The sequence below is a fragment of the Lepidochelys olivacea genome, assembly GCF_965140295.1.
Source record: "Lepidochelys olivacea isolate rLepOli2 genome assembly, chromosome: 9".
Lineage (NCBI taxonomy): Eukaryota > Metazoa > Chordata > Testudines > Cheloniidae > Lepidochelys > Lepidochelys olivacea.
In genome coordinates, this window is record NC_140419.1 from 90,206,555 (window position 1) to 90,341,704 (window position 135,150).

At 42.6% G+C, this 135,150-nt stretch overlaps 2 protein-coding genes across 6 annotated transcripts; one reads left to right on the top strand and one right to left on the bottom strand.

Annotated features, from left to right (window-relative positions):
- Positions 1 to 3,745: 3,745 nt before the first annotated feature.
- PGRMC1 (progesterone receptor membrane component 1) lies at positions 3,746 to 14,750 on the bottom strand. 3 transcript variants are annotated; one of them, XM_084639399.1, is made up of 4 exons: positions 14,374 to 14,750; positions 10,999 to 11,154; positions 6,739 to 6,850; positions 3,746 to 5,244 (listed from the first exon to the last, which is right to left on the bottom strand). In XM_084639399.1, exons 1-3 carry the CDS (start codon positions 14,690 to 14,692, stop codon positions 6,747 to 6,749), a joined length of 579 nt encoding a protein of 192 aa, XP_084495525.1. In that variant the 5' UTR covers positions 14,693 to 14,750; the 3' UTR covers positions 3,746 to 5,244; positions 6,739 to 6,746. The 3 variants fall into 3 exon arrangements, with proteins under 3 accessions (XP_084495525.1, XP_084495526.1, XP_084495524.1); XM_084639400.1 differs by having other exon boundaries at positions 3,746 to 5,241; positions 14,374 to 14,749; XM_084639398.1 differs by lacking the exon at positions 3,746 to 5,244 and having other exon boundaries at positions 5,712 to 6,850; positions 14,374 to 14,748.
- Positions 14,751 to 25,346: 10,596 nt separating this feature from the next.
- KIAA1210 lies at positions 25,347 to 115,592 on the top strand. Of its 3 annotated transcripts, none has more exons than XM_084638937.1 (12): positions 25,347 to 25,501; positions 76,363 to 76,439; positions 84,108 to 84,276; positions 89,577 to 89,706; positions 93,558 to 93,716; positions 97,759 to 97,824; positions 103,335 to 103,544; positions 105,013 to 105,109; positions 106,587 to 108,188; positions 108,919 to 109,070; positions 109,975 to 110,080; positions 113,414 to 115,592. In XM_084638937.1, exons 2-12 carry the CDS (start codon positions 76,373 to 76,375, stop codon positions 113,587 to 113,589), a joined length of 2,934 nt encoding a protein of 977 aa, XP_084495063.1. In that variant the 5' UTR covers positions 25,347 to 25,501; positions 76,363 to 76,372; the 3' UTR covers positions 113,590 to 115,592. The 3 variants fall into 3 exon arrangements, with proteins under 3 accessions (XP_084495063.1, XP_084495061.1, XP_084495062.1); XM_084638935.1 differs by lacking the exon at positions 25,347 to 25,501 and adding an exon at positions 48,268 to 48,461; XM_084638936.1 differs by lacking the exon at positions 25,347 to 25,501 and adding an exon at positions 48,268 to 48,461 and having other exon boundaries at positions 113,417 to 115,592.
- Positions 115,593 to 135,150: the final 19,558 nt, after the last annotated feature.

Here is a 135,150-nt window from a genome sequence, read left to right on the forward strand (position 1 = left end):
TACCTTGTCTGTCTACTATCCTAGGACTGACAAAGCTACAACTCACCACCGTGTATTTTAAAACCAAGAAATATGATCTAAGAATAGTGTTATTTTTACTGCATTTCTGCACGGCTTGAGGAGACATTTCCTTTTAACTTTCATACTAGCTCTGAAAGAATGTCGCGTGGCTCAAAGGTAGGTGAATCCATAGAAAGAGAATTTAACCTTTGCCTTCATTTTTCCAGGTAAGATGATCATGTCGCCCTTATGAGGAGCAGCCTAGGTATTGAAAAAAAAATGCAAAAGAAAGGAGGACTAGAGGTGTGAAAAAGCACCAAGGCTCCACTTGTTTGAAAAAGGGAAAACTTAGTCATATCTAGGAAGTAAGGCTGATTATGGGTGTGGCATTTAGCACTCATTTACTAGACAAAATTTTACATAAATTTCCCCACTTGTATCCATAGAATCATAGAATATCAGGGTTGGAAGGGACCCCAGAAGGTCATCTAGTCCAACCCCCTGCTCAAAGCAGGACCAATTCCCAGTTAAATCATCCCAGCCAGGGCTTTGTCAAGCCTGACCTTAAAAACCTCTAAGGAAGGAGATTCTACCACCTCCCTAGGTAACGCATTCCAGTGTTTCACCACCCTCTTAGTGAAAAAGTTTTTCCTAATATCCAATCTAAACCTCCCCCAAATGACTAATGTAAGAATGACTGGCAAGATTTCTTTATCAATGATTTAACAACCACTCTCTGGGTTGGTTTAGGTAGTAGAAAAGAGGAAAGAAATAATCCAGGTCCTTTCCTCATGACCAAGTACCATTTGACAAACATTTGCCTTGCATTCAGACTCTGCCACTTTATGTTGATTTAACAAACTGGTATCAAATTGTGCGTACAGAGTACAAGGGGCAAAATGCTGAAGGGTAGCAGGTTACAAATTGAAATCATAGCACACAACCTACTGGAAGATCTAGTAAATATAAGGATTCAGCTGTAAATCCCCTTTCATCGTATAGATTTTTAAAAAAAATCCAAACACTCTAAACCAGTGGTTCCCAAACTTGTTCTGCCGCTTGTGCAGGGAAAGCCTCTGGCAGGCCGGGCCGGTTTGTTTACCTGCCGCGTCCGCAGGTTTGGCTGATCACAGCTCCCAGTGGCTGCAGTTCGCTGCTCCAGGCTACTGGGAGCTGCTGGAATCAGTGCGGGCCAAGGGATGTACTGGCCGCTGCTTCCAGCAGCTTCCTTTGGCCTGGAGCAGCGAACCGCGGCCACTGGGCGCCGTGATCGGCCGAACCTGCAGACGTGGCAGATAAACAAACCAGCCCGGCCCACCAGGGGCTTTCCTTGCATAAGTAGTGGAACAAGTTTGGGAACCGCTGCTCTAAACAATGCACAAACATCAAGCCTTTCAGCCCTACCTCAGTCTTGTGTGACTTCTTACATAACTTTTGCTGTGAACATTCATTACTGAAGCATATTTTCTTACATAAAGAACTTAAAGTAATGCCTAGTTACAGATAATTAGATAAGGGGTAGATTCAAAGCCTCTGGAGGTTTATGGACTTTACACAGCAGCTGGTAGTGAACCAAGGCTGCTTGGAGATGAGACTAGGTAGGTTTTTTTCTTTTTCCAGAATTCTACAGCTCTCTCTATATTATACATGCCCACAGCAATTCCGTCCCCATTCCCCGACAGTTCAGACTAGGGTGATTATTGGAAAGACTCAACAACTGCTATTCTGCACATGATGCTCTGCTAATATGAAATCTGTTAAATTACCTGGTGTGTTTCTTAGTGCTTAGTCACAGTAGCTGATAATGGTTGGAAAAGGGGATTAAGCCACAGCAAATGCAGATATAGTTTGTTTGTCCATTGCCCCTAGCCCTGTGTTTAGAAAGAGAAAACATCAGCCACTTTATGAAGCAACTCTCTCTTCCCTCCTCTCCCTTCCCCAGCAAAAATTTGTAACATCCCTTCATTTCTTACAGCAGGCATTGTCTTTACTAGAAGCGGTACCTTACCCATACCACAACATTGTACACTTTCTTCCTTCTGTTAAATTGCCTTCATTTTGCATTAGATGGATCAATTCTTAAATAAGTGCTTAGTTCCTCAAAGCACTTTACAGAGTGAGGGTAAGTATCATCTCCATTTTATAGACATGATAACTAAAGCACAAGTGTTACGTGACTTGTGTAAGGATCTAAAGAGAGTCAATAAGTCAGGTTTCTGCATCCAATCCTAGACCAAACTACTTTTCATGGACAGTACATTACACTCTTAGGATGCTAGTCACAAAGCTTGTTCTCATGTACACCACCATTCAGGTGCTTTTATAATTCTGTTGCAGATACCCCCATGCTGGAATTTTGTCAATTCACATGTGCCAAATGTAGAATGTTTTTCTATAGAACGTATACAATTTAGGAATATTTCTCAAAAGCTTCTTACATGCAGCCACAGGTTGAACTCAAAGGGTCTCCCACCCAAGAAATGATGGAGCAAAGATGGGGAGTTAATTTTGGAGGGACAACATTAAAGCCAAAATAATGTTTTTTGCATTTGAACTCTTAAAAAGGGTGACCTTCAAATCAAGGAAATAATAGGCCCAGTGCAGCTTCTGCACTGGGCAAGCTCTGGTGCCAGAGCAGGGAGTTGCACACGTCAATCCTGTCAGCTCTGCCTAAAGTTTATATTAACCAGACAGGCTACAACTGGAAACTCATCTTTACAGGTGATTCAGTCTGAAATGTTGGCATAGCTGTGATGCCCAGGTGGGGGGAAGATCACTGGCTTTTGGGAGGTGGAGGGTGGATGTATATGTGTACATTGTGTTAGCAATGTTCATTCTGATTTTTGGTGGTTTAGTTAAATTATTTTCCTTGAGTTCCATATAAAATCTGCCCACCCCTCACTTCTGTGGACCATGGAGGTTTTTTAGGGGCTGTCAGACAATTTTTAACATTCCAAAATCCACTTTGGGCAGTGGCAAGTCTTGATTCCCTGCTGGAAGCATGGCAGCCAACCAGACTCCAGGCATGGATCTCCCCGCTGGAAGTGAGGTACCCCAACCAGGAGCAGGAAGGCGAGAAGACCAGGGGGCAGCTGAGGTCCCGGCAGGGATTTGTGTGGAGTTAAGAGCACTAGCTCTCAGCCCCCCCCGACTCCCCGCTTCAGTTGATGAAAGTGCTCGTGGTGAGTGCATGTACCACCGGCAGAAGGAGGGTAGTGTGGACATCAGCCACTGCAGTTAGTACTAACCTAGGTTGATTTAAGATTGTAGCATGGACATGCCCTTGGTTTATTAATAGCTTAGCAATGGCATAAGAAGCACATTAGATCACATAGAAGTGTAGCTTGTTGATCTTATTAAGCTCACGTAAAGGCATCCCAACCTTCAACTTTATGTTTTTCTTGCTATCCACCGTTAATGCTTATTTGAGCCTTTATTGCACAGCTGCAGATATACAACAGCAAAGCAGATTTTATAGCAGTGCTAGAGTATAATCTTGTCAACTGTACAGTCATTAATCAAATGTTCAGTTAAAATTAGTATGTTTCAAATCCCCTCCAGAGGCATTCAATTTAGACTGGCTGAGGGTGAATATGGAGCATCCAAAGGGGAGACTGTATATTATGCATTATTCCTGTTCACATGACAGACTGGAAACAATATATAAACAAAACACCTGAAATTCAGAATGCTAGGGACTAGAAAGTTGCATTTGGTCCCTTTAGATAAAATAAAGAAATACCACCACTATGTAAGAATTTTATTGTCTGCCTGTAAGAAGTAAAAGCACTTTTCTGATTTGAGGTAAAACCATTAGAAATAGTCTAAAAGGAGTATAAATGGCTTTAAAAAGCAACAAAAAGCCTATAACTAGTTTTGCATTAGCCTAGCCCCTCCCTATGTAGTTCATATAATAATATTTTAGCAAGCTACCTGTGCAAACAACTATTCTTTGTTTTAATGCGTAGTGTTACAAAAAGACAAATGCCATCAAAGTGGTTCTCAGGGTATGGATTGAGAATAGTCATTCTGAACACACACGGTCTCAGGTACTTTTATACAGTGCACTAGTTGGTGTTTACAAAAGCTGCTGACCTCATGGAACACTTCCTATTTAAGAACAATTTTGTCTACTTTACGGACTGTTTCCCTTTTTATTTGGTGTAAGCAGCTACGCTCTGTCTAAATTTTCCTAAGTTTTATAAAATATTGGGTTGCTCTGGCAAATAGGGTCATCGGCAACAAAGGATTTTGCAAGAGGCTTGAGCTCCCATGGAGCTTGTTTTCATTGAAAAAAGTACACAGTAGCAGCAACACACATCAGGCTAACACACATCATGGGCACCATGAAGAAAACAGCTAAGAAACTACATAATACTTTGCCTTTCTATAGCACTTTCCACTGGAGGATCTACAAGCACTTTACATGAAAGAACTGAGGCTCAATCCCCTGTGAAGTAGATATCCTCCTCCTTTTACCAATGGAGAAACTGGAGCATAGAGTTAAAGTGATTTGGCTAAGCCTACAGAGCAAGTCTGACTCTAGGCCTGTGCTTAAGCCCTCAGAGCACTATTAACCTTTCAGTGTAGGAATGTACCTATTGTAGATTTGCAATGTTGTCTTGAAAGTTTACTGCCTAAGTATAAAACCCACTTGCCCACCCTTTACCATGGTACTAAAGAGTTAAAACATTACTTTTGCTTAAAATATATTACATACATACTGCAGGCAAGTGGGCAAGAGTTCTGCATAGTCAGCCTATTGCAAAAATCACAAACTTTAGACCAGACAAGGTAAAAAAGAACCACTGAACAACAGTCAACTCAAAAACAAAAAAGCGCTCTGAGGGGGAAAGTGCCTCTCATGAGGCAGAGGCCTAAGTGAATAGATAACTTGAAACATGTCCTGAAGGCCAGTGAACTCAGGGTCTGTTGGACTAAGAAGGGAAACAAGCTAAAAAGCAAGGACCTACACTGACTTGCTTAATTGGATCCAACAGCAGCATCTGACAGAGTGGGAACGATGGAGAACTACAGAGCACGCCCAACATGCAAGCAAAAGTGTTTCGGCAAGGAATGCATTCCATGAGGGATCAGTGGGCCATTAACTCCTCGAAATTTCCACTAACAAGCTGAAATATTTCTTCAGTATCCTAACAGCATGTTGACCCTCCTCACTGGGCAAAGGCATTCTCAATTCCCCCTTCTGGTATGCGACTTGGTTACTCAGTAAGGAAGAACCTGCTAAAAAGAAGCCTGGATGTGAGTTATAAGACAAAGTAACAGGCTAAATACAATTCTAGGGCCTGCTCTATCCTAGAAACTTGCTGGTATAGTAATATCAGTTAGGGGTGCCATGTTTTTTCAAATGATACTTCTATACCAGCAAAAGCACTGGTGTGGATGCAGCTGTATGGCAATAAAGTGCTTTTGCTGGTACTACTTATTTTGTTTTGGGAACTGGTATGAACCGTACCAGCTTTAGCACTCTTTTGCCGGGATAAGCTGTGTCTACATTAGGTGGTTTGACAATAAAAACTATACCAACAAATCTTTTCTAGTGTAGACTAGGCCAAGCAATCAATAGCAGTCTCCCCCAACACTGTGCCACACACACCCCTCTCTGGTTTAATTTCATCTGGATTAAATTTTGGAATCAGTCCCTAGAATAGTTTTGCTAAGAAGAAAAGTGAACAAACAGTAGTCATAGCTGAGTCATGCCCCTCCCAAGGTGGGAGGGGCAATTTATAATCAATACCAAAACTTCTGTAACATTTCAGATATGCTTTAGAGGTAAACACAACAAAAATCATTAGTCCAGTTACGTGGCTGTGAATAAACATGGAGTACGTCTTCACTGTCGCTGGGAGGTGTATTTCTGTACCTGGCAGACACATACATGGTGGCTTTGATCAAGCTGGCATGCTAAAATAATGTGGCTGCCATGGCACAGACAGTGACTGAGGCTAGCTACTCAAATACACAACTAGGATCTTGGATGGGGTTGTACTCGGACAGCTAGCCTGAGCCACTGTGGCCACGCTGCTATTTTTATCATGTCTACCCGAGCTGGGAATTAGCCTAGCCATTCATCAGTCCTTGAATAATGACATGAGTACCTAAAAATGATATAGCCTCTCTGAACAAAAAGAGGATTTTTTTTTTTTTTTAAAGTATTCATGTTCAGTAATTCACCTATAAGCTTGCGGTAAATCTTTAAAATGTCAGTTTTATCTGCTATTAAATTATTTATGTAGCACCATAGATATGTATGATGCTTTATGGACATGGTCCCTGCCCCATAGAGATTATAATCTAAAGCCCACATCCTGCAAGCTCTTCCATTGAGTTCAGTGTAGCATAACTACTCATATGTGTAAAGTTACTCTTAGGCTTAAGTGTTCGCAGAATTGGGGCCTTAGCCATTAAATAAAAGCTTTTTTTATTTCAACCGACTCTGATGGAAGAAAAGCAGAAATAACTTTAGTACAAAGTTGCAGTTCACTTTTGCACTGTCCTGGTGCTTTTTGTCCTACAGAACATTCAGGTCATGCAGTTTTTATGTAAGAAATTTAATCTTGTTTATGTTACTGGTAAATTTAGATTAAGAACGGTTTTAAAAACAATCCAATCACAGCAAGTCTGTACCTTTTCTAATTACTGTTGATATTACAACTTATAAAACAGAACTGGAATGTTACAAATGGTCCCTTAAGATACAAAAATATTGTTCCTCACTGCATTCTCTAGTCTCTCTTTTGATCTTTAGCGTCTTCTTTTTCTTCTTCATCTGAGTATACGGTGGGTTCCTCTCCTTCCTTCAGCAGTTTGCCAACGTAGTGATACTTAACTGTAAATTGAGAAAAAGCACAGAATACAGATCATTCCTTTACCTTGTGCAACCTAATGTTTTCACTAAAACAGACAGTGGTTAACATAGCATTAAAATTAAAATCAAGAACCACCAATTCTACCTTTGTTTTGCACACTGACAAAAGTGACTGACTTGCCAAACTATTCCTATCATCATAACAGGTGATATTTATGTGAGAAATGGGCAAAATAAATGCAAACAATACAATTCTTCTCCTATTGCCAAAACCAGGAGTGACAATGTAAAGCCATTCGCGGATACTTTTGTTACCCACAGCCTCAGGTCTCATGTTCAAAGGGAGCCAGCTATCACAGTGAAGAAATGAAATCACCATTTTGGGGGTGAGTGGGAAAGAATAACACCCCCGTTTCCCCCTCCCCCCCATTATACTTGCCTATGCCAGTTCTGGAAGCTGGCATCCTGAGAATGTTCTTGGGGAATGTCAAGAAAACCTTGAAAGGTTTAGATTTTCAGAGATTCATGCTGTGAACAGGCACTGGGAAACAGGAAAAATGTTCTTCCCACCAGCATTAGAGATGGCACTCTCTAGTGGAATTCTCCCACTGTGCACCCAGACAAGCCTTACTCCTGTTAAAATACTTCACAAGGAAATATCTAAGTAGTAAGACATATGCATAAGGAGGAAGGTTATGAATCAGAGCTCTCCTTATCTGATGCAAAGCCTTTTAGCAAGTGAAGGGAAATCTCTTACTATACTCTCTCCTATATTATAGTTTAAAATTATATGAATTTAAAGGCGAATATTTGCATGATCTGCTAGAAGTTTGGGAACTACATTAACAACTGCAAAGTACTAACGCTTCACTCCTGGAAAGACCGATTTAAATGCTGGTTTTTGGTCACACATGGTAGTAAGAAAAGGAGGACTTGTGGCACCTCAGAGACTAACGAATTTATTTGAACATAAGCTTATGCTCAAATAAATTTGTTAGTCTCTAAGGTGCCACAAGTCCTCCTTTTCTTTTTGCGGATACAGACTAACACGGCTGCTACTCTGAAACCTGACATATAGTAGTGTAATCCTGGTGTCTAGGACACACTTATCATAAAACCACCATTCAACGTGACATGATTAACAGCTTTGTTCAAGACAGGATGAGTGTCAAAACAGCAGTTGTGTCTACATGAGGAGGTTTCCCAAAATAGCAAATTAGGAGCAAAAAAACCCAATAACATTATCTGAGGAAAGCTTGGCTGTTCATGTTGGACACCAAATTAAAAACAAAAACAAAAAACAACCACCTTTTAGTTCTCATTGCACAAAAAATACGTTGTTCCCAAAATATTGATTATTTATGACTAGGGGAAGTGATACTGTGGAAAAATATCCTTGTCTACATTTGCCCCTACATCATTTTTTTTTTACTCCATTGAAAGGTTTTAACCTTAGAGGATTATTTCCTTTTCAACTATGTCTTTTAAAAGAACTTCATTACATTTAGGCACATTGAATAGATTATTTTCACATGTACTCTTTAGAAAGCTCCTTGACAGAAACACAATATACAACAGGAACATATGAAAGTTAACTTCACAAATTGATCATGATGAAAATGTCTTGTCTACATCTGACTCCAGACTGACTGCTTAATGTAAAGTTTGTATAGGTTTCTGGTGTGAAGACCATGCTAGCAATGAGCATGTCAGAAACCGCAGCTGTGAAAGGACAGACAAGTTACACTTAATGTTGTCTGAATGTAGGTATCTTAAGACTTAAGGGTTATATGCCATATGCATTTGTAAGTATCTTACACCAGTCTAATAGTGGAAACGCTGAATCAATTCAGGTTCTAGACTTTAAAATTTAGTCTGATGTTTTTGTTTTAACACTAACCACCATGCAGCCAGACTCCTAGTAAACTTTAATGGTCATTTTCTAGACCAAGTGTATATGGAATTTCCATTACATGTTTCTTACTGAAATGCTTGTTATATAAACAACACTTACAGTCTGTTTTATGTAAATGAAAAAAACCACCCACATAGCGCTTTCCTGGTCTAGTAACCCAGGTTAAGTGTTGTGCAGTTAATATTCTTCACCAGGAAGGTATTACTGTAGTGGATCATTATATAATAATCAAACTCCTGGACAGAAGAAGCTAGCTGAGCAGTTTCCAACCTACAAAGTACTGTTAAAAAAAAAAAAAAAAAAAGACAAAAGACAAAAACCGGGACCACAGAGCAGCTAGATTTACATTGGAAGCCTTTAATACTAAGAGCTGCAAAACATAAGAAAGGCCATACTGGGTCAGGCCAAAGGTCCATCTAGCCCAGTATCCTGTCTTCCGATAGTGGCCAATGCCAGGTACCCCAGAGGGAATGAACAGAACAGGAAATCTCAAGTGACCCATTCCCTGTTGCTCATTCCCAGCTTCGGGCAAACAGAGGCTAGGGACACCAGCCCGGCCCATCCTGGCTAATAGCCATTGATGGACCTATCCTTTATGAATTTATCTAGTTCTTTTATGAACCCTCGTTATAGTCTTGACCGTCACAACATCCTGTGGCAAAGGTGGACTGTGCATTGTATGAAGAAATACTTCCTTTTGTTTTAAACCTGCTGCCAATTAATTTAATTTGGTGACCCCTAGTTCGAAACAGAAGAATACTGCCCAGATTTTTTAGATCATTGTATATTTATATCCAAGCCTCAAAAGACAACAAAAGGGATAACTGCTTTAAACTTATTTTGTTGGCAAAGTCTCTGGATGTGAGCAAAGGGCAGCCTGTCTCCCCTAATCCTGGGGCTGCCATTCCTGAATAATGCTGCATAGATAATTTGACATATACAGAATTTATTAATTTCACTCAGTATTCAAAGGTGCTTAAATGATTTTTCAAAATGCAAATTAGGCTTCTGAAAGTCACTTAGAAGCTTCTGCAAATTTTACTTCTCCAAACCTTGTTTTGTAAATGCTCAAAATAAGAATAGGAGAAACAAGGAGTACCAAGTGGAAAACATCTAGTTTCCCCAGAAATAAGCTTCGTTAATTCTTCAGGATGTTAAAAATACAGAATGCTCCCATACAATGCCAACTAAGCTTAACTGCCTTACAGGAACACTCTCCATGTGCAACCAGGTTAATTAAAAAGTTAAAAGCAGTTTCATTCCCTGCCATTTTTTTTTTTTGGTAGTTTTACAGTCAGATTTTACTATTGGAAATAGTGGTTTAATCTCTTCTTTCTCTGTAAAAAATCAAAACCAAACAAAAATACCACCACCCAAATGGGGGAAAAACTGACATTTTTTTCTCTCTAATCTTTCAGTTTTAGAAAACTTAAGTGTTACAATAAAGCAGTTGTTCCCAAACTTTAAACAGCCTGCGAACCCCTCTCACTAAATTGTAAAATCTCATTAACCCCCTCCTAAAAATGAATATTTCCAGGGATTTAAGTTTAAATTTCCTCCACACTCAGTGAGGCTCTTACCGCTGGACCCCATTGACCGCCCCGGTCAACTGAGCTCCACTGAGCTTAGGCTGCAGGTCCCGATGACCACAGGCCCTGCTCTCCCTGGGGCTCGGGCCGTCAACCCCATGCGGAGTGCTGGGGTTCAGATTCCCGGCTCCCCCGCTAATGGGGGCAGGGCTCGGGCTGCCAGCCCCAACTGCCCGGCCCTGCTCTCCCTGGGGCTCGGGCTGCCAGCCCTGCAACCAGGTCCCACCTACTGCCTCCAATGCCCGGGGTCCTCTGGCCACCATGAGTGACATTTTTCTGGCGAACACCCTGTAATGTTCCGCGAACCCCAGTTTGGGAACCACTGCAATAAAGGGTACCATATTTTCAGACAGAAGTTTGTTTGCAGCGTTGGTTCCAAGATATTAGAGAGACAAGATGGATGAGTTAGTATCTTCTATTGGATCAACTTCTGTTGGTGAGAGACAATCTTTTGAGTTTATACAGTTCTTCTTCAGGGGTGGGTCAGACCTGAAGAAGGCGGCCTTTTTGTAAGCTTAGGTCTTTCCCCATCAGAAGCTGGTGTAAACAACAATATTAACCTCACCCACCTTGTCTCTTAGACACGTGATGTACTGTATTGAATGTCTTCACCATTATACACAGAAGCTAGCTACTTCACAGAGAGTGGATTTGAAATTGCTTACACATGAACTGTGATTCCCAGTCTCTCAGGGTCTCTTGCTGCGTAGCATTGAGATCAGACAGGTCATCATATTCATCCTTCAGAGCCTCCTTATCCAGACAGAATGTGGCAAGACCTCTGGATGCATCCCTTCCAGCAAAAATTCCATATGGGCCCTCTTTAAAATAAAAAAATGTCGGGATAATTACAACATTGCTGTTTCTTTGAGGACCACGTACCAAGAACCAAATGACATGCTGATCCCCTGACTTGAATCTTATGTTGAAATCCCCAAATAAGATTTGTATTGTAAAATTTGCCCTATTTTGTAATATTGAGCCAGATATTTTCCAGTACATACACACCCAACCCCCCCCCCCAAAACAAAAACAAGAAACACTACAAGAAAACAGAATCACTAAAGAAGATACTGAGCATGCTGGGACATCAGGAAGAAGAGACAAGTGCTGGTGTGTGGAGGGCATGCAAAAGGGAGCTATGCACAAGATGACAAGAAGCAAATGGCTTTCTTGGAGCAAGCCCGAGACATATGGGTGGCACCTGTAAAGACAGCAAACAGGAGTCAGTTTTCATGGGAAGAGGAAAGGAGAAAGGATTCAGAAGTCTGATGAGATGGAGTGCAAGGCAAGTGTATAGCTTTCTGACAAATCCTTCTGGCTTAGAGAGTTGACCCATGGAAGAAGGAGGACCTGAAAGGTGATTAGTTGGCTTGAGATATGGAGGAGAATCTTAACAGGACCCTACTCCAAGGATAGCAATCAGGCTGGAAGCAGGTGCTTAGTAAATATAAAATTTACACAAAATGCATGTAATGCATAATGATCCCAAGGGACTGATGTGTACAGGTCACAGTGGGTCAGAAGTATCTTATCAAGAGGGACTGCTGGTACACTTCATCAATCATTAACTTATGTGCAATAGTAAGCAGAATGTTTTATCAGTACAGAAGTAACAGAAAATTTAAGATAGCACATGTTCCAATGATTCAGCTCTCTTAGGAGGCATTAATGTAACACCAAAATCTGGTTACTTTAGTGCCCACCTGCACTGGGGGGGAAGAAGCCTTTTCAGATTTCAATAAATGGAATCACTTTCCTTTTCATACAAGCAGAGACCCAATTTCATGACTACATTAATAAATCAGACATGGTACACAGCCTCTCATGTTCTCAGATATAACTCACGAGTAGGTTTTTTAAATCTCTCTGCTGATAGAGAACCACACATTCAAATCAATCATGTATATTACCTTACTGTTCTAGAACTTAAAACCCTACTCTTCTTTACACCCCCCCCCCGCCCTCAAGTGCCTATGGGGCATGGATCATCTTTGCATGTGTTTGAACAGCACAAGTGGGGCTGTGATTTTGATTGGGAACAAGTATCATAAAAATACCTCTGTGTTACTATATTATAAATATTAAATAATAGAACTGTTTCTATCAAAAGGGAATGTAATGATGAAATCAACAAAAGATTTCACGAGCTGCGACCTATGGCATTACAAAGGAAGGTGCCAGGTGAGTTGCATGAAGTAAACAAAACTGCCTGCCCCATCAGTATAATCATTTAAAGCAGGGGTTCTCAAACTGGGGGTCGAGACCCTCTCAGGGGGTCACAAGGTTATTACATACACACATACAGGGGAGGGGTCGCGAGCTGTCAGCCTCCAACCCCAATCCCGCTTGCCTCCAGCATTTATAATGGTGTTAACTATATTAAAAGTGTTTTTAATTTATAAGAGGTGGGGGTTGCACTCAGAGGCATGCTATGTGAAAGGGGTCACCAGTACAAAAGTTTGAGAACCGCTGATTTAAAGAGTACTATAAATGTGCATGGAGCTTGACAAAAAAAGTGAAAGAAGTAGATATACTTTGAGTGTACACAACTAAAATACTTGGTTCTGTAACCCTAATGATACAAGTAAACCCTTACTCACAGGAGAAGCCCTGGTTATGCCAATTAGTTTAGGTGAGTAGGAGTTGCAGGACTGGCTCCCAACTTCATGACCGCATTATTATTACTTAGTTGTTGTTGTGGTGGTGATTCTTCAACAAAAAAAACTTCAAAAACAGACTCCAAGGAGAGACTGCTGAATTGGAATTAATTTTCAAACTGGATACAATTAACTTAGGCTTGAATAAAGACTGGGAGTGGATGGGTCATTACACAAAGTAAAACTATTTCCCCATGTTTATTCCCCCCACATTGTTCTTGTAAAGTGTTGAAAATGGCCCACCTTGATTATCACTACAAAAGGTCCCGCCCTCCCCCCTCCTGCTGGTAATAGCTCACCTTTCCTGATCACTCTCCTTACAACGTGTATGGTAACACCCACTGTTTCATGTTCTCTGTGTATATAAAATCTCCCCACTCTATTTTCCACTGTATGCATCCGATGAAGTGAGCTGTAGCTCATGAAGGCTTATGCTTTAATAAATGTTAGTCTAAGGTGCCACAAGTCCTCCTTTTCTTTTTAGTTGTAGTGCTATCACCTCCAATTAGGCATAAGTTCACCAACGTTAACGACAACCCAAACCCAGAGCCGCTCAGAAGAAAAAGTGTTTTTCAAATAGGAAACTCCGGCAGACAGCATATATTGCAAAGTCCTGGGGCGGGGTACTTTCCCCCTTAGAGACCACCACTGCCTTTTACTTTGGCCCCTGCCCCCCACCAACTTCCCTCACATTGGTAGTTTTGCCTTGTCACCTAGGTGTCTCCTGTGCTCTGGACAGAGGCACTGAGTGTTGTGTAGCCTACTACACTCACGGAGATTACAGAGTAAGGCAGTGATTTGAGTTGTGTTCAATCAGGCCCTGGGAGTTGCCTGAGGGGCTGGGCTTCTGAACTGCAGACAGAGGCCACAAGGGCCTCTCCCCCCCACAATTAAGTGCCCCCAGTATAATCCTCTCCACAGACTGGATCCCAGTTACATAGGGAAACAAGCAGCAGATGGAGGGAGAAAGGGTTGGGGATTTCTGCTCGGTAGATAGGAACATATTGAGAGAGTCAGAGCCCAAGGCCTCTCCCCCACACTCCTCCCCAGAGCCTCTCCTCCCCCTCACTGCACCTCCACCACTACATCTCAGCACCTCCCCCGGTCCCCACTGCACCCCTCTCCCACACTATACCCCAGTACCTCCCCCTCATCCCTACTACACCCCCTCCTCGCCGCTGCACGCAGCGCCTCCCCCCACAGCTCCCCAGAGCCTCTCCTCACCCCCACCTCCCCTGGTCCCCACTGCCCCCCAAGTCATCCCCCTCATCCCCACACTGCCCCCCAAGTCGTCCCCCTCATCCCCACACTGCCCCCCAAGTCGTCCCCACACTGCACCCCAGCTCCCGGTCCCCAGGGCCAGCCGCCCCCCGCACGCACCGGGCCCGTAGAACTTCCTGGCGCGGCTCACGTCGAAGACCTTGCCGCTGATGGCCATGAGGATGCGCGGGTCCTGCACCCCGTCGTAGGGCCGCAGCTGCGCCAGGGTGAAGTCGCGGCGCCTGAGCTTGGGCGGCGGCTCGGCGTCGTCGGGCTGGCGCGGGGCCCGCTCGCCCCGCAGGATCTGGTAGAGCAGGAAGAGGCAGAGGCCCAGCAGGCTCAGGTTGAGCGGCGAGCTCAGGATCTCCAGCAGCAGCCCCCCGCCGCCGCCGCCGCCCTCCTCCGCCGCCGCCGCCGCCGCCTCGTCTTCCTGGGCCATGGGCTCGGCTGGTTCCGCGGCTCGCCGGGCTGCCTCTGAGCGGCCAGCGGGGACGGGGAGGAGCAGCCAGCAGGGGCCGCCCCTCGCCAGGGAGGAGGGACCTGGGGCTTCCCGCCCAGGCGGCTCCGAGCCCAGCCAGGCCCGGGGCCGCCCCTGCCCCGCCGAGCTTGGGCTCGAGTCATAACAGCCGGGCTTTGGCCAGGCTTTACCGGGACCGTCCTGAGTGGTTGCGGGGGGGGTTTGTCTTGCGTAGGCGCCTATTCCTCCCCCCACATCTGGTCACTCTATGGCCAGCCGCAGGGCCAAAGGCAACCCTGGGCGCCTGAGCAATGCAGGCTCCTGGTTTCTTTCCCTCCCAGTGGGCTGCTCTGTAGTCGGGGGACCAGATTTCCCGATTTTATTTGGGGCTGTTTCTTAAAAGGCCCCTATTTACATCCCCCCACACACATCCACACCCTCTGTCCTGATTTTTCACACTTGCTATCTGGTCATCATACTCTTTAGTCACCTGTTTTCTCTCATCTTGTTCTGGACTGGTAAAGTTTTTGGGACAGGGACTGTCCTTTTAGCTGGTGTACTGCACAATGGGGTCCTCCTGGGCCATGACTGGGGCTCTCGGGGCTACTGCAGTGTAAGTAGTTACATGCACAAAAACTATATTAAAGTTACAAAGCCAAGCACTCCAAGAATGCCAGACTTAAGGTTGTCTTTGGGCTAACTCAGTAGTAACGTTAAGCATACACTTACAAAGTGTTTGTAGGATCAGAGTTTACAATCTTTACTACAAGATGATTTTTATTCACTTTATCTTTTTTCATTTTACTATCCTTAATCAACCAATCCATTATTTTTTCTTGCTAGTTTCTTCCGTTCTCCCCCTTCTCAGTGCTTTTTCTACAATATTCCCGCCTCTTGCAGAGGACGACAATCCCCTGAACACATTCAAAACTTCTCCCCCTATTATTTTAGTATCCACCAATAAAACATAAGAGGCACATCCCAAATTGTATATATAGTTAATTAGGACATTTGCAATCAAAGGAACTTCCATGTGTGAGGATACTTCAAAACATTGTATTGCACTTTGCCATACACTAAAGTGTAATTATCTCCAATAAACTGTACCGTCCTTTTTAAAAGACATGTTATAATTGCCCCACCACAATGCTATTCATGTCATATCATCTCTTAGAGAGGGATCACTTCACATGTTGAGGCTTATTTTGCTCTTAGCAATTATGGGAAAGAGAAACAGGAAGAGGGCTGAATTGGGCCTAGACCAGGGGTGGGCAAATTTTTTGGCCTGAGAGCCACATCAGGGTTCCAAAACTGTGGAGGGCCGCGTAGGGAAGGCTGTGCTTTTCCAAACAGCCTAGCCCCTGCCCCCCATCCGCCCCCTCCCACTTCCTGCCCCCTGATGGCCCCCCTCAGAACCCCTGACCTACCCAACCGCCCCCTACTACCTGTCCCCTGACTGCCCCCCAGGACTCCCTGCCCCTTATCCAACCCCCCTGCTCCCCACCCCCTTACCATGCTGCTCAGAGCAGCATGTCTGGCAGCCCCGCCACCTCGTTGCCCGGCAGGAGCTCGCAGCCCCGCCGCCCAGAGCATTGTCGGCATGGCGAGCTGAGGCTGTGGGGGAAGGGGGACAGCAGGGGAGGGGCTGGGGGCTCAAGGGCTGGGCAGGTCATAGTTTGCCCACCTCTGGTCTAGACTAGAGGCATTTTCTAGCTACATTGCCAAAAATTAACACTAGATGGTGTTGTGAGCACACTAATGTTTGCTGCAGAGCTCATGCTGTATTTTAGAACATCACCTTAGTCTTTAACCATAATGGATCAATTAGATTTCATAGATGCTTACAATGAGGGTTTCATCAGGAAACACTGTAATCTGATTTAGCAGCCAGCAAATTGTAATTGCCTTACAAAACAATACAAAAGCTCTGCTCATTCTTTTCAAATTGATGTGGTGAAGTGGAAAGGCCCGTTGTATCTGTGCTGTTGTGCAAACTGAAATACAGAAATGTGACCTTACATACACAATAACCACAAGTGGAGCATGGATTGTTTTATTACAACCCATCATTAAGCTTCATAGCTAGTCTATTAGTAAGACTCAGACATTCTTTCTATACATTTCCTAGCATTTAATCTGATAAAAGAGCTCTTTTCCACTGGTTTAAACTTGAGCCTGTGCATTTTTGATTATCTGCTTGAAAAATGAGTGATCTGAATAGTATTTACTAAAGAGAGTCCAAATACACCTGCATACCCACTTCTATGTGGGGTTGGTCCCATGTGTTCACCCTTTTGTTATATGAAGGGACAGTGCACAAATGATAGTTCTGAGAGTGCATTTTCCAAGATGTTCAGCAACAGACGACTAGCTTATACTGGGGATGGGAAGTCTAAATCTTGGAATTCCTTATTCAGTTTGATTGCAATAGGAGTTTGGACTAAGTAAGGACTTCAAGATGGGGCCCCATGAGGCTAACACAGAGAGGCTTCTGATTTACCAGTTCTAATTCCTTAAAACTGTGTGCTCTTTCCTGCTGTAGTATTCCATCTATTTCTACTTATGACAGTGTTCTGAAGAAGGAAGTACTGGAGTCTAGACAGTGATTGTGCACTACTAACTGCCTGTGTCACCAGAGAACTGAGGGAAGGGGGGAAAAGTACCTACCAAGGGGCTTGAATTTTCAGCTCCTAGCACCTGGTAGTGTTTTTTAATACTTATACTAAAATGAGTGTAAAATGCTACCAAATCAGAATGGTAACATTACATTCTCTCTTTGCACAGCTGAGAAGCACCACACAAGGTGCAATGAAGTGAAAAATCAGGCTGAAGTACGAAACTTGGTCATATACTCTACAGAGGAACTTGGTTTGAGTTCATAGTGATCAGACAGTTATATGCATCAAATCTTACCATACTTTCCAAAAGCCATTTCCCATTCATGACAATGTATTTGCTTTTCCTTATGCTTATCACTGTGGCATTTCATTAAAAGTTAGGATGGGAAGTAGTTGGTTTGATTTTCTTTATAATTTACAATGGTAGGAAAGAACAAGGGTGCCGCTAGACATTTTTCACAGGGTACGCACAACTTAACTACAAAAGGATCTCTCAAAACTGGGTGACCGGGCAACAAAATGGCAGATGAAATTCAATGTTGATAAACACAAAGGAAAACATTGGAAAACATAATCCCAACTACACATATAAAATGATGGGGTCTAAATTGGCTGATACCACTCAAGAAAGAGATATTGGAGTCGTGGATAGCTCTTTGAAAACATCCTCTCAATGTGCAGCAGCAGTCGAAAAAGCATACAGAATGTTGGGAATCATTAAGAAAGGGATAGATAATAAGACAGAAAATATCATATTGCCTCTATATAAATCCATGGTACGCCCACATCTTGAATACTGCATGCAGATGTGGTTGCCCCATCTCAAAAAGAGATATATTGGAATTGGAAAAGGTTTCAAAAAGGGCAACAAAAGTGATTAGGGGTATGGAATGGCTGCCATATGAGGAGAGATTAATAAGATTGGGACTTTTCATCTTTGAAAAGACACGACTAAGGAGGGGGATATGATAGAGGTCTATGAAATCATGACGGGTGTAGAGAAAGTAAATAAGGAAATGTTATTTACTCCTTCTCATAACACAAGAACTAGGGGTCACCAAATTAAATTAATAGGCAGCAGGTTTAAAACAAACAAAAGGAAGTAATTTTTCACACAATGCACAGTCAACCAGTGGAACTCCTTGTGAGAGGATGTTGTGAAGGTCAAGACTATAACAGAGTTCAAAAAAGAACTAGATAAATTCATAGAGGATAGGTCCATCAATGGCTATTAGCCAGGATGGACAGGGATGGTGTCCCTAGCCTCTGTTTGCCAGAAGTTCGGAATGGGCAACAGGGGATGGATCACATGATGATTACCTGTTCTGTTCATTCCCTCTGGGGCACCTGGCATTGGCCCCTGTCGGAAGACAGGACACTGGGCTAGATGGACCTTTGGCCTGACCCAGTCTGGCCGTTCTTATGTTCTTATGATTATTCTCTTTAGTGTGTAGATGATTAGAACCAAAGTTCTTTTCACAATGGGATCAGAATTATTTTAGCTCCAGCTACATTTAAACACAGTTGTTGCTAGCAGCATTCTAGCCATTTCTCTTATTAATCTAGGGACGAGGGCCCAGATCCTCAAAGGTATTTAGGTGCCTAACTCCCATTGAATGAGGACATTTGTGAGGTTGAGTTAGTATTAGTAAAGCATGGGTGGCGGGTGAACCGGGGGCTTGGAGATGCTAGCCTGCCCCTCTTCCCACACCGGAGCCCAGCCACACCCCACCCCAGCCCCGGGCCACCCAAATGCCCCCAGCCCCCAAGCGCCGGTGGCCCAAGCACTGAGTGGGTGGTCCCAGCGCCCCCTAGCTCTGGGTGCCGTGTCTGCAGCCCCAGCCCCCTCAACCCCTCCCTCTGAGCACAGGCTGAGTAGCCCCAGTGCTGCCAGTCCCGCGAGGGACCATGGCCCCAGCTCCCCCAGCCTTGGAGCACTGGGCGCCATGGCCCCAGCACCTGGAGGCCCCTCAGCACTGGGCAGTCCCAGACACCCCAAGGCCTGGCTGCAGGGTGGCTGCGGCCGTCCTAGCCCCAGCACGCTCCCTGGAAAAGAAGCAGCCTGCCTGGGCTGGGGCCAAGGGGAAAGCGGCAAGCTGGAGGAGACCTCGGGGTGGAGTGTGAGTGGGGCCATGTGGAGCTGTTTGGGGAGGCATAGCCTCCTCCAACCTACAATATGCATCCCCCGTGCAGTAAAGTACCATATAAGCAGAGGTGTTGCAGCAATTTTTATAGTCGTGGTGCCGAGAGCCATTGAACCAAACTGTAAACCCTGTATATAATGGAAACCACTTCAAGACAGGGGGTGTGGCAGCACCCCCAGCATTCCTAGTTTTAGCACCTATGCATATAAGGGATTTATTAGCACCTAAAACCCTTCTGTGTCAGACGTGCAGAGAAGAGCCCAATTTCCCTGTCTGGCAGTAATTTCTCCAAGCATAGACAGGATTTCTGGGACAGACATATAATAATAAAACCTAGTTCATCTCATGTTTACAGCTCAAAGTGCCTTATAAAAGGAGATCAGTATCATTATTACCATTTTACAAATGGGGAAACTGAGGTACCAGGAGAGATGTGACTTGCCCAAAGTCATCCAGCAGACGAGTGGCAGAGTTGGGAATTGAACCCAGGCCTTCTTAGTTTGACCCTATCTAGTTCCGCATCCACTCGGGTATAGTGCTTCCAGTTCCTGCTTAACTCACTCACAAGGAACATAAATGATGCAGAAGTTCTGATCTCACTTTTCCCAAGTCACTACTGCCTACATAGGCCAAGAAAACAGGGTCCTTACTAGTGTTGCAAAGCTTCAGTAAGTGGGATTTATTACAAGGGTACTGAGCAGCCTTCATCTTGTGCTGTAGTCAGTGGGTGAATTTCACCCCTGTGCAGAAGGCCCGCAGCAGGCCTGTGCAACACTTAAGTCTCATTTAACCATTACTTTGAAGTCTTAAGTGGGGGATTATCCCTGTGTTGGCCCTCTGCACAGGGATCAGTGTCATGCCATATTCTTGGACCCCTCTCAACTGTTGATTGTGCAGCAGCATCCTCTGTCTTTTTCTCTCTCTCTATTGAGCTACTAATTCAAATGAACTCGATGGTGAACTATGTGCCTCAGTGGTCACCAGGGAGAAGGGAATGTGATGGTGATAGGTGCCAGAAAGAGCGAGCTCTCCCAAAGTGAAGAATCCGACATACCGACGGCTATCAGGGTGATGTCAGTACTGGAGACTGATTAATCAGAACATCTGCAGCCTAAGAAAGCTCCAGATGGAACTCATTACAGAATTCTGGAGAATGTGTCAGAGACGGGGGCAGACCGGCTAGCTGGAGCAGCTTGACAATGTGCTATTGAGTTTCCTTTTGGAGAAACATATTGGTGGAAGCTTGCTACTCCGTCTGATTTTCAAACAGTTTTCTTTCTGCAGTTATCAGTCATGCTGCCAGGCCTGCTGCTTCTGAATTGGTCCTGCCAAATAGGTCTCTTTGCCCATCACTATGACAAGAAAGCTGCTGAGCTAGTACCAGCTACGATATGGAGTTTTTTAGGGCCAGCTCAGTGACTTTTAGGTAAGCACTAGAGATCCAGGTTTCAGAGTAGCAGCCGTGTTAGTCTGTATCCACAAAAAGAACAGGAGTACTTATGGCACCTTAGAGACTAACAAATTTATTTGAACACAAGCTTTCGTGGGCTACAGCTCACTTCATCGGACTGGATTTTGAATGTTATAATTCTTGATGTCTGATTTGCAACAAAGCCCGTTGCCAACTCTGTCCACATATCTATTCAAGGGACACCATCATAGGACCTAATCATATCAGCCACACCATAAGAGGCTCATTCACCTGCACATCTACCAATGTGATATATGCCATCATGTGCCAGCAATGCCCCTCTGCCATGTATATTGGCCAAACCGGACAGTCTCTACGCAAAAGAATAAATGGACACAAGTCAGATGTCAAGAATTATAACATTCAAAAACCAGTCGGAGAACACTTCAACCTCCCTGGTCACTCAATTTCAGACCTAAAAGTCGCAATTCTCCAACAAAAAAACTTCAAAAACAGACTCCAACGAGAAACTGCAGAATTGGAATTAATTTGCAAACTGGACACCACTAAATTAGGCTTGAATAGAGACTGGGAGTGGATGGGTCATTACACAAAGTAAAAACTATTTCCCCATGTTTATTCCCCCACCCCCCACTGTTACTCACACCTTCTTGTCAACTGTTTGAAATGAGCCATTCTGATTATCACTACAAAAGGTTTTTTTTTCTCCTGCTAATAATTGCTCACCTTAATGGATTGGTTTAGTTATAGTGTGTATGGCAACACCCATTTTTTCATGTTCTCTGTGTATATCTTCCTACTGTATTTTCCACTGCATGCATCCGATGAAGTGGGTTTTAGCCCACGAAAGCATATGCCCAAATAAATGGGTTAGTCTCTAAGGTGCCACAAGGACTCCTCAGTTCTCTTTGCTGATACAGACTAACCCGGCTGCCTCTCTGAAACCTGAATGTGGAAAGTAACTGGAAAACTTGATACGACAGAGACTGACCTAGCACACACCCCTAGATAAAAGACTGTTGCAGATGGTGTGAAATGCTAACAACTCACTTCCATTAGTGCTGTGTTGGGGGGCAGGGAAGAGACTACACAATGCATTTAAATGCATTCTGGGTTGTAGTCTTCAGAAGGACCAATTCCTACTGATGTGAAAGTTACTTACCTGGTCCTAAAATCTCATAATGTAGTTGCTGTCTGTACTAGTGCCACTGTGCCCCCTCCCAAAAGGGCACATTATATCAGTGCCCTCGTTTTTGTGTGTGTCCCTGCCATTATATTGATCTGCCCAAGTAGTGAAAGAGGATAAAGGGAAGAAAAAGAAAGTAGGATAGAGGAGTTGTCTCTACACAAACTTGCACCAGTTTAGTTGAATGGATGTAACAGGCAGTGTAGAGACTCCTATTTCAGATAAGAGTGACTTATTTCTGTTTAGCTAACATCTGTTCCTAATCTATTTAAGATAAAGCAAAATATGCCACTCTTAAGCAGAATAAATGTGCCTTTTGCATTGGTTTAACCAGCTCAGTTTAAAATAACTTCTAGTTAGGCTGGGCAGCTCTGTGTGTAGACAAGTCCAGATATCACCATAGAGAAGACAGAATGATGGCCAAGTTGAAAGCCAGAAGGAGAAGGCAGCAGTGGCAGCCAGAGTGGGAAAGCAACAGCAGAAAGAGACATGTGGAAGGCATATCTTTCACTCCAGTCTCCTAAATCATCTCAATGTCTAGTTCAATGAAATAAAACCAGTTTTGATTTGACACATTTCTAGGTGCAAGCCAAATTCTTGTCTCATTCCACAAGTGGTTCCTTTTATCATCAGCTTTCTGATTTTATCCATCATTTTAAGACAGTTAGCTCATGTTTGGTTTTGACACAAGGTGAAACTGCTAAGTAGTGATCTGGGAGTTAGTTTTCAATGAACATCAAGAGAAGAATCCATTACTCTCCCATTCCTATTCACTTACAGCTGCTCTAGCTAGGCACATCCTCACAGGGAAATTCTTTCAGATCCTTTTGGTCACCATCATTCATTTCTGGTAGGCTGCATGGGAAATGCTACAGAAGTTATAAATATGTAGAAGAAGCATACATGTGGTCGGAGATGTTTGGAGGAAGGCTCCATGTCCCAAATCCTCAGTACTTCAAAATATACAAAGCTTATAATTAAAAAAGGCAGCCAGGTTTAATAGTTACCAGAGTCGTTTGGAGGTGGTGGTGGACAGGGGGAGAATGAGACGAAACAAATCAAAAAGACGCTACCACCAGCTAACCACTAAACATAATATCATAACTTTGTCAGGTGGGAGAATATTCCTCCTGAATATTTACTGGACAGGTTTTCTTCTTCAAGGAACCAATATTGGTCCTGGAGTCTCTGCCCCATCCTCACCACAGACTAGAGCAGCTTGAGGGGCTGCTCTAAATTGCCAGCTGGCAATAGCCATAGGGAGTGTGTTCTAGCTGTTCCCCCCCTACATTGCCATGCATCCTATATAAAGACCCCTGGGAAGGAGGCATAGAAGCAGCTATGCCAGCACTATGCCTGCTGGGGAATCCACTCCTTTTGTGCTGCCTGAGAGGGGCAGATGGAGCAGAGACTCTGCGATATTCAGATGTATTAATTATACATTAAAATGTTTTGGGGGCAACATATTTCCTTGTCTAATCCTTTGGTTTTGCTTTATTTTAGTGGCACTGTATCTTGGGAACTCCTTGCTCCACTGACCTCAAATATGTACTAATAACTCTACCCTGAACCCCAGTGAGGCACAGCAATTCTAAAAACAATCTGAGAGCTTGTCTTCATGCACAGTGCTACAACGGTGCAGCTATCAGTGAAGATGCTACTACGCTGATGGAAGAACTTCTCCCGTCAGGTGGGCATAGTTAATCCACCTCCCTGAGGGGCAGTAGCTATGTCAAGGGGAGAGGCTCTCTCCTCGACACAGCACTGTCTACATGGGGGGTTAGGTTAATATAACTACATAGCTCAGGGGCTGGATTTTTCACACACCCGGGTGATGTTGTTCTACCAATATAGGTCTGTAGTGTAGACCTGGCCTGACTATATATTTGGATTTTAGAGCACTCAGAAAAAACAGCTGTTAAAAAGTAAGCTCTTCTCAAACTTCACTCTAATGGTGCTACCACAGCCACTAGAGTAACAGATTAAACCAAGTTAAAACAAATCAACCCTCTGGAAAGTCTAGCCTGAAAAAGAGAGAAAACGAGCCACATCACACTCGAGTATCAAGCCATCAAAATTGACAACAGGGCCCAAAGAGCACAGATGAAGTTGATGTGGCCAAGTTATTCTATATAAAAGCACTTGTGGGTTCAGGCCTTTAATTTCAAGTTCCTTGCTGGAGTTCTTCAAAATAGTTATTGTACCGCATGGTGAAACAGTACATATAAGAATCAAGATCTCAAGTTTATATTATCCCAAGGACACACGTGCTCCAGGTGAGGTGACAAACACAGGAAAAGTTATTAAAAGAGGGAGGTTATTGTACATTTGCAAAGTGAAGAATTCAGAAAGAACCCCTACTCAGGACCTTTGCTTAAGGTCCCAAGCAACACTGAGTTCCATGGAGTGTGTAGGGCTTTTGGGTAGGTGTTTAAAATCAAGTTTCTGGGTAAGCATGAAAGATCCCATGGCATTGTTGGTCAGAGGGGCTTTTCCGTGTGTTCTTAGGCAAAATTGCGCACACACACCCTGCTGTTGTACATTGTTTTTTGTGCTCCAGTTGTCCACCAGTTTGCTAACCACCACCCCAGAAGTGGCTGCATTTCAACTGCTGATATCTATATATCAAAATTTGTGGGAGACATTCTGGATGACATGCACTATAGACATGAAATTATTGCATGCTTCCAAGGAGTTCACAGCTTATTGCTTGAGAGGACTTTTCCCACCACCTCTTAAAATGTGCTCTTTCATTTGCTGAGACTAATCAACACCCATCAAGCTGCAAGTCCCACTCAAAACAAGCAAACCTGTATAACCCAGCTCTCAGAAGTACCTGGGAGTGGGATTCCTGTTCGCTTTTCTCACCTCATTGGCAGTTTTGCAGGGTTTCAGGTTCTACTGGTCAGATCAGTGGCCTGGGAATCAGGACCCATGGATTTTAGCCCCTCCAGCCCCCCATCACTCCTGGTGTCCCTGCGACAGTCATTCACTTCTCTGTGCTCCAGTGTTACCCCATTGGTGAAAGGGGGGAAATAATAAATACGCTATCCAGGGCCCCTGCCCGAGGGCTGTTGCTGGGGGGAGGGAAGGATTCAGAGCCAGGGGCTGGAGCCATCGGGGAGCGGAAGCAAGGCTGGGGTGGAGCGCAGGGCTGCAGGCAATGGGGGGCCGGACGGAATCGGGCCTCGCAGAACTTGACTCCAGCCGGAGCTGGGAGCCACCTTGGGGAAGCGCCCGGCTCTGCACATGGGCCTGTCCGGGGATCTTCCTGACAGCAGTCCGCTCTCCAGACGCTGCCCCGCCCGCTAGGCTGGGGAGGCCACTGGGCGGCGACTGGCCGCTCCGGCGGCGCGGAGCGCACGGAGCCCCGGCAGAGGGAAGCGCCGGACGCGCCTAGGGTCCCCGCCTGTGAGTAGGGGCTGCGGGTCCCAGCGGGCGCGGGCGGCGGCGGGGGGGGGGGGGGAAGCCGGGCTGGCCGGGATGCCAAGCCCCGTGCGGGGCGCTCTCCTGCTGGGGTAGGGGCTGAGCGCAGGAGCCCTGCGGAGGGACCGTGCCCCAGCCTGCGCTCTGCCCCCGGCTTCGGGGTGCGGTGCTGGGGGGAGCCGGGCGCTCCCACCCAGGGACCCTGCACCGGGGGGAGAGGCCGGCGCCTCGGAGCCTGTGCCGGCTTCAGGTCGGGTCTTGGGGGGGGCCCCTCGCCAGGCCAGAGGTGAGGAGCTCGGCGCGTGTACAGCCCCCAGGTGGGGGCTTGGGAGCCGGGGGGGGCATTGGGAATGGGGGTCCCCCAGTTCGGGGGGGCGGAGGCAGGCGCTGGGGTGAGCCTGTGAGGGGCACGGTGGACTCCCCGTTGCCAGCTGGGTCGCTGGTTCTTTCCTCACCCCGGTGCCTTTTGCATTTAATCTTTGCTGCCAGGGTTAATGCAGCCGGTGCTGCCAGTGCTCAGGATGTCAAAAGGCTCCCTATGTCTATTTTAAGTGTCTAGGGAGGCGGAGAGATTAGAGCTGGAGGCCACTGACACCGAAAGGCTCGGTACCATCCGCCCTCTGATTTCCTGGTAGAGCTGAGTGTGTGTGAGTGCATCCCACTGCTCCTCTCCGCGGGATACTCCTAATTTTAAAGCACCCTTTGTTTGAGCCAAGGAACATCTTTAGCCATCTGAAACCCATGGTACAGGCTCAGCAAATCTGTTCAGTAACAAGCTGCCAGAGGACAACAAACCTAAATACTCAAACCAAAGGAGCAGAGAACAATGGAGAAAAAAGTTCCTGATATTCTAGCTGACTAGCACTCATTTCCCTCTCTAGCCCTCCTGGTCCAATGTATGACTATGCCTTTATTATAGGGTCGGTCCTCAGGCTGGTTTTGTTCAATATCTTCATTAACGATCTGGAGGATAGCCTGGATTGCACCCTGGGCAACTTTGCAGATGACACTAAACTGGGAGGAGAGGTAGATACACTGGAGGGCAGGGATAGGATACAGGGGGACCTACACAAATTAGAGGATTGGGCCAAAAGAAATCTGATGAGGTTCAACAAGGACAAGTGCAGAGTCCTGCACTTAGGACATAAGAATCCCATGCACCGCTACAGACTAGGGACCGAATGGCTCGGCAGCAGTTCTGCAGAAAAGACCTAGGGGTTACAGTGGACGAGAAGCTGGATATGAGTCAACAGTGTGCCCTTGTTGCCAAGAAGGCCAATGCCATTTTGGGATGTATAACTAGGGGTATTGCAAGCAGATCGAGAGACGTGATCATTCCCCTCTAATCGACATTGGTGAGGCCTCATCTGGAGTACTATGTCCAGTTTTGGGCCCCACACTACAAGAAAGATGTGGAAAAATTGGAAAACGTCCAGCGGAGGGCAACAAAAATGATTAGGGGACTGGAACACATGACTTATGAGGAGAGGCTGAGGGAACTGGGATTGTTTAGTCTACGGAAGAGAAGAATGAGGGGGGATTTGATAGCTGCTTTCAACTACCTGAAAGGGGGTTCCAAAGAGGATGGATCTAGACTGTTCTCAGTGGTAGCAGATGACAGAACAAGGAGTAATGGTCTCAAGTTGCAGTGGGGGAGGTTTAGGTTGGATATTAGGAAAAACTTTTTCACTAGGAGGGTGGTGAAGCACTGGAATGTGTCACCTAGGGAGGTGGTGGAATCTCCTTCCTTAGAAGTTTTTAAGGTCAGGCTTGACAAAGCCCTGGCTGGGATGATGTAGTTGGGGATTGGTCCTGCTTTGAGCAGGGGGTTGGACTGGATGACCTCCTGAGGTCCCTTCCAACCCTGATATTCTATGATTCTAGTTTCAGAGTAGCAGCTGTGTTAGTCTGTATTTGCAAAAAGAAAAGGTGTACTTGTGGCACCTTAGAGACTGACCAATTTATTTGAGCATAAGCTTTCGTGAGCTACAGCTCACTTCATCGGATGCTGTAGCTCACGAAAGCTTATGCTCAAATAAATTGGTTAATCTCTAAGGTGCCACAAGTCCTCCTTTTCTTTTTATGATTCTAGTACAGTTCTTTCTAGCCACTATTAAGTTGTCTGTAGGCCACATCCCTGCACGCACTTATGCATGTGCTTAATTTTACATAGGAGAGTAGTCCATTGAAGTCAATGGAATTACTCACATGTGCCAAGTTACTTTCAGACAGAAGTGTCTGCAGAATTGGGGCCAGAGTTTGGATCTAAAGTTGACATATCCATAGTATTTTGGGTAAAATTAGCATTTTACTAAATTCAAAGGAAAAAAAGTTAAAGAAATAATAAAAAGTCTTGACGAGTGATATTGCGGAAGTTGCATGTATGCATATCACACTTAACTTGCATGTGTGGTATGTTACTTTCCTTACTGATTCAGAGCTCAATTATGCAGTATGTACAGAATGGCTGCAATATCAGGCCCATAAGTGAACACCAAAATGGGTTCATCAATGCACACCTTATAATACCCACATGCAATCAGACAGTCTTACAGCCCACACAAGGAAATTGGTGGGTTTGCTCTACCCACTTCTTAGCAAAGATTTAACAGTAGGCCACTGTAGTGAGGCTTCTATTAAGCCTGTTCTACTAAAATTTTACTTTGTTAATTTATACCACAGAACACTAATGTTTAAATGTGATGAAGTAAAATAAATAATTAAAATTAAATGACATTTTGTCAAATAAATAAAGTACATCCTTGGTTATATTCATTGCTCATGTACTGTATTGGTTAGTGTCTTCCTGTCATTCATGTGAATTACTGAGTTTTTATCATATGTAAAACTGGCACCATCTTTCTCAGAATATTGTTTCATGTGTCTTTGAGTCAGCTCTTTGTACTTTATGCTCTAAACCAGTGTTTAACTTATGTTAGCCCCACAGGGCCAACATGCTTACTGGGGAATGAGCTGGATTTTATTCTGCCTCATGCATCATCAATAATATTGTCCATTAAATCCCAAGTGTGTAATCTTTAATACTGTGCTATAATACACAGAAGGAACCCAACTTGACTTTCAGGTCTCAGGATGGGTTTGCCACACAGACGTTAAGAAAAATCCTCTCATCTTGTAAACTGAACAAATGATCTGTAATCACAAGTGCTAGGGAACCACATCTACTGTGCCATTTGTTTAAGCATCACTTTTCTGATGCGATCCCCAGTTTAAGAGCTTGCTCCTTGCTAACCACCCATCCTGTGAGTTAGTCCTTATTCATGCAGATAGTTTTATTGATTTCAATTGGGAATGCTTGTGTGAATAAGAATTACTCATGTGAGACAGATTTCTTAGGAGCATGCCCTACACATGCACCATGTGCATGTACCTGGGTAGCAAGGTGCACACAGTCTTCCTCAGTATGGCCCTACTTCACCCAACAAATCATTCCCTCTACGTAATCCTGTGTAGTCACACCATTTTCCTTAAAGGTAGGCCTTGAAGAAGTGCAACAGCCCTGACAGCCATTCTGATGAGTCCCAATGTTGCTTAGGTGCTGATCTTGTTAAGACCTGGGTGTGGGTGAACCCCTGTATACCCACATAGAGTGCCATGATGACAATGGAGCTCTGCATTAGCTCACTGCAGAACTGGGGCCTTATTAGTTTTGAAGGTGGTACACAGCTTTGGACTGTGGGAGGGAGGAAACTCATTTACATAAACTGCTCCCCCTGGGCAGCCTTGCAGTCCCCTGCTGTGGCTTTTGTGGCTTTCTTTTTGATCTTTGATATCTGCCTGCTATCGCCTTGGCATGTGAAGCTTCTATAGTTTGCATGCCTTAGAAGCAGCAGGTTCTGCTAGAGGGGGCTTTTAAGTAATGCCATTTAAAGCATTAAAATTGCTTTTCTGATATTTGCAGGGCCAGCTTCAGATACTCATGATTTCCACTCTCTCCACTGCAGCAGCCCCCCCCGAAAAGCATGTAATAATACCTTTGTATGCATGCAGGTGACGTGTTATATTATAGGAAATGTGGATATATAGGTGCTATTGCTGCAAAATTAATACAATGAAAAACAAATGGTCACACATGACTGAAACCACTTTCTGTGAGTGGGTGTTTCTGTCAGCAAGATGCGGCTTGATTATTATTATTATTATTATTTTTTGCATAACACTATACAATGTGCACTGTTGGGACTATTGTTGAACCAAATACCTTACTTTGGGCTTGAGCCTGAAAGGTGCTGAGTACATGAGTAGTTCCATTGACGTCAATGAAATTGCTCATATGCCTAAAGTTAAGTACATGTTCAATGCTGTGCAACATCAGGTCAGAGTCCTCAGCTCTTTGCAAGATTGAGCCCCTAAATATTTGATGAAAAAGACCACATCCTCACAGACTGGGTATGAAGTTAAATCCTGGTGTAGGATTCGAACCCATAACTCTTTAGCCCTCAATTGTGCCCTCAATTCTGATTTACTTAGGTGCTGACCAACTCCCACCTTATTTACTTAGGTGGGAGTTGCTCAGCACCTCCTTAACTTGGGCTTTATATATGCATAATGTAAATGTATGTACAACACATATATATTAACAGTACAGTGCAGATTGCACTCTGATTTTCACTATGTAACTAAATTTTAATTAGATGCTCCAGCAGCAGAGACTAAATATCTTCATGTGTTTATCACTATACGGGTTGAAAATGAGATGTTTTTCTCCACTGTCGTTTGCTTGAGTTTTCATTCTAATGCTCAGTGAAATTTTGTTAAAACCAAATGTCTAAGATTCCTAGATGCCCAGTGCAGATTTGATTACACAAACATTACTTGTAATTTGGGACCTATAATACAGTCTTTTTAGCCATTGCCACATATTGTGCAATCAATATCCACTCTTCCCAGTCTCTCTGGGATCCAGTAGTCATGATAAATTAATTTTGCTGTCTTAGTGTAAGCCTCAGGACTTCAGAAGATTTACTAGTGCTAGTGCAAATATTACCACAGACTTCAGATTCAAAATTAATGTTTGTCTGTTCTCCAAATTTGTCTTAATTTATCAGTTGGTATATTTGCTGCAGACAAAATATACCTACCAAAGGGCTGTTTAGCCTTTTCATTTACCAAGAAGAGGGTGGGGAGACAGGGAGGAAAGAAATGAAGAATGATCCTGCATTCAGAACCCTTGTTATTGATACAAGAAAAGTCCGCTTATTTGGAATGTTTCGCAATTAGATGATGCTGACAGATGAAAATGTCAAGATCATGAATAACTGTTGAAGAAAGGGTTAGAATGTTACTTAATTCTGAACAATGGAGAAAATGAAGATGCACTGAACAGTATTTGTCTCATTCTCATTACATGATTATTCTGGATGGATTCTATGGGAGAAAGTCTAATATGTTTGGTGCTAACAAATAAACATTCTTGCATCTATAATCAATACTGCATAATCTTTGCTGTAATTCCTCTAAGCCTTCCGGTCAGGATTTTTCATCCGTATTGCTGAATCATTTTAAAATAGTTTTAAAATGAAACTAAAGAAAATGAACAGAGGCCCAGCGAGTGTTTTTCTGAGGATTTTCATTAATCTTTGGCTTTATACTACAGCCTGTGTTTACCATGTGGTTGGTTTCAAAATCTGTAGTTATATAATGTGAACATCAAGCTGTGTAATGACAACTCAAACATAGGAGTGTGACCAGCGTCCACGTTATACACTCTATCGTGCACAGTGGGCCACCAGTGTTATCCTGAATCATGCATGCACACAGTTGTTAATTCTGAAATAATTTTCAAACGCAATGCCAATGACACAAGCATAGACCTCATTTGAAACTGATCAGTGACTTCAAAAGTAATTAGAACAATTTGCATAAGGGCTTGTTATTTACCATCTGTTTTAATTGGAAAGCAGTTTTTCCAATAAGACTCTAACAAGTTACTGTGTCTTATTTAAGACCAATCTACAGTGCAATTTAAACAGAGAGACAAATAAGTTTGTCTTGATCTGGGAAGGTTTATCGCCACACCTTTTGCTGATAACTTGTATATGCAATAGAATGAGTGCTACAGGTTACAACTGGAAAATACCTCCTCAGGTAGCTGCAGATGAGATATGTAATTAACTCCAATAACAGGAACTATTTTAAACAATATTACTCAGTGTTGCCAATGCCTACAGTGTTATCACTTGTCTCATGATAATTGGTGTTTTTCTTAAAGCCTCAGCTCTTGGAGTCAAGGGATTATGTGACAATCAGAGCTTTCATTAAAAACAAAAATATCTAAGTTTCTACCTTTGTGGAGAAAGACTTGAAAATCTGAACTGAACGTACCCTCCCAAGGGCTCAGAAACTAGAAGACAAATATCACCCCCATATTATTTTTTGGTTTAAAAATCATGAGTTGTTTTAATCTCATAATTTTATTGAAGCCTAATTCATGATTTTTAAAGGTTTAGGGTTGGCAGTAGTGCTCCCTAGTGCTTTGGCAGTTTACAATAACATGGAGCTAATTTCACAGCCTCTTTATAAGAAGCTTCTTAACCCTTCAAAAGAAAAATGGAAGCTAGTGCAGGTGGGTTTATTTTTCTGATGGCTTTGACCGCACCCCCACAGCTGATCTCATCTGGGCTATTTACTGTTGAGTTATACAACAAGCACTGCTCTCACAAAGCCATTTTCTGTAACTACCAGATTTGCATATCTGGATCTATTAATTATTTCTCTCTACTGCAATATATATCTCATTTCAGTTTGATTAAAATTTACTAATAAATGGAGGCTACCATAATTCATAGGAGTTGGTTCGATATTATTGCCTGTGTTTGCTGGAAAAGTTGACATAGCATTGGTTGAAAGTAGACTATCTCCATAAAATCAGTTTTTCCACTGCAGTTGTCCTTTAGAAGAATGTCCTGATGTTCCATTGATTTAAGTGACCCCTGCTAGCAGTGAAGGGGTTAATCCTGTTGACTAACTCTGCCCTTATTTATTTTACCAATTTGTGTTCTATTGAATGACTAGGCTGCTTTTAAAACACTTTCAGCTTCCCTAAGAGAGTTAGATGCAGCCCCTTGTGTGTAAGTAAGGAGCTTTGTCCAGTGTTACACCATGGGGCTAGGAGTCAAGCAATCTGGTCTCTTTTCCCAGCCCTGCTGCTGACTTCCTGTGTGACTTGAAGCAAATCACACAGGGCCTGCTACTTTTCCCAGTGACGTGGGTCAGGTACTGATTGTACCCAGTAGATTGCAGGTCAGGCTCTGTCCCAGATGTGGACTCCCCACAGAGCTTCCATTCCAGAAAGATGCATGAGATGTTCACTCTAAGATCCTTTAATGCACTGCCCAGGTATGGCTGATCTGGTCTCAGATAAGGTAAATTACACACAGAGCACCAGGTAGCTGCTGAACAGTATCATACAGTTTAGCATTTAATTACAAAGTCAGTGGGAGTTTTACCTCTGTGACTCAGGATTAGAGCTGAGTGAAGAATGATTTTTCAATTTGTTAGCCAAACTAAACCGGGAGAAAAATTAGTTGTAGGAAATGAAATATTTTTGGCTTTTCTCACTGAAATAAAAAAACAGAAAAGAAGTGATTCCATCCCAAACAAAATTTTTAGTTCTACCCAAAATGAGAACATTTTGTTTGGCTGAAAAGATATTTTGAGTTTAGTTTAGTTTCCAGTGTTTTTTTTCTTTTTTGTTGTTTTTAAATACATCTAGGCAATTTTCTAACATAACTCTGCAATTTGAAAAGAAAGTTGAAATGTTTCATTTAGAAAAGGCTGAATTAAAGTGTTTTGACTTCTTAAAAATAATGTTTTTCAGTGAATAAACCATCTGTTTGCAAAGCTTTGCCAGGTCCCCTTAGAATACCCATCTGTAAGCCCAGAGGCATCCCACTGCCTGAGAGGCTTAAGGGGGACAGGTTCTCCCACCCCTGTTTTTAATAAGCACTTTGACCTTTTCAAAGTAGAGGCAGGTGTTAGGTATTCCCAAGTCAGATCCTACCCCATGCCCACATCTCATTGTTTTTTTGGGGGGTAGGCTCCCCTACCTTTCTGGGAGAAGGGGTTCAGTATCATCGTTGTAGCTGTGTTGATCCCAGGATATTAGAGGGACAAGGTGGGTGAGATAATATCTTTTACTGGCCCAACTTCTGTTGGTGAAAGAGACAAGCTTTCAAGCTACACAGAGCTCTTCTTCTGGGTGATTGTGAAGTGCTCTGAGAGTCTCCTTTTAAAGAAGCTCTAGTAGTGCAAAGTTATGAATATAATTATCCGGGAACATGTACCAAACTGGGGAGTGAATGGTGCTTTCTTGATTTCATTCTTGGTTCTCCAGCTACAGTACATGTTATATTCAAGTCTGGCATGAATTGATTTAACATGTTAGGGCACCACATGGGACACTGTGGATTTGTCTAGCTTATCCTTCAAATCTCAGTTTAAAAAAAAGAGATGGAACCATGATATACAGAGAGTGGGATATGAAAAACCTCCTGTCCATTAGGTCAGTGGTTCTCCACGTGTACCCATGGTGGTACGCTAAGGTCTTCCAGGGAGTACATCAACTCATCTAGCTATTTACCTAATTTTACCACAGGTTACTTAAAAAGCACTAGTGAAGTCAGTACAAACTAAAATGTCATATGGTCAATGATTTGTTTATACTGCTCTATATACACTGAAATGTAAGTACAATATGTACATTCCAATTGATTTATAATTATATGGTGGTAATGAGAAAGTAAGTAATTTTTCAGTAATAGTATGCTGTGACACTTTTGTGTTTTTATGTCTGAGTTTGTAAGCAAGTAATTTCTAAGGTAAGTGTACAGAAGACAAATCAGACTCCTGAAAGGGGTACAGTAGGTTGGAAAGGTTGAGAGCCACTGCATTAGGTCAACAGAAGGTTAATAAGATCAACAGAAGATACTACATAGTAACTGCCTTATGACAGCACTTATGAAAGCCTTTTGTAAACATCCTCCAGACTTTGACTTCAAAAGAGTTAAGAAAGACCTTGTCTACAGACTTCCGCTCTGCACCTGGGCTTTAAAGTCTGCCCCCTATAACTGCCCCCAGTGTCCGGTCCTTCTTTTTGAAAATGACATAGCAACCCAACATTAGAGACTGGAATTCAAAATCTCAGCACAACACCTTGGCCAACTGCACCGTGTTCTTCCTCACCTCTGTGTTTCTTCAGTATAGGAACAATAATTATACAAGAAGTGGAGGAATGTTAAACCATTTATACATGTATTACTAACTGCCAGCATATGTTTCTTTAAGGGTTTATGTTTCAGTACCAATTTCCTTTGTTGGAATTCATCTTTTGTGCTTTCTTACCTTACCATTGTGATGACTGAAGAGTGGATTTAATGAATGTTAGACCCCCAAGGCTGCTGGCTAGTGGGTTCTTCAATAATTAAAAACAATAGCTTATTAGGGAAGAAAATACATTAAAAATGTTAAGGTTCTTATTGTAAATCAGCTTAAAGCAAAGGAAATCTGAGTTTTATCTCTGAAATTCTTGCTTTAGCTGATTTGTCAAGTCTGTAGAATTAAGTTAATCTAATTAAAAAGATAATATCAAAATATAAGCAATGTAACAACCATCTTAATTAGAGAGATGATGAGACAGAAGGAGAGCAAGCCTGCTATTGCTATAGTATGGGTCTAAAGAATCTGCATTAGAAGTTATACCACACCCACTTTTGTGCATGTGAGTGGGGTTAGAAAAGTGACTAATGAAAAACAGCATACTCTCACTCACCAGATCTCACCCCTCTGTGTATAAGAGTCATATATGCTGACTTTTTACTTCTGCTATCAGAAAAATCTCAGTTTGACTTTCAGTTAACAGGGCTAGCAGATAGGCAGGAAAGCATTTTTACATATAGAGAGAGTTAATTAGAAAGACAATAAACTGCAACTTTTAACACTTTAGCAGGGTCGCTTTTTCAGAGTGGAATCAAACTTTAGCTTTGTAAGAACTCAGACCATGTTGTCATTGTACGTGGTGTGCAGCGTTGTTAGTCCGTAACACTCTTCCATTGTATTTCCCTGGGGCGACTGTAATAATGTTTTCTGTTATATTTGGCAATAATCTATCAATTCATAGTGACAATACTATGCACAGTCCTGGGAAAAGGCTGGTACTGTTGCTGCTCCAAAAGACTCATTAATTTTAATACTTAGTTTCATTTGTCTCAGTGAAATCTTGACCCTTACCCATTATGTGCAAATAGTACAATATGGAATATTGTGATACCGAAGGTAACAAACTATAAAAGTCCTTCCATAATTTAACTCGGCAGTTGTATCTTTTGGTTGCTTTAAAATACTAGAAGGGCCTGGAATTCAAATGATATGTTAAAGGCCTTTAAAACATTAAGGACTGTCTAAGAATTTTCCTGGTGTGGGGGGAACTCTCAGCTGGGGGCAGAACCAGTACACCTGGTTCTTGCACCACTCCCCACACCTGGCCTCCAAGTAATGGTATCAGTACTTTGCTCTGGCTTATCCCCAGGTGGTATATAGTTCCTCGGGGACCATTGCCAGCTGGCACAAATTACAGCAGCTCCCAGGCTACTCTAACCAATGCAGAAAAGATTTGCCTTGAGCATATGATCCCCTCTCTCACTGCACCAAATGGAAACTTCTTGTGAGAGAGAATCTGGGCCTACCTGCTTTAATGGGAGCTAATAACCTGAAGGAGATAGAGGAAGACTCTCTAGTTAAATATGATGACACTAAAAACTCCTCTTATTCTTATTTTCCTGTTACTCTAAGTTTATAGTTGACTGGTATCTCTCTGTATGGAAGTTACTTTATTAAATCTAGTAGCAGAAAAGAATCTGTAGCTAAAATCAGTGTATCTGCATCAAAAGTTAATCATATTACCAGGACTAACAAAGTTAAGCTGATTCCTGTGCATGCAGGGTGAAATTCACTCCAAGAGAGCTTGAGCAAGGCTCTAAGCATCAATTAAGCCCCACATTAAGACAACTGAGATACTAAAAGCAATGGGCACCTAATTAGAGTGATTTTGATTGAAATCCTTTACATGCAACACAACTTCTCTGATCAGTAGCGAGGATCTCATTTCAGCAAGGTACTTAACCACATGCCTAGCTCCAACATGTGTAGCCCTATTGAAATCAGAGGGTACTGCTCGCTGAATGGGTTCCCAAATTTGCTAAATAGTTCTAGGCTTTAAAATGCTGCTGAAGTTTGTATCTTTCCTGCAATTGGAAATGTAGTAGATTATTTTGTCTTCCCTTTTCTGTGGGAACAATGCCAACATATTTAAGAGATGGTTGGGAACAAACTGCTGATCTTTACAGATTCCCAGAAATGGAATTTGACTAGTCCAGTGTGGTGCTGTGTGAGAACCTGCATGAAGTTACTTCTGTACAAGGTATGTTTTGTTATATAATGATTTCAGAACTCTTGACTCAAGGGGACACATCCTCAGATGAAGCAAATTGGTGAAGCTTCATTGAGTATAATTTAACTCGGCAGTTTGGTTGACTTCATTGGTGCTATCACAGTTCTTCTTTCATATGGCTGGTGTAGAGAATCAACTGCAATTTCACCTGAAGTTGATTGAGCCAAATGGCTACATCAGGAGTAGCAGAATTTATTGCAGTAAATGCCGCCTCCTTATTTATAAAATGGGCAGTAGATAGCCACGCTGCGGAGTCCTTGATTTTCCATTTGTACATTATATACCTGCATCTACCATGGCTGGTTCGAATTCAGTTCCAAGTTGACCAAGATGACTGTGGAAGGTCAAACCCAGAAACCTTCTGCATGGGATCTGGCACAAGGTGCTTATTTTTTTAAGTTTTTTGTTTAGCCTAATCTGCTTTCCAAGCCTCGTTCTGATCATAGCCTGATTGCGTGAGTCTAAACAAATGTTCCCAGAAAGGCTTGCGGGACTTACAATGTTGCAGGGAGGGGGAGCGTTGTCAAGGCCTTGGTGAATAGGAAGACCTCTGTTTTCACAGGTTGGCTGAGCTTTGCAGAATGTTGCAGCAGTTCGGCGTATCGGTGGGGGAGCAATAGTAGACAGGACAGGTAGCCAGGGTGTTGGAGTCGACTTAAGGGTTCCTGCGATGCAGCACATCACTGTATTTAGCTGGGTATCCACAAGTCGTGTGTGGCTGCATCTGCTCCATACCAGTGCACAATATTCAGCTACTGAAAATACAAGTGCTATTGCAGATGTTTGCAATGCTGATACACCCCAGGTTGTACCTGCTAGTTTCTGGATTATGTTGGCTCCTGTTTTTATCTTTCCAGCTACCTTCTCAAGATGATCGTGGAAGGAGAGGGTGCGGTCGAGTTTCACTCTGAGATATGTTGGAGTGTAATCGTGTTGCACATTTTTACCACAGAAAGCAACTTTCAGTGCAGTTTTGGCACTCTTATCATCAAGATGAAATGCGCTTACTATTGTTTTTCCAGGGTTTGGTTTGAGCCTTCGTTTCTGGAAATATTGTTCCATATTTTGGAGGCCCTCAGTGAATGCTTTTTCAATGTCATGGAGGTTTGATGCTTGGATTGCCATGGCAAGATCATCTGCCTATCCAAATTTTCATGATTTAGTTGGAGGCATGTCACTTATGTAAATATTAAAAAGGGTTGGCACAAGTACAGAGCCTTGTGGTAGTCCATTGTTTATGATATGGGCTACCACATCGCACATCACTCGGCGATCTCCCAGTCATCAGAGCAGCAACTCAACAAATTATTACACTTTCACCAGCTGAAGATCTGGTTTATGGACATAAATCTTTCTATCTTACATATTTATAGAGTACTCATTTTTATAGCATCTCAGTGGTACGTATACCTTTCTGACTGATTGCTTTTATAGATGTAGGCATAATGGAAGGGGAGGGTGAGAGACAGCTGTGGTCTGAGCACAGACCTGGAAATCGGGAATTCCTTACCATTCCCTTCCTGAAACAGATGTTGGAAAAGTCACTGAATTACTTTTCCTCCATTTTCCCGTCTGTAACAGTGGTAAGGAGTAACCATATATATCACATGGTGGTTGTAGAAATTAATGCTTGTAAAACACTCTGAAGGTATAAAATGCTGCATCAGTGCGAGGTACCATTGTTACCCTGTACACTTTATTTATTTTGCAATTTATAGTATGGGCCAAATGCTACATCTCTGAGCATGTCTAGAAGAAGTGAAATAAAGAAAACAAGATATTGACCAACATCAACTAATTTGATATCAATTTCAACTAGATGCAAAGGTGTGATTTTTACTTCTCTGTTTCCTTCCTTTTCTCAGTGCAATAAAGCCTGACAGAGGAGACTTTCTGGGAACTTATTGCTCTTCTGAGGCAGTCAGTGCTCACTTTATATTCAGCCTTGTGTTTTCAGGCACTGGAGTTAGACAGCCTTTCCCCAGAATTGCACTTCCCTGTCTTCCTGTATTATGGCGTAAATCAATGGCCAGCGAGGTGTTACTTGAGACATGACCTTCACCTTTGAATTTGTTTTTCTTCAGTTAATATCTAGGGTGTTGATGGTTATAAGGAAATTCCAGACACGTGAGGGGGATTCTCCTCTTACTCAAACTGGTGCAAATCAAGAGTAATTCCACTGAAGCCAAAGGAGCTATATTGGTCAGAAACTACTGTGAGAGAAGCATGCCCATTAAACTTCACATGGTCTTTTATAGAAAGAAAAGGAGTACTTGTGGCACCTCAGATGTCCGATGAAGTGAGCTATAGCTCATGAAAGCTTATGCTTAAATAAATTTGTTAATCTCTAAGGTGCCACAAGTCCTCCTTTTCTTTTTGCGAATACAGACTAACACGGCTGCTACTCTGAAATGGTCTTTTATGGTATTGCTAATACTTGCACAGGCATTAGTAGCATACAGGGCCTGATCCAACGCACAGTGGGCATTGGATCTGCCCCTAGAAGTGGAATGGAGAAAAAAGGGGTACATAGAAAACTTACCTTATTCACACCCTTACCAACAGAGTTGAGCCAGGTTAACCCCCAGTGTAGACAGCAGGAGGTCAACAGAAGAATTCTTCCATTGATGCAGCTACCACCTCTTGGGGAGGTGCGTTACCTATGATGACAGGAGAACCCTTCCTGTTGCTGTAGTAAACATCTACACCAAAGCACTCAGGTAGAGGCATTTGGACCATGCCACTGCTCTATTGCGTTCTCACATTTTCTTGCAGATGGGCTTAAATTGTGTTTGACTGGACACCAAGGAGAGAGAGTTGTGTTGTTACAACTTAGTGGTTTTTTAACATATTTTCTTAAGTCAGTGTTGTAGGTGTAGAAATAAAGCTGCTTTGTTCAGATTCTGCCTTACATATCTTCAAACAAAAGAACCATAGTTTCCTAATCTATAACATAGAGACTGTGCTCGTATTTTTACAGGAAATACCTGTCTCTTATACTGTCTCAAAAAGAAATCCACTTTTCATCAAGATCCATTAAAATCTTGCATTTTGGGATTTACAATCTTTGTGTGAAAAACAGATTTCAGAAATGTAGCATTTCCTCATATTAGGACCTTGGTATTTTCCCCAGAAATAAGTCACATTTTTATACATGAATGAATATTGCATCATTTATCCTTGTAAATTAATAAAATCCTAATCAATCTACTATATATAGTACACATGCTCGCATATATTGTATGGAGATTAATGCAGTGTTACACTGAGGTCCAAAGCTATGTCTCTGATCTGGTTGCAAATCTAAGGGAAATTACCTGTTGAATGACACGTGGCATGACCTTTAAATCCAAATGCTCCAGGAAGAGTTCACGTCTGTCTGCTCATGCATTGAGAAGACCCAGAATATACAGGATAGATTCAGTATGTTCTCGAATATATTTTAACAATCAGTGATAATCTGGATAGGACATACTGAACTTTATCTCAAATTCCTTGATATAAGTAGTGTATTCTATGCTATGTTCTGTAGCTAGCCACAGAAGATGATTCATGCTTGGAAATATCAACTCCTGGCACCAAATAATATTTTCCTTTTTCTTCTTTTTAAATATCTTTGGTATTGAAGGAGCTTGTCTTACACAGACTCCTGCAACAGGGGAGTAACTGAAAAGACATCTTGCACAGAGAGTAAAAAGGAGTGCAATTAGATCAACAGACTCCAAAGTCAGTATTTTAAAAAATTCCCCAGGCTCATGAATAAAGAGCAGATACAGTCTAAGAGACTCAGTTCTGTATTTTCAGGGACAGGATTTGATCCTGTTTTTTTTTTTCTCTAAAATTAAGCACAGATGGATGTCCTAGTATGTAAACTATGAAAGGCAGAAATCCTCTTATCTCCACTTGCTTGTTCTTGTTTATTTTTTTCCCCAGAACATTGTACTTTATTCCAATCCTGTTTCTTTAAAGCTCTGATGCTGCAGCCTGTAAAAGTGATGCCTGCTCAGCAGTCTCGGTAGTAATGAAGGGGTTTCACGGAAAATGCCTAAGCCCAGCTCATTTGGCAGCAAGGGAATCTCGCTGTTGGATCTGTTCCTACTTCAAGAAGATGTTTCCTCAGTCATGTTTTTGTGAACATACAGCTAAACAATCCGGGCTGCAAATGCAAAGAGAATAGTGCCATGATTTATGGAGAAAGTGATTTCCAAGGTTTGATCCGCACAAGTTTCCTTACATTATATTGGAAAGGATATTCTATATGCAACTCAACTGGAAAGTCACATTTTAATAAATATTTTGGTAAGACCAAGAGTGTGAAATCCTGCCTGAGTGTGAGGAGGATCTCCCCTCTGCTAGTAGAAAATATGATAATGCTCAATTCATGGAGGCTGGATTGCCTTGTGGTTAAGGTACAGGATGAGACTTGGGGACTTGGATTCAAAAAAGACCTTGCTCTTCCATAAATGCCTCATTGGCAAGTCACTATGATTTTTCAGAGATGTTGAAGTTGATGGAAACAGCAGATGTTCAACAACTTTGAAAACCAAGCCATAAACTTTTTTGTGCCTCATTTTTTGCAGCTCTCTAAAAGGTGATGGTATAGAGCTAAATGATCTGACGTTTATAAAGCACTTTGAGATCCTTAGTGGAAGGTGTTATAGAAGTGTGAAGTTTTGTTTGGTGCTCAGATATTCTGGTGATGCAAACATTAGAAATGAATATAGATTTCATATATATGGCTGCTAACATTTTTTTGCTGTAGTCTCACAATAGCAAAACTTAAAGGAAAAAAGTCACGATATGATTTATTTTTTCTTGACTGGGGAGGAAATATAACGGGGGAGCAAGAACTAGCTAGTAAATAATGTTCGCCCCAAGGACTGTATAGGTTACCTATGGCAATCACATGGGTAAACCCTGCACAGATCTTTGCAGAAGAGAGGTTAAGGCTAAAAATGAGAGAGACCAAAAGTCTGCCCTTTTAATGAGAAGCCATTCCAGAGATCCTAAAATATACTTAGAAGCAGAAATGTTAAGCCCTGAGGATGAATGCTGGTTTGTTATAAGATTTCTATTCCTCCCCCAGAATTGCTCAATGTAAAATTCACGTGACATTTTGGCCCTCTGTACTAGGAAAAAAAATAAATACCCCCCCCCAAAAAACAAAAAACCCAATGTTTAAAACAGTTGTGAAACATGGTTGTGGTCCAGCTGTGTTTGGAATATCTTCTTGTGGATTTTTTTTTTTTTTTTTAGAAGTTCTAACTATGTGAAGGATTTTTTTTTTTAAATCCTGGTTCAATAGAGACTTGGCTGCCAGGGGCTGCAAAAAAAATGCACTACTTAAGTTGGATGTGAAACATATTTCTGATTCTTGGCTGTATTTGCGGCTTCTAACACCTCTGCTGTAGGCGGATGCACTGGGTGGGAGGTGACTGTGGAACTATGCCAGTGTGTCTAGCTCTTTTTGGGTTCCCCTATTGCATTTCCTGGTGCTGTATGATCTCTGAATTTGAAGAGGCTTCTGTGTGTACACTGATGTGTACAGATGTCTGGAAAAAAATCTCTGATTTCAGATCTTACTTTTTAATGTAAGACATTTCTCTGTAATCCCAGATGAGAAAGATGGGCTGGTGAGTAACTGGGCTCTGCCTGGACATGCCTGCCTCATTCCCTGTGGGTTTGTGCAGAAGTTAAGAAATTCCAAAGTAAACTTTACCTTTGATTCCCCAGTGATGCTCCTCCGTGCTGAGGCAACACCTCTCTTTAAATGAGCTATGACTCAGCAACTTGCCACTTGGACTCCTTGCTCTGCTTTCACATGCAGCAGGGAAACAATGCACTGATAGATTTGGGTGCCCAATGTCCGTCTCAGCTCGACCGGTGATGCTTTGGTGTCAGGCCATAGAGGATCAGCAGCAGCGAATGTGAGCCATGTCAGCTGTTACTTCAATTAAACACAATGCATGCAAACTACCTTGAGATGATGGGGAAAGTTTATGCTTGAGTCCGCAAAGCCAAGGTACTTCAGAGTCGAGTGGAGTTAAAATGAACCTGGACTGGAACACTGCAGCTAAACCCAACCCACAAACCTTGGGGAAATGCAGATTTGAGTCTTAACCCTAAAACTGGGCACCCCCACTTCCCCCGCCAGCTTTCATAAACCCTGTCAACACTGCAGAGATCTGCACGCTGCTGTTGTTTTGGCTAGTACAGTGCTCCCATGTGGCCAAGTGCTGAGATTTTGTGTGTCTTCCATATGTTTTAAGGCTTGCTTAATTATTGGAGGGTGAGTGAGCCATTGGTAGACTACTTGACTTATTGTTGGGTACCCTAACCTCAGCACAGCCACTGATTTTGCCATGTGGCCTTGGGCATGTAACTTAACCTATCTGTGCCTCAGTTTCCCCATTTTAGAATAGGAATGATGATGTTTACCAGCATTTGTAAAATGCTTTCATGTCTATTGCTGAAAAACTTAATATGGGGGTCTCTAAGTGCTACTCAGCACAAATGATAAAGAATAATAGCAGTAAGTAGTGAGTACTCTTTAAAAAGAAAAGGGTTTTACAGACATTGATCCATATATGTGTATAAAATGTCACCTTTTGGAAACTGGACTATAATTTGCCTAAATAAAAACCAGCAGATGTAGATTTTTGTATTAAAATAAGTAACTTCAAGGCAACAACAAAAGTATAGAAACACATATTTTCCTGGGGGAAAAGCTCACCTCTTGGGAGGAAAGGTGAGAGGGAATCTATTTCATATTAACAAAGTCTGATGCATTGAGGATTATCGGCCCAATTCTGTACCTACTAAATGAATGGATTTTTGCTATTGAGATCACTGGGAGCAGAATTGGGCCCTGCTGCTGGATTCTGTCATGTTTTTTGAAGTGCAATTCAAATTTCTGATGGGGTTTCCTTCTTTTCTTATAAATATTGCAGTTGGCAGCTTCTCCAGAACTGAATGCCAGACAGATTTAGGACCAGATCCTACTTCCAAGGCTTCATAGGGTAAACGAGTCATAAAGTTTCATAGTAATCTCTGGGAATTCCTTTTTGGGTGGTTGCTACTCAATAGCGGGAGTTCTGATTTCAGCGTTCTTTCTGTTGGCTTTCTATGTTGGGTGGAGACTCTCTGTCTCTAGCCAACTCTTGTTTGTTTGAACTAGGAGTTCAGCATGGAATCATCTTGACAAATACATTAATTCAGTACAATGATTAAACTCCTTAGGTTACAAATGTAAGTGGTAGTGGGTGGGTGTATGTTCTGCTTCTTAGCATCTTCCCAATGACTGGAAGCGTCTATCTGCTGAGCTTGGGTTTGATTTTCAATTCTGTTATGAATAATACTCAATTCTGCTGCAGGTAGCATCTTTCCCAGTTCTCGTAAATGGATTTCATGCTATCACAGTGGGATTGGAGTGTGTATGATTTTTATGATTCAGTTCCTATAGTAATGTTTGTTCATCTATTATTTAACATTTGTATACAGTGACTTTGTCCTGGAGAAGAGATGGAGACTGCCAGGAAACAATGCCCCTGTGACCAAGTCGGTCCTGGGTTACGTGCATATATACCCTTTACTTGGTGCATGGTGCTTTACAGAGAATGAAGATATGGGGCTTGATTCCTAAATACATTCAATGGAGTTGCACAATCATTAAACTGGTGTAACAGAGTGGGATATTGGGCCCATGGTCCCTATCCCAATGGACTTCCAATCTGGGTATATTTGTCAGCTCTCTTAAATTTGAGGGTGTGTTTTTTTTGTTTTGTTTTGTTTTTTCCTTCCCCGAGTGTCACAATAAATTTTGCTTCTCTCCACTTCAATGTTTCCCCTTCTAGAGAGACTGGTCCACCATAGATCTATTCTTGCCTGGCCCTATTCTCAAGGGAAATGCCTCAGGGAATCCTGTCTTACAGCACTGCCACCCCCAAGCATTCAAACACCACAAATCAGGCCTTTCAAAATCACGAGTGAGGGAAAAAATAAATGTGCCGTTCTCTATTTGCTTTCTGGCTTTTGATCCTTTGGTCATATTTTAATTCTTTTCTGTGCAACCACGAGGGCTACTAATTTATTGTAATAAATTAAAAATACAAAACAAAGATTATCTCCTAATCCCATGACTCCAGGAGCTAGGTCTTTAAGAAAAACATCAACTATCATGAGATTTGTGATAAAATTGCAAGAGACAGCGACATTGCTCTACTGATACAAATATGCATCATGCAAAGAGCGTCGTACATGTTAAAGGGCCCAGTTCTGCCCTCAGAAACACTCCCACACTCCTGTTAACTTCAAGTGGCATTGGGCAAGTATAATTAAGGGTGGACATTAGCCCAAACATGGTTGTTATTGTGGTGACTTGTCACAACATCACCCTTTATGTCCACTCTTTTGAGATTGAAGTCCTAGCTCTGCTGAAATCAATGGCAAAACTCCCACTGTCTTTAACAGATCCAGGGTTTCTCCTTTAATGGCTCCAACAAGTCTGTTCTGTGGCTGGCTGCTGAGATTCCCCAAGCATGGGAATTTTAGGAGGTGATATGCTTAGGCAATACTTGCCCTTTGATCTCTTTGCACCTGCTCTTACATCAACATCTGGGTGAACCCGAACTTAGTAAATGGAGGGAATTCTTCAAGACTCTGAGAGACCTACCTAATTTGCATATAAATCTAATTACTATTTAATGTTGGAAATAGGGTAACTGTATGCATTTATCTGCTTGAACCTGCATCATCCCTGATGGATGAAACTGCTTGTTGTTTGAGTTCTCTGGCAATAAAAGGCAGTCATTACTAAACTTTGTCCTCCCTCCGTGGTGACGGGGGAGGATGACACTTGGCTATGTTTTAGGACTTGGTAGGTTGCAATTTATTTATTTATGTCTTCAGATTTATAACATGGACACTCTGAGGCCCTTCTTCTGCTCAGGGTGTCTATGCCAGAAATTAACATCGCAACATAAATAAAGGACTGCTCATAAATATGTCTACCTCAGCCCCCTCTTCCCCCTCCCTCCCCCCTTCCTCAGAAGCACTGGAGAAAAGAGGGAAAAAAAGACAGGCTTTGACTTGTGCCTGAAAAGTTAACAAATGTGGGGAAGTGATGGAGGGAACGTGTTCCAAAACTGAGGACCCATCGGAGAGAAGGCTGTCATTTACACTGATGGAGTTCCAACTTGAACAGCCCTGCTGATCGCTGCATCAGTATGGAAGCTGTGGGAGAGGTGTCTCTCAAACATCAAGATCCCAAACAGTTTAGGGCTTTATAGCTAAAAACCAACCCTCTGAATTTCAGCTAGAAGCTTATTGTGAGCCAGTGCAGATCATGTAGCACTGGCCTAATATGTTTCCAATATGCAACTCCCCTTATTAAGCAGGCTGCTGCATTCAGTACCAACTGCAGCTTCTGAGTGGTATACTTCTCTATAGATCACATTACACCCAGTCTATATGTGAGGTGTCAAAGGTATGTGTAATCAAGTCAAGGCCCACATTGGAAGAGATGGTCGCACTTGTTTTGCCAGGCACATATGGGGGGAAAGTGCTGGTTGCCACAACCACCACCTGGATTCCATGACAAGTCCAAGACCCATCGGCACGCTCCAGCTGTGCCCTGTCTTACTAATGGTGGACATGCTCCTTTAATGAGGGGTGGGGATATACCTTCTGTCCACTCTTCCATTTGCTTCTCATAGCCAACAACATCTGAGTCTTGCCAGGACTGAATCACAGCCAGCCAGCTCTCATCCAAACCGCAAATTAATCCAAGCACTGGATAGTTAAATTAATTGCTCTAGCTGGGTCAGGTACGATGGAGACATCAAGCTGAATGTTGTGTAACCACTCTAGCCACCGGGTAGAGCAAAAGAGGTAGCAGTATGGATCCCTGCGGGCCCCAGAGCAGAGGAGCAATTGTCCACGACTACCCTTTGGGTTATCGGGGAGGGATAGCTCAGTGGTTTGAGCCTTGGCCTGCTAAACCCAGGGTTGTGAGCTCAATGCTTGAGGGGGCCATTTAGGGATCTGGGGCAAAAATTGGGGATTGGTCCTGCTTTGAGCAGGGGGTTGGACTAGATGACCTCCTGAGGTCCCTTCCAGCCCTGATATTCTATGATCTCAAAAGACTGGAATAGAGCCACTCAAGAGCAGCTTAGTTCACCCTGCTAGGGTCTACAATTGAATCACATGGTCAGTGGTGCCTAAGGCTGCTGACAGATCTAAAAGAATCCATGTAGCCCGCTTTGTGCAATCCTACAGTGAGCCTTGCAGAAAGATAGAAACTTGGAACCTAATAAAATAGGTATCTCTAATATAATGCAGATGGGACTGAAAGCAAGACATTTTTCTGGATAACATGATCACAGTTGTTACTGCATTTTGCATCTGAACAGTGACTTTTGTAATCAAAAAAACTTTTGAATGTTTTAGAGACAGGGAGATTTAGTCTGAGTTCTATAGTCCAGCTGTGTCACTGACATGCTTACTGTGTCTGAGTTTGGGCAAGTTGCTTAACCTCTGCACCTCAGCTTCCCAGTTTGAATACTGGGGAAAATGGGAATATTAATACTTTAGTTACCTCTCTTTGTAGTGTCATTTGATTAGTGACCCCACAAAAGCCCCATATTAGTGGTAAGATTAAATGGTACCTTTCTTTTTAGCGCAATGTAGCATGGTAATGGAGAGATCCAGTACAAATACGACTGTCTTAAAAGGACATTGTCAGGTAATCCTTTTCTAAGGGATACTTTAAGTTAGATACTTTAAACTCCAAGCAAATTCTGTTAATATGCAAAAGTAAACTTTTGGGGTGAGTTTACAGTAGTTGCATGGGATTTCATCATCATCATGGTAGTGTCCAAAGCAGCTTGTTGCAATAGAGATGTTTTACACTGAGGCAGCATAATGCCTATTTTTGCAGTATAGATAGTGTGTCTGAAAGGGTCCCCTACTTCTTAACTGCTAAAAAGTGGCTTTCCTTTAATTTTTTTTTTATTGCTGTTTCAAAGCTCTTGACACTGTTTTCTGTCTGCCTTTCTCTGATTAAAAACCACGGTTATCTCCTCAGGGCTTCTTCACATCCTAATTACAACGGAGTCCCTCATTAGCCCTGTAGGGAGACAGAGTCAAACAACATATGGTATTTTTCACTTAGGATGCTGTGCTTACCAAAAGTTGGAGAGAGACAGGAAAAGGGGGAGTTAACATTTCATAACCATTTATGGAACAAGCACTGCCCTCCTTGGACCCAGTTCAGCAGAGACTGTGGGCCTCAGATCAGGAACTTTATCTGGCTAGTAATTGCATCGGCATGCTGGCTTTCTTGTGTATGTGTGTGGGCATTTGGGGAGCAGGATTCTAAGCTGCAGAACCTTTGTGCTGGCATCCACATGTGAGTATGAATTAAACATCTCTCACTTGAAGGACCATGGCTGGATTCTACAATTGCCTGAAAAGTAAAAAGTAAGTGACGTTCTAACCTTTCCCCCTCTACCTTTTCTAAAGTTAGTTGATTCTAGTGGATACTTTAAAATTCTGTCTCTGATATAATGATTAAGAACTATAGCACCAAATAAAATTACTATTCCCTAAAAAGATTTTTGTCCCATTACATTGAAAGAAGAGAAAAATCTTTCTTCCAGATTACCTAAATTGGTTGTACAATCATGAATAAAAATAAGAAACACAGAAAAATGCACACTAGTTTCAAAGAGCTGCATTAATTCAGCTAGTCATAGCATTAGATGCTACTTAAGAAATTCATGTGCACAGCTTTTGAACATAAAGGCTGAAAGTGTTTTTCATTTTTGCTCTCCATTGTCCAATTGTCCTTTGATTTTATTTAAAATATATAATTTTGGTTGCTATACTGTCATGGTCTGTGGAGCCAGCTGTGAAGGGAGAATAAAATCGAACACTGTATGCTTATATTTGTGCTTGAGACAACTATGGAGACACCTTGGTTTTCCATTGATACTCTCCCTGCTACGGAATAGAACAAAATATTCTGTTTGTAAAAGCTATGCAGTGGTTTTGAGACTGATATTTTAAGTGAGCAGACTGTAGAGGGCTCTCTGCTTATAATACAGTACAAGATTTATTGGAAGGAAAATAGCAGTAAAAGGCTAACAAAGTTACATCTTGAAGTTTAAGATATAAACTCACGATCCTTCTGTCATGCAGCGTTGTTAAATATGTGAGTGAAATCCTGCTAATGGGAAAACTCCCATTGAGTTCAATAAGGCCAGGATTTCACCCTCTGTTCCCCCCACCCTTCCTCAGATTATATACTTCAGTCCAGGAGCCTGTTGCATTGATTCCTTTGATGGAGACTCAGACATTCAAAGGGCACCCAACTCCATTGTATTTCAGCTAGGGTTTCCATTGGATTTTAACTCCCTTAGGCACCTCTGAATATCTCAGCCAGAATCTATAAAAAGGTTTTAAATATTTAGAAGAGAAAGTAATTCTCACACAAAGAGAGAGAATGTGCCGATTGCTAACAAAATAAGCCAAGAGGGAGACTTGGTCAGTAAAGATGTTTCCACTTGCATTTGTGAGAAAGCCACCTCATGCCTTAAATTAGGAACCCAAGAAAATGATTTTTCAAGGCAAATATAATTGTTTACTTCCATTCTCAAAACACCACTCCCCATACTTAGGCTAGCCAGTGATTTTTGTTTCATTTCTGCTCAAACACTTTTCTTAGGAATCATTCAGCATCCAGTGTGACTGAGGCAAAAATGGATCCTGTAATCTGGGAGAACATTTGTAAATAAATAAATAAAAAATTGCCAGATGAGGCTTCAGTGAAATAGGTTTTGATTATGTCTGTAATCTCTATCTCATTGAATCTCTATCTTTGTAATGTGGAATAATGGACTGTTTGCATTTGTTTCCTTAAAAAATCCTGGCTTTCTTTATTTTGGGTGCTGCACTGGGTTTATGTTTTGACTCCATTTCATAAACTGTCATCTTAGTCTTGTGATCAGTTCCTGGGTGGATTAGTGCAATTATTAGCACTTTGCAATCTTCACTTCTGATGTTCATATTCTACTTTGATCTTGACTATTGCCAGTTAAAACTATTATTTAAAAAATCCCATTGTGATACAGTTTGGAGCACAAGGTTAAGTTTTTATGTGGATTGTTAGGAATTTGACCTTAAGGGCTTGTCTACATGGGGCAATTGAGCAGAATAGCTATTGCTGTTAGGAACAATATATATAGCTCCCCATGTGTCCCCCGGGCAGATACTCTACTTCAGAATAAAAGTCTGTCCTGGAACAGAATGTCTACACTGGGAGTTATGCTGGAATAGCAATTGTAGAATAGTTTATCTTAGTCTTTACAGCTCTACCTCCAGTTCTGTGCTTATTTACATCTATCCCAATGCAGTGACTTCCACAATTACTGCACCTCCTTCCCCAATAGTTAGACTGAATGCACCAACACGTACGTGTGCGTGTATTTCTAGTGGGATTTGTAAAATGCTGTCAGAGTATCTATGATGAAGAATGACCATTATATATTCAGAATTCTACTACCTCCAGCTGGGATAAGGGCTATTTAAAGGTAACTTTCTAGAACCACTCGAAAGCTATGTTGCCTGAGTGGCCTAGTTAGAACCAGATGAACCAAAATCTTATCTTCTCCAGGTCTCCTTATCACTATAAGAGGATTTTTGAATCATGCTGACATAGACCAATTCATAAAAAAACACAGTTGGAGATATCTGGGAGTCTCGTTAGCGATGGAATGATATATTGAGATAATTCTTGTTTAATTCCGTTGGAGCAGACCACTTCTCCCCACATTATTTTCAGCACTGTAGCCCCTTGGAATCCTATAGCGTGAGGTGCTGTACAAACATAGAGACACAGACAGTTCCTGCCCTGAAGAGTTTACAAGCTAAGAGCACAGAGTAGGGCACTGGCAGAACTGGGAACCGAACTGGGGTCTCATGAGACCAAGAGCATTGCCCTGTCCACTGAATCATACTAGAATTGCTGATGTGTTGCCCTGATTATAAAGACTCCTGGAGCCATGACTATTCCTGAATGCGTTCTGTTAGACTATCTTTGTTACCATCTTACTGAGTGCATATAATACTGCAATGAGGTTGGACAGCGGGAGAGGAAGATGATGGCAGGTTAAAATCTTTTATTGCTGAGTGCTATATCTGAAAAGCCAGTGTAAAGTCCACAGTAATGAGCTTGAAAATGAGTCAGAAGCCTCTTATGTTTTTGAGGCCAAACCCAAGGACACACCATGCCTGTTTGATGGGACTCTTAGGAACTTTTTTCCCAGCGTTTTGAGTTCCCATGATGTGTCAGTCCTGGGAATTTGACAAAACTGCAGAGCTCTACTTCACGTACATTTACAATGTACATGATGAGGAATTTGCTTTGAGTAAAGCAAGCCAATAAATGAGATGTGTGGAACTTTAATATTTGTTAGCATGCAAGTAACTCCTGAGCCATGGCAAACAGCCTCCCTAAATGTAAACCTTCACACAGATACTGCTCGGTAATCAATCCATGCACTGTGCAAGGCAATGGGCCAGATTCATCCTGGCATAATTCCATTTACTTCACTGGAATTAAGCCATGGATAAATCTAAAAGTATCAATTCTATTTGGGGTCCTGCTCCTGATCTTACAAACTCCACGTGGAATCCTCACTCCTGTTCTGACCCCTTTAGGTTGGGGAAAAGGGCCAGAGCAGCATAAAGAGGCCCTGAAAGGCCTGGATGTGTATCTGGAAGGATTCTCCTAGGGCAGGTGCTGTGGTAGATAGCAATAAGGCTGCTTCCTCCTGAGGATCCCCTTACAAGTCCCGGAGTACATGGTGTGGAGGAGCAGGGAGAGAGGTGTGACTCGGAGCTGCAGTACACAGCACTGCAGATATTCAGAGCAGCACTGTAGCCCATAGAACACCCCCAAGAGGCTCCTGTAACTGAGGCCGGGTCTACACTTACTGAGCAGCAAACCAGGGTGCAAACCTACAGCATGCTGCAGTCATGTCCCCTGTCAACACTCTCACAGCCCTGTAGCAGTGTCCATACAGAACGTTGCTGCACGTGAGCTGGTGCGCTGCAGATTCACGTCCTGGTGTGCTGAGCAGTAACACATCATGTGGACCAGCCCTTAGATCATGGGAATTTTGACACTTGACTTCAGTAGGGTTAGGATTTCGCCCAGTTTTCTCCTGAATATCCATGTGATATGGCAGTTTTCAACTGCAACCGGAGGAAATGTCAGGTAATTTCGCTTTATCTGGATAGTGATTTACTGCTGAACAATGCCCAGCATTACTAATATTTGCAAAGAAAGTGAAGTGTGTGCACCCCTCCCAGAGTCACGGTGGTTTACTACACACTCACATGATACTGTGACTGGCCGGATGCCATATAATCTAAGCAGATTTTTAGTAACCTAAGAGACGTACTTGGTAAAAAATCAATTGCTTGCAGCCGTTCTAACAATGAAGTATTAGGTCAGCTAATACATTATGGCTCAAAAGAGTTTGTAAAGAATACTCTTGCTGCCAAAGCCTGTCTCACTCTTAAAAGTCTTGATGTAACTCAAGTAGCTTCATTCTCCCTGCAGAGCTGGCCAGCAAGAATTAGAGTTTGCAGGGAAAACACCCATTCTGCTGAGTTCAGCAGTCTGAAGAGTTCAAAAGGTAAAAATGTGCAGCTTCCCACCAGAAATAAATGGTGAAACTGGTTCAAGAAAGTGTGATTGCAGCTGGCAATTAAGCCCAACAGCCAGCACCTTGCTGGAAAGCACCGTGGCTGGGGCCCAAGGTCAGGGAATGGAAATTCTTGACAATCGGGGAAGGGGAGACAACAGCCATTTATTGCAAATATTCACCATAATATATTGTAAGCAGTGAGGGTCTTTTTACACCGCAGGACAGAGAAATCTTTTAAAATAAAGACCATCCGGAATAGTTGGCTCCCATTATTCCTGTGTGAAATCCAGAAGCCTGGGTTCACTGGGATCCATGAAAACTTTATGCCTGGACTCATTTGGCATGGCCCTGAGTTCCTTGTTAGTGTAAACCATGCACCTCCTGGGTGTGGGGCTCTGTCCCATTGAGTGGCACCGAGACCACTTAAAGAAAGATTCATGAGTTTTCTCTACAGACTTAGCTAACAGCCATATTTAGCTCATGCAGTAGAGGCTCATGCACTATGCTCTGGAGGTCCCAGGTTCAATCCCACCACCAATAACCGGGGTCTGTTGGCGTTCCATTATCACGAACTCCACCAACAAAGGATGAAATCCCTGCCCCATGGAAGTTAATGGTGGCTTAGCCACTGACTTCATTGGGGCCAGGATTTCACCCATAGTGTGTATTATTATGCTATTGGTTTATGCCTGAGGAGTACTGTTAGAATCTCATGCTTTCAAGCACCAAAGAAGTGCCTCGTCATCAGTAGCTGAGAACTGCATGGACTTATTGCTATCGTTAGACTCTGGCTCTTTAATTTTATTCATTATTTTAAATATATACTTTAAAAATCATTTTTGCAGTTATTTATGTAGTGTATTCCTTACTACAAAAAGTAGTTCCTAGTAACAGAATGCCACAGTCTACTCCTGAGGAACATTTTGAGGAAGTGATTCCTCAAAAGCAGGAGTTGATGTGGATGGGAAATGGGTAAGTGGGTTGGGCTGGCTGGTGGGTTTGTACTCCATGCAGATGTGAGGGAGGAGGGGTTCCCTATGAAGAGAGGATATAGGGTGTGGGCTGAGTGTTCTTTACACAGGAAATGTAATATGAAGGAACCACATTGGCACAGTGTGGTCCAAATAACTGTTCACTAGCTATATACAACATGCAAGGCTTAGTTTTACTTACTTACACACACACACACAGCTGGTCTGGCACATTTCTAAGCATGGAACACGGAAAGCTCAAACTGTTTAAAGGGATACTACCCAATTCCTCAAAAAGAAAAGGAGGACTTGTGGCACCTGAGAGACCAACAAATTTATCTGAGCATAAGCTTTCATGAGCTACAACTCACTTCGTTGGATGCATGCAGGGGAAAATACAGTGGGGAGATTTATATACATAGAGAACATGAAACAATGGGTGTTACCATACACACTGTAACAAGAGTGATCAGGTAAGGTGAGCTATTACCAGCAGGAGAGCGGGGGTTGGGGGGAAACCTTTTGTAGTGATGATCAAGGTGGGCCATTTCCACCAGTTGACAAGAACATCTGAGGAACAGTTGGGGGTGGGGGGGGGAATAAACATGGGGAAATAGTTTTACTTTGTGTAATGACACATCCACTCCCAGTCTCTATTCAAGCCTAAGTTAATCGTATCCGGTTTGCAAATTAATTCCAATTCAGCAGTCTCTCGTTGGAGTCTGTTTTTGAAGTTTTTTTTTTGTTGAAGAATTGCCACTTTTAGGTTTGTAATTGAGTGACCAAGGAGATTGAAGTGTTCTCCAACTGGTTTTTGAATGTTATAATTCTTGACGTCTGATTTGTGTCCATTTATTCTTTTACGTAGAGACTGTCCAGTTTGACCAATGTACATGGCGGAGGGGCATTGCTGGCACATGATGGCATATATCACATTGGTAGATGTGCAGGTGAACGAGCCTCTGATAGTGTGGCTGATGTTATTAGGCCCTGTGATGGTGTCCCCTGAATAGATATGTGGGCACAGTTGGCAACGGGCTTTGTTGCAAGGATAGGTTCCTAGGTTAGTGGTTCTGTTGTGTGGTATGTGGTTGCTGGTGAGTATTTGCTTCAGGTTGGGCGTCTGTCTGTAAGCAAGGACTGGCCTGTCTCCCAAGATCTGTGAGACTGATGGGTCATCCTTCAGGATAGGTTGTAGATCCTTGATGATGCGTTGGAGAGGTTTTGGTTGCGGGCTGAAGGTGACGGTTAGTGGCGTTCTGTTATTTTCTTTGTTAGGTCTGTCCTGTAGTAGGTGACTTCTGGGAACTCTTCTGGCTCTATCAATCTGTTTCTTCACTTCAGCAGGTGGGTATTGTAGCTGTAAGAATGCTTGATAGAGATCTTGTAGGTGTTTGTCTCTGAGGGGTTGGAGCAAATGCGGTTGTATCGTAGAGCTTGGCTGTAGACAATGCATCGTGTGGTGTGGTCTGGATGAAAGCTGGAGGCATTTAGGTAGGCATAGCGGTCAGTAGGCTTCCGGCATAGGGTGGTGGTCATGTGACCATCGCTTATGAACACTGTAGTGTCCAGGAAGTGGATTCCAATATACTAACAGTTCCCATAAACTACTACATCTCCCCACACACACACTTTACCCCCTTCCCACTAGGGTGCCTTACTGAGGTAGTGCTCCCCCATCAACATTTCCACATACACTGAACATAAAAGCCCTCAGGACTGGTTGTATATGCCTCAATGAGGAGACCCCAGCTGTGCACAACCTCCGAAAGGCCCAGCTGACTGAACAGAATGGGGCTTTCACAATCCGTGTTCCCAGCAATACTCTTTACTGGAATTAAAGTACATATGCTGATGAACTTTGCATGGTCTTTCTGATGTTCATTTGAATGGGTAATGAGATGCAGTAACACACCACAACCCCTAGCACGGATTGGAAACACATTTTACCAAATGTCATAGTTAGAGCCTTATGGTTTTTGCAAATCTGAAATAACACAAAATAAAATGGAAAAACTTCACCCAGCAGCAGTGGCTCCTGCTGCTCTTGGTCCAGAGGGCTGGGCCCAGTTCCCCACTCTGGGCATTGCAACTTGAAGTACAAGGGTGCAGCACTCCTGACTCAAATTTGGCCATCAGGATAGAGGGGCAGCTGGGCCAGACCTGAGCAGCACTGCAACTGCATTCTCCAGGTCACAACACAGGGAGCAGAGAGCCTGGCCCAGGCCTGCAGGACAGGACCTGCCACTGCAAGGTGAGTGCAGAGCAGGCTTGCTTTGCAGCCCCCTGCTCCTGCCAGGGGCAGGACCTGATCCCCCAACAAATCCCATGGATAAGATAGATAAAATGAAATAACATGAAATTCATCCAAAATAAAAAAAAAAATTTCACGGAGCTCTCATCCTAGTTGTATTATCTTATAATACTTTCCTCCAAAGGATCCAAAGTACATTAAAAACCATTATGAGCAATCTCTTAATCCACTTCTCTGCTGTCTTCTGCAAAGGCAGCATCCAGGTAATAATGCAAACACCCCTTCGCAACAATTTTGGACCCTTAGAGTAATGCAGTAGCCCACTGAAAGTGCAGGAGAATTGAGGAAGGCAGAATATACTTGCCCAAACTGGATTTTGGGCCAGGACACGAGGGTTAACACCCACACTCTTGTACTCTTGGAAGGCACCATGAAATCTTTAGTGACCACATTAAATGTGGACCAGTTAAGTGCGCTTAATTGTAGTATATTATAGAAATACTTTCTGAGCTGGCGTGTGGAACTTTCAGCCAAGTATTTCAAGTTGCTTCTAACGCACTATATTTGTCTTTGAAAATTGGCAGTTTGTTCTGAGCATCAGGGAACGTTACTATTCAAGTAACTAAATTATAGCATATTTAGCATTATAAACTATATGTCTAGTAGTACTGAAAACTCAAAGGCCAGAGATATGAACCAATACCCAACCCGGGATTTACAGAACATGGTCACATTTGGCCCAGGGCTGGGATTCCTTATGGCACCAAGCTCAGGCCAGCTACAATGAGACTCTGCTAAATGAGAATGATTAGCTAGAAGCCTTTTAGGAGGGGGAACTGTATAAAGAAATTCAGGCTGTATATACTCACCCCACTAAAAAGAAACATTGTTACTGAGATGAAACAGAATTGTTGACAATACAAATCATGAGCTTGACTGTGCAAACAATTACGAGTGGGCATTGTACCATTGGGACTACTCACAGTAATGAGCTCTTTGCCTGGTACATAAGTGTTTACAGAACCAGGCCTTGTTGTCTTATATAAGTATTAAACTAAAGTGCATGGGATAAGAGGGAAAGTCCTTTCCTAGATCAGTAACGGGTAAAAAGTTAAGAAATAAAGGGAAGGAATAAGTGGTCAGTTTTCAGAATGAGATAGGTAAATAGCGGTGTCACCCAAGGATCCATACTGGGACCAGTGCTGTTCGACATATTCAATATGATTAGCTACAGTTGGTACCAGACATACCATTTAAAAAAAAATTAGATCATTGATTTACTTTTAGTTATTTCATCCCATTTGGATCATCCTACCATAGAAAGTTCAGTTGTTAATCTAATGCAGGTAATGAATCACTCCATATCTCCTAATTTTTATTCTGTTCCCCCTTATTTCTGTGGATGGTATTTGTTTTTGCAGATATATTTATTGGCTGCCGTCACAAACCTTCTAACTGGGTATTTGTTGTTGTTCCATTTCAGCAAGTAAGAACATTTTCCTAACGTAATACAAATGGGAATTTGGGGGCGACACAACTGAAATAATTCTTTCCCCATTTTTTAAAAATCAAACAGAACCCTTTAAAGGTAGACACAACCCCAAAAGATGTGAAGGCGATTCCCTGTACCGTGGCACTCTTTCTAGCATTTTAAATGTGAATTCTGTGTTTTATCTTATTTTAGAAGACTGAAGTGAAAATATTTAATCATAGTTTTCATTGTGGCGTCTTTGTTGAGGGAAACTTGTATTGCTTAAAGGGTGTGTCTACGCTACAGTCAGAGGTGTGCTTACATCTTGAGTAGGTATACCCATACTAGCTTTAATCTAGCTAGCACAGCTAAAAATAGCAGTGACGATACTGTGGCATGGATTAGCAATGTGAGTACGTATCCAGGGCTCGTCCAGCCTGTGCCAGGGTCCCTTGCGCCACATCTTTGCTGCCATTTTTAGCTCTGCAAGCTAGATTAAAGCTATCATGGGTACACCTTCCCAAGCTGCAATCACATGAGCTCCAGTTGCAGTGTAGACAAACCTAAAGTATCTGGCTTTGTATCCTTCCAACCATCTGGAGAGATTTGCCGGTAATTTCCTTGTCATACATAGAGCCCCCAAGAGTTTAAAATCTCCAATATGATGATCTAGACTTGGCTTTCAAAGTTGAAACCTTGCTACAGCTGCTTACAGCAAAATGTTTATTGGGTCCAATTTGCACTTCAAATGCAGGACTTAATTGAATTGGTGTAGTGGGACCTAGAGCCAAATGCCACCCAGCTGTCTCTGATACCAGAGTGAATCTATCACAGGGGGGAAAGGAAAAACAGTCCCCCTGGCATAATATGGGGGAAGCTGTCATTCTGAAAGTTGGTGCTCAGAGTAGTATTGTAAGAAAATAGTTAAGCAGAAGATGCACAAAGCTCTATCTGATATTGGACAACCTTTCAATCCTGAATCAAATCCCTTCCAGTTCACATTTCAAGGCTGGTAAAACAATAATCAAGGAGTTTTACTAAATAAAATATTAGAAACAAATTAATTGCAGGTCTGTTGGCTCTTCCCAGCTCTTATCTTATTTTATTTTCATTAATTATTGTTATTGGGGTAGCACCTAGTCATGGACCAGGGCCTTACTGTGCTAAGCAGCGTACAAACACACAAAAATACAGTCACTTACAGTTTTATCTGATTTTGCCTTTGCTATTTACAAACTCTAAGCAGTGATTGCTGATTTATTATATTTGCAATCAAGATAGCACCAGCACTTCAGCTTTTCCAGAATGATCTAGATTAGAAAACAGAGGCATGATCTACACAGAACTTTTATGCTAGTTAGGAGGGTTTTTTTGTTTTAACCTAATAGTTATACTGATACAAGCCCTAGTATGGAGGGCCAGTATAGTTAAAGCAGTATAATGTTTGGGGGTAGACAAGCCATGAGTTAGCTTTGGCATGAATGGTTAAGGAACAAAGAGGGTGCTCCAACTTACAGTTTTTGTTGGGGCTGTTTCTTTTGGCCTTGTAACTCCAGAAGTCTGGTGCTAATTAAGTGAATCATGCTCTTTGACTCTTATTCATAAAGAATTCACTAATGCTTATTCATTCTGAGAAATATGTGGCTATGTGTTTGCCAGACAACATATGTATAACTCTCGTCCAAATGTGGAGTTCTTGAGTCACATAGTCACTCAGATTCAAGTGGGATGTGTTTTGAGAAATATGTAGCTCTAAGAAAAAGGCTCATGCTGCCCTTGGTGTAATTCTGTTTACCATCAAACTACCGTATATAACTGGAGCAACATGTCAGTGGCTAGAAACCTGATTGGGATGTGGAGTGATTTTGCTGATTCACTTTGGCAACCAGACGAGGTTGCTTCTGTTAGTTACAAAAGGGGTTAAAATATCTTCCTTTGAGCTAGAGAGAAATTGAGAATGGTGGGTGGGTGTCCTGGTTGGTTTTCATGCGGTTGCTTGGACAGCATAGAGGTGGGTATCCTGTAGGAAAAAGTCCTAGAAACAGCCAAGCTCAGGGGGGAAAAACGTCTGAGGCTTATGATTTATGTTTGTTAACAAGGTGAAATTCAGAAAGTGGGGAAGTCTTTGCATCACACTCAAGATATCTGTGAACAGGCGATGCTGTCATTCCACCCACAGGTCCTACCTTCCCTCACTGGAGTCCCCTGGGCTACTTGATAGATGAATAGGGATGGCTTGTGGGCTACTGCATCCTTCCAGTTAGTGGCCTGGTTATTGTCATGAAGTGGTGTCACTATGGGTTTCGGCAAACACCATTGTTGCCTTCAGCTTTGGGCTTTTGCCAGCAGGATTCTTAATTGGCTACTCCTCTCCGGAGTAACAGCATTGGGTGTAGCTGTGTAAATACAGAGAAGACGTTACAATTCTCTTTTCTGTGTACTGCACCTTTAAATGACTTTCTAAAAGATGTGCTCTTCTTGAGCTGCAATTTAAGGGTTCGATACAGGAATTACTGGATGCATTTCTATGGCTTGCATTATGCAGGAGCTCAGATGAGATGATTCTGATAGTCCATTCTGCTTTTATAATCTATGTAAGGAGTTTGCCTGCCTGTCTGCTGGGGTGGCAATCCTCTGAGTAACAGAGAGAGTGTGTACGCTCTCTCTCGTGACAAGGGCCGTATAAGTACCTAGATAGACTTTCTTTCATTGGTAGGAAATAAATCTCCCAGGATGAAAGTACATGCTTGTCTTTTTTTTGCTTACAAGCAAAAAAGACAAAGGACATTTTATGCAGCCCTATTCCTCATTTTGTTTCAGTCTGGTTGGTTTTGAGTTAGTGGTTAAGACTAAAAGCATGGCTGATCAGTCACTAGGCCATCTGACTAGCTTGATCTTAAAGCTAACTTCCACCCACTTGCAGGGCATGACAGGCTATGTGCCATCATTATAGTGAAGTTTACTCCCTATCGCTACTACGTGGCCTGAGTGTTTGACATCATATGGATGTGTGTGACCTCAGACACCCGTTTAAATCCAACTGGAGCTAATTCCCCGAGGCTTACATTGGCCAGGCTCTGGGGGACTTGTTCACACTAGCAAGGGTATAAAAGGCAGACAGCAGGAAAACTAAGCCAGAGCTCATTGAGTAATCACCAGGATTAAAAATACCTGCCTCCATTCACATCAGCAGTTTGAATTAAATCTTGTGTGCACCCCCAGTAGATCAAGAAGGGGAAAATTATTTAAGGTAAAAAGCTGGCTTTCTGTTTCTGACTCTTACTGGGATGAGCAAAGTTGGACAACTTTCTCCTGTTTCCCTACAGATAAGAGTTGGTCTGTTTTTGTGGTTTAGGTTTTACATTTTAGAGTATGAATGATCAAAGAAAGGGCTGTGATAAGAAACAGATCTCTGCTCTTTTAGTAATTCTAAAAATACCCCATAGATCAAGTGAATGTTCTCCTTCCCTAGGCTGAGCTCTAGTGTTTAACAATGGGAATTTACTAGATTTGTAATTAAATAAGGCCCTGATTAATGGTACAAAAAGCCCCATCGTCACAAGAATAACCCACCAGGTGGAATCCCTCTTGCTTCTTAAAAAAATACAAATTGTATCATTGCTCCCTCCTTAATTCCTTCTCTGCAGCTCATGGCCTTACCCCAAAGACCCTACAGAATTCTGCCCCCACCTACCCCTTCTTTTTCTAATATTTATTTTCAGTTCTTATTTTCTGCTCCTCCCCCTCCTCCTTCCCTATGTTGGTCCCTTCAGCTCCTTCTCCGAATATTTGCTTTGCATTTTCTTTGATGCACCATCTATAGACGCTTGTTTTCTTCCAGTGTGTCATGTGCTCCTCCATGTCTAAAATACAAAGGGCTGGATTCTTGGCTGGTGTAAATCAGCAATGATTCTACTGATTTACTCCAGCTGAGGATCTGATCCCATTGTGCACATGAAGTGTGGCCTTCCTGCTTTAACTTTCTCACTGGCCAGCATCCCATTGCCATTTACTGGATGAGGTGATTTTTTTAGATCCCACGGAAGGAGCTCGACCCCCACCTCATCACTAAATTGATTCTGTTCCCATACCCAGCCCCCATCCTATTAATTCTGCCCCCCTCTGCCCGTCCAGGGGTTATCCACTCTCCCAGGCCTGGGGGTGCTGCAGTGAGGTTCCTTCTCTCCCTTCCAGGCTGGGGGGCCAGCTCCAGGAGCTCTTCACCCCACCCACTCCTTCCCAGGCAGGGTACTGCCAAGGGAAGGAGGAGAAGCTGGGGCCCCCCAGTGCCTGTTGCTCCTAGGAGGGGACGGGGAAAGGGAAGTTGCCCTGAGCGGCTGGGCTCTTTAGCTCTCTCCTCTGAGACTGGCTTTAGGCTGCTGAGGTGACAGGGACAGAGCTTTTCCAGAAGCAGCTCTGATTGGTTGCTCAGCCCCAAGAGGAAGGCAGTGGGTTAAGCAGCCAATCAGAGGGGGATTCTCTCTCCAGGAAGGGCTTAAATTCATTAGAGGGCTGGAAATTCTCTGTCCTCCTGAGGCTGGTCTCTGGTCCCTGCCAAAATCTTGTCATGGTGAAAACGTCACGAAAATGGACCACACTGAGGACTTGCAGTAGATGTTACCACCAGCTGGATTGTGGGAGGGCAGATGAAGAGAGATTTCCCAAATTTACTGCCAAGAGCAGCATCTGAGATTATCAAGCCTGCATTTTATTTGCACTCTCACAACCTAAAGAGGATTGACTGACTGTTTTTTACTAGAGTGAATTCTTATGGCACAGCTAAACCTCTGAAAGTTTCTGCCAGCATCTCCTTTCCTCCATGCACTTCGAATTCCTGGGTCACTAAATATCTGTATTAAATCCTCTTGGATTCCAATTTGCCCAGGGAAATTCAATCTATGTGAAGTGTTCCCCCCCGTCCCCCCCCAGCTACTTTGTAACCTACCAATTGAGGGATAATTGGCTGTTTTTGGAGAGGATCTAAAAAAAGTTTAGACACACTCTTAATATCAGATGTCTTAAAACTGGCATTCAGTTCATTGTTGTTTTAGTCCATTTTCTTCACCATTGTTAGTGTTTATGAAGTATAATTCCTTATTAAAAAGACTCCAGAATCTCTCTTTTGGGTCCAGGTCCTTTTGATTTTGTTACCTACAATAAGATTGTGCCTTTAGATGAGATAACTGTGAGACTCAGACATGTAGATATATCAAGGATGTAGACCAGCAATGTTGTTGTTGCCATTTATAATTTGTATTGTCATAAAATGCAAGAGGCCCCAATTGGGCTGGAAGACCATTGTACTAGGCACTGTAATTACAACAACAATACCTAGCTCCTACATAGTGCTTTTCATCCATTGATGTCAAAGTGCTTTTGGTATCATTATCCCCATTTTACAGATGGGGAAACTGAGCCGCAGGGTGATGAAGCTCACACAGTATCCAGCAGTGGAGATGGGAATAGCACCCATGTCTTCTGAGTCCTGGTCCAGTGCTCTATCCACTAGGCTATCATATAAAAGACAATCTGTGTCCAAAAGAGTTTAAGGCCTAAACGTAGGATGAGATGCAAAATGTGGAGCTAAACAGTTTGGGGTGGAGAGGACCAGGTAACAGTGGAAGGATTGTATTTAGTACAGTAGACAGCAGTTCCAGCATGCCCATTGCCTAGCTATTTGAATAGTTTTTGTTTTGTTTTTAAGCATGTGGAGTTGGTTTCATCCTGATACCAAAGTCTCTGGCATTTTGACTCTGTTACCATGAGGAATGTCTGCTGTTTAGCGATAGTGGCTTGACATTTCCTGTTGCTGAGCTCTTGCAACATTTCCATGGGCAGCAAGGCTTTCTGGATGTGTCCACTCTCCAACTGGTGAAGTCAGCGTTCTGCAGTATCCTCGAGGATCTTAAATGTATGTTTCCCAAACCACCCCCAAATTTCTCAGGGTCAAGAAGCTTTGAAAAGCTCACGTAAGGCCAACAATGCACTTAAGTCTCCCAGTGCAGTTCCTGGATACCTCTCTGCTGATTCCCATCCTAAAATAATGGATCGTCATTGTGGAAGAACAAGACATCTGGGAATGGGCAGCCTCATTCCAATTGTCTCCTAAAAGTTTCCTGGTGGCAGTTTAAAGAGGACGAATTGCTGGAGGGGGGGGGGGGAGTTTTGACCAATTTATCAGGTGCAAATCAATATAGCTTTACAACTGCAAAGGATCTATCTGGCCCATAATATTGGCTAAAATCCAGCCCACACTGAGGTCCTAACTGTATGTGCTTCAATCCTTTAAAACATGGTTCCAGCATACTTTTCCTGACTTGTGTGGACAGGATATTTTTTCCTGCAAAACGTCTTGGAGAAAACATGCTGTAGATCATTATGCAGGGGGTTTGGCTAACCTGGTTGCAAGTAGCACAGTCGTAGTGTGGAAGGGCTAGCATTGAAATCAATAGAAGTTAGGTGCCTCAATACTTTTGAGGATCTGGGCCTGAGTCTTGTGATTGTAGACAGGGGAATGAACTGATGGAGATGCTGCACCATACAACATAAAGAGGCGTCGGTGTTCCTTGTTCCAATGTTGTTAACACCTGTTTGTATTCCCACCTAGTTTTGAAGGGTAGCTTATGAATGTTTTTTGTCTCATTTTGCCCTTCCCCCTTCTTATCCCTTTGGCTCTTCACACAATTACAGACGAGCCTGTGTGGCTGTATGAAAGGCATTTCCTCTTGTTACATTACTAGAATTCAGCACACCAGCTGCTTTCCATTAGTGCTACACACATGCACGCTAGGAGGGCAGAGTGTGATGCTTCAGACACTGTTGGGTAGCAGAAATCCTTCAGAAACTCTGTCAGGAAAAGCCTCCGGAATGCAAACTGTGGGGGAAAAGAACTTAACGGCTTTGGGCCCTGCTCTTTACTCAGGCAAACCTCCTCATTGAGGTCAAGATGGGGTTTGATTGAATCAAGAATAAGAAAGTGATGAATAGGGCATTTTCTACAAACTGTTCCTTGCTCTGGAGATCTCTGTGCGGCATGGAGTCGAGCACTGTCTGAGGCCTCAGGGAATTATGACCCCTTGGTGATCCTCAGAGAATTTTTATTGATATTAAATATCATCTTGCTGCTTATCCAGCCTTCCTGGTGGCTATTATTACTTTGTGATCCTTGGGAAAAGGCCTTTAACCTTTTCTTAAGTTTCAGGATGAAAACTCTCTCTGCATGCAAATTAGTCTTTATTAAGATCCTATCAGTTATCAGCTTCACTGTCACTAGAGGGTTTTTTTTTCTTTCTTAAACTTCTCATTCTCACTATGACCAGTGCTGATCACAATGGGAGTGTTTTAACTACCATGCTGTTAGGCCTGCTTAGAGCAGCCAGTGGCCTGTCTCCATTAGCGCTTTCACTGCTGATGGTAGCAACAGTGGGAAATTTTTAACAAGATCAATCCAGTGTAGAAGAGGCTATGGATCCTTTTTTGATATCCAGTAACTCAGGGTCAGGTTCAGACCCCCTGACTTGTACTAGAAGCTACCTCAGTAGGACTATTTGTGGAGTAAGATACTACTCAACATGAGTGAGGGGATCAGAATCTGGCCCTCAATGTGCAGTTTTGCTGTGCTCGTCATACAAAGACCACGGTGAGGTTCCACATTTGTAGTGTTTCAATAGCTTCCAGGTCTAATTTTCTCAGGGGCTCTGAAAGTTGAGCAGTATTCTTACTAGCTTCACTATGATCAACTCTAGAATCTTCTTCAGGGGGGCTGGAGAGGGGAAACTGAGGGCAGAATTTGGCCCTGTCAGTGGAATTTAGTAAACAATTCTGTTGATGGTGCGTGAGCAAGAACAGAACCCAGCTCGCTGCCTTGTGTTTGCCCTGGTGGTCTAACGGGAGGTGTGACACATGACCAGAAAGGGTTAAGTGTCCTGCAGGATGAATTACTCAAATTCAACCCTTAAAGACATGGGGAGATAATGTTTGTATATTGACATATATATTGGTAGTGGTCAACAATGTAATCAACAGTCCCTGTCTATGCTGTATTCTGTTAATTCAGAGATCAAAAGAACATCCTTGCATTTAAAAGAACTGTAAACATAGAAAAGGAGGACTTGTGGCACTTTAGAGACTAACCAATTTATTTGAGCATGAGCTTTCGTGAGCTACAGCTCACTTCATCGGATGCATACCGTGGAAACTGCCTCCCTTTGCGGGGCGGAGGGTGAGAAAACCTGGATTTGTGCTGGAAATGGCCCACCTGATGATCACTTTAGATAAGCTATTACCAGCAGGACAGTGGGGTGGGAAGAGGTATTGTTTCATATTCTCTGTGTATATATAAAGTCTGCTGCAGTTTCCACGGTATGCATCCGATGAAGTGAGCTGTAGCTCACGAAAGCTCATGCTCAAATAAATTGGTTAGTCTCTAAGGTGCCACAAGTACTCCTTTTCTTTTTGCGAATACAGACGAACACGGCTGTTACTCTGAAACCTGTAAACATAGAATATCGCTGTATTCATCTCTCTTTGAAATGTATAACCAATCATCTGTGAATGGTGGAAAAACAGGCAATTGCCTTATGTTAATTCGTGTAGCTATGTACCGGTGATGGACCTACTTCAAAGTTGCCCTGATTGCCTATTATAAGCCAAGAGACTCCAACTTGTCAAAGAAGGCCTGAAATTGTATAAAAGATCTTTGGGTCCTGATCCTGTCATCTCAGATCTGCTTAAGCTTTACCAGGGGACGTTTGAGTCGCAAGATTGAGGTCCCAGTTAAGCTGGAACACCCTGAATATGATATTGGACTATAACCTATGGACTAAATTCTAAAAGAACTCTTTGCAACTACAAAGCTCACCATCTCTGCTATGAATCTGAACCTCAAGAATTAAACTCATGTCTATATGTATATTGATCATTTAACCTATACTCTCTTTTTAAATAAATTTTAGTTTAGTTAATAAGAATTGGCTATAAGAATGTATTTGGGTAAGATCTGGAATATTCATTAACCTGGGAGGTAATGTGTCTGATTTTTTGGGATCGGTAGAAACTTTTCTTTTATATGATGAATAAAATTTTCATTAATCCTCATCATATCTGACTTGGGTAACTAGGTGGAAGCCTGAGGCTGGGTTACTTTAAAGGAACTGTGTTTTGGACTTCTGAGTAACCAGCAAGGTATAACAGAACCTGTTTAGTGCTGGCTGGGTAAATCTAAGCATTGGAATATCCACCAGCTTTGGGGATTGTCTGACCCATTCTTTGCCGTTTGCCCTAATTGAGTGACCTCAGCTGGCTTCCGGTATACGAGACTCTGAATATGCTCGCAAGGAGCAGATCTCTGGAGAAAGAAGGTGCTACTGCATCCACCACCACATCTCGAAGCAGAACCATCCTCTACAGAGATGTTAAAAAAGTAAGTCAGGCTGGAATGTAACCTGTCTGTTAGTTTCTGAAGAACAGTGTCATCTGAATTCTAATGCTGCTTGAATCCCCCTTTCTCCTGAAATCTACCAAGAAACCTGCAATCAGGACAGTGAAAGAGTGCATGGGGGGCTATACAGGACCGACTGGAGTCTGCAGTCTTCTTCTGGTCCTGTTTACATAACTCAGACCCTAATGTGCAAAGCAGGGGCATTGTTGATTATCCCCAGGCTGCAGGCTCCAGCCAGTCCCTTAAAGGGATAGTACTTTCCCCCTTGCACCCTTTTCACACGGGCCTACAAAAATGGTTGAGTTTTTCAAAATGGTTCTGCTACAGCTGGAAGAGTGTTTTAAGGAGAGCGCCTTGAGGGAGGATAGCAGCATGGAGGACCAGGTTATGGGCATGACCATCGTGTATGTGGCTCCATCTCATGATGTATGGTGTTCAGTACAAGAATCAAAGCTTGAGCTTGAATTAAGCTGGCATGTTTATCTGAAGGAAAATGGTTGACAAAGCTGCAACCAAACCTTGTATGTCTTGTCCTGGGCCAGTTTGCATTGTTACTTTTCCTGAGGAAAAAAGATTTCTATTTCCCAGGCCTGATAGAATGTATGGCCATGTATTCTTGAGACTTTATTGCCTTCAGCATTTATTCTTGAGGAAAGAGACACTGAGCAAGGGGACAGCAGCTCCTTTCCCTTGTGGATTTCTGCACCACAGAGGCTCCTCCCAGAAGGCCCAAGATGGGTGTGTGACTCAGGACGCAAGTTAAGGAAGGATTAAAGACCAGGCAGATGCACCAGCCTTTCCACCGCTACAGAGAGGCAATGCAGCAGCCATATTTATTCCCCAAACCCATGCAAAATACAGTGAACTTGATTCTTCAGACTTTTCTATATAAAGAAAATATGAGTCTCTCAGAGCTCTAACGATGCAGGTGATCTTAAATAGGTGATACAAACATCAAGGAAATGGTGATCGCGTCTCCTTTTTATTGTTTTGTTTTACAAATGTATAGTACTTGGGCGTGGAATGTATTTAGCTGGCAAAGGGGAGTGGTGTGACCACAACCCTGGGAACTATGGCTATGTCGCCGCCTCCTCCCATTGTGGCCTTGGTAACGCAGCCAAGCACTCCGCCCTCAACCACACCCATTTTGTAAAATGGGGCTAGTGATCCTTGCATTGCCCCTCATGTTGGGAGGCCTCCTTCAGAGGTGCTGGAACAACTTTTATAGTGGGGGTGCTGAGATCCATTGAACTAAATGGTAAACCCTGTGTATAATGGAAACCACTTCAAGCCAAGGGGTGTGGCAGAACTCCTAGTTCCAGCACCTATGGCCTCATTAGTTCTTCCACATGAAAAGCTCTGTGTAAGTGCTGTTGCTATGAAAAATGTTGCGGTTATTAATGGAAGCTGCATATTGAAGGAGCAGCAGATACAAGCCTGTAGGCCTGTGTTGACTCAATAAACTTACTACAAAAAAAGATGAATGCCATGTTGATTGCTAGGCAGTTCCTATTGACTGCTTCAAAAATAACTCTGCATCTCAGCAGGAGATTTACTGATTTAAAATATGCCCCCGCGATCTGAACGCCAGCTGCAAATTGGATCCAGTAAAGTCAGTTTTGTTTTGATATGTACAACTATACAGGAAACCGTTTTGTTGTTTTGTGCTTAATGCAAGTAATTCATTAATGTATCGGTTCTGTACTGATTGGGCATGGCAAGGAGGGAAGAGCACAGTGTTCTCCAAAATCCTTGCTGCTATGGTTAAGCTTTAAATCCTTTCCATTCCCTCCTCCCCGGCCCATGGGAGCAGACAGGCCAGTACATAGAGAAACCAATATGCTGTCTCTGTGTAGGTTGTGGCTGGCTTCTGGGAGACCTAGCAAGGGGTCCTTTTGCACTGTGGATTGCACTGCAGGGGCTCCCACCAGGCCTATGCAATGGGGGAAAGATTGTGGGGGCAAGTTGAAAGAGAACCAAAGACAGGGCTAGTAGGTATGTAACTCTGCCCATGCACGAACCATTCCATCCCTCGGGGATAATGCAGCAGCCGTTGGGACTCCGGGAATCCTGTGTCCCCAGCAGCATCTGTGGGTCGGCTCTGCTGCTGCCCTGTCATAGGAGAGGGGAACACCCTACCTCTGGTCTCTCTCGGTCCCGGTTTGTCCCACAGTGGGGTTACTCAGGGTGTGCAATGGGCCCAGGACTCTCCCTTGAGTCCCATTTGCTGGCTGAGAAATTTCGCACCGCTCCAGAGAGAATCTGTGTTGTCCCTCTGGGAATTCCTTCACCCTCCCTGCGCTCCAGTGTCTCGTGACCCAAAGGGTATATTGAAAATGTTGCTGCAAATGGTCATGCCTTTATTTGACCTGATATTTTTATCAGCAAAAATCAATATACATATTGCGTTTTTGAAAAACCCTTGCCTAATGGGTTAGTGCCGTGGGAAAGCTCGCATGTTGCACATGGTCAGTACAGCTGATTGAAAGACTGGCAGTGATACATCTGCTGTATTGATACACAAGCCACAGCACTGTGTCTGTCAGCTCTCATTATGCTTTAGAAATGGTGAAGTTCCAAGGATTCAATCAATTAATGCCTGTACTCTCACATGGATTTCTATTGATAGTTTGTCATTTTCTCTCTCTACATTACCATGACAGATGCCCACAGTCCAGGGCATATTATCCATAATCTTGACAACTGTTCTTTCTAAAGTACAAGTAAGTTACAACATAGCCAGTGGACGACGACCCTGCTTGACCTAGGTTCTTAAATTCTGAGGCTGTTTAAAATATTTCAACAAATATTTTTCTGGTAGAGCTCATTGTTTTGTAATTTGCATATTTGTTCATTGAAAGCTTGGAAAAACTCTTTTATGTTTCCTCTCCCTCCCAAATCACTGTTTCATACTTAGGACAATAATAGCTATGTGATCTAGTGCGAGATGTAGATTCTTTGTGTGCCCTTGAAAAAATCACTTGGCCTCCATATGCCTCAGTCAGTCCAGCTGTAAAATTGGGTAAATGCAGGAGCTGATTTGACTCAGATACTGCCTGTCAGCTGAATCATCACTGTACATTTAAAAAAAAATTACCAAATTGAAAAAAATGAGCATTAAATAATAAAATTTAGAAGCATGACTGTCAAAATTTAATGAAGTCCTAGAAAGACTCTTAGTGAGCAGATGAGATTATAAAGTGATTATATAAATGTATAACAGATGAAAACTAAGCAGGAAAAACTAGCCAGCATGAAAAAAACATTGCACCAAATTTTGATCTCATTTGCAGTGGTGTAAATTACTCAGAATCTGGCCCATTCTGTAAAAATGAGTTAAGATCTGGGGACCTGCAAATTTGTCAGTTTTACTGAACACTTTTATTGAACGCTTTCCTTCCACTTAATTTCAAATAGATTTTTCCCCTACCTGAAAGAAAATCTAATGCAACAAACATTTACAATATATAAGGAGCAGTGGAAAAAAATAGGACAAAACTTCCATGTGAAATCCTGTTGATCACCACTTTAACCAGAATACATGGGAAAGGTAGACATTACAGAAGAAAGAACATAACAAAACATTAGGAAAAAGAAAGAGAAGAGATGATCTGAAAGGCATAATGCCTCTCCATAATCACAATGAAAAACTCATGGCAGCCGGACTTGCCTATTAGCATTCAATTATTATTATTGTCTAACAGTTATCTGAAGACAGCCTCAAACCAGCTGTAGTTTAAAAAGGTTTAATTCAATCAGTGTCTAATGCAGGGCTTTTCTATTCAGTTCAGTGGGCTGGTGCTGTCACTATAAGGTTTTCATACTTTTGGGGCTCAGTTACATTAGTTTACCTGTCTGTAAAGTTGGTATAAAAATTCTCCCTTCATGTGATGTTGAAAGTCTTAACTAATATCGACAAAACACTTTGAGTCAGAAAATGGCAAATAAAGACCAGATTAAAGTCTCTTGGAGCAGGTTTTGTATCTAAATTAATATTTATTAATAAAAACTATTTGCTCCTTAAATTCTGGCATATTGTATCATTTATCTTCCGCATCAAAGGACACGATTTTTTGTTATTGTAGAGCTGTCTTGCTAAAACTGTCATATTTCCATTGTTGCTTGACATTTGAACTGTAACTTTTTTGTGGTCTGCTGCTTTAATGCTTTTGTATCTGAAGGAGCATTGGAAAATACAAACTGGAGCCACTTAACTTTGTATGATCTTAAAAACTAGATTTAATTTTGTTTTAGTCAAGGGGGAAAATGATGCTATCTGCTAACTTGATTGATCAATAGACCTATTTGTGATAGGGTTTTGAAGCTCATGGAGAAAAGCTGATAGATCAAATCTATTTTGGATTTAGTGCAAACAGCTGAGCTCAGCGTCCACATGTGTAGCATAGCCCAGGATGCTGGTTCAATGCAAATGCTTAATTCATTTTTATAATGCTGATAGGGTAGCACAATGACTGCTAGAGGGAGACACCATAGGACAGGATGTGAATTCTCAGCAGCTCATCTCTCTTACTCAAGTTGTATTTGGACTTTTAAAAAAAACAAAAAACCATATTGTCCTATTTTGCATGATTTTGACAGGCTTTTAAAGTACTGTAGCTTGGAGGGAGCTGTGGCTGTTTAGTAAATAGCGATTTCCACTGAATACATCTGATGAAATGAGCTGTAGCTCATGAAAACTTATGCTCAAATAAATTTGTTAGTCTCTAAGGTGCCACAAGTCCTCCTTTTCTTTTTGTGAATACAGACTAACACGGCTGCTACTCTGAAACCTGTAAAGATTCAGTATTCTGAGGCTGGGACATGTTATACTCTTAGTTGAGCATATTTAATGGCTTTGATCCTGACTTCCTGAAAAGACAGCTGTGCTGTGAAGAAGTTTTGGCCGGGCTGGGGGGAAGAGGGTTGTTTGTTGAAAGTGAAGAAAAGACTTGTGGTTGGAGTCAGTGGCAGATTTAGAGTTAGTGGGGTCCTGTACACAGCTTCATTTTCTGGGCCCGCCCCCAGCCAAGAAAAAGAACATTCTCTTTTATCTCCCCCCTGTTTTTCATTCTTTCCTTTTTTTTTTCTTCATCCTTCTCCTATATTATAAGTAATAGGAAGTAAATGAAAATAAAGTGAGGTACCTTGGTGGTTTTTGTAGTCTAACTTTTTTTCACAGACTACTTGAAAATTGCTGAGGATCTCGTCGGACGACTTACTGATCTTTCCAAATGTTGTTTGTACCGTTAGCTAACTATCGTAAAGTGCTTTGGATAAGAGTGCTTTATTAAAAAAATACACCTTAATAACCTTTCCTCGGTCCACCTGAATGGAGTTTTTGGACCACAGTTTGAGAACTTCTGGTCTCGATGAAAGCTTGTATTTGTATTTTTTACACGTTAGCAAAATGCAAAGTATAGATGATGCATGAATGGAAAATAAAAGTTAACTTCCTCTGAAGAAACTTATTCAATTTGAAGAAAAATTTTTTTCTTCAGTTAGCTTTTTTTTTTACACTTTTTCTTTACAAAATCAACCTCATCATTTTTGATAAAATGAATGAAATGTTTTACTTCATCTTCAAAAAGATTTGTGTCTATGTCCTCTCGGTAGAATTCACTTAATTTCTTACTGTAGTGGCTTTTAGCATTTTTCGTCCATGCTTCTGTCAAAAAACATGCATAATAAATCAACAGTTTTCTTTAGAGATTCACCTCTACTCTGCAATTGCACTATTACTTTGTCACAAATAACACTGACGATCTTAACAAAGATCTTCTTTCCCTTTTTTAAATTGATTACATTGTCTCTAGTTGCTTTTTTTTTACACTTCTCATCAGATATATCAGAAAAACCTATTTTTTCTGTTTAATGTTAGTGCCTCTGCTTCCACCGAGCTACAGTCATTTCGAACTTCCATGACACAGCTTTTAACTGAGGCTAACAATTGTGCAGCATTCAATAAATTTGTATCAACCTTTTGCAGCAATTTGCTGACGGCATTAATTCTTTGAAGTAAATGGTTCCACAAAAGAGTAAAAACAGCAATATTGTACTTTTCAAACTTTTGTGCTCATGATTTTGCTTCAGTTTTCGCATGTGGTTTTTCAGAATTTGATGTGGCTATGTCTAATAAGGTTTTCTTTATATCCTCATCATCTGCTCATTTTCAAAGCCAAAACAGCATCTGCATGAGCAGACCACCTGGTGTCACAAATTCTTTTGACTATCAAATGTGTTTCATGTGACTGCTCCAAGCATGATTGTAGCATACTCCACCAATGCGTGGAAACCGAAAAAAGGCATACGCATTTTGAACAAAGTCAAAAAAAGGTGTAGCTCCGTCACAAGATTCAGCTGTAGCATTGCAGATTAAATTTAAGGAATGCCTGGAACGTGGTACATAAGAATGGCCCTCCTGGGTCAGACCAAGGGTCCATCCAGTATCCTGTCTTCTGACAGTGGCCAGTGCCGGGTGCCCCAGAGGGAATGAACAGAACAGGTAATCCATCAAGTAATCCATCCCCTGTTGCTCATTCCCAGCTTCTGGCAAACAGAGGCCAGAGACACCATTCCTGTCCATCCTGGCTAATAGCCATTTATGGACCCATCGTCCATGAATTTATTTAGTTCTTTTTTGAACCCTGTTATGCTCTTGGCCTTCACAACATCCTCTGGCAAGGAGTTACACAGGTTGGCTGTATCTTGTGTGAAGAAATACTTCCCTTTATTTATTTTAAACCTGCTGCCTATGAATTTCATTTGGTGACCCCTAGTTCTTGTGTTATAAGAAATAGTAAACAATACTTATCTGTTTTCTTGATACCAGTCATGATTTTATAGACCTCAATCATATTTCCCCTTAGCCGTCTCTTTTCCAAGTTGAAAAGTCCCAGTCTTATTAATCTGTCTTCATACGGAAGCCGTTCCATACCCCTAATTATTTTTGTTGCCCTTTTCTGAACCCTTTCCAATTCCAGTATATCTTTTTAGAGATGGGGCGACCACATCTGCACACGGTATTCAAGATGTGGGCGTACCATGGATTCATATAGAGGCAACATGATATTTTCTGTCCTATTATCTATCCCTTTCTTAATTATTCCCAGCATTCTGTTTGCTGTTTTGTATGCTGCTGCACATTGAGTGGATGTTTTCAGAGAACTATCCACAGTGACTCCAAGATCTCTTTCTTGGGTGGTAACAGCTAATTTAGACCCCATCATTTTATATATATAGCTGGGATTATGCTTTCCAATGTGTATTACTTTGCATTTCTCAACATTAAACTTCAACTGCCATTTTGTTGCCCAGTTTTGAGAGATCCTTTTGTAGCTCTTCGCAGTCTGCCTGGGTCTTAACTATCTTTAGTAATTTTGTATCCTCTGAAAATTTTGCCACCTCACTGTTTACCCCTTTTTCCAGATCATTTATGAATATGTTGAATAGGACTGGTCCCAGAACAGACCCCTGGGGGGCACCATTCCACTCTGAAAACTGACCATTTATGGTCAGCTTCATTCATTATGGTATGAATAAACAGAGGGGTTTGCATCGTTCAGTCTTGCCTGTAGACCTGAATATTTTCCTGCCATATTTGCAGTGTTATCAACACTCTGCCCACGACAATTTTTGATATCCAAACCTAAATTTGCAATGATTTCCAAAACAGTTGTCTCTAGACATTCAGCAGTATGGGATTTTAGCGGGACAAAACAAAGAAATCACTCTACAACTTCACCATTGCCGGTCACATATCTTAAAATTAATGTTAATTGGTCTGCATGACTCACATCTGGTGTTGAATAGACTATTATGGAATAGTACTTGGCATCCTTTACTTCATCAGTGAATTGCTTTGAGCCACTCTGCCATTATAGTGATTAATTCATCGTTGGTTTGGTGTGTTAAAAAGTTAGTCTTCCCTGAGCCACAATATTGATAATTTTTCACATGCTCTTTGAGAAAATGGTCAAATTCACTAAGATATTCAAGGTTAGGTTAAAAAATTACTGTTTCGATTTGACAATGGTGACTCATCATGTCCTCTTCGAGGTAGTCCCAAAGAAGACAGCAGTTTAATCGTGGCAACAACACGTCTCTGCACTTTCCTCCAGTAAGAACACTCCTTTTTCAAGCTGCGCCAATAGCACAGAATCAATTCTTCCAGATACTTTACACCTTGGAACGAACTTACACATAGCATTAATATGAGCTTTGGAAGTTTCATGATCAGCAATATGTCTTGCAACGTTTCTCCAATTAGAGAGCCTGTTGATGAATGTTTTTTTCCTTTACTATGGTCAGGGAATAATTTGCAAATAATAACAGTAGACTGCCTTAGTGGTTTCCGAAAAAATCAACCAAATTCTCATTTCTGTTGTCCCATTTTTCTTCATCCTCAGAAAATGGGACTCATGAAGACCTCTAAATTGCTTTCGTCCTGCAACCTTATACTCTTTTCTCAAATTTTCCATAGCACCTATGATTTTCGGTTTATTTACGAAGAAATATTCTATCATATCCAATTAAACAGATTTTGGCCATAATACAAGGGTAGGTTTCTTCCCTTTGACAAAATTACCAATATTTCGTAGTTCCATTGTCACTTGAGTCCACTTGTTCAACTTTTGCAGTCATTGAGGTATCCCCACAACTCAGCGAATGGTCAGATAATTCAGATGTTTCCTCGTCCATACTTTTTGATGAATGTCCACTATTCAATACTTCAAGATTTTTAAAATAAGACAAACTGTCTTTTTGCTTAGCTTTATCGCCTTGCCTTGCCTTGCCTTTTTTTTTTTTTTTTTTTTGCATTTTTGACTGCCAGACTCAGTGTTGCTTCATTATTGCTTAAAAAAAACAAACAAACAAAAAAAACTGACCTTGATTTTAGGCAGATTAAAAATGTCTGAAAAAGCAGGGGTGTAGCCACAGGTGGGCCCGGGTAGGCCATGGACCACCCAATTAGGTTTAACACAGTTAATCCTGCGTTTTTAACCAGGCTCTGTAAAAACGGGATTTTGAACCATTACATACTTGTGGCAAATCACGGGCATTGTTGCAAAGTGCAAGGGAGGGTGCTTTTGTTCAGCTGGATAATAGATCAAGCAGACAGACTTCGAGTGACAAGTGATGATTTCCCTTAGCTGCTGTTATGCTCTTGCCGAGACAGCGAAAAAATGGTGAAGCAAAATTCTTTGCTAGACTACTTCAAAAAACTATGTTTAGAGCACAGTTTGCAGAATGCAGAAAGCCTGGACTGCTTTGCAACTTGCAACGCTTATTAAATTCAGTCATTTGTCAGATTTGTCCTGCGTTTTGGGGCTCTCTGCCACCACACAATTTGTTTCATGGTAAATCTGCCACTGGTTGGAGTGCAAAATATCTGTGTAAGCTCTTTTTGGTGATTAGTATCTGGGAACATTTCAGCAATGTTCAGTGTCCTTGCTGGGTAGAATGAATCTGTCTCTCTAACATTGTTGAGTGCATTGACTAAAAATTAACACACGGTTTTATCTTTTATTTCAGTGACTACATCATGGCTACAGGGCCAACAGATGTCCTACAGTCACCAGAGGCCGGGGAGATAACTGAGGAATGTGCAGGTAAACAGCTGCTCTTCACATGTACAGTTAATTTGGCAAGCTGTTGGAAAGCGGGATTCATTTCTTTAAAAGGGAGCCATGACTGAACTGTTCTTTGGAGTCTCATGAGTTTTCGTAATGGAAAGAAAGAGCCACTCCATGTATGCAGGGGAATCTTGTTGGGGAAACCAATGTGGAGTCCTAGAGAGTCATAAATTTGTGCAAGATATTTATCTCAAATTCTAATGTTGGATGCCTAGCAAACAGGGCTGCATAGTCTGCAGAACTGGCTGCTTTGCCTGGATCTTATCTTAGAATCTGGCCCTGAGTGTATGTTGCAGTGGCAACTCCTGTGTAAGGAAGAGGTGATGGACCACTGTAGCACTTCCCCATGGTTGATGAGCATCCATGTTTGCTACAGATGTCCACCCATTTGCTTATCCTTCAGTCTTGTGGCCTGGATTGGCACTCTGTCAGCCCCACAAATGAGCGCGACAGTCTAGGGAGAAAGGAAAATGTCTTGTCTAGTCAGAAGATCTGTCTGTCTTAAACAACAAAAAGCCTTTTGCCACTATTCAAGCTGTTCCTCAGGAGACACGTATCAGCAGCAGTAAGGTGGGCTGAGGTAGTTCCGGAGCAGTTGTAATATCCTCTATCGATGGAGCGTTTGGTTCAGTACTTCACAGATGATAACAATCTTCTTGTTTATCCTGCGTAAATGCATCTGCACCCATCGGTATAGATCAAACTCTGCTGCTGAGAGAGACCTGTATGCACACAGGACTGCTAGCTGTCAGAGTAAGGAGTGGCAATGTAGCACTATAAAGGCTGCAGATAGGCGCAGTTAAGCACAGCCGTTATGCTGGGCGTCTAGAGCTCTTGGAAATGGGACTACATAGATAAGCAAATTTTAGAACAGTAGAATGTCTGTTAATTGAACTATGAATGGGTGGTGGAAGTAAGATAAAGGAATGAAGATAGAGAATAAGGATGACAGGTTTCAGAGTAGCAGCCGTGTTAGTCTGTATTCGCAAAAAGAAAAGGAGTACTTGTGGCACCTTAGAGACTAACCAATTTATTTGAGCATAAGCTTTTGTGAGCTACAGCCAATGAAGTGAGCTGTAGCTCACAAAAGCTTATGCTCAAATAAATTGGTTAGTCTCTAAGGTGCCACAAGTACTCCTTTTCTTTTTGAGAATAAGGATGGATGCTTAATCAATAACACTTTTTAGTATATAAATCTAGTTTGTGCAAATCATCCCAGGTTCCTCATAGTAGAGTGTGCAAGCTAGTGAACTTTATCATCTGTGTGACACCTACTGCATGGAAGGACTAAGTTCCTTCTGGCTAGTTCTGGTCATAAATACACATCTCATGAGTGAAAGCCTGGACCCAGTGAAGCCTGTGAGAATTTTGTCATTGATTACAATGAGGTCAGGATTTGGTCCAACGTCTGCAGCTGAATTGACCCTAAATATATATTTGGGTATGAAAAAACCTAAGAAGGTTTTTGTTTCCAACTTACCCCGAACCCTTTTAGAGCTGGATTTGCTGTAGCTAACACTGAATTGTTTAATGAGACTGGCACTGAACAGAGCTATCCCATTCCTTTGGTTTTTCAAAAGACCCTTCCTTTCTTAGCTCTCTACAAAGTGTAGCATTACATCAAATCCTCCTTTATAGCTTTAATTGGGCTGGATTGCAAAAACCTTGGAGACTGAGATTTCCAGTGTTTATGCTCCAGTCAATTAGATTACTCCACAGATTTTGGATTTTTTTCCTAGAAGTAGCAGAGCATTTTCAGTATGTGCTGTTCCCTGTTGATGGCTGTGATCACAGAGAGAAGCCAGACAAGCTTGACTCTCTGACCACCTTCAAGTCACAATCATAGCATTGCCTACTCTTGCAAGTCTGGCAATATTTGGCATTTTTCATAAAGTCTCAACTCCTAGAGTCAAGGTATTTCATGAGACTCTTGGCTTAATATTTTTAATATGAAGTTTCTAACCCTCATGGCTGGAGAGAAAAGCTTGCAAATATGGCCTTCGTGCACTTTAAAGGCCCAAAACCCAGAAGGCAAATAAAAAGTACCTAAAATTTATTATGATTGGTTTAGATTTCATAATTTTTTTAAGCCAGTCTCAAGATTTGGGGGCATCTGACACATGATTTTTTAAACATTTGAGGTTGGCGATACTGACCGTTTCAGGTGTTACTCCTACCCCTGTATCTTCCTAGATTTTGTCTTGTCATTTTACAATCACATTTTCGTCTTTTAAAAAATGTTTTTCTTTCTCCTGTTGCTGTGTAAAAGAATCACACAAACAACAAGGGGATACTGTTTAACGAACTGACCAGAGAGGGGAAAAAATGAAACTGGCTACATGCAAAGTGCTGTGAAATGCACAAAGTAAATGAACTTGAAAAAAAATGAACAAAATGTTTGTTTTCTTGTCTTGCAGTTACAGTAGTTACTTGTAATTTTAACAGCCCATACATTTTCAGATAGCAGGATGATTTTTTTTTTTAAAGTTGACAAGCCCTTTAAATTTTATCTGGAAAACATACGTCTTAAATTGCAGTATTGCCAATCCCAAGCATTCAAAAATCGTGAGTCGTCATTCATAAACTGTTTGATGAAGGGTTTTATACACAGTTGTGTTAACGTGGGATTCCTCCCTCTCTCTGTGCTGGATTTTTAATTCGTTATCTGCTTAAGTTTTTTCCTTTTTTATTTATCATTGTTTGTATTACTGCAGTTTTTAGAACCCCTTGTCATGGGTCAGGACCCCATTGTGCTGGGCACTGTATACTGTACAAACACCGATTATCTTTCCCATAGATAGTTCCAGTATCACAATGTGCTTTATGAACCTAGTGAAATATTTGGTTACTTCACCTGGTACTGAAATGCCTCTGAGGTGAAACATGGTAACTTTTTTGAACAGCAAACAAAACTGATGCCCAACAGTTCACAACATGAAGCTAAAGTGAATACCGTTATGAATTATGTCTTGAGTTCTGAGAGCATTTGGCACTTAATACAAGAACACAGACGTGGCGCCCCAAAGGGCTCATAGTCTAAATACACAGATCACACAGGAAAGGGTTATCTTGAAGTGGCTTTTTGATATAATGGTTGGGACAGCTAGTTTCTGCGAGCTTCAGGGAAGAGCTTTCTTTTTCTAATTTAGTTTAAACAGCTGGAGGGATTCAATTAGGCAGAACGTAACTGTGTTAGCATGGCTATTTGAGATGATGTGCAAGGCACTGCCAACATTAAAATGATGGTTAAGGAACTAATGGTGGTTTCTGAGTTTTAAACTGTATTAGGGTAGTATGTATCGCTCACATAACGACTGCGGTTTACTCATTGTCTGATGCTTACAAACTACTTCCGTGGCATCCATCCTGAAATTATTTACCATACTGATTAAAACAACAACAAAAAAATCAGGGAAGAAATTGCCTAGTTTTATCTTTTGCAGGAACAGTCATGGCAACTTTCTTTGTTTGCTTTGCTTCACTCCTGTTTTTATAATTTACTATATGAACAACTAGCTCGGTGAACTGATCCTCCCCCCGTCCATTAGCTTCTGATTTAGTCTAGTGCTAATGCCATTGTGAGCCTAAACTAACTAGGTGACCCTCCCTGTTCGTATCGCCATGGGTGTCTGGTATGCATGTGTAGCGATGTCATTGTAATGCCTTTGTTTTCTGCTACACATACATACCAGACACCCATGGCGATACGAACAGGGAGGGTCACCTAGTTAGTTTAGGCTCACCAATGGCATTGGCACTAGAATGAATAAATAAATGCATAAGATGCCTTTAAATTTCTAAAAATTTTCCTGCAGCGGTCTGACACTTTGTTCTTTGAGCAGTTGAAGCCTGTTGGGGATGGAGGATGAGTGTGCGCGTACACACACATACTCTGTGTGTGTGTGTCTCTCTCTCTCTCCCCCCCCCACTACTTTACTGTTATCTTTTCATGCTCTTTACCTTTACCTAGAAGAAGTCATTTTGGACCAATGGTATATAGCTGCTTTTTGGAATAATGTAGAGAGACCTAACAGGCTGTATAGGTATGTACAGGACTGTTGGGAGAGAGATGTTTAGAATGTTAATTACTCGTATGAGCACTGGTGGTGGTTTGAAGATAATAGAAGAACCACCTGACTTCTGTATTGTTTGAGAGGTAATGAGGTCTAATGGCTAGCACATGACCTGTCTTCTGTTACCAACTCTGCCACTGGCTGTTTGTGGGCCTGGTCCAAAGCCCATTGGACTCAACAGGAATCTCTACTGACTTCAGTGGGCTTTGGCTTGGGCTTTGTGTGATCTTGCACAAGTCACTTACTCCCCTTTTTAGATATCTGATTGGTAAAATGAGGATAATATAAGATACTCATCTCTTACAGTGCTTTGAAGTCTTCAGCTGAAAGCCATGGCAGGAAAGTGCCGTGTCTCATTATTATCGTTATGGTGAGAGTCGCTAGGTGGTGGTGGTACACAGTCTTTCCACGCTCTTTCTCTCTGTTGTTGGGCAGTGTACAGCCTCTGAAGAAATACTTGTGTTTTTGTTAGTTTTGTGATGAAGTTTCTTTCTGGGGGACCTGTAGCAATCAGCAAGGGAGACTCTCTCTAACTAGAGTCAATTCCTGGGACACAGTTGCTCCCTGGGAACCAGGCATTAGTATTTTGATTGAGATTCCTGAAAAAGGGTTTGCCTCTATGCTGTTGAGGACCACCTGGAACTGGTGTATGGAGGAAGGTACCATCCCATGGCAAACCCTTGGGGTCAAGGATGAACCTGTGAACACTCTGCCTCAGTTTCCCTCTGAATTCCCAGAATAATCCAGTCACAGCCCAAGGTCTTTGAAACAATATTTCGCCTCTCCTGGTGTCTAATTTATTAAATATTATTCACTCCCAAAAGACCCCTTTTCACTTATCCCTCAAATTTAGGGTCTTGTAGTCCTCCTTCTTGGGATTGTTTCCAGTCCTGGTCTCCCTGGCCTGTAGACTATCCCCTCAGGTTCAGGGCTTTCACTGCCCTCCTTCCTGGGGCTGTGTCCTGGCTGAGTTTTCCCCCTCTCCAGTTTCTCTCTCCCCCCTGACAGACCTTGAAGCCTACTTCTGAGTTACCTGCCCCATCAACTAATGAATCTCTTGAGCCTCCCCAGGGGAGTCTAATCACCCCAACACCTGTTTGTGAGGGCTGGGAGGGAGGGGAGCCTTGTTCTGCCCACCTTAGCAGGCTCCTGGTCCCAAGCCCTTAAAGCAGCAGTGGACTGAGATGCAGTTTGCCAGTAGGTACTTAAGTATTTTGAAGCACTCTGCATACTTGCCCCAGAGCCCACTGTCCCAGCTTGGAAGATCCAGACCCTGAGGTCCGGCCGCCAGGGCATTTTTCTGTTAGCACCAGCTAAGAAAGATGGCGGCCCAGCCCCCTTTGCTTTTGATCGGTCACTAAACTGGCCACAAGGAGACTCACTGCCCAGCCCAGCGGAGGAGTGCGTCGGTGGGGGTTGGGCAGAGCAGGCAGACAAATACCTCAGTGTCCTGCACTGAGAGAACCAGCCCAGTAGCTGCATCCCCTGTAGGGTGGGGTGGAAAATGCCTACTAGCCATTGGGCACAGTCTAGTGCTGAAGGGGCTGTTGGGAATATGGGAGTTGAAAGTCCTGGCACGTGTACTTTTCCTTATAAATGCATAGGTACTATTTCCGCAGCATACTCGTACTTATAAATACTCCTGTAATGGTGCACTTGGCACTGAAGTCCTTTTTTATCAGTATTTATGGTAACACTGAATTTTGGCCTATATCTTCCCTGTCCCAGACACTGACTACTCCCTGGGGCCATCTTCCTCCCTCCCAGTGACTGCTTCCTTTGCTTTCCTGGACACATGGAATGGGGTAACAACCTCCTCTCTCCTTTAAAGGGCTAGTACCCTCAGAGGCGGATTAGGGGTTTGTGGGGCCCTGGGCCAGAGCAGGCAGGGAGCCCCTTCCCCACCCCTTCCGCCTTCAGTCCCCCCGGGCTCCTGCCCGGCACTCCTTCCAATAAACTGGGTTGGAGTGTGGGGGCTTCCCCCGCCCACCAGGCTCTCCTGCCAGAGAGCGGGTCGTGACGCGGCTCCCCAGCAGGAGCGCTGGGTGGGCGGAGTGAGACAAGCTCCCAAGCCCTGACCCCATTCCCTGGCAGGAGGGTGGATGCAGCAGGTTAAGGTGAGGGGGGTGCCCATTCTTCTGGGGGCCCCCAATTGGCTGGGGGCCCTGGGCACAGGACCCGTTGGCCCAGTGGCTAATCTACCACTAAGTACCCTGTTTCAGTGTAAATAAATCAAGTTACACTAGCAGATCACCCAGACTCCAAGTCACTGATTTCTCCTCCAGCAGAAACCAACTGCAAGCCCCCAACATCTGCTACAACTCAACAGGGTGTGACAATATTATTATTTGCTACTGTATAGCTTAGAGCCTGGAGTCATTGTGTATTTCTCAAAATGACTATTGTCTGGTGCAAGATGCAGCTGGATGGTGGCATTGCTTCAGCCCCAATAAAGCCACTGGCATAAATTGCCGTACATGCTGGGCACACGCTGAGACAAAGCATTGCAGACTAACTTATTCCTGAGAGAAGACAAATAATTGTACTGAAATAATGCCTTGTTTATGAAGAAATCCTCCAGCTGTGTATTACCCCAGCTACTCTGGAATATGAATTGAACAATGGTTTGTGCTCTGGTACCTTGCACTGTTTTTGCATTCTAACTATGTCAGAGTCAAGTCTGAGGGTACCTAGTACAACGGGTTTTGACCAAAGAACCCCAAACTGTCATTAAAGGGACTCTGTCAATTTAAAAGTCAATAATAAAGAAATAATAGCTAAACAAACAAAACTGTATCACCCTAAAATACCGTTGATTAGTATACGTGAAGGAATTTTTAAAAAAAGAAATCTAATATGTATCTTACTATTTATGCTCTTTGATACTTTGTGTATTTCTCTGAATTTAGACAATAAAACCCAGTGAAGTCTTTTGTCTGTAGCCAGTTTCACTGTCGGATACTTAGTGTACCAATATTTTTGGGTTTCAGATGCTGCAGCAGAGTGTTATATATTTAAAAGCAACTGTCTTCCTGGAAATTTTTTTTAAATTGGGGAGACTTTTTCTTTTGATCTTAGGATTTATAAAAGCTTTAAATTTTTCACCAAATTTAGTCTGTATTCCTTTAACTGCTGTCCTTTTTACAAAATTTGGCTGAAAAATCCAGGGCTAAATTAAGCTAATTGAAGACCTTAAGAGTTAAGTAAAGACATTAGAATATTTAAAATGTACTTTATCCTTCATGGTAAACCAAACTCGATTTACATAGCCCATATGTGGATCTGTGGTGTATGTTATATATAAGCTGTGTGCCTAAACGGAAACCTAAAGAAATATTGGAACCATCTGCTTATTGTAGCGATATTTCATAGACAGCCCAACTAAGAATTACAGCTTTGCATTTCACAGGACTCCACCACTGAATTATTTACAAAGTTGCTCAGTTAAATGAATGGGTTGCTGTGGCTTGCAGTTCTCTCAAAGGATCCCTCTGCAGTTTCGGATGGAACATTGTCCATAGTAACCTCCGCCTGCACCCTTTGTAAAGTTTTTTGTTCTCTCACATTGCAGGAAAGAAAAAATCCAAATTTCAGACTTTCAAGAACTTTTTTGCTAAGAAGAAAAGGAAAGAATCTCCAGCTCCCAGGAGGGAGAGTAATTTAAAACCAAGCCAGTCCAGCAGCGATGTCAGCATCCCTGCGCTCGATACTGTTGCTCTTCATTCACCAACTGAGCCTGGGTAAGCTTGCAGTGAAACACAGAAATTACCAGGTTGTGCAGACATTTCGCAGCAATAGAATGAAAGCCTGAGCTGGCCCCTGAGGAGCAACCTCTGTCCAAGTTTGTGCAAAACAAGTCCTAATGCTGCTGATGGAATTTCAGGAATTTCCTTTTTCCTTTGAAACAGGCTCCAAAAATCAGCATAGGAGGAAAACTCTATCCAACTGTTTAGCCTGTAAAACTGCAGATAGGCCAGACTTTGTTTGGTGTTTGAAATCCACCCTGGCAAGTCTTACCAGCAGTGACTTTAGAGTAAGTGGTGATCTGAGTACTACTGATACAGGGAATGTACAGGAAATCAAGTGGCTGTTTCTTAGCATCAATGGAGCCTGTGTAGATTAACCTGCTTCATGACTGGGACAAAGGAAAATAATTTAGCAGCAGAATCTCTGCCTTCAAGAGCCACTTAGTTAATTTTCTTATGACTAAGCTGACAATTAGAGCTATATTTTGTTTTTAAAAGGCCTCTAATTTTGCACCTGCAACCACATGCATGTAGTATATCAAGGGAGACGCTACACATCTGTGCTGGGAAACCCTTGCTTTGAATGTGATTCTGAATATTGTTACGTTCCTGCCCAAAGGAGGAGCTGTTGTCTCTTAGTTAAGGAGACATGCACAAACCTATTACAGATACCAGTGTCCTCAGAGGCAGGTATTGCCAGAACATCAGCAAGTCATACAGTAGAACCTAACCATTAACAACCATCAAGAAATGTGAAAATTCTTTTAAAAAAACAAACCTGCAAAAATATTAAAATCAATGTGCCCCCGTTGTTTCAATATAAGTATTTGATCAGTACTCTGTTGAAACAATCCACATAACTGTTTGCTTTCAAACCCAGCCTGGAACAAATTAGTTAAAAATGTCTGTTTAGGAGGCTTGATGAGTTATGTGTTTGCACGCCGCATACTGGGCAGTAGGCAGGAATTTGGGGATCTGCCAGGCCTTGGCTTGTTAGCATAGCAATGACAGAGGGAGTGATTATACCTAGGGTAAGAGGAATTATACCCACACAACTAACCTACCAAACCTTGTTAGCTGATGCACAGAGTGGAAATGGTGCAGATTCATAAGAATATTACTGTCTGTTCCAAGTGCAAAAGTGAAGGAGAGATTTCTCTCTTGCAGTTAATCCAGCACACCATACCCAAGTGCTCTTTATCCCAGCACTATCATCCACAGATTATAAACTGAAGTTAATATTGTGCAAAAGTGAAGATTAAGAAGTGGATAAAACTTTATTGTTATAAGAAATCAAATTGAGTTGATTATCTATAACAAAATATTTTTTGTGCTGTTCAAAAACCTGTTCATACCCAGATATCACAGTGAGCTGGGTGCTTTATAAATACCTAGAGAAACTAAACAAGCTCATTCTTTAATGGGTCTCTTCTTGAACATGCAAGGGACCCTATTGAAGCCAATGGGAATTTTGCCTGTGGAAGGTTTGCAGAACTGGGCCCCAAGCTTTGTAATCCCTGGTATGTAGAATACCAAAGAGCTGTGGTTTTGGTGCTGGTGGTTGTGGAGAAAGTATAGGGTTTCCCCTTTTTACCATGTAATCTCTTTTTTTATAATTTAATTAAAAATATTAACTATATGGGCCAGACCCTCAGAGGTGTTGAGCTCTTCCCATACAAGCCAGTGGAAGGGTAAGGGGAGTTGTGTCAGCAGAGCTTCCATAGCATGCCAACTGTCCGTGGGTTAGTGGTATGGCAGCACCCCTACTTTGAACACCTATGGCCCAGGGGCCTCTGTGTGGTTGCCCCTTGAACTCTGAGGTCCATGGGATGAAGATATGGGATGGGAACTCCTCCTTGATGACTAGAGTTTTCAGTTTTGGTTGGATTATTCCTGAAGGTTTCATCACATGACATAATCTTTAATTAAAAATTAATCTTTAATTCCTGGAGATTCCAGGACAATCCTGGAGGCTTGGCAACCCTAGACTGTCCCAATTCTAAACCTGTCACCCCTCCCATGTATCCCTTTGGTATCACCCACTTTTGTTTTGTGCCTTCTTCTATCCCTTACTTTTGCAGCTCCACCTCACCTCCTTGTGCACCACTCTCTCCTCATTCCAACCACTGCTCAAACATGCTGCTCTCATAAAAGCATCCATCAATCACCCCCCCGAGAGTATGCATTATACACCCCTCCATGCTGAGATTAAAACACCAGCTCATACTTAGAAGCCCCTCCTGCTCAGTGTATTTCATTTGGAGCAGGATTATTTAGGGCCAAGTTCTCCCCTTGGTTGATTTTACCCACTTAGTGGAGCAGAAATTAAGCAAACTTCAAGTCATGGAGTTTCGTTTTAAATGCTATCTTCATGTTCGTGCTGCTTTAAGTAACAGCATCTTGGTGGGAATGCATGTGGCTGACTCATATATGGAAACTGGGGTAGAAGTATAATGACTAAAACATCTGTTTTCTCTCTTTATTGGCTAACAATGCAGCTTTAGATTTCGATGCAAATATAAATACACTGGAAGGGATTACACTGTGAATATATTGTATGTAGGAAAGCTTGTCCTACAATCATCTGTCCTAGACCTGCATTTAATTCTAAAGTTACTTTTATGCTCCTATTGTCACTGCCAAAAGAAAATGTAGAAAGTCTTGTGCAATTACACGTGTGTGTGTGTGTGTGTGTGTGTGTATTTTTTAAACATCTAACTGGTGCAGCAGTACAGTCTCCAGAACAAGCAAATGTCTGCTGCTCTTTCTAAAGGACTCCAAATAAATACAGTAAGAACATCGCTGTTTTAAAAAGAGATTAATACAGGGCCAGACACAGGATCTGTTCTAAATAAATCAATAAAGAACAACGAGCATCAGTATTAGTTTATATTAATTAAAAACCGAATTGAGACCATCTTTCTAGCCACAGAATAATAGCTTCAGTAATTATCTTGCCTGGATATAGTCCCTTTCATCCAAAAAGTGCTTATCTAAAAATTGACATACACAGTGTAAAAACTTAGGGATTGCCTAGAGGGTGAAGGCAGGCAAGTGTTTATCACTGCACTGAAACGCTACGCAACAGCTGAAGATAGGCATTAGCTAGCTGATAATGCTAAAGCAAAGGGGAAGAACATGAGCTCTGGGCCTGGCTTTTAATGCAAGAGCACAGATTAGTTCTGGACAAGACAGTAACGTGCAGCAAGATTTCTGCACGTGCCCTGGGGGAATGCTTTCAGACTCCGCCTAAGTATATGATTGGCTACATCTCAAATGGCAAAGTGAAGTTAGCCAAGCAGGCACTGCAGGTGTCATTCCCCAGTGATGTGAGAAGAAGGTGGTTTTGCTGTAGGGCAGGAGCAGAAAGAGATTTTTTTTTTATTGAGTATTCCTTTATGAAACCCCCACCCCCCACCCCCCGAGTTTGTTTTGGAGGTAAAGAGGGAATTTTAGATTATGAGACTAATGGATGAGACCGCCTCATTCCATCTGGAATCCCCATATAAAGCAAATGTTGGATCGAATCGGAGATTTTCCCTGACAGTTTTGTGAGAAGGGATTGTCCCTAGTCATTTCCATTTACCCTGAGTCAATCTGCTAAATGCAATTTACGTTGTCTAAAAGGCAGCTGGGCCAAGGGGTTTAGACCTGGATTACAGGTCTGGCCTCAGGAAAGAGCTCTTTGTGTCTAGCTAAGTGCTGGTGTGAAATTTTGATGCAACCCATGTTTGTTGCCTTTTAGACAGGGAATGTACAACTACAACCTGTCTATAACTGAGGGGGCCTGGTTACAACTCTGTTAATAGCTGTAGCATAGACAGGAGCTAATCATCTCCCTTAGCTAAGCTAAACCTCTGGAGAGCATAGAGCTGGACTCAGGAGGAGACCTAGGCAAAAAGTTTGGTCTGAAACTTTGTTGTTGTTGTTGCAAAAAATGCAGATTTGGCAACATGGAAATGCTTCACTAAATTGAATCAATTTTACCCAAATTGTTCATACGGGGGGGAGGGGGAATTCTGTAAAAACCTTGAAATGACTTTTTGTTTAGAAATCGCTGTCAATTTTAGTAAAGCCCAATTACAAATAAAAAAAAATTTTTTAAGTCAAACAAAACATTTCATTTTGAGCTTTTTTTTTTACATTTGCCACCTATCTAAGAAATCTGTTATTCATCCAACTGTACTCGGGAGGTGTAACTGGGTCCCCTGACGTGGCTCTAGTTGTATTGTAGATGGGCCTTGGACATATTTAAAATGTAGATTGGAACTATATGTGTGGTCCAGTCATGTTATAACCGTTTTTCTTTGCCTATGTGGACAGAAGAAACCCTGTTAGGGAACCATATTTTAACCTCTATATGTGCCAGGGTTTGAACTAGATTTGTGTGTGGTGTTCCATCTGCCTAGAAATCAGGGCTGATCGGACCCACACCCAGCTATGAAGGCCTGAAGGGGCTGTTCCAGCAACCAAGAACTGCTGGACAGAGGGATGCCCCTAGTCTCCTGCAAGGGCATGGTATGGAGCTGCTACACTGGCTTTATGCCACTCAGAGATTCCCCCTGCGCTGGAGGAGTTTCCCAATGACCGTATTAGCCCTCTGCACAGGTAATGTGGCATAAAGGAGCCTTACTGGAATGGAGAATTGGGCTCAGATCCTGCTGTTCTGATGGCTTATAGGCCATGTAACCCTGGACTCTGGGGGGAAGGGTCGCATTAAAGGATGCGGCGGGGGGGGGGGTTCTCTAATGATAGTGTAAAATGTAACTTTTCCTCAAGCTAGAGGAGCAGGGCCATACATGGAGTTGCCATGGAGAAAACAAAAAAGCAAACTGGCAGTAAGAAGGGAGGGGAAGATTGCAAAGGGGACTTATCCTTGTGACATGCTTGTCTTTGAAGCCTTGCTGGCAAGGCCCAAAGTGTGAGTCAAGGAGTTTTTTTATTATTATTATTATTAATTACTTGTATTATGTTAGCACCTAGAGGCCTCAGCTGAGACCAGGGCTTTATTTGTGGTAGGGACTGCACAAACACATAGTGATACAATTCCTGCCCTGAAGAGCTTACAGTCTAACTAGACAAGACCCACAAAAGGTGGGAGGGAAAACAGACGCACAGAGAATGACTTGCCCAATGTCCTAGGTCAGTGGCAAAACTAGGAATAGAACCCACCTCTCTGGATTCCTAGTTAAACATCCTGACTGCTCTGCCCCTCTTAAGGTATCTGAATACATGAATGATATGAAATTTTAGAGATCTAGATAGTGGGCTCAAAGATCTTCCCTCCCTTTCAGATCCAAAGGAAGCATGGGAAACAAAGCCTTGTCACATGACAGTGTCTTTATTTTTGAATCTGCGCCAGAAAATACAGCTGGTGACATGTCCTCTCAGGAAAACATACCTGGGAAAGTGAAAACATTACAGGTAAGAGCACGTTCCATGTTCACAAGACTGGATAATTTACTAGTTGTTAGCTGCCATACTGAACACTTGCTTGGATCCGCTCACCAGCTGATTCCTCAATGCGTATGGCAGAGAGTTGGAAAATAGATGTGCTGTTGTTTGAATCTGTTCTGCTGCTTAGAAATAGATATATTTATTAAGCAGCACCGGTGTGCTCAGCCTTGTGCTGGTTACTCAGGTGACAACCCCCTGTCCCCAAGACTTCATAACCTATATTCTTCCTGAGATGAGCAGTTCCTCTTCCCCAAGGACCTTCCATTCTTTATTTCATAGCTTCTGCCTTTTGGTTAAGGCTATTTGTTTATATTGAAATGTATCCCTTACACTGAAGCTGGGAACGGGCAATGGGACGGATCACCTGATGATTCTTTCTGTTCATTCACTCTGGGGCACCTGGCACTGGCCACTGTCAGAAGACTGGGTACTGGGCAAAATGGACCATTGGTCTGACCCAGTATGGTCGTTCTTATGTTCACTAGTATTATTTTAAAGGCATCCCTCTGCTACAGTTCTGCCCTGATAGGTTTTTTTAAATGTTTTGTATTGTATTGTCCAGCACCACTATGAATGTGTGGAGGAAAGACAGATGTTTCAGGGCATTCTTAATAACAGCTTTATTTCTATCATTATTCTTCCTATCTCTGTCAGCTGAGGACACTCTGTTCTCCTAGGTCACTTCCTTCTTCCAAAGCACATGCTGAACCCTTCTTGGCAACCTCCTTATCAATCCTTGGTTTTTGCATTCTGATAGCTGCCAGCATAAAACACAAAGATAAAAGTTAAAGGTTTTCCCGGGGATTGAAGCAAACTGTTGATAATGCAGTCCAAGGCCGCCTACAGGCCTTCATTGGTCAGCATGAACCGCTGTTGCAAAGCAAGGTTGCATCACATATTAAAAAGCAGGAGATACGCAGAGGGACTTGTTCATGAAAATACAGATGAGGCCAAGTTTCAGTTCAAGATATTACAAGCAAAACAGTGCGGTCAGTCGGGGGAGATAATATTTTCATACGACAAGACCTTCTGGGGGCAAAAGCTCCTTTCCATTTGTTTAATCTGATTCTGTTATCTCCATCCCCTTGACTCCTCTTCTATCAACTATTCACTAATCTGCATAGTAACAGAGTGCTGCCAGGGGTGTTTTTATAATCAAAGGGGAGAGTCTGTTACCTTTAACTTAACTCTCATTTGGATAAAAAAGCTGCACACCAATAAAACCAGATAGTTCTTAGTAACAGTAGATTAACTATTGCCAGCACAAGAGAGAGCGTACATTTTCCATTTCTCCTGTAATGTCTTGCCCTCTGCATTTAATAAAGAAGAGTGGGCAGGGTTTGTAAAATATTAGGGAAGCAGATTTTACTCCCACTTAGGGAGTAGATGTGCAGATGTGCAGTGGGTCTCATTTGCTTGCTGCATTCATTACATTCTTTGAGCAGCTTGTCATCTGTCTAGCGTTTGCAGATTGCCTTGCTTCTCTTTCTCTGATTGGTTTGGGGTAAATTTGTGGGGCGCTTGGGCTGATGTGGTATAATCTGAATAAGGAGGTTGTAGAACAGAGGCTTGACCAGGAGCAGATTTACCATTAAACACACCGTGCGGTGGAACGGGGCTTCCAATGACAGGGGGCCCCCAAAATATGACACCGCAGCAGGGTTCAGGTAGATAGGCAGGCTGCCTGCACGCTATGGCCGGTGGCCCTGCACTGCTCCCAGAAGCAGCTGGCTGCAGGCACGTCTCTGCGTGCCCCTGGTCGGGGGAGGCAGCTCTGTGAGCTGCCCCCTCCCCGGGCAGTGCATGGAGACCCGCTGTCCTCTTCCCCTCAAGGGGCACGCAGAGAGGTGCCAGCAGCAGGGCTAAGGCGGCTCCCTGCTCACTCTGCCTCCCTTCCTCATCACTACACTGCTCCCGGAAGCGGCCGGCATGTCCCTGCGGCCCCTGGGGTGGGGGTATCTCCATGCGTTGCCCGAGTGCCAACTCCGCAGCTCCCATTGGCTGGGAACTGCAGCCAATGGGAGCTGCGGGGGCGGCACTGGTGCCTGCGGGCAGTGGCAGACGGAGACCACCTGGCTTCCCCCTGCCTAGGAGCCGCTGCCAGAGGGGTCTGCCGGTCGCTTTGGGAGCCGCGCTGCTTGAGGTAAGCGCCACCCCCCTGAATCCCTCCCACATCCAAACCCCCTTCCCCATCCCAGAGCCTGTTCCCAGCACCCAAACTTCCTCCCAGAGCCCAACCCCCACACCCCAGCCCAGAGCCTGCACCCAAACTTCTGCCCAGAGCCCTCATCCCCTCCTGCACCCCAACCCCCTACCCTAATCAAGGGACCTCACTTTATTTAATTTACTTCCTATTACTTATAGGAGGAGGATGAAGAAAAAAAGAATGAAAAACGGGGGGAGAGATAAGAGAGAGTGTGCTTTTTCTTGGCTGGGTCCCGAGGAAGTGGGGGGGGGGCAAAAATGAAGCTATGCACAGGGCTCCACTAATTCTAAATCCGCCACTGGGCTTGACTCCCTGTGGCTCTGTAGTTGTTCACACCCATACATTTGAGAGCAATGCAGGTGTAAAATGCTGCCACATCAGAAGAGTAGCATTTTGCATCCATTTTCCAGAGGCGTAAATGACCATATAGCATGAGGGGCAACGGAGAATCAGCCCCTAGATCTTTGTAAACTCCCCAACCTGTGGTTTAATAAGCAAATGACCATAGGTCTTGGTCTCTGTCAGGAGTACTCAGATGAGCCGTTTTTAGTTCTCTTCAGACCTTGTCTGTTGTCCAGCCCTGACATAGCTGACTCCAAGAACTTCAGAACTGGTGTTTCCTGAGATTTGTTTTTGTTGTGTGTTTTAAGAGGGAACATCTGGCCACTTGTAAGGTTGCAGACTCTGGGGTTTTTTGTTTTGTTTCCCACCCGCCCTCCCCCAGGGTCAGACTGGTCCTAGCATTTTTGGGGCAGCTTTGCAAAACAATTCACACCTCCCTCTGACAAACATCAGTGATTCCTGTCAGCCACAATCACTCCCCATGTCCTGAGGTTTTTGGGGGAGATTGTGAAATGATCTTTTGGGATGCACCACAAATTTTAAAGGACTCCCTTTTATATAAAATCTCTGTGTGAGAGCAACTCTTCCTGTCAATACCTTGCTGCTTGGTGCAGAAGTGGGGCCCAGTTGCTTGTTGGGGGTTGGGGTATAGCAGTCATTATTATTATTATTATTTTTTTGCAAAGGAATTTTTTGCAAAGGACAATTGTCCAGATAAAACCAGGGTTCTAGGAGCTACCAGCCTTCCAAACTCTGGAAGATTCTCTGTGCATTCTGGTAAATGCCATCACTTGTAATTCTTTACCAACACTAACTAATTAACCACCTCTGTAAGATGGGCAACTGTTACTTTTAGTGCTGAAGAAAGATTAGGTGACTTATCCACACCCAGACTCTGTGGGTTTGGTCGGATGGTGGAGTTTACTAGGGGTTAAGGTATAAACTGGGAATTCAAAACAGTGTGGGAATGTACAACATGAATGCCGTGTGTTTTGTAATAATGCGGCTGTGGTTCTGCTGGGGATGGTGAGATGTCAGTCTGTAATAATCTGATGAATTAAATTGTTTTTTCAATATTTTGTGTAGCAGCCAGTGTTCATGGAAGGTCCTAGAAGAACATAACTAAATACAACTTCACTCTTTACTAAGCTTTCTGGATGGCCCTTTCCTTTGTATACTTCTCTCGGGTAGAATTGTACATAATGACAGTTTCTCCCGTACAGTTAAAGCCATTTTAAGATTGTGTATTATGTTTCCCTTCACCCCACAGCTCCAGTTACAACAGAACATCAGATTTGGGTCTTCTCCTCTTGTTATAACTGGCAGGAAATTGGAAGATACAGGTGCTGTTTCAGAAGATGATGGATTACCTAAAAGCCCTCCAGAAATCTCCACTCTTCATGAAGTTCTAACATGTTCACCAAGCAAGGTATGTTCATCATGTCACCTCAGTACTAGAGGGATAAATGGAATTGCCTGTGTAGAATAATGTGTTGTTTTTTTTTTTAAAGTCTGCAGTCAATAAAATGCTTTTCTATAAATCATTACCCTTATTTCTATGCCATCTTTTATGTGGGTTCATTTGTACAAAACCTCTGGTTCTCTGATTTATCATGCATGGTGGTTTCCCTCGTTCAAATTCAGTACCAGCGTCAGAAACAAACATTTTTTTAAGTTTGCAAGTCAATGGAAGAGGAGGTTGTTAAAAAATGGTTTACAGAAGTTGAGTTATTTCTGGAAGTATAAAAAAGATCAAATCTACTGTAGTTTAAATCCAAAGTGGGTAGAATTGGTGCATGGAATTTTTTTTTTTTAAACTGACAGTCCTTCTACAATTCTAGGTCAACAATGGCCTTATTTATAGATAGATAGTCATAGAAGACCCATCATTAAGTTAGAGACAGGAATGCTCAAGGTCCAGTGGTGGGAAAGAGGTTTGAGCAGTCACCGAGTGTTTAAAGGCTATTTTGTATTTGCGTGTAATTAAAACAAATCCAGTTGTCAAACATACCTAAAGATAAGTAGGTATGCTGGGGTAGTTGTGGATGTGTATCTGCACCATACTTAAATCCTGGTCGGTCTCTGTATATTGCTGTCAAGGTTCCCTTCCCACTCTGAACTCTAGGGTACAGATGTGGGGACCCGCATGAAAGCCCCCTAAGCTTATTTCTACAAAAACTTCCCCAAGGCACAAATCCTTTGTCCTTGGACAGTATGCTGCCACCACCAAGTAATTTAGACAAAGGATCAGGGAAGGGACCACTAGGAATTCCTATTCCCCCAAAATATCCGCCCAAGCCCTACACTCCCTTCCTGGAAAGGCTTGAGAATAATATACCAACCAAATAGGTAAACTAGATTCTTAAAAACAGAACTTTATTATAAAGAAAAAAAAGTAAAAGAAGCACCTCTGTAAAATCAGGATGGAAGGTAACTTTACAGGGTAATCAGATTCAAAACAGAGAGGATTCCTCTCTGGGCAAAACTTTAAAGTTACAAAAAACAGGGATAAACCTCCCTCTTAGCACAGGGAAAATTCACAAGTTGAAAACAAAAGGTAATCTAACGCGCCCTGCCTTATTTACTTACTCTTTTTACAATATTGAGACTCACTTTAGGATGGTTTATAGGAGGAGGAGTTTTCTGACCTGGTGCTTCTCTGCTTCCCAAGAGAACACAAAAACAAAGCCTTCCCCCGTCAGATTTGAAAGTATCTTCTTTCCCCATTGGTCCTTTTGGTCATGTGCCAACCAGGTTATTTGACCTTCTTAACCCCTTACAGGTAAGGAGGAATTCTAGGCTACCCTTAGCTGTGTGGTTATGACAATTGCTATAAAAGATATTCGTAGTTGAGAGGATGTTCCTGATTAAATTTAAAATGTAAAAGATCCAGGCTTTAAAAATCCTTCCTTTCCACAAAATATTATAATAATAACCATCCACATCTCCAAATGCACAAGGATGGACAAACAGTATTCAGAAAATACCAACCATGTAACACAGGTCCCTGAAATACACAAAAAGTTAGTGTTCTGTGCTTATCTCTTAAAGAATTATACAAAATTGTTAAGGATCAAGTTAGAACAAACTCTGCTTTTAGCAGTCTTGAAAACCAGTAGATACACTGAAAGGTGAAACACTGCTGGGAAAGATTAAGGCAGTTGGCAGATTTATATAAAAGTCATAAAGACAACAAAAAGTGAATTCATACTTCAACTCTGAGTTAATTTAAGGCTGAAGGGAAGAACCAGGCAAAGGGATTTATGCAGCTGATGGAAACCAAATCATAGCCTTTAATAATGGAAGACTCCTAGCCAGCTTCAAAACCTATCTAACAAAAGATGGCACTATTTGAAACCCCCTGATTTGGTTGCTGCAATACGTGATGGGCCAAATTCAGATCCGGTATAACACAAGTGAAACAAAGGGAGTTCTATCTGCTTATGTCCAGTCTGAACTTGGCCAGAGATCCCTAAATGCTCCAAGGTTCTGGAGCAAAGATGTGTCTCTCAGTGGACAGCAAGGGCGATATTCATCTTTGAAAAGCCTAAGTAGAGGCTACTCAGAACATAGATGTGCCATCCCAGAATGGGCTAACAGGCCAAATCTGGAATCTTCTGGCAGTGGCCTACAATGTATCTGCTGTATCTGCAGAGGAAGGTGAAAAAATCTGGAATATTCCCGTACAGTTGTGCAGTGCTGAATGTAAGCATGGAACTTCAGCAAAAAGGCAGAGCAGGGAGAAAGAGTGGCTGGATTTCCATCAAGAGAGAAAGCAAACCAAGAGGAGGAAAACATGTTTTAAGGAACTCAAGTAACAATGGATAGATCAAGATGCAAGACAGATGGAAATACTATAAATGTAGAAGAGGAGTTGGTCCCAGTAGCAGGTGGGAGTAGCAAGGCCCATTGGTCGCAAAGAGTTGTTGTTGCAGAACATTTTGTATATGTCCAAGAGAGAAGCTTGGGAGCATCATGGTGAAGCCTTTATACAGCAGGAGAGAGAATGGTTTGAAGATGGGGGTGGAAAAGATGCCAGTATTTTGTTTCAGCACTGGGACTACGATAAGTGGATGCTTAAGTAAGACCTGGAACTCGCATGTTTAAAGATGGAGAAAAACACATTAGCATGAAGCAGAGTTCAGTTTGAAAAAGACAGGTTTTAAAAGGGGCTGTTGTTGTAAAGTCTTGGTAGTGAACAACTGCCTTTGTATGGGGGGGGGGGAAGAGGAAAGCATGCATTTATCTAGGATTCTGCAAATAATAAAATGCTTTGGAGCACTTTTAAAGAGTGAAACTGATCTGTTAATAAGGTCTCTAGAGAAGTCTGCCTAGTTCCACAATAAGTTGAACAATAAAATTCTATCTGTACTGTGGGTTTTTTTTAAAAAGTAGTTTATAGAATGCTCTAGCAGCAAAATGTTAGCATATGATTATCCACTGATCAGAGAAGTACATTTAAGTCAAATCTCTTTGCACACTTTGGACAGAATGAATGATCTGCTGTTGTTGGAGAACTAAACATAATTCTTTCTTTGGTTCATAATAGTCTTACGGTTTCCACAAGTGAAAATGTCTTAAGGTTTAAAACTATTGCCTTCTAGAAGTTTGTCAGTTGTTTTGAACTGTGCAGTGGTTGTTCTTATGTGGGGTCATATAGGGAGAGAGAGAATGATTCAGTGATTAGGGTTCTAACCTGGGATTTGGGAGATCCTACAGCCTTCCTGTGTGACCATGAAATAGTCACTTAGCTTCTCTGTTCCTCTTCATCTGTAAAATGTTAATAATAGAACTTCTGTACCTGATGGGTGTGTCTTGAAGATAAATATATTCAAGATTGTGAGATTCTCAGCTGCTTCTGTAATGGAGGCCATAATAATAACTCGGATTGAAACAGCCCAGGAATGAGGGACATTGGCAATTTGACTGAACCCATCTGTGAAGCTGACCATGCTATGAGACACATTTTTCATCAGAATCAATCGGATTCAAAGTAGCAGGGTCTTTTTTCAAGAACTTTCTTCCTACTTTAAAAACGTTTCAGCAATATTTTAGTGGGGAGAGGTATTTGAGTGAATCTAATCCTAGTTGTAAATCTGAACATCTAACCGTGGCAGAAGGTCAAAGTAACTTTTAAAACACTATAGGCTCAATTCTCCACTAAGGTGTATGTCCCCATCCTGCATATCTATCAAGGCACTGTGCTTTTGTACACTGTCCCCTGTCTACACAATATGAATCTGATAGCAGGATACAGGTATACATGTATGTAAGTTCCAGTCCCTTGTGTCTGATCACTGATGAGGAATGAACAAATGGCCAAGAGGCTATGCTATGAATTAGGAATCCTGCAACGACCCCTCCTAAGTTTTCCCTTTGTATTTTCTCATAATTATGCTTTTGTATTCAGTCCCAGATACCTGTGTGTAATGCGTCCCTTGACTTACCCTTTTCCTTATTTTATCCCACAGTCCTCCAACCCTGTTCAGCGCCATAGCTCTTTGAGTTTAGGTGGGACAGACAGTGAAGACGAACAGGTAAATAGTCGCTCTTTCTGTTACTAAAGTTTTCTGAGAGAGTGCATACAGGGTCTGTATGAAGCCAAATACGTGCCACATATTTACTGCTATATCTCTCTTCTGGGTAAAAAAAGCCACTGTGAATGTGACCGTTCATGCACAAGCCAGAGAATGACGTGTGTGCCCAGAGAGACACGTGTCAGAGTTTTGAACAACAAACACATTCACACAAATTTTGAAGTCTGTTTGCAGATAACGCACAAACCCCTAATAAGTTGTTCATGGGAATAGCTTAGCTGGCTCTAGTGACATACTGCATACTCTGTTGTGTAACTTAGCAGGTATTGGTCAATCTAAGAGGCACAATATAATATTGCAAAACAATTCACTCCCCTATATACACCCTTAAGCCCTAACAGCAGCCACTGCTCAGTAAGTCCTGTCTGTCATCAGAAGATTGTGGGGGACACTCTACTCCTCTCTCAGACAAATGAGAATGGCTAGAGGAGTGGCATGTGTAAAGCTCTTGGCCCTTTCTAAACCCCAGGTGTCCTGGGGAAAAGGGACTGAGCTAAATTGCAGCTTGTCTTTAGTATATAACTGATAACTAGGAGCAGTTGATCTTCCAGTTAGCCCAGCACAACCTATCCCTGACCTAAGGAGGGGAGGGCTTAAGCCAGCTCTACTCACCAGCATATGTGCTTGAAGAACATGCCTGGGTGACCCTCCCCCAAACTATCCCTGCTGACTGCAGAGCAAGAGGGCATGTTTCCACCGACAGTAGCCTACTTTAGCCATTAAAGGCAGACCTAATGGTCCAGATTTCCCTTTCCAGCCACCCACTCTCCAACAGCCAATAAAGCAGTTGGGGAAACGATCCAACCCTCCCCAGGTGACCTCAAATGCCTGTTACACGAGTGGCCATCACTTATAAATAGGGCTGCAGAGGAGCTTGCCTACCCCATGAGATAGCCACTGCCTAGTGGGAGGGCTCTTCCTGCTCCCTGGCTACACCCCGAGCACCAGATATCTTCATCCCACCCTGATGGAGAAGAAAGGGAAGGGCCGTTTCATGGGGTCACAACAAATGCTGATCTGGCTGGAGTAGCATACTGCCCACCCCATACGGGAAACCTGCCAAAAAAGAAAAGAATTAACTCTTCAGTTATCTAGGAGGAACTGCAAGTAAGGCCAAGGCAGCATGGTGGCAGAAGATTGTGTACAGCCCCGTGCACCCTCCCGAGGGGGCGCCACTCACAAGGCCCTACTCAGGTAGAGCAGCGTCTCCAAGGCCAAATCCTCAGTCTCTAATTAAACTGCTCAGGAGGCCTTCTCTTCCCTTACACTCTCTCCTGCCAGCCTCTGAGAAGGATGGGAGGGGAGGGTGTTTTCCCAAGATGGACCCTGTTCCTCTGCCTGTGGTTGACAGCAAGTACTGCCTCGCCTGGTAGTTTCTGGCATTATTGCTTTCTGGAATGGGGGGAGGATGCAAAGCTCTTTAGAAATGGCAGGCCTCTGCTCTCTCCCTGAGACCGTTTTCTCTTTCCCCCCGCAATTGCTGCTCTACCCAGAAAACTATATCTCCTAGTGGGTCACAAACTGGACTGGGCAAATAATGCTAAAGCCAAAGTGGTCCAAGTAACTTGCACTTGTTTAAAAAAAAATAAAAATCTCATTATGTGTATTGAATCCTTGGTTCAACTAATATTCTACCAGTGCTAGTCAAAATCAGTCTTTTTGCCCATTTATATTAGCCAGACTATCCTTTCCGTAGCCTGGCTACTGGTGGTTCCTTTTAATTTTTCCATATAAAATAATGTAAAATATCTGCTTCTTGCTGACCATGATTTCCTTCCCCCCCCCTACTTTGCCTGTTTCATGTCCTGGTCTTCTATGGAGAAAGGGGGGAGAAGAGAAGTAACTTTCTGTGGCACAGAGTTCCAGTACTTGTCAGCTCCTGCTTTCTTCCTCCAATTTCCGGGAAGCTGTATAGGCTTTTTCTCCTTCTTCTCAGTGCAGCATCTGTCCTTTCTCCCAAAGATTTTCTCAGCAGCCTAGCTTGATGTTGTATTTACATTCATCTAAAATTAAGATGTCTTCCTTAATCATCAGTTGTGCAGTAACATTTTTTCTCTTTGCTTTAATATCAAGCTATGAATTAGTAGAGCATGAACCAGTAAACTGAACAGAACAGCAATTATAAATCCATAGCTAGTTGTTCCATTTAACAGAATTCCCTTTGCTTCGTGCTAAGTAAAGAACAACTGGGCTTTATCACAGTCCTGGCTTAAGTGGATTTCACACCCATGTAATGGTTTGAGTTTAGCAGTCTGCTGGGTTTGCTGAAATGGATGGGTAATGTGACATCAAGGCTTCCACTGGCTTCCAGGATTCTCTGAGTGCTTCTGCTGCTGTCTTCATCTTTAGGAAGCTGTCAGGGGGCATGTGTGTGACTCCCATCAGTGGCCTAAGTATTTATAAATGTACACTTCCTGACTGTTTAAAAGATAAGGATGGGCTGTTACTCCAAAAACATCACAGCAAATCTTTTTTGCCCCCCTTTCCCTCTTCCGGAGCTTTCACCCAGGGTTAAACTCCTTTGCCAAATGGCTGTTACAGCAATCTAACTTCCCTGTTGGCTGCTTTAACTCTAATTAATTAAAGAGCAAAGCGAAGTCCCAACACAGAAGGAAAGTTTCCTGGCCCAAACACTTCGCAAGGAAAATCCTCTCTAGTTGCAACATTTTCCTTCTGCTTGAATTCCAGTTGCAGCACAGATGTCTTCCCGTAATAGTCTAACCCAAACTTCCCCCTTTTACCTTAAAACAAAGCACTAAGGAGATGGCTTTCTATCTACTCTTCTTTAGGCTGCCCCAGAGAAGAGGAAATCACCATCCAATCAGTGTTAGGGAGAAAGTTTATCATCCCTAGAATCAGATCTTCCGCTGGTGTAAATTGTCATAGCTTTGGAGTCCCTGTCAAGACCTCCTCCAGCCTCAGGTTTCAGTAAATGTTGCTAGCCTATGAGAAGAAGACGGGTTACTGTGTCTAGACTTACAGGACAAAAATAAGCAAGTACTATTAATTGTTTTGTCCACCTATAAACTAGAGTTTCAGAGTTTGTGCCTCTTGAACGTGTGGCAATGCATCACATATCTTGCAAAATCAGGTACTGGTGCACATATAAGCCCAGCAACTGATTTTGCTGTATAAAACAGCATGTCCCTGACTGCAGGATCAGGCCTTTCATACATGAATTCAGAGTGCCACAAGTAATTTTAAAACTGTTAGAGGAAAGAACTTGTACGAGGGAAACGAGCAACAGTTACTGTTTTTTTTGTTGTTTTGTTTTTTTCCCCTCCCCGTAAGATTTGCTGAACCTATTATAATTCTACAGGAGCAATAATAGTTTGCTGCTTTACTTCTTCTCCTGAATTTACACACTGTGAAAAAGAGAACCTAAAACTGAATTAATAAATTCAGTGTGGATTTTGTTTTAGCTCCATGAACTTAAAAAGTCAACAGTGATTAAGAAAGAGGGAGTTGCTTTTCTTTTTGTTAATTTAAAAGCATGTAATATATATATCTAGACTAATACTGTAGATCAGACGGGGAAAGCCTTTTTAGAGCACAGCTCCAGTTCCAATCTTGCATTTAAAACCCAAGCTGAGAATAAGTACTTTCCTAGAATCAGAGTAAAAGGATTTTTAATAAATTTTAGGCAACCAGATTCAACCTGATGGTTTGAATTAAATCTGACAGGCCTTGTCCCAGGCCAAGATTGAGAGCAGATACTTTCTTAAAGTGACCGTACTATGTATCGCTGGAGGATCTTGAAGATTATGATTCTTCTTTAATGCACAATACTGTGTTTCATCATGGTCATCAATATTTTCATCTGAAGTCTTAAGTCTGTGAGTTTCTGACTTTATGGGCTCAGCGAATCTAAAATATTCATTTATTAAATACTTGCCCAGGGGTCTTTACAATGGAATTTTCATCTGAATGGAGCTATGTAGCATCCTTATAAGGCTATTTCCCCATGTATTCTCACTGTCTGATGTATGCCTACCAACCCTGAGACTGAAACAGAGTAATAAGACATTATAACTTCCCCATACTATTTGTAATGTGGCAAACTCTGCACATTCCCTTCAGAGAGGTTTGTAGGAACTTTTTATTTGATCGGCATAGATTACTCCTTCTTGACCCTGTTTTAAATTCAAGCAAACCCAAAATGAGAGTGCCAAACTCAATCCAAATGTTTCACTTGGTATTGTGGTGGAACCATGGAAAACCGCAGATTTCTCACACCTATAAAGCTTGCTTGAAGTGTCTATGCCTCTGTGCGAACCTTCCAGCAAACCTGGTCTGAGTTTCAAGTTTGTAACAAAACCAGACAAACTTTGCATGGTTTTGGGTTTCACTGCACACGTTTCCCCTGACTCCCTTTATAATAGCATCATTTCTTGCTAAGATGACAAATATTTGATTCCCAAGGATAGCAGTGTTGTGGGGCTGTCTTGTGCGTAGTGTATTTATCTCAAAAATAGTACAGGACTGCTAGACGGAAAGGGACATGTGACTTCTGTTGCGATTTGAGGGAGAGGGAAGAGTGAAAGAACAAATTAATCGATAGTAACTTTCTTAGAGTTGGTGGGGAACAGAGAGTGGTCCTTCTTTTGTGACCTTCAGCAATCATACTGCTGCAGCGTATCTGTTTGCTGTCATGAGGAAAAGCAAGACAACCTTGTTATAAAAATGGCAGCAGTGTCTCCTGCTGGTACAAGAAGATATTGCTAACTGCTCATTCAAATAGGAATTGGGAGAGGAATGTGACTGTGTGTCTCTCACTTGTTTCTCCAGCAAAAAAACCTTCAAAAACAGACTCCAACAAGAAACTACAGAATTGGAATTAATTTGCAAACTGGACACCATTAAATTAGGCTTGAATAAAGACTGGGAGTGGATGGGTCATTACACAAAGTAAAAACTATTTCCCCATGCTAATTTTCCCCATACTGTTACTCGCACCTTCTTGTCAACTGTCGGAAATGGGCCATCCTGATTATCACTATAAATTTTTTTTCTCCTGCTGATAATAGCCCACCTTAATTGATTAGTCTCGTTATAGTTGGTATGGCAACACCCATTTTTTCATGTTCTGTGTGTGTGTGTATCTTCCTACTGTATTTTCCACTGCATGCATCCAATGAAGTGGGTTTTAGCTGATACAGATTAACACAGCTACCACTCTGAAAGCTGTCTCACTTGTGTGTACAATGCCATTGATCAGACAAAACTGAGTGTAAATGTTAATTGCAAGTAGAAGCAGATATAAAAATGGACACATCCTGGAAGCGTGTCTGTTTTATGCACACACAAAAATTCAGCTGTTAATATTTTTATAGATCTAATTTTGAGTATATTTGCTTCTAAACTAATGTGGTGAGACAGGCAATGGGAACCAGGATCAGATGCACAGAAAATCTGAGCAAAATTAATAGCGATGTGTTTGTGTTTTGTAGGTACCCTCTGATGCTTCCTCTAGACCTGTCAGCCCTTTGTCCCCTGTGGCGCTTGTGATTCCAGCAACACAAGTCAGCAGCTTGCTTCCCGTTGACTTCGACACCCCGGCCAGTCCCATGGGCTGCCTAGATACCTCGGCAGCTAGGCACAGGATAGCAATAAACCCGCGAAAACAGAGAGTTTTTACCAGTAAGAACCAGCAAACCCCTGTAAGTCTTTTCTGGAGGATGAGTGCAAAGCAAAGGGAGATGGGTGCAAGCGTGCACAGCCTTTGCTGTTCTTCCCCTGCTCTGGGGTTCATGAATGTGTTATACAGGAGGATAAGTGATTAAAGCCAATGGGAATCTTCCCGTTGGCTTTAATAGAGACTGGAACAGACACCTACTCCTATTTTGGCCTTAAAACTCTGACTGAATGCCCAGGAAGGGGAGAATTTTGTTACAGTGAGAATTTGACATGGGAATAATCAATAGAATAGAGAACTCTGTAGCTGTCTCAGAGCTAGTCCAAAAATGGGAATTCTTTTCCAAGGAAATTTTTGAATGAAACTAAAATTTTGTTTGGTTTGGAATTTTTCACTGAAATGATTCACAGTTAATTTGTTTTGTTGCTGTCATTCCAATTGAAATGAAAATTTCTCTCTTTTTGGTCCCCTCCCTCCCCCATTTCTCTATCCCACCTCCCTTTTCCCACTGGAAGGAAAAGAAAGGGGGGAACCCCAAAACCAAAATGCCCCTCTGCCATGTACAATGGCCAAACCGGACAGTCTCTATGCAAAGAATAAATGGACACAAATCAGACGTCAAGAATTATAACATTCAAAAACTAGTTGGAGAACACTTCAGTCTCCCTGGTCACTCGATCACAGACCTAAAAGTGACAATAGTACAACAAAAAAACCTTCAAAAACGGACTCCAACGAGAAACTGCTGAACTGGAATTAATTTGCAAACTGGACACCATTACATTAGGCTTGAATAAAGACTGGGAGTGGATGGGTCATTACACAAAGATGCCACTTTTTTTCCCCCTTAATGTTACTCTCACCCTCTTGTCAACTGTTAGAAATGGGCCATCCTGATTACCACTACAAAAGGTTTTCTTCTCCTGCTGATAATAGCTCACCTTAACTGATCACTCTCATTATAGTGGGTATGCCAACACCCATTTTTTTCATGGTGTGAATGTGTGTATCTTCCTGCTGTATTTTCCACTGCATGCATCCGATGAAGTGGGTTTTAGTCCGCGAAAGTTTATGCTCAAATAAATTTGTTAGTCTCTAAGATGCCACAAATACTCCTCGTTCTTTTTGCTGTTACAGACTAACATGGCTACCACTATGAACTGATAATGACATCTTTGACTTGTTCTGTTCTGTACACCCATGTAACTTTGTGATGTCTTGAAAACGCCCTCTCTCAAAATATATCTGTCTTAGAAAGTTTCTGGTACTCACCAAAAACTGAAGTACTGTATTTGTAGTTTTAAAGCTTTGATGTCTTGCTGTGTAATTCATTGGAGTAGCAACATTTCATTCATTGTATTGTTGAAGTTACAATACAGGGATTTTTTTTCTTGTGTATGTTTATATTTTTCAAAATGAAGTTACATACAGTTAAGTTTTGTGCAAAAGTCTTTACTTTGAACCAACCCAAGTGTCTTTTTGAATCCCACTAGCTGGAACAATTGGAAAAGGAGCAGAGTCTTCCTGTAACTGCAGAAAAGAAAAGTACAACAAAATTCCTTGATGCTGACCAGTATGAAAATCGGGCAGGTAAGGCATAATTCTGAAGGCTAAATTGTTAAGTCTGTTAACAGAATTCTGTTTTAAAACTTTTAAAACTAGGCAGCGTTTACTTTTTTAAAAAAATCCCCAACTCCATCCCCTCTGCCTGAGAGCCGTCAGACTGCTTGAAAGTGAGGGGAAAAAAATGATGAACTCTGTGGAAGGCTGTCTGAAGACATCACACTGGGCGTAACATTTTCCAAAAGCGTCTATATCTCACGGGAGCCTAAATCTCATTAATTCTGCTTCTAAGTAACCTAGGCACTACTGAAAATTTTATCCTACATCTGTAAATACTGCCTGAGCATTATACCTTTTGGAACAAACCATCTTGTGAGACAGCGTAGTGTGACTTTAAATAGCTTATGTACAAGCAGGTCCAATTTTCCTCTATTTTTTGGCTGATAATTGATCCTCTCTGCCAGTGTTTCCCAAACTTCAGACGCCGCTTGCTCAGGGAAAGCCCCTGGAGGGCCTGGCCGGTTTGTTTACCTGTTGTATCCACAGGTTCTGCCAATTGTAGCTCCCACTGGCTGCGGTTCGCTGTGGCTGGCTAATGGGGGCCGCGGGAAGCGGCAGCCAATATGTCCCTCGGCCTGCGCCGCTTCCCACAGCCCTGAACAAGTGGCGTCCCAAGTCTGGGAAACGCTGCTCACTGCAATAGTAAAATCCACTGACATTTCTCCCAAACAGCCCATTTTTATAATCCCTGATTTTGATCAGTGCGTTTTAAATGCATTGGTTGATTGTAACATTGTCAGTGTTTTGTTAAACCAAACTCAAGGCTTGATCCTGCAGGATGCTAAGTGTTGCCTAAGACGTACTTAGCGTCTGCAAGCCATATTGAAGTGAACAGGGATTGAGGGTTCTTAAAATCTCACAGTTCTGCATGGTATGTAGTTGGGCATCTCTTTGCCACTATTTCTGGTGTATTTGATGTAATCCGTGAATTCAGCTTTTGTGAAAGGGGGCAGTTCTAGAGATCGAGGTTCCAAAGCCAAAGAACAGGAACAGTGCAGATATCAGCTGGGTGAGCTTCCCTACGCTGCTCTTCCAGATGTTGCATCCCTGAGACTACCAGTAATAGTGCCAATAGTTATGGTGATTTTACTGATGTGGATACTGTCACACTAGGATCTGAACGGAAAGCAACAATGCATTTGATACACCAGCTGCTGAGCAGGCACCTGGCAACAGCCGCTTTCAGCTATTACTATTACTTGGCTGGCTTCCACTGGGAATATAATGTATTTCATTACCAGTCTCCTGAGCCAGCCAGTCCATCCCCATTTTTAAGTATGTTTGTCAGCCTGGGGCATCTAGTAAATGGTATCCAGATATTGGGAAACTATTAGCAAATGACCACAGTACCTACTATGAATTACAATTGAAGGGGGTTTGAGGAGTGCAGGAGTCTTCATTGTAACCATCAAGCATAAATGTGTTTTTCTTTTGTTCAACACAGGTTCATTGGTCTGGGAGGAGAATAATGGAAAAGGAAATGGTGCTCAGGAGACACAGAGGATAACAAAGACTGACAATTCCACGAGTGACCCTTGGAATTCTGTATCCCCTGCAGACGTAGTTTGTACTTTGCTAGAAGAGGATGCATGCCCTATAGAAACAGATCATCAATCTAAAGTAACACTGTCCTTTCCAAACGTGCAGTCTTCTCTAGCAAAGTCTGAGGAGCAGAACAAGGCAGAGGAAGTATTGGTACCTTACTGCTCTGATGAATCTATTGGTGAATTCAAACTACTTCTGCAAAATACATATGAAGTAATTGAACTTTCTGAATCTCTACAGACTGAACCAGAAGCAGTTGTATTTCAGGACACATTAGCATCTGACTTGTATGGCATTTCCATGGAAAAGGAGGACATAAATAGTTTGGCAGATGCCACAAAGGTATCCTTAAAACAACCTGTAGACCAAAGTGACAAAGAGCCTAGAGACAGTGGTGTGGCACTTGTAGAAAAAGTGGAAGATCAGCCTTATACCAATGAGAACAACTTCATCTGGCCTGATTCAGATCCTGCACTGTGTCTGTCACAGGTTCTTTTAGCCACTTTGGAGACTTCCTCTGAAGTGGAGTGGATGGCTGTTTCGGTGCTGGAAAATACCCCAGCAGCAAAAGATGATAAAGAAATGTGCAAAGTTACAGAACTTCAGCCATCCAAAGACCATGTAGATTCAAAAACATCCCTACAAAAAGACTCAGTTGTTTCTGTGTCAGATATAGATTGCATGCTGCCTCAGAGTAAAGTGAACAAGGAGCTACATTTTAAACCAGAAATAATGCATGGTCCTGTTTCAAAGGCTAGCCAAAGCAATCAGGAGACAGATGCATCCAACAACTTGGAAAAACATTCTATCGGATGCCTTGCCGCCTCCAGTTTGGCTGGCTTCAAGAGTTGTATCCCTCTTAGTGGTTCTAAGCAGAACCAGTTAGGTGGTGTAACTTCTCAAGAGAAAACAAGGAAAGAGAGCAAATCCCCAGAGGAAAATGTAAAGACTCCACTGAAATCTGCTGCTACAAAACCAGTTAGATTTACTATTGCTCCTGCCTGGCAAAGATCTCTTTCTGGGGGTTCAAATTCCAAGGAAGATTCCTGTGCTAGAAGCTCCCCATCCTCTCCCATAAGACCAGAGTTGTTTGAAGGAACAGCTCACTTGGATACTACCAGGCAAGAGTCTACAAAAAATAAGCCTGAAGGTTTTGAGAGGGATAATGAGAGCAACAAGCCCAGTTTGAATTCTTCCATGGAGGGGGCTGAGCATGAAACACAGAATGCTGAAAACCCATTTGGGATCAGACTGAGAAGAACATCCTCTTTGCTAAAGTACCACAGTGAATCTCCAAAGCAGATTCCATTAGCTGTTCACACCCCCTCTTCTGGTTCTGTCAAGGAGGATCAAAAATCACTAGGCACTGGGAGGCCACCTCACGGCCTTCCAGGCCACCAAAAAGCTTTAGCTAAAAAATCAGCTGTCGTGGAAGAGAAAAATGCCCCCAAAACAAAATCTGAAGAAGTCTCAAAGAAGCAACACTCTAACAAAGTTTCAGGTATTTACGCTGTACTTGTATCCAAAGACTGTAATGGCCTTGCACAGCCATTATTCTCAATAAAGGCAAACCAGGGACACAAAAAGGGTAAAAAATTTCTTTAATAGCCTTGACCCTGAAATACAGGATCCTATTCAGCCCTGTTGTAACTCAGCTGATGTCGTTTTGGACTTGTATCTTGGGTTTAGGCTATTCAAGAAAATTCTTAAGTTCCACCATACAATATGTTCAAGCTAGAATAGTAACAGAGCATCAGAAATATAAAATGGGCCATTTCTTTCACATGGAGGTGTTTTTTGTCCAGATTTTGTGGAATTTGTAGAATTTGTTTTGCAGCTAATTGTCAGGCCAATGCAATTTAGAAAGAAACCAGGTATCACACTAGTTGTGATTATTCCCCTCCCCCCCCTAAAAAATTTGGGAAACGAAAAGGCAACGTGTCTCTAACTGGATTACATAACAGAACAATGGTAGTCATTCTGCATTTAGCCTGTACTGTCAGGACGTTGCTTTGAGGGCTATATCCTGTCCTGATTGACTTTAAAGACTCCAGTAGATAAAAAGGACAAACATCCTTGCAAAGGAACAAAGACAAAATCAGCAGGGAAATTAATGTAATCTACACCCTTTTCAAAGTGTATTCACTGGAGGATTTATAACACAAAACTATTCAGGTTTTGACAGACTTGCCCTAAATCCCTTCTTTACTTCCAAAATTCTTCTTTTATAGAAAAAGTCCCTAGTCCGCATTTGGAAACTGTTACCTCTGAACCAGCTTGGGTGTCCATGGCAAAACTAAAGCAGAAAGGTTTCCAGGGTCATCCTCTTGCCAAAGGACATAAAAGGGAGGACAAAACTTTGACCAAAATGGATCAAGAGGAGGTACGGTACTGAGTGGCTGGTAGACTAGAACCATTGTGAATACTGACAGTCTGACCAGATGCCTCTACACAATACTAAATTTGATGTTCTTGGACAGCAGGTTTTTAGTAATGCGTATAACCAAATTTTCAAAACCAATTTCTAATGTGCCCACAGACAATTGCTGATGCAAATGAATAGATGTGTATTTGGCCATATCTGCAGCTCAGGTACTTGGAATTTTGGGGTCAGACTCAGCAATACACCTTTCCTACACTAGTCATTTTTGTGCCTCTTATATTCTGAACCATGCCAGAGGTCTGCCCAATGCCCAGGACAATTTAAAGCTGCCATAAAAAGCTGCTCTAAGTTATGGCAGTTTTCCGCAGCCCCTGCTCTGCCATTGAGAACAGTGGTTCTGGCAGTGGACTTGGAGGCAAAAGGTTTGTGGTTCATCCACAGATTTCCTGTGTGACATTGGGCAAGTCATTTGACCTGTGTCTCATTTTCTTAATCTGTAAAATGGGGATAATTGTCCTCTTTGCAGGGCTGTTGCGAAGTTGAATTCAGTAGTATTTGTAAAGGACTTGGTGATCCTTGGATAGATAATGCCAAGGAAGGACAAAGCAGTATTGTTGTTTCAGTAATCATTGTGATCATAAATGTATTACAGATTTAATGGTAAGTGGATATGATATCACAAGTAATGATTGTTAAACATGCCATTGAAAAGCCGTGTAAAGAGAGAACCACCTGGCCTGCCTTGGTATATTCCCCATAGCACCTGCGCCCTGTTTCTATTTCTCTTCTGGTGAATTCTCAAAGTGCACCTCTGATTGAATCTTAAAGGGGAGCTGCTTCCTGTGTGTAATTATTTACACTTGCTGGTTTCCTTATTTTGCATTCTTTGTTTTTTCCCTTAAAGCGAGTGACCTGTGCGAGTGAGAATTTATTGGGGAAGAACGTAACTCCCAGCCTGTGTGCTCAGGAGAAGAAATCCCAAATGAAGATCACTATGTCTGCTGCAGCAGGTGTGTGTGTGTGTGTGTGTATATATTTTAAGTGTGTGTGTGTGTGTGTGTGTGTGTGTGTCTGTCTCACTCACTCACAGTAAAGGCTAAGATTTTCACTAGTGACTTCTTGGGTGTGTCCATTTTTGGCTGCCCAGCCTGAGAAACCTTTAATCTTCAGAGGGTGGATGCTCCGCTTTTTCACCCACTAGACTGTGTCCAGACATGTTGAGAATGCTACACCCCTGCTTACTCCATCCCCAGAGCGGGTGGGTGGGTGGTTAAAAGATAAAAGTTCCATCCTCAGCCCACTTGCTAAAGTTCCTGAACCAGGGTGTGGAAGGGGTGGCTGGTGATGTAGTGACTCACTGTGACTAGAGGTCAATAGTAAATTACAACCTGCAGGGAGTAACCGTGGCTCAGAGAGGTGTGTGCCTCATGGTGCTTTCTGAGCAGACTGATCCAACTTATGCCCCAGCCCTTGTTCAGGGCTATGCCTAAAATCAGAGTTGAGGTGGAACTGTGTGCAGATAACACTAATCAGACTTGCAGCTAAGAGTGTATTTTACTGAATGAAATGTATTAATGTCAAAGCTTTCCTGTAAGTAAGTGAATAGACTTTCTCGCCTTCCTCCCCACCCTGGGTCGCTGACATAGCAATGGATGACTGGCTGAGGAATCGCAGTGAGAGAGCAGTGCTGCGTTAGCTGCAGCTCAACAGTGTGTGATTCAGCTATGATCCATTTTTTCCCCTTTAAGGATTCCATTTTGTGCCAGCTTCATTTCCAGACTTGGTAAACTCGGTACAAAGCTAGACAATTGTAAGCAGTTAGGAAGTTTGAGAAGTCTCCTTCTGGAGTACTGTCACGGCGGGTCTGAATATTACTCCCATGCCTCTGCTGGAGTCACCTGGATTTTCACTTTGGCTGAAATTCATGCCACCCATGAAAGTTGCAGCAGTACTAAACCTTTCTTTGCATTGTCTTGCTCCAGGGATCATCCTGGTGTACAATGTCTTTTCCCCACAGTGGTAGCACTATGGTCACTCAATTCTTTCACCTCTTGAAAATTCTGAATATCTCTGACTTATGTTGATGTTCTCAAGAAAATGACCATTACCCAACAGTTCAGAAAAACACCAGGCCCTGCTGCCAGCATTGTCCCCACATGACCAACAAAACAGGAAGACTTTCAAAACTTAGACTCCCCTTGCTTTACTCCTATTAAAGGAGCCAATAATTTGACTTGGCTGAGGGGCAAGGAGTGTATATAATTTCCAGAGCTAGTGGTAACCTTGGACACACTTTTTGTCTTGTAAATGGCTGTTGCAAAAGTTTTCTTTCTACACTTTTCTTTCTACACTTGCCTGTATGATATGCATCCCATACAAGTCAGCAGGTGCGGCTTGGTGCATGTATAGCACAAGGTAAAATGGGATTATTAGGACAGAGTTCTGAGAAACCAGATCCTGCATTGGCAACTGCTCATAGCAAATGTCAGACCTAAAAGGGGATTGCTTATTTAGACTCCCAATTAGCATGATAAGGCTTGTCCTTAAGCCCGTCTCCTCAGACGTGCCCGTTCTCTGTCTACACTCCACCGCCCTTTTTTAATCCTATGCTCTTGAGACTGTCCAAGGCACTTGAGACTGACTTTCAATCAGTACAGAGGAATATGGGTATAATCTTCATAAGTGTCCAAGTCCCTTTTTCAAAAGTGACTTAGGCACTTGGGAGCCTAACTCCCTTTGAGACTTGAGGCCCAGATTTAAAAAAGGTATTTAAGCCTGCTGGAACCTAAATCTTATTAACTATCAATGGGATTTTGGCTCCTAAGTGCCTAGTTCCCTTTTGAAAAATGAGATGTAGGCTCCTAAATCATTTAGGTGTGTCACTGCTGAGTGCAGCAGTGCCTGAATACCTTTAAAAATCTGGGCCTACGTCCCTACATTATGTAAGCATTGTTGAAAAAGTTATCCTACATCTGGAGCTTGACCTGGTGCTTATTAGGGGAGCTCTGTCCCTTCCACTATAGTCTGCCCCCTGCAGGGCTACCCTGGCTGAGGCCCAATGTCCTACTGAGCTGATCCCAGGGACAGGCTTTGCCTACAGGTGTTATCAGGGTGAATGGGCATTTTTTTTATTGGTCTCAACATCAGCAGGATCAAGGCCCCTTGTGCTTAACTTTACTTGTGCCCATAAATAGCTTCTATTCATGTTTGTGTTGAAGCACGGCTGCCTTGCCCCCCGCTTCCTGTATGCCATGCAAAGACTTGTAGATACTTACTAAACATAAGAAAAAGTTTGGCTTTTTCAGGCCCTGATTTATATTTCCAAATGAAATAGTCTGTTGGAGTGAAAGGAGAGTGCCAAATGTCAAATGGCTTGTGAACTGTCCCTCAAGATATTTTAGTTGCTTATGTGTAAGGCTGCATTCTGTCCTGTCTCATGCAACCTGTCAGAAGACATCAGTCTTCAATATTTTCTATAAGATCGATAAAGTAGGCGTCTTTTAAATAGTAGCTCAGAGCCTTACCAGCAACAGTATCAACATTCCTTAGCATCTGCCGATGTCACCAGGCTTGTGATAGGCTGCAGATTTCAAAAACTATATTTGAAAAGAATATCTAGTCACATTATCCTAGCAACTTCCATCCCCTCTGGCTAACATATCCGAGAAGATGTAGTATGGGTTTCATGCATATTTTTTTCCGAATAGCATTTTTATAGTAGAAGTATTTTTGTTGGCAGTAAAGACTGGAAGGTAAATCTCTAGGCCATTCAGTGTTGAAGATGCATATCGTTCTCTGCTAGCCCAAGGTAAACTTGGAGTGATTCTTCCCATGCAGCACATGATCATATGGCTGATTCCTAGAGCCACTTGTGCGTTACACAATGCAAAATTAGCCTGTGGAATTCCCTGCCACAAGCTATAATTGTGGCCAAGAGTTTTTAGCAGGATCCAGAAAGCAATTGGATATTTATATGAACAACAAAATGATAATCCCTCAGGAATTTTGGAAAAATTTACTCATGCGTCAGGGCTTAAGCCCTCCCCTAAATTTTGGGAGTTGGGAGAAAGGCTATCCCCATAAGTGCCTATTACAGAGTTTCTGAAACCTTCGCCTGAAGCAGCTGGAACTGGCCATTGTTACAGACTGGGTACTGGTCTCTGGACCACTGGTCAGATCTAGTCTGGCAATTCCTCCTTTTATCTCTGTTGCTTTGTGAAATTGTGTCACTTTCGGTTTTGTTTCGCCTCTAGATGATCTCACTTTAAAGAGCAGGAAAAAAAGTTAGCATAAGTTCTGTCTAACTCTCCTGTGTTCTGATGACTGACTGGCATTGTTCTCAGCAGTTACACTTGGACCTATGGCTCAGGAGTCGTCTGTGGTCCCCACCGCTGAAAAGGAAATGAGACAATCCTGTAATCTGCCAATGACACCGTGCAGCTCTGTTGAACCACCCTGGCTGTCCCTGGCCAAGAAAAAAGCCAAAGCTTGGAGTGAAATGCCTCAGATTGTTCAATAGCAAATGACAAGAGTGTCCTCCTCTGTGTTGCCAATAACTGTATTAACTCCATATAGTAACTTCTTCGCTGAGACCATCTGTGGGGGGATGAGATAAAAGCCTTAGAACGTTCATCACAGACTGTAGCTGTGAATGTGTGAAGAAGAAATGCCATTGATGGGTTGACTTGCAGTAACCGCCAGCATTAGGAAACTGAGCATTTTCCACGACAAAATACTATGAAATTCCAATTGACGGATTCATACTGATTACACGTTTGACTAAAAGACAGTGGTGCTCTAAGAGGAGGCGCTTCATGCCTTTGAAGCATTTCCTTTCTAAAAGGGGAGGTTAAAGTACCCTGCACACAATACAGTATTCTGCATGATTTCACTTTGAGCATTGAATTTGTTTGGTGTCACAAAATGGTTTTAGAACTCTGCACTGGAGCATCCAGACTGGCTGTCGCTGATGTAGTAGCATTTATGTCTCTAGGGCAGGTCTGACTGTGCTTCTGATTTTTAACGTATCTGATTCTTAAATGAAATAAGACACAAGCAGCAATGCAGATTTAGGGGATTCTTACTACTTAGGTGGCTAGAGTCACTCTGCCTTGGGCCTTATGCCTTGTATTATACCACCTACTGGTCAGGCCCAGAACTGTACTGCCTTTGTGTTCTATTGTAATGTATTTTAAAAAATCAATACCTTCTAAGGACTAGATTCTCGTCAGTTACCTCTGTAAATCTGGAATAACTCCACTGACCTTAACGTAGTTTGGAGATGCTGAATTTGGTCCTTATATCTAAGTTGAAATCTTTATAAATTTCTAGCATAGAGCAATTTCTCTTCCTAAGCCTCTTTTGTGAAATGTCCCTGCTAAAGGCAGAGGTGGGGAAGGTTTGACCCACTCTTGTTTTCTGTGAAGAAGGATGCCTGTTTGCCACAAACAGCATCCCACTGTCCATATCCATGGCACTATGGTTTTTAGACTATTTCCTTTACAGTTTAGAGGGGAAAAAAAAGATGCACTCAACATCCACCCTTACCCATCAGTACATAACTGGAAGCTGAAGCTGACCATCTATCTAAAGACACACAGCTGGCAAACAGCTGCTCTTTTAGAGTCCAATTCTGCTGCCACTGAAGTCTGTAGGAGTCTTGTCACTGACTTTTATGGGAGCAGAATCAGATCCTTTAAAAATAAACTTTGTAAAATGACTTAGTGACATCAGTGTCATGACAACCAAACCGCTCCTGCCTGTACATTGCACATTTGCTAAACATTTTCTGTGTACAGCAAATGAAAACATTGAAGTATGACTTGTCTGAGAGAGTGTCTCTTTCACAAACAAGTTGGGTAGCATCTTTAATGTGAAACAACGTTTGACCTTGGAGTAACCCCTTATCTGGACTCCCTCTTATTGGCTCTGGCCTGAATTTAAATGCGTCCCTACTTCTGAAATCTGTAGCCACTGCTCATGAAGATTGTGCAACTCTTATTCATGTGGCTGAACAGCTTACTCGCACAAATAGTCCCACTTAAATTAATGGGTCTGCTCTGATGAGTCACTGCTTATCGGAAAGAGTAAAGGTTTCACAGTCAGTTCGCTAATACAGGCCTGTTTTCCTTCTACTTAGTGTCTGTTTTAAGACCTTTATCTCCTCCTGCAAGGTACCGGAGCACTTGTATTTGTCTAAAGTTTAAAAGTATTATGTAAAAACAAATTTAAACATTATCTACTATGGTTTTCTACAGGTGACATCACAAACATGGTTTACGGACCCTCTGTTTAAAATATGCACTTTCCTATATACTGCTATTTCTCTCCTGTTCTTTGCCAGTCTGGATTGCAACCACACACCTAAACTACTGCAAATAACAGCATTTATCTATTCCCTTGTTGCTTTTGTTCTTGATATTGTGTCTCGCATTTTCTGTATGGTATGTATATACGTTTTTGTAATCCTCACCTTTGGAGGTCCCCCTTTTGTATTCTATTCCCATATTTGGTTTACTATTAAATGCTATTGTCATGATTGAATTTTTCAGGGTTTGGATGCATTGTGATTTGTGGAGGGGAGGGACTGGCATTAGGGAAATAGACCTTTAAGAGGAACTGTTTGTGCTGGGTGGGTTGATATACTGTATAGATTCCAGGTTGGGGGAAACTCTACCTACAGGGCTTTGGACTGAGCATCACAGAGGTGAGGGACTGTCTTTAGTCTTCTTTGAAGTCATTGGACAATTGGTGCAGTCTCTTTTGGGGTATGGGGTTCTTTCAGTGATTCTGAAATAAAGCTCTGGGTTGTGCCTTGCTATGTGGACCTTGAAGTCAGCAGGACCAAGGGGCTGGCACAGTAGCACTGATGACAGGAATGGAGCTTAAGCTCTTGATGAACTGGAATATCAGTAATTATTGTTTTTGTTTTTTTAAATTAGTTGATCAGAAGAATTTGGTGACCAGAGAAGACGTTCCCTACTCCTTACAGCAGAACTGCTGCTGCCTGGACAGGAAGCTATTCTAGAAATCCTTATTATATATATTTTACTGACTCTCCATGAGCAGGATTCTGTAAAGTTCTATAGTATGTTTGTTTATAGAAACTGAGCAATAGGCTGCCCTAACAAAATCAAAGTGTATGGGCCTTATGTTAGGCCTACCAGCCTCAATTAACAGTTCCTAATAACAGTCCATTTAAACATCCAGCTGGTTATACTGCATGATGCACTTTGGGGTACAGCCAGGGAGCAGGTACCTTTGGCTGTCAAGCCAGGGGATAGAAATGCTATAGAATGTTTATCTAATATAGAACTTTGCAGCATCATTGGCACCTATCTTGCATGTATCGCTGAGTAAAGATGGGAATACTAAACATACCATCCTCCTTAGCTCCAGCCTTCAGCAATTGTTTTGCTTCTTCTCTCACATTAAATAGAAAATAAGCAAATCTCCACTGTATGGCATAGTTGACTGCTGCTTTTGGAGGGGAGGTGGTTCAGTAGCAAAGTGCATGAATGTTTTCTCTCAGTTTAGCGTATATCAGCAGATCAGTGCAAATGTATGCATATGTGCATAGTCTCACTGACTCCAGTGGGCCTATGTGCATGCTTAAAGTTGAGCACAGGTGTTTGCAGAATCCAGGGGTAGATTGGCTATGCTGTATTCCCTGCTCCACCACCGTTTTGTGAATTTGGCCCTGCTACCTATCTTCCCAGGGTCAAGAGTCCCCATGGCCTTGGTTGAACTAGACCATAGTTAGCCTAAAGGTGTCCCTTCACATTTACACGAAAGTTCCTATGCACTAAGCTTTGCACACAGCTGATAATGTGGTATCAGCTGAACAAGGCAATCTGAGTGGAATAAATGTACCTTGGGCAGTCTGTGTTAACTTAATGTCTATTATCTCTAGAGTAGATTTATTCATAGTGAGACTTGATGATCCCTTATGAACCTTCATACTCCTGGGCATAGCAAAGCAAAGCAAATGGAGTTTCCTTTCAGACCCTCTTTACAGAGGTGGGCAAACTCCGGGCCACATCTGGCCCGCAGGACTGTCCTGCCCAGTCCCTGAGCTCCTGGCCCGGGAGGCTTGCCCCCGGCACCCTCCCCTGCGTTCCATGCCACTGCTCAGTGCAATGCTCTGGACAGTGGGGCTGCAGAGCTGAGCCTGACCCGGTGCTCTGTGGGGCAGTGTGGTTGCCTGTCCTGGTGCAGCTACGCTGCCAGCCACTAGTGCTTCACGCAGCACGGTAAGGGGGCAGGGAGCAGTGGGTTGGATAGAGAGCAGGGGAGTTTGGGGGATGGTCAGGGGCGTAGATGGGGTCGGGGCAGTCAGAGGACAGGGAACAGGGGGGTTGAATGGGGGCAGGAGTCCCAGGGAGGCAATCAGGAAGGAGAGGAAGGGTTGGATGGGGATGGGGCAGGGGTTCCGGGGGGGCAGTCAGGAAGGAGAGGGGGGGTTGAATGAGGTGGGGGGCAGTTAGGGGCAAGGGATCTGGGGGCAGTCAGGGAGAAGGGGTGGTTGGATAGGGCAGGTGGGCAGTCAGGAAGGAGGGGGGGGTTAGATTGGGTGGGAGGCAGTGGGTGGGGCAGGAGTCCCAGGGGGGCCATCAGGGAACAGGGTGGGTTGGATGGGGCAGGGCCATGCCTGGCTGTTTGGGGAGGCACAGCCTCCCCTAACCGGCCCTCCATACAATTTCAGAACCCGATGTGGCCCTCAGGCCAAAAAATTTGCCCGCCCCTGCTCTTTAGGTTCTCCTGGTGATGGATACAATCCTTTTCTCACTCTCCAAAATGCAAACACCCTGAAATTAGAGCTTATCAAAAAGTTAGTTTTTTGAAGCATTACAAAGTTTCAGAGTTTTGTTCCACAGGGTTTGAAATGGATCTATGTTTTCCCCAATACTTTTATTGAAAAAATTATTTAAGATGTTCTAGACATGGTTACCATTTCAAGGACAATTTTGAAAAATATTTTTAACAAATGTTTTGGAAAAAATTGGGAAAAGTCACTTTTTTGAAAAATAAAATATTTGAACAGTTTGGCATATCTGTGGGGGTGGGGAAGAGATTAATTTTTTAAGGTTCTTTTTCCAATTAAAGAGAAGCAAGAAGTTTTAAATGTCTGGCCAGTTCTACCTAAAATATACCAAAGTGAATCTCTAGAAAGTGGCAAAAATAAATGTGAGCTTGAGCAGTTATAGGAAAGAAAAATAAAAACCAAATAAAGTTTTATTCAATGTCAGTTTTAGTTAGTTATACTGGTCCTAGATCTATGCACCATTTGTGAAAACTCTCAGATCCCCTAAACAATGGTGGTAGCAGAAACAAGGCCTAAAGGCATATTGATTTGTCTCCAAATTCTGACAGTGCTAGTAAGTGGAAAATATGGTTGCTAATCCATTTAAAAGCTCTACCATATAGGCAGTTTCCTAGGGCAGCAAGATATCAGCAACAATTCAGTGTCTTTTCATTTAGGTGACTGAGGAGTTCGGAGGGATAGACGTGCTTCATCTCTTCTCAGGACATCAGAGAACTGTGGGCCCTGCCAATTTACATGGTATGCTTGTTCAAGGCAGTCATTCAATGACTGGAAGGGCACAGCGTGCTGTGTGAAGCTGAAAAGCTGCATAGTACCATGGTTCTGGATGTACATCCTATTGCCATAGAGCACAGAAGCATTTAATTCATATGTAACTTGAGAGAAATCATTTAACATGTTGCTATAAGTGATCTATGGGCTCACAATCTCCAGTAGGTCAAACATCCCCAAATGTCCTATTTAAAACTTCCTCACTGAGGAGCTCTCTTGAACTGGTTCAGGGATTTCCTTAGAGCAGCCTCAGATTCAGAGAACTGGAGACTCATGCATTCCTCCTGTGAATGGGAATTTGGAAATAGGGTGAAACTAGAAGTGATAAGGAAGAATTGAAATATTTCCAGAGCCAACTTTATTGGCTAGAAACAAAAAAAAAAAAAATCAATGGTTTCAGAGTAGCAGCCATGTTAGTCTGTATTCGCAAAAAGAAAAGGAGTACTTGTGGCACCTTAGAGACTAATAAATTGGTTAGTCTCGAAGGTGCCACAAGTAGTCCTTTTCTTTTTGCAAAAAAATCAAAACTGGATATGTTTAAGGCAGTATATTGTTACTTCTAAAAACAAAATATATGATGGATAGAAGGAATTATACAGCTCTTCCTTTGAGGTTTGATGAACCTTTGCAAGACTCCCATGGCCCTTCTTCATCACAGTAACTTATTCCCCGTTAAGAAGTTCCCTTAAGAATCTCCTCATTCATCTCTTACCATGGAGTTATTGCTTTTCTACTGATACTGATGATAACCTTTAAGTACATTCCTTCAAATCTCTCTTGCCTATGATGACAGTCTCATGCTTAAAAGAAAGCAGATCGTACAATAAATTGATTAGATTACAAATCAGTGCATGCCTATACCGAGGCATCTAAACATGATTCAGTAAAAAAATTCAAAAAAAGGTTCTAAATAAAAGGTCCAGCTAAAGCCAGTCCACAGCAACAAGGATATATACAACAGCCATCAAGCAAAACCCTTCACTGCTCCCAGAGATCAGTTCCCAATTAGTGGGAGGACTAGGAGAGACCAAAAGGTAGCCTGTGGGGAAAATCAAGGGGTGGAGGCCTCCAAAAAGCAGTAAAAACTAGAACAATAGAAATAAGACAAAGAGACCCAGTGAGGGACAGCAGTGCCCGTCCTTTGCAGGGCATGGCCAAAAAAACCAGAACTCTCCTCAGGTTTCAGAATAGCAGCCGTGTTAGTCTGTATTCACAAAAAGAAAAGGAGTACTTGTGGCACCTTAGAGACTAACCAATTTATTTGAGCATAAGCTTTCATGAACTACAGCTCACTTCATTGGATGCATACTGTGGAAAATATACATTATACATAGGGCCCAAGAGCAGACTAGCTCCACCTGACTAAGTGTTAGCTAGGAGTTGAGGCAATCACTTTCATATTTAGTACCTAGATTATGAAGGACTTTACATAATACATCAGAGATTCCCACACTTTCCCTCTGGGCTTTTATTATGATAATAGAGAGATTACCTCTGGGACCACCTCTCCACCTGTTTACGATCAGATAGGTCACCTTCCCCTTGCACTACAGCAATCACTTACAGGGAAAAATAATATTCGGAGGCTGACATATTTCAGCTCTCTTTTAATGCAAATGAGCAGGTGGCAACAAGGAGGAGGAGCCAACATCATATGACCAGCCCATGGTTCATGGAGTACAGTTTGTGAGCCAACATGTACTAATCCTGGGCGTGATAACTGCACACAGGAGAACGGAGCAACTACTGCAAAAACAGCATTCACCAAAGCTTCTTGCATTGAAAGCTGGAACTATGCACCAGCAGTGCACACAGTCCGCTTAACAAGCCTTCCACCAATATTTTTGCCAGTGGTCCTCTGGTCCCGGGACACCTTGCAAAAACTCATGAGAGTAGATTTCAGTATTGCCAATGCCAAACATTTAAAAAAAAAATCAATCATGGGATTAAGAAAATACGTCTGGGGTCCGTTTTATTTGTTTTCTGGATTTTGAGGTGCACATTTTCAAGCTTCTCTCTGCAACCATGAAGGCTAGAAGCTTACGTTAAAAAAAGTTGAGAGTCTCAATGTAATCACTTGACTCCAGGAGCGAGGGCTTTAAGAAGACCACCACATATCATGAGATTTGTGATAAAGGCATGAGAGCTAGCTATGTTCCTGAGAGTGTTCATACAGCCATTATAGTATCTTTGACTTTCCATTTTCTGTGCCCAGTACAATCCTGACTGGGTTTTTGGGCCCTACCTCGCTACATATAACGCAATAAGCTTGCCTGGGTATTTTTAAAAATTTAAGATTACTTTTCAAAGATTTTAATTTTAAATAAACTGCATAGAAGTGCAGAGGGTATGTAATATTATGGGTAATTAGGGCTGGGGTTTTTACTGACTCATCTGGAAGCCAGTCATGTATATGGCTCAGGCATATGGCTTTAGGCTACCTACTATGCTGCTGCATGGCAGCAGAGGGTGCTCAAACCTTCCCCAAAGAGCAAGGAAGCATTCCAATGACTATGAGCAGTAGATTCCTTTCAAAATTTGGTTGCATTTATTACAATAAGAAGGCTTTTCTTAATGCAAAGGAAAGATAGATCCAAGAAAGTGGAGGGGCATTTCTGTTTATAACTCTGTGTTTATTTAGGAAGCTACATAAAAAGTGTGGTGAAAGCTACAGCTGCTAGCAAGACACTGCAACCCCTGGTGCTGCTGCAGTTAGAAGCCATTAGGACCAGAGGAGAGTTTCTGTGTGAGTAAACCATCATGCAGAATCTACAGGAAGCTTTATAGGCAAGTTACGTAAAAAGGGATACTGTCAATTGTTAAACTGGTATATAGTTCAGTAAATCAGTCTGTCAACAAGCAGACACACAGTGAGCTGGCCAGTCTATATAGAGAACACATTAAAGTCATGAAATGTGTTTTTATAAGAGCAAGGTTTCAAGTAAGTGAATAGGGAGTGGCTGGCGCAGCCGCCTGTCCCAATTTTCCTAGATGACTCAAACATATTGCAAGACCGGCCTACAGAATGTCAAACAAAGTCTCTGTTTTAAATAGCTGAGGGAGTGGGAAGCATAGTGTCATGCTGCGAGGCTATTGCTCTATAGGACAAATCCTGAAACAAGTGGGGGCCTCGCTCCAAGGGAGGGAAACAGACCTGCTCCTAAGCAGTGGAGGACATTGTCGCCCTTGTCTACACTAGAAAGTTGTACTGCTTTAACGATACCAGTATCACTGAAACAGTACAACCCCCTTAGTACGGGCAGTTATATAGATATAAAAGTGCTTTATACGAGTATTGCTTTATTCCTATGTCACTATAAGGCACGTTTATACAAGTATAACTGCTTCTAAATGAGAGATTCTACTGGTATAACTATTAAATCACACCCCTAACTGACATAGTTAGACCAGTTCAAAGTTTATGTGTAGACTAGGCCTCACTGAAAATAATTTGTCTATTCAGTTTATTGAAGATAAATGTTCTTTGCATTCTTACATTGTACAAAAAAATCTTTAAATTACATTTAAACGGAAAACAGCAACTTGCATTTAACAGACTATACTAGTGCAACAGCAATTGCTTGACATAAATATTCTGTGTTTAAAAAGAAAGTCATTTGCAACATGACTCTCAAAGTAGATTCTCCCTTTTATCCATTTCAGAATGGATTTGTTAATGCTACTTAGCTCTTATATAGCACTTTTCATCTGTGGATCTCAAAGCACTTTACAAAAGAAACTAAATATAATCAGCCTTATTTTACAGGGATCTGAGGCACAGAAAGGTGAAGTGACTCACCCAATGTTAGACAAGGGGTCAGTGGCTGAGCCCATATCTCCTGAGTCCCAGGTCAGTGCCCTATGCACTAGATCACATTGTCTAATTAGATCATCATCTAAATTGAGCTAATGAATTCAGTTCTGTTCTGCAGAGGCCTCTTTCCAGAACAGAAGAGCGAGGCTGATTGTATACCAGAGCACTGTGGAAAGCTTCTAAATTTAAACATTTCCACCCGCATTTAGGTAACTCTCCAATTTACAAAATAACGACAGCAGCAACCTGTGGGAAAGGCGCCAAGTCATGGGGAACTTGTTTGTTTTAATTGTTTGCAGTGACAGCTCTCTGCCGGTTACATCACCAAGCCCAGCTCTGATCTGATGTTTTGGAAGAGAAGTTTATTGTCTGAAGTGCAGTGAGCAGAGTTTTTCCTAATATTTTGGATACATGCTCTTCTGCTGGTGGTGTGAACACTCGGAACAGCCACGCCAAGCTGCAGCATATGTAGTCACAAGCAATGGGCAAGTTAACACGTTTTCTGGACAGCTCTTCCAAGGGGGCAGCATTGTACAGGTCAAACTTGGCAGGGTAAAACCATATCAGTTGGCTTCGTTAGCTGCAGAGATACCATGTTTTATTGGTGGAAAGGAGTAAAAAAAGTGATTTGTGTCTCAGCTGGATATAAAAGTGCAAGGGACTGGGCTAGCTGACCTCTCAAGGTTCCTTCCAGTCCTATGAAAGCCTAGGATGCTTCCACATTGCACTTTACCTATATTTAAAGACAGTAGAGTCTTTTCCCCCTTTGAATCATGCCTATTCGAGACCCATAACGTACTAGAGATTTTAAATTAGAATTCTCCATTGAAATCAATTAGAAGTTCTCATTTTAAATAAAAAATGGCACGATCTATACCTATGTTAATGGAAGTAATTGATATCTGAGAGTAGACGGTGTGCTTTTTTCAGTCTGAAAAAGTATTTTAATGTGTAAACATCCCTAAGTTTATGTCCACCCTGATAATAAATGTGACTTTTGCAGCAATAGCTCCTTACTGCCTGACAGTCCTAAAACAAGAATTCTGGTTTTAAGGAATATGGTTTGCTGTGATGGAATGATACAACAGAAGGGCAAGTACAGGATACTTAAAATGACAAAGGAAAAAAGTACTTTATCTACTCATAACAGTTTAATATACCTTCCCACTACTACCAACAAGATCCTGGTTCAGCAAAGCAATTAAGCTCAAGCCAAAGTGAATTGTCTTATTGGCTGCAATGGGACTATGCACATGGTTAAAGTTAGGCAAGTGTTTAATTATTTTGCTGAATTGGGGCCTGCGGGCCCAGTCCTGCTCACACAGAAGCTAAGGCAAAACATCCAGTGACTTCAGTGGGAGCAGAATTGGGCCCATAAAAAGGACAGTTTAACATTAATTTTCAGAAATAATGGTTGCATTAGTTAATCTGGTAATGCAGTTAAGAGCATTACTGAGAATGAAGCATAAAGAAAGTGTTAATCTAAATAGCCAGTTATGTCTGAAGCGCAGAGGCTGACAGTCCTGGACTGGTGGGTACTGCAATATGTTTTTTCCTTTTCCACTTGATCCTATATATAGTGTCTCCTTCCAGCTGCATAGTTTACCTTGATGCTTGTTGAGAAGCATCCTTTCATTCCTAAACCAGTCTTCTGGAAGGGACACTTAAGTTGTATTATCTCAACATCTGACCTTCCTTAAAAATAGGTGTTATACAGATTACTTTTGTAAGTAATTAGGTTTATTCCCCACTACCATCTCTATTATGATGCACAATCCTACTAATGTGAATCTGTTTCACATAGTTTCTAAGGACTCTCAAACATGCATGTCTTCCCACTCCTATGAGTGCATGGTTCTGCACAGGACATGGCTCAAATAGCATGCATTCAATCAATCTAGCATGGAGGTTACAAACTCAAGAATAACTGTAACAAGGTTCATGGTTGCAGCCTTTACTCCAGCCATAAATGAAAGATGTTACGTGCACCCACTGGCTCCTGGGAATCCAGGATTGGTGATGGATCCAATATGGCTCTGAAACTTGGACAGGTCACTCATACCTCCAACAGAACGTACAGTTAAAGCCCTGACCTACTCCCTAGATATTTCCCCCTACACTATTTTAGAGTCATGGCTCTCACTGTGTCTTTTTCTTTGGTAGGGAAAAGGCATCCTATTTTAATGATCTGTTAACATCAACCTTCAGGTTTTGACAAGTATGACTTCAGCCCCAAATATGATGGGATAAGTACTGTTTCTTTAAGTGCAGGTGAAAAAACAGCTAGCCAGAATAGCACAGTTGCATCCATGCCAGTAAGACTCTTGAAAACGGTATGTTTTGCTTCACAGGCAGACAGATGCGCCGTACTGCCACAGAAAGTAGAGGAGATATTTATGCAGCTTCACTTCTGACAGTTTCATGAGGGAGTTGCTACTGCCAGTAACTATCCCGCTGTATTCCCTGGTGTCTCGTAGCATTGTCAATTTATTTACCAGGTTTAATAAAAAAAAAAAAAAGAAGAAGAAGACTACAGGCTACCAGCCTTGAACATGCGCTAAATGTAAGGAGCCCAATCTATCCTTGGTGTAAATCCATTGAAGTCCATGGAAATATACCAGGTGTGAATTTGGCCCTTTACGCCCTCCACCCACTCTGTTTGTTTGAAGCTTTTCTCCATAATCTTTCATGTAGATTTCTCCTTTTGATGAATGTGTCCTGGTGACAATATAGGTGGTGGAGGTATATTACCATTGCTAGCTTCTCTTCAGCCAGGATCCTCAAACATCTTTCATGTAAAGCTGAAGTGCTAGGCACCAGTGGAGTGTGTTTGCTCTGAAAGCTTATAAAACAAAAAACCACCCACACACCGTACTTGTTAGGATTTGCTGACATCTACATGTTTCACAGTGAGAGCTTCTGCTTCTGGCCAGGTAGGCTTGAGATTGCTACACAGTTGGTGCCTTTGAAGGCCCTTGAAGTTCATTTTGTACCATGGTGCTGCAGTTTCACTGCTTTAGAGGCAGTGTGCACCAAGTAGAGATGCAGTGTTGCCTAGTGCCTGGATCACTGGACTGGGGCTTGGAAGACCAGGTAAGATTCGATTGTTGGCTTTGACCTGCTGTGAGACTTTAGGCAATTCATAATTCCTCCTCCCCACCCCGCCTTCACCTTTTGTCTTGTCTATTTAGATAAGTTATTTGGGGTAAAGACTGTCTTACTATGTCTCTGTACAGTGCCTAGCACAAGTCCCTCATTTTGGTGCTACTATAGTAATCCTTTTCTGAGAGAGAAACATTTTTGAGTTATGATAAGCTCCAAACAGGACATACTGTACATTCCATATAAACTTAGTAAAGCAAATGGCTACATTAACCAAGTTCCCATATAGATGTAAGATCCATAATGTAAAGATGCTGCTCTACAAGGGATAATGGGACAGATTCACAGCTGGTGTAATTCCACTGATTTATTCCAGCAGGGGATCAGGCTCCAATATGTTGAACAAAATAAAAGGAAAAAAATTCGCAAACATGAACAACTCCCCTGAAAACTGAAAGTTTGTCTTCCCTGCAATTTCTGTTGCTCCTAACTGGAGTCCCATCCACACACAAAAACCCTTCACTCAAGGGTGGGGGTGATTTAACTCAAATGGGCTGGCCCGTCTGGGGAACAGGCTAAAGCTTGTGTTAGCAGCTGATGAATGACTAACTCAACTACTCTTCGTAGCCTTGAGTGTTATTTTTACAGTCTGGCTGCTCTTACTTGAGCTAGGCTAACTGTAGAGGAGTTAATATGTGGCTTCATGGCAGTTAACTCATTTCCCCTATTAAATAAAGTCCACTTTGAACCTCTTTTGCCTCCATCACAAATCCATAAAAATGCACACATGACCAGCGAGGGAGCAGCATTCCCTGGCCACAACCTGTTCCAGTCCCACTCTCTGAACTGCCAGCAGTCTGTTGTGAGGGGGCCCAACCACTGAATCCCACGGCCTGCTCACCAACCTGGCTCTGGGTAGTGACTGATCACTGTTCTTAGCTATGGGTCTCTCAGGCAGAGGCCCCAGCTGCAGACACTCTGACATCTCTTTTTGGATTGTGGGTCCCACAGTCCAGTCACCTAGATCCTGGAGCCAGTGCCACAACCCTCTTGACCCCACTCCATCCGTTGCTTAGACCCATTCCCTCCAGCATCCATGTGGCTACGTGAGCTCTGGTTTCTTCATTTACACCCTTCTGGGACCCCATGACAGTTAAAGCAAGGGGCATAGGTTTTTAAAGGAATTTCTAGACACACACACTTTGTACTTGGTAAGCACAACAGAATGACAGATTTATGGGAAAAAATGCTTGTAGAAGTACTGACTCACCACTGGGGTGGCAGGGCATGACATAGCAGCTCTTTCCGCCTCATCATTCCCCCTGAGGGTCACTCCAGCCTGGCAGTTCTTTGCCTCTTCCAGTGACTCTGCCCTCTAGCCAAATCACGTTAGTTCCAAACCCCTTCAGGGTACTCCACTCCCAAGTCCCCATTACACTATATCCAAAGTTCCAGTCCCTTCAGCCCCTCTTCATGGTGGTTCCTAAGATCCACATGTTCTACCTGGTATCTTCAAATGTAGACCACACAAGGAACTATCAGTTCTAGTGCTCCTACTCCCATTCAACTCCCAGTACTTCACCAATCCTTGACTTGGGCTTCCCACAGTGAGAACCCCTCATCTCCTGCCAGCTTGGTACTCCTTTGGTCTCAGCTCTGTATTGAGCCCTCTTCCAGGAAGACAGGAGAGCAAATCACCATTTCTTGTAGCCTTTACCTTTTAGTGCCAATAATCAGGGTTTTCCCTGCCTCTAGCAGCCTTCCATGACACTCTCAGCTTCCTGGGCTTCCTTTCCAGGTCCCCCACCCTCCTTCATCAGGGCTTCTTGTTGGGACTCAGCTTAATAGCAGCAGAGTCCTTTCTTGCTCTTCTTTCACAGCAGAGCCTCCCAACCTGTTCTGAATCCAAACTTCCAGCCTTCCTAACTTTTATCAGCCTTTAGCCCAAGAGAGAAAGTTCCTAGTTATCTCTCCCATGGATCTCCTCTCTGGCCTCAGTTTCCCCTGCTCTATGCTCCTTCCTTTATGAAGGCCCAACTCCTCCCCAGCTGGCTTTAATAACCAATTATGCATAGGTGCTGACTTTTGGTTTTGCCCATGGGTGCTTTTGAAGAAGAGGTGTGCGTGTTTGGGGCAGACACTCTGCCAGTTTTTGGGGGGAGGCTATTATCAGCATATTTATACACTTCTTTCATATTCTAGTTATTGAATATGCGTCTATCATTGGTATCTTTACTATTTTAGTGATTCAGTTGTTATGAACTATATAATTATATTCTCATGAATTACAGCATATTAAAATCATTGCAATCACCTAAAAGCTGTCTTCACTGACATCCCGGTTTAAAGACATTATGACTCACTAGCTTTCTGGATGAAACTGTCAGCAATCTTATTTACATCTAGGTTCCCTGGTATTGTTTTGATGCACATTAAGGACAGCTACATTATTCAGTTACATCTGTCCCATTGATGACTGGAGATAATTTTTAAGTCTTCTGAAGCTGGAGAATGAGTTCAGGATAATATAGGCACAGTGAGAACGATTTATAAATTTGCAGTATTCTGGAAACATAGTGCTTCCAGAGTACTGGAAATGACTTCAGGAGCTCTTTCTTGCTAGTTAACAGCTAATTTAGGCATCATCATTTTGTATGTATAGTTAGGATTATATTTTGCCACGTGCATTACTTTGCATTTAACATTGAATTTCATCTGCCATTTTGTTGCTAAGTCACCCCGTTTTGTGAGACCCCTTTGTAATTCTTTGCAGTCTGTTTTGGGCTAAACTATTGTTGGGGACACTGGGGCATGGCCACTAGATAACTCGAGGGGATGGAAGACCACGATTGTCAATGAAGCCCCCTCGCACTAGGTCCAGGTGTCCTTGCCCCCCTCCCCCCCACCTGGAGGCACACACAGCAGTTATGCTGAGGATCTGCAACAATATGTTGCAGAGTCAGATTGCCTGAAACTAAGCAAGGCCAAACAGGGCAGATATGGAAGAACAATGCTGAATAAAGCAGCTTTATGTATAGTTTAACAAATGATACAGAGAGTCAGGGAACTAGCTGGGAACTGGATTGGCTGGCTATATGGATACTTGGGGCAGCTTGCTATTGGATAAGTATGCTGGGAAAAAGGATGTATAAAAGCCTGTGTAACTTCCTGCTCTGTGTGCAGGATTTGAGATTTTATTCTCCCTGTACCTTTTTGCAGCTGCAAATAAACTTTTCTGCTTCTCCACCCCGTTGTGATTATTGGGTGTAGCACACCGGGTAACGAACAACTCAAGCTGTTGTTCAGCCTCTCAGCACTGGGTGCCGGCAACACTCTCTTGAGTAATTTTGTATCATCTGCAAACTTTGCCACCTCACTGTTTATTCCTTTTGCAGATCATTTATGAATATGTCGAACAGCACTGGTCCATGACCAGTACAAGCCCCTCTGGGACATCACTTTACTTCTCTCCATTCTGAAAATGGACCATTTATTCCTACCCTTTGTTTCCTAATTTTAACTGGAGTGCCTGGGAATGCTTTCAGGATCATCTAATGATTCTTAATTTACTATAATGACAGCCTATTATCTTAATCACCCTGCCTCTGTTTATAAACAGACTTCCTGCCCCAAGGGCAGAAGTTGTTAGCAGCACAGAACTCATCAAACTCCACACTCAAGATCTGTCTTCTGGGTTCTAAGGGATAGCTCAGTGGTTTGAGCACTGGGAATGCAGGGTTGTGAGTTCAATCCTTGAGGGGGCCATTTAGGGATCTGGGGCGGGAATTGGTCGTTGGACTAGATGACCTCTGAGGTCCTGAATATTCTATGAATATATATATTTTTTTCCTGTGGATGCTTGAGCCCCTGGGCACCCACGGAGTCAGCACCTATGCAATTATGCCTTAGACTCACCAGATGCTACAGTGGCCTAATTGGGCTCAGGCTCCTATTAACCCAGGGTTAATTAGTGTGGGATTTATACACCCCATGACACAGCTGCACGCAATTCGCATCCTCAGCTTCCTCACCACTCCTAAGAGTCTTTGGGTTTTAATGTGTCCTTCAGGGAGGCCAAGTTGTTCCTGCTTCTACTCCTCCCACTGAGTCTTCTGGTTCTGGCAGTGGTCTGATCCTCCTTGCTAGGGAGCAGCTGGACTCCTCTTCCTGCTTTTCTTACTCTAGAGTTTGCCATCCCCCTGTGGGTGGCTGGTCCTAGAGGGTCATTCACAGTCTTTGGTTCTGCCAGTAGCCCTCCCATCCCACCAGCATAGGGCTATTTAAGGTTGATGACTCACTGTAGGCCCTGTTTCCGTTTCCCAGACTCAGGGCTTGTCTACCTGGTGCCACAGACCAGATTATGAGAGTACAAATTTATAGAATGCTCTAACATATGCGCTCTAACTGCCCCATATTGAACCCACTGGTGCAAACTAAAAAGTATCTGGGCCACACTGATGGAGTCCTCAGGAGAGAGTTTATCCATAGAAAGGCTTGTTGAAACCATGCTGAATGAACCCCTAGCAAGTCAGAAAGGCTTCCCAAAGAGTCCCACTATTTTGGGTGACAGGGCAGTTCCTGCCACAGGCACCCCCCTGCAGCAGTCTTCAGCACAACCAGTGCACCTGCCTCAGTTTCCCCTTCACTCACCCATAAAAAGGAAGGCAGTCTCTATGTCCTTTCAGAGTCCCATCTTTGGCACACAAATTTATTTGTAGACCCAAAATAATCTACAGACCCCTCATCATAAAACCACTTTTCCTGAAGCACAGCCAAATCACAGCTGCTTCTCATGCCCCCTCAGGGGATCATTTCCCGCTCACACTCCTTACAGGCCATCTCCAGCCTCCTTTTCTGGAGGCTTGTCCTGGGCTCCACTTCCCAGGCCAGCCACCTGAGAGTGCCCAGATGAGCTGTGGGAAAGAAATCATTGTCCAGGGGGCTCAAGTCAGGCGTGCCACTAGAGTGTATCACTCACTCAGGCCTCCCTCAGTGCAACTTCCATCGCTGCTCCTGGGATCCGCCCTCCCGTATCTACCCGCAGGCTTGGCTTTCCTTAACCAAGCTGGTTCTTGCCCTTCTTTCTGGGAGCCTCTACACAAGCTTTCCTGTAACTCAGCAGGATTCCTCAGCTCCAGTCAGCCTTCACCAACAGCCCTCTTCACCATTTGTCGTCCCCCCCCCCCCATTTCTCTAGTCTAGTATGGCAGTAATAGCTACTACTTTCTCCCTCCAGCAACTCTTACCTGCCTGCTTCCCTTTTTATATAGCTCAGGTGCCTTTCTTAAATCCAACTGGGAAGCAGTTGAAGAATCCCAGGTGCACTGGAAACTCCCCCCCCACCCCTACTCCTTCTTAAAGGGGCCAGTCACCCTGTGACTGGGTCTGTATATCATCAGGCACCCTGCGTTTAGATTAGATTCAATCTTGGAGAAAAGGCTCTGCCTGTTTTTCCTCAGAGAGTGCCTCAATGGCCGTGTCTGAAGGATACTGCTTCAGTGTACAGCTCAAAATAAAGGCAGTATGTCTGGTTGTTTTGGTTAAGACTTCCCAGTTTCATTGGCACTTGTAACTTCTTTGAGGCCAGCCTGGTTTATTTTTCATCTCATAGATATGTAAATGTGTCATTAATTTTAGGCATGCACACTCTGGTATCCTCTGGCCTAACAAGAAATCAGTGTTAGTTTTGACCACATTAATTCACTCCCTGTAGGGGAAATTGAAGCAACCTTTCATATCTCTGCATTAGTCTTAGATCAGGACAGGAAAATTCACTTAATCAGAATGTGAAAATTAAAAAAGGGAAATTCTGTTCTGACACCTAGCCTGTGATTTCTTTGGGACACCAACTATCTTCTTACTTGTCCGAACAGTGCCTAGCGCAGTGAGGCTCTGAGCCTTTATAGTAACAATAACAATAATTAATAAATAATGCAAAGCAGTATTTTAAAATGTTTCAAAATCTCCAGTGATATCTGCCGAGCAGTCATTATAGAGATAACTCCAACAAACCAAGCGTCCCAGTAACATGAGCATTTCAGCCAGAAACACAGGGGACAGCAAGAGATTCCCACAGTTCGTGTAGGTACATTCTGAATATTTCTGATTAGGTTTAGTGGGTGGAAATCCGGCATTCTGTGTGTCTCTGGCTCCAGCACTGATCTTCCTCTGCTGATGCAGTCTTGTCAGGGTGGCAAAATGGTTTCTTCCTGTTTCATTAGTTCATATTCAAATTGTTTATAAACAAAAAAATGTTGAAGAGACAGTTACTAGAGAATTAACCCTGCTTACACTGGATTCAGGGACTGGACAATACTTTTTTTTAACTGCATGGTAGGTTTCCTGCAGTGCAATATAAAATATGGAAGAACAAGGATAAAAGGATAGCAGGTTGGAAAGAGCTAGTAATCTTCCATGCCATAGCTAGGTGGTAGCATAGCACAAAAGGTTTCGGTCATAGGCATCACTTCATGGGGGGAAGGGGCATCTCCCCACCCAACCAACTTTCAGCTGGGGAGGATTATTAATAGATTTCTCCTCACCAACGTCTAGCCCCCACCAGGAGGGAGGGAGCAGGAGAGAGACAGCCCTCAGCTCTGTCTCTCTCTCACCTTTCCCTATGATCAGCAACCTGTTGAGTGGGTTGGAGGAAGCTGCAGTGTTACTAGGGGCTGCTATGTCTCTCCTGGCTGCTCTCAGCCCTGCCAGCACCTCCACTGACCCTGAGTATAGAGGGAGGGGGCCACTCTGGGAAGGCAGGGGGTAGGGCTGGGCTGATTCCAGAGGAAAGAGCTGTGGTGAGTTCTGCCCTGCCCAGTAACTTCTTTCCTCCAAAGAAGGTTCAGGTACGGGAGAGGGGAACTGGGAGGCCCAAGGATCTTGGGGGGCTTTTGGTAGGGTGACCAGACAGCAAGTGTGAAAAATCAGGACAGGGAGTAGGGGAATAGGTGCTTGTATGACACAAAGCCCTAAATATTGGGACTGTCCCTATAAAATCGGGACATCTGGTCACCCTAGCTTTTGGGGAAGGGAGCTGAAGGGAAACCTAGTCACAGAGGTGGAGTTTTTTTTGGAGGGGGGACACTGGCTCTTGGGGGGGTTTGGAGTGGAGACATATTCTGACAGAGGGGAAGGGCCCTGTGGAGGAGAGCTGAGGAGCCATCTCCCAGGCATGTGGTGCTGGCTCCCGTGACTTTGTCATGAGTGTCATAAAAGTTGATGTTCACGTAGCGCCTCAGCTCCTGGGGTCATGTGCTTACACGAGTGTCTTGGCTTTGGTAGGAAAAAAATGGTTTCTGGCCCTCCCAATTACTGAGAAGAGGAGAAAACGTGAGCCAAGGGCTCTTTGCAGGCCCAGAAGCCCTGATTTTTAACTAGTCTTGTGATGTTTTGTGGCCCAACTCATGGTTCAGAACATTAGAAGTTGGCAGAGTTGGGAACTATAGTGGTCTGTCATTCCCCATTCTCGCTGACAAGTTACTCGCTGTTTTTGACTGATCCCAGGAACTCTCAGGCCTTGTTATTCAGGGCCCCTGATTTTAGCTGTGTGAGAGGTTGTGCTGTCAGATCACAACACCGGAGGGTAGAAAGGACAACCCTGTCATCTTCTGTTCCATAATGCAAAAGGAGCCCACCCTGTGCTAAAGTAAACAAGTCCATTGCATAATAATCTTGTCCTCAAAATGAATTCCTCCTGGCCTATGACATGTGAAATAGGTAGGGCCAGTTGGCGTTGCTAAGTACCTGAAAATGCACCAGAGGAATGACAAATTTCTGTGCATCAGGCAGGCAGTTTATCAGTCTCTTTGTGCTGTCTGCTGAGGAAGAGACCTTAAAAAATCCTATTTGTTCTGGAATAACCAGATAAGATCAACAATTTTCCAAGCACCTAGCTAACATTTTTGCTAGAGTTTTGCATCCATCTTAATTAGTGATATGGGTCTATAATCATGTTCCTCCAGCGAAGAGCTTCCCTTCTAGGGAATTACTGCAATAAGAGGAGATTTCATGCAATTTTCCAAGCAAAATGTAAAATAACAGGAAGGATTTCAGTATTAAATGATACTTTGGGGGAAGTTTGGGCTTTCATTCTGATTTTATTAGCAGTTCTGTCAATCAGGAATAAATCCATTAAAGCCAGTGGAATTATGTTGCTGTAAATAAGATTAGAATCAGGCCTTTTGTTTCATTGTGACACAACAATAAATCCAGGAAAAGAATTTAGGGCCAAATTCTATTTCCAGTTTCACCAGTATAAAATTGGAGTAATTCCACTGAAATTAGTTGAAGTTACTCCAGATTTATGCTAGTGTGCCTTCCACCAGAATTTGTTCCACAATGAAAAAATGACTAGATGACTGTCTGGGTTTTCTGTATAGCACCCCCAGAACTTGGCCCATAATTAATGTTTTTTTCATGTTTAGGCAATTCTGCCTGTTTTTTTGGATTGCTCTAAATCATTAAGTTTGTCTCGCTTACGAAGAACTTTCAAAACATAATTGTTCACACCAATAATATGATGGACCTGAGCCACAAAGTTTGGATATGAAGCTAGGTACAAACTTTTCCAAAATTCAGAAAGGCTTATGGTTCTGCTTATTGTGAAGCGGTAGGATCAGATCTGCTGTGGGACACTGCGGTAATATTTGGGAATGTTTATAACTGTGATTCTTATTCATGCCAATCTCTGAGTTTCACAGCTCCGTTTATTTTGATGCCAAATATATTAGTGCACATCTTAAAAGGGAGCAGCTCACATTAGCTAAGGTACCAGCATAGCCTTACACGTATTTCTGCTAGTTGCCCAAGTCCGTCATTGTAACTTCAAAGTAATGCAATATTTTTAATTTGTTGAAGCTGCTAATTAAAGCTGCACACCTGGTTTGTGTGTGTGTATATATAAAGAAATAGGGATTTATATTACTCAAGGGCAACTATTAATCCCGTGTCCAAAAGAAGAGTGAGAAGCTCCATTTTTGAGATCTTTGCACTAATTTGACATCTTTGTCCTTTTTATGTAGTGAAATGTGACAGTTATTTATAGCATGGATACTGGCTTCGACCCTTTGTGTTGTGGGAAACAGTTTGTTTGGCACATGAAAAACAGTATTAAGGTAGGACTTCCTTTTTTCCCACAAAGCTTCTGTATTTTGGGGTCTGTTGCATTGGTCAGGTAACAGCTGTAGGATCAAATTGCAGATAATAGCTGAATCACTTAATAACTCCTGTGACCACTTACTCTAACACCGGTGCTATAAAGTTGCTCCTGGTCATTTCATGTGTATGTGGAGGTATAACCCTGGTGTTCTCATTCTGGCCATGACCAGCTGGGATGGGGTGAGAGTAAGAGACCTGACTCATTCTTCTTCCCAGAGCCATGCTTTGAGCCTTGTGGTTCCACAGTAGGCATGAAGTGGACATAAAGCTCTTGCCCAGTTCGCAGGTGACACACTTGCTTCCCTCTTCCCCATTCCCTTGCTGAAAGCTGCCAAAGTGACTTCCTTGACATGAAGAAGGGCTGTGCTTGCTTCTCCAGCACTGGATCTCTCCAGAGGTGTCCCCCAGAATCT

Coding starts and splice junctions, on each gene's coding strand:
- PGRMC1 (XM_084639399.1), bottom strand. CDS start 14,692: ATGGCCCAGGAAGACGAGGCGGCGGCGGCGGCGGCGGAGGAGGGCGGC. Junction 11,155..14,373: donor CAGGAAGTTCTACGGGCCCG/GTGCGTGCGGGG, acceptor TTTATTTTAAAG/AGGGCCCATATGGAATTTTT. Junction 6,851..10,998: donor CTGGGAATCACAGTTCATGT/GTAAGCAATTTC, acceptor CTCAATTTACAG/TTAAGTATCACTACGTTGGC.
- KIAA1210 (XM_084638935.1), top strand. CDS start 48,427: ATGGCTGGATTCTACAATTGCCTGAAAAGTAAAAA. Junction 48,462..76,362: donor AATTGCCTGAAAAGTAAAAA/GTAAGTGACGTT, acceptor CTTTTATTTCAG/TGACTACATCATGGCTACAG. Junction 110,081..113,413: donor CACTATGTCTGCTGCAGCAG/GTGTGTGTGTGT, acceptor CATTGTTCTCAG/CAGTTACACTTGGACCTATG.